This window comes from Heloderma suspectum, chromosome 10, assembly GCF_057233095.1.
Source record: "Heloderma suspectum isolate Gila_16-S chromosome 10, 16-S_ref, whole genome shotgun sequence".
Lineage (NCBI taxonomy): Eukaryota > Metazoa > Chordata > Lepidosauria > Squamata > Helodermatidae > Heloderma > Heloderma suspectum.
This window is the reverse complement of record NC_139467.1, coordinates 20,734,954-20,878,708: the sequence shown is the minus strand read 5'-3', so window position 1 is coordinate 20,878,708 and position 143,755 is coordinate 20,734,954. Positions and strand designations below refer to the sequence as shown.

Below are 143,755 nucleotides of genomic sequence, written 5' to 3'. Positions count from 1 at the left end.
TGGTACGGGGCTGCTCCAGATGGGGTTTCTCCTCCTCCACTGTCCAAGCAGCCATGTTTGCTTGGGATACGTGGTCAGAGAAGGGGGAGAGAAAGAGGGAGGGACGATCCTTGTTGGAGGGGCTTCATTCTTCTTATTCATGTGAATAGTGCAATATGCCATTCCTGAACTGTGGGGGAAATTATCGGACTGATGTGGGAGGCAGAGATGGATGGGTTGAACTGGGGGGCAGAGCAGGCGGAGAAGGTTCCGGAATCTTCCTGCTCTCTCCTCTGCAAGGTCTGGACGGTAAAAGCTGAGAGAGGCAATTAGTATAACTTTCTCAAGAATTTGTGCTGGAGTATACTGTCATGCAGTTTGATGTATGGTGCACAGGTTGTGTCAGCAATGCTCAGTCTGAGTACCAGTGTGGGCTAGATTATTGTTTTTTTCTCTCCCCCTGCTTTCCTTTTTCTTTTCAATTTATAACCCAACCTTTTGGCTCAAGCAAACAGGATCCCTCAAGGCAGCTTACAATCATCTTTATGACTATTGTTATTGCGTTGCACAACATTGCGCTAGGTGCTGCAAAATACCCCCCCAAATGACAGATCCTTGCTTATGGTTTACCATCTCCGAAGACAAGAAACACACACACATACACACATGCACGCAAATAAGGACCGGGAGAGGGAAGGGATCATATATCATAAAACAAATGAAAACAAATTGAATACACAGTCTGCCAGTTATAAAACAAAGAGAAGGGAAAAGAATAAAATCAAACTCCCCACAAAGAAATGGCCACGAATGAACTGGGGATTGGCCTACAATGTTCTCTTAGTCTCACACTTGCTCTCTTTGGGCTGGCGAGCTCCCACTGTGACAAACTTAACTCGCTCCTCGCTCTAGTGGCGTTTCCAGGGATCCAGGCCAGGGTGCCCCTGCCGCTTGGTAAATTCGCTGGGCTCTGTCTGATCGAGGGGGGGAAGAGGGGAGGGAGGAGATCAGGCCTGTGTGTGTGTGTGTGAAGAAAGAGGCTGCCTCTGAACTGCTAGAGGCATTTTTGGAGTGTCAGAGCCTGTTCGTACATTTGGCAGAATTAAGTGGTTTCCCTGAACTCTGTGCCACTTCCGGCTGCAGTCGAGAGGCTGATATGACATGTCTGAATAGTTTCTCATGCAAAAACAAACAAAGAAAAACCCTCCCTGCACTAGAACAGTAGCAAATCAGGGAGATGCTTAGACTGAGGGTCAAAGTAGACATGATGTTAAATATACCTTTGGATCCCCCTTCTCTTTTTTTGAAACTTATAGGGGACCCCTCATCTGGATCAGGACGGTGGTCTAGGAGAAGGGGTATAAAGACTTATCACCTGCACTATTTTCCCCAGTGAAAATGCTCCCCTCTGCCCCCCCCAAACTGCCATGTGCTTCTGAAGCTGAAAATCTTCCTCATTGACATGTCAGTTTTGTATGTACAGGGATCAGGGCCGGCTCTACCATTAGGCAAGGCGAAGCAGTGCATTCAGGTGGCAGATGCTGGGGTAGTGGTGATAGTGGCGGCAGCAGAGTCGCCCCGGCCATTCCTCCTGATCCCTGCCCTCCCCAGCCCACAAAACATGGATAGGATTAGGCTGCACAAGTAATTCCCCATGGGTAAACGCAGCAAAAAAAAAGGGGGGGGGGATAAAGTGTGGTTAAACCTATAGGATATAGTATACTTATCTCAGGGGCCACCTTTGTCCTTTGGGATTTGGGATCCTATATTTTTCGGCCCTATGGGAAGAGGAGGCTGGGGATTATGGGAGTTGTATTACGATGCCTCTGGAAGCCACCAGGTTGGGGAAAGCTGGTGTAAACTTCCTCCTCCTCAGTCTGCATGCTTCGGCTATTGGGCGGTATAGAAATGAAATAAATAAATAAATACATACATACATACATAAATAATCCAAATGGCTGGCAGCGGAGTGGCAGAATCAGTGCGGGAAGAGCACAGTCCCAAAATGTCACTGCTGCGGTTTAGTGGAACCTTCCCCCTCGTCTCCTGCAGTGTCTACTCCTGCACAGAAATAATCTCTCTTCCCTCACCCCCCCTCGCCCCCCACCAACTTCCAATTTTGCACTACTGCTCTATATCAGCCGTGGGGGAAGCCACCATTCGGACAGACTCCAAGAAGATGAGCTATGTGGGTGGTTCAAAGTCTAGAAGATGCATGTCAAGAAGTGAGGGCAGGCAGAAGGGAGTGGGCCATTCTAGTCTAGAGGCAAGGAGATGAAAGGTCCCTGGCGCTGGCTGTCCTGAAATATTGCAGAGCAGAAGGGGAACGGGCAAATTCACCCTGGCACTGAGGATAGTCCAAGGAGACATGGGTTTAAGCCAGCCTTTCACAACCTGGTGCCCTCCAGGGGGCCATGCTGGCTGAGGATGATGGGAGTTGTAATCCAACACATCTGGAGGGCACCAGGTTGGGGAAACTACAGGAGTGCATAGGCTCATTACCATGTAGGATGGTCAAATGCAAAGGAGGACTGGCCTCCTGTACCAGAAGAGGTTGGGATTCCAGACGCTGACCATGGGTGCTTCCAGATTTGGCTTTTTTGGCACCATCATCCTGCTCATTCATGGAATTTTACTGGGAGGTCCAGATGAAGTTGTCTTCAGCTTGTGACCCACCGGTGTTTTTCCATTGCTTCTTTCGTCTTTCCTCTTAGCGCAGAAAATCTGCTAAGGGTCCAATCCTATGCATGTTTAGACAGAAAAAAGTCCTACAACTCCCAGCATACTCCAGCTAGCCATGGCTGAGAGTTGTAAGACTTTTTTCTGTCTAAACATGCATAGGATTGCTCCTTAAGAAAAAAAATGCAACAGCTGCACAACACCTTCTGATTATGAGCGCGAGGAGCCCTCTGTTTGGAAACACCCCATGTTGCTGGGACAGATTATTTACTCTTATAAAACATGTAAGCAAAATATGCTATTTGAGGACACTCATAGCTCAACAAAGGAAATCAGCTTGACTGCTAAAAGGAGACAGATTGGATTATAAATAATGGAATGTATTTATTAAGGATACAGTAAATTGGGGGAGACAAAAAAGAAGACAGTGATGGAACTAACATTTTAGACCCTAATCTCTCTCTCTCTCTCTCTCTCTCTCTCTCTGTCTCTCAGCTTATTGTATTTCACCGGTATCTGTCCAACTATCAGATATAAAACTATATTTAATATGCATGCATCCTACTATGCATGCACAGACAGTAGGATAAATGCATGTTAAGCATAGTTTAACATATGACTGTTGGCTAGTGGTTAAGATAGATTAAATAAGAAAGGATGCATGCCGGGGGACAGAAATTAGCTGGGTTGATATCATTAATTACATTTATATCCCACCTTTCCTCTAAGAAATTCAAGGCCATGTACATGGTTCTTCCACCATTTTCTCCTCACAACAACCCTGCGAGGTAGCTCATCTGAGAAAAAGGGGCTTGTACAAAGTCAAACAGTGAACTTTGTGGCTGAGTGGGGATTTGAACCTGGGTCTCACCAGTCCTAATGTAATTCTTAATTCCACCAGCCTGCAGCAGGGGCAGGGAAGGAAAGCAGAATCACTGTCAGCCTGCCTGAGAAGCCAGTTTCATTGGGCTTTGCCTTTCCTCCAGTTGTTATCCAACAGCCATTCCATCAGGCCATAGAAGAGGGAGAGCAGGAAGCAGGGCCACTCCAGTCGCTCCCCAGAGGGACCAGAAATTTTTGGCTCCTCCTGTCTTTGAACTGTTTCCATTCCAGTGGGTTCTGATCAGACCATAACATCTGGCTGCATAACCACTGCATTACAGCTGGTCATTATAAGAACCTTATAACATTACAAATGGATGCCTGAGTTTTGTGCATGTTCCTTTCCCCTCCCACCCTCCTTTCCTTGTATGTCGTATCTGGCTTAGATTGTAACCCATAGGGCAGGGACTGTCTTGTTTTTATTGATAGGTAAACTGCTCTGTGAGCCCTTTCGGCTAAGGAGCAGAGTATAAGTGCACTAAACAAATGGTAAAGATGTAATAGTCTGACACTACTGTTTTCGGTGCTTTGCTTTTTCATTAAAAAAAATTATTAAAAAATAAACAAATAGGTTTTAAAAAGAAGTGTGTAGAAGAAAGATTGTGGTAGGTCCCATTATTTGAACCCCTGCCCCATGATAAAACTGCATCTTCTGAAATGCCATCTTCTCCACAACTATTACAGATACAGGAGTTCCGCTGCATTCTCTCTCTCTCTCTCTTTGTCTCTCTCTCCCCTCATCTGAACAAGATACTACCTGGCTGTGTTTTTTTGGATGCTCATGCTCTATTTGTTTTGAACGGCCTATACCTTAGGGAGGACTTTTTACCTGTCTAGCAGGGCTGTGAAGCTTATCGTGAAGCAAGGGGAACAGTTGCTTCCTGCAGCAACTGATTCCAGAGGGGCCACTGTTCTCAGGCCTCCACACTGCATATTTGTGTGTCAGAAAGAAAGAAAGAAAGAAAGAGCCAGCATTGTTTATGTGTACATGTGAAACTGATTTTTTTTTTTTTTTGCTTCTGGTGCCAAAATGTTGGAGGAGAGCCCCGTTACCTAGGAATGTAGATTTAGGTCAGGCCCACACAACTTTTGACCCATTGAGTTGCTGCATACTAGGCCACCAGCTATGCATGGCAGCTCACTGGGGACTGATAAAAATAAAGTTCCCGGTTTTGCTGCTTGGCTGGGACCATAGCTCAGTGGCAGAGACTGTGCTTTGTATGCAAAAAGTCCCAGGTTCAATCCCTGGCATTTCTAGTTTCTGGATCAGGTAGATTGGAGAGGGACTATGTATCAGAGTAGTAGGAAAGACTGGGCTAGGTGGACAAAGAGTCATAGAGCCTTTCTACACAAGTCTTTTATTTTGCGCTCTTGATTCCTCACTCACGGTAGTTTGCGGGTCCTTTACATGATATTGTCATCCTTCAGGGCCTCTCCCACTCTTTGCAACAATTTCCCCAGCTTTTTTTTAAATTGAGGAAAGTGTGGTATTATTTAGAAATGGCAGGAAGAGACTCTTATGTATTTGCACAATTCCAGTATACCGCAGTGCCATCTAGTGTTTGTGTAATGAAACATATAGAAAGGCAGAGAAAGAAAAGCCCTGGGAAAAAATACATGTAAAGGAGGCAATCTTAATCCCGCAAAGAATCCAGATGCTCGGTAAAGGTGTGGGTTAAAAGCCTCATGTAGAAAAGCCCTGATGGCTTGGTATGAGGCGACTTCCCAGGACTGCAAAACCAGGGTGATTATCAAGGACTGGGGGTCTACATTTATGAGTCACAAGTTGTCCAACCCTGACTTATGTTAAACATTAGAAAGAGCATCTTAAGTAGAAACTGAGCAATAGAAGGAATTGCCTAGAGAAGTTGTGGAATCTCCTTGCATCAGGGGTGTTGAACCTTTTTCATCCTGAGGGCTGAATTGGAGAAGCTCTCGGGGGCCTTATTCCAATGGTGAGTGGAGCCAAAGGCAAAAGGGGTGGGCCCAAAAAATACCAGCATATTTTAGTTTAAAGCTGTTACTGCCAGTAACTAAGCCTTAGGAGAGGCATCTCTACCTTTTAGAATGGGGTAAAAAACTACACAAAAGGTAGGAAACCACCAAACAATAAGTGGGCAGGGGGCAGGGAAAGGGGGCAAGACCATCTGGGGGACCTCAGAGGAACAGCTTGGGACCCCAAGCCTCCGGATCTGAGGTTCTGAACCTTACATGAAGGTTTTTAAGACAAGGCATTTAGATTCCCCTCTGCATATGGACTGTCTGTCCCAAGGCTGCCTAAACCCTCTGTGACATCAGAGTAGGTAACCCAAAGGCAGCTGGAAGGGCTCTGGACAGTCCTCCCATCCCTGTCTACAGAGGCCCAGACTGTGACATCACACCAGTTCAGCCACTCATGGACAGGTGACATGTGCTGTCCGTAGACTCTGATCATGGTAATAATTCTACATGGAGCCTCCACATTTTGTTATGATCCATCAAGCGATTATGTCATAAGCATTAAAAACAACCTTCTTGGCTCTGGTTAATATCTAGGGGCTGAAGCCAAACTGAGCTGCAACAAAGAAAGACGTCTGTTTTTCAACACATGCAGACAGATGCACTGAAGGTTTTATAGCCCTTCTTTTTCTCAAGGGTCTGGATAGGTGATGTACCACGTACTGTATGTTCCCCACTGTCTTTTGGCCTCACAATAATCCTGTGAGCTAAACCAAGATTGTTCCCATTTTACAGATGCGGGACTGAGGCTGCGAGGCAGTGATGTGGCCATGCGGTGGGTCACCATGGTTATTCTTTAGCGGCAACCTCTTTGAGGCATGAACCTACACACAACAAGGGGAAGTCACATTGCTTCCACAGTCTAACTGCCATCGGTATGTATGAACTTTGTACTGGACAGTAGGCAGTATTGGGGTGTGAGGGGTGGTGGTGGAGGAAGAGTGCTCTATTAACAGGAGAATCAAGTTGCAACAAGCCAGAAGCTAAAAATGTGCCATGGTTTTGCACACAAATATTACAGATTTTGACAGAAATCCGGGGTTTGTACATATCAAATACACAAAATCAGATTTTAACAGCGGAGGCTGGTGGCTTGTATTTCAGTGGGGCTATGAATACACTCTGAATACAGAACCCCATTCCCCAAATGGGTTCAGCACCTTGGACAGCTCCTTTAGAGTTCTGACTGAAACACAGAGCGGATTGGTCACCCCACTGAAACAGGGGCTACCAGCCTCCCCTGGATTTTTATATTCATGCAGTGTAATCCTCATGCATATTTTGTTGTTGTTGTTGTTCAGACGTGTCCGACTCTTCGTGACCCCATGGACCATAGCACGCCAGGCCTTCCTGTCCTGCGCTCTCTCCCGGAGCGTGCTCAAGTTCATATGCATTGCATCATGCATGTTTACTCACATGTAAATCCAAGTACAGGTTAATGTGCCTAGGATTGCAGCCTTAGTTAATTAATGAGGAAGAACTCTCACCCCCTGGTTCCATACTCACAGCTACAAATGCAAACTTGAGTCCCTGCTTCAACCATAACCGTGCATTGGAAGGAAGGTACAAAAAATAAATAAATCCACTCCTCTCCTCCTTGAATGAGCTTTGACCACCCTAAGAAGAAAGAGCTGAATTCACTTGAAGTGGTTTTGAATATGGTGTCCTTGATGGCTTTAAGTCATTTTCCCTTGAAAAATGTCAAAATGAGGAGAATGCAACCCAATTGGCAAAATGCCCTTTTAGTACCTCATTAACACCAGTTGATTGATACTTCTCAGTGCTTTTTTATTAGGGTTGCTGCTGATGCTCAATGACTCAGGAACAGTAAGCATTTTAAAAGGCATTCCTCGAATGGTGTACAAGCAGTGGAGGCTGGTGGCTCTGATTTCAATGGGGCTGTGAATCTATTCCGGTTTTTTGTCAGAATCAGCCAGAACCCTAAAAGAGCTATCCAAGGTGCTGAATCATATCTACAAAATAGGTTCAGCACCTTAGATAGTTCCTTAAGAGTTCTGGCTGGTTCTGACTAAGACCCAGAATAGATTCATAGCCCCATGGAAATCGGAGCCACCAGCCTCCACTGTTTACAAGTTGTGCAAGGCTAAACCATGAGATTTTGCTATCTGAGGAGAAGGACACAATGGTGCTGCCCCCATTCCGCCAGCCAAATCTTACTTCAACACTATGACTGGACAGCATCCCCTGCCACAGCTGCGGGCAGCAGGTTAGCTTAAGTCAGGCTTCCCTAACCTGGCGGCCTCGAGAAGTTTTGGGCTTCAGCTCACATCAGTCTCAGCTAGCATGGCCAATGATCAAGAATTCTGGGAGTTGTTGTCCAAAAGCATCTAGAGGCCACCAGGTTGGGGAAGGCTGGCATAGGTAGTATGGGGAAGGCCATGTAGCATACACAGATGGCAGCAGCTAGGGGGCTCTGGAAGAATAGCCGGGGCACGTGCCACTGCTGCCCCCATACACCCCACACCTGCTGCCTGAGGTGGCTGCCTCACTGTGGCTAATGGTAGGGCCAGCCCTGCCAGGGAAGCAAACAGACCATATATGTGACCCTGGCCAAATTGCCGACACAAAGCTTACTTTCCCAATGGTGATTATTGGAACCGGCATGCAGAAAATCAGCCACTTAAAAACCCAATTCCTGGGGCCATCTAAATGAGAGCAGAGATTGATCTCTCTTTCACATATATGATACTGCTTATCTTTCTAAAGCAGTTGATGCTAGAATGGCTAGCATGCAAATGACACTGCATTCTCCCTCAGCCAAAAAGAAATCTAGACAGACAGTTTGTTGTCTGCTTGGTCTTAAAAAATAAAAATCTAATATGTATAATACGTACCTCTTACCGGATAGACTGCTGTTGGTCCATATTTCTTTTTGTCAGCAGGAATGGCAAGGTTCTTCATTTCTAAAATCTAGCTGTTTGGAGTGAAGGCAGCCAGTGTGCTGTAGTGGTTAGAGTTTTGGACTGGAACTGGAGAGGCCTGGGTTCAAGTCCCACTCAGCCATGAAACTCGGGCATGACTGACTTTGAGCCAGTCCCTGATCCTCAGCCTAACCTCCCTCACAGGGTTCTTGTTAGGGTAAAACGGAGAGGAGGACGGCCATGTACACTGCCTTGGACTCCTTGGAGGAAAAGATGGGATATAACATATGAATGTAATAAATAAATAAATTCATACATACATACATACATACATACCAGCTTAATTGCTGCAAGGCATTAGTACTTCATAGCATTGAGCTGGTTGGCGTCCCCCCCCCCTGCGCTACTTGTATTCAGGACAGATAAAAGGGAGTCCTTCTTCACACCGCGCATAGTTAAAATATGGAATTCGCTAGCACAAGATATAGTCCCGGCCACCAGTTTGGATGGCTTTAAAAGGGGGTTAGACAAATTCATGGAAGATATGGCTATCAATGGCTACTAGCCCTGATAGCTATATACTACTTCCAGTATCAGAGGTAGTTGCTGGGGAACATGGGTGGGAGGGTGCTATTGCACTCTTGCCCTGCTTGTGGGCTCTCAGTCGACAGCTGGTTGGCCGCTGTGTGAACAGACTGCTGGACTAGATGGACCCTTGGCCTGATCCAGCATGGCTCTTCTTATGCTGTTACGTATGTGTTTAAAGCAGTAAGGGATTTGAGATGAGGCCAGTATTTACCTAGAATGACTACAGTTTCTAAATGCGTCATCCATCCATCCATCCATCCATCCATCCATCCATCGCCTCTCTCTCCCCCATCTCCCCCTCTTCCTCCAAGTCTGGCAGTTGGTTTAATCTATAACCAAGTGTGGGGCCCTCCCTCCGGCTTTGTATATCTCTACTGAGGCGGGAGGGTGCTCTTTTCACCATGGAGACCCCCTGCACCCCCCTGGGGTCGGGGACCCTGATTGTCTCGCTGTGTTTTGCTTCATTAAATCTTTATCGGAGTTCATTAAAAGTGTGGTTTCGACATTCCTGCATAGTCTATTAATCCTGCTTGACACAGAGCCCCTCCCCCGCGCTCCCACCAAGGTCACAAAAGCACCATCTGTTTCTGCCGTGTTTACTCCCTCCTGACATGTTGGCAATGCCGGGGAGGGGGAAGGGATATTGCAACCGCTGCCTCTCCCCCCACCCCACCCCCCGCGCCCCACTTCTCAATGGAAGTCTCCTTCCATTTATTGGAATCCACCCTTCCGTCGGAAACCTGAGAGACGGGACACTGGAATTTGTCTACCTGCTTCCCGCCTGCCTTATCTGTTGCTGCCCATGCTCATTTTAGTCCATTTCACTAATCTGTTACAATAGAGTGACTCGTTGCTGTGTGGGCTCCAGATAATATGATTTATTTGTAGTTTTATTTTTTTTAAAACGTACCCTTTATGTTGTATTGGACCGAGCTCTGCGGTTAAAGAGGTGTGTAAATGTCGGAGGAACACAGAACTCTTCATTGGGAAGAGGGTTGCCTGATGAAGAGATCTGTATAAGTCGAAAGTCTGCACGCTCCTTTCTGACAGGAGACGGCCCAACAACATATACCTGCTTAGGATGTTTTCACCTCTTTCTTACATTAACAATGTTTAAAGGAGCATGCAAATGGTGTATATAAGTGTGAAAGGGGCATTTTTTCACACCTATTTCACTGGTGTGAGAGTGCCCTTATACTTTTATTTATTTTATTTTGCTGGACCTGTATCCCATGCTATCCCAAGGATTCAGGGTGGGTGGGTGGGTGTCCATTTGCTATCCTCCCTATCCCTGGCCACCAAAAACTGAATAATGAAAGCCTCTTATGCTGTCACAAGAAGACACACAGGCACAAACTTTGGTTACTCTCCAGGCGGAAGCAAATTCCAAAGTTGAGGGGCTGCCACTAAGAAAGGCTCCCTACCCCTTGTGGATCTAACTTAGCACATAAGATAGCATTCCCATTTAATTTTAAGAGGTTGCTCAAAGAGGCAGACTTTTTGCTGGACCCAGGCAATTTAAGGCAGTCTTCCCCAACCTGGTCCCCTCCAGATGCTTTGGACTTTGACTCCCATCAGCCCCAGCAAGCATGGCCAATGGTCAGGGAAACTGGGAGTTGTAGTCCAAAACATCTGGAGGGCATCAAGTTGGGGAAGGTTGGTTTAGGGCTTTTAAAGTTATCCCCAGTACTCTGAAGAGAGTCGTAGGTGTGTATAGTTGCAGCCTGTGTACCTTTCTCTCTCTCTCACTCTGCAGTTGCACTTTAAAAAAAATAAAATAAATGTCAGCATCAATTGCACACCAAATCTAGGCTGCATCTGTATGCTTACTGTTTTAACTAGCCTTGGTGTCAGGGCCAGCATCAAAGATAGGCATGGTTGGGTACCTGATGAAGCAGCAGGGGCCCACTGACAAGAGCTCCCTGGAGCTGCTCCTCCTCTTCACCACTGCAACCTGCTTGCTCACCGGTCTCTTGCTCTGGCTCAGGCCATGGTGGTAGTGAGGAGGAGGGACAGGAGATGCCCCTGCCTCCCTGCTCACCGGCTCTGTGCCTCCCAAACAAGCCAGTGGTAGCAATGATGAGAAAGAGGATGAGGAGCGATAGCAGCGGGTGAGAACGGCAGTGGCAAGACAGACTCACTGAGGGAGGGGCCCCAGTGAGGCTGCCTTGCCCAAGGGCCCTCCAGTACTGGGAGCTGGCACTGCTTAGGCTGGTCCATGAGAGGCCGTCCTGACAAGCCCTCTGGGAAGTCAGACACGTCTGGAAACAGAAGCCCTCCCTCAAAGCTGGCGTGGGCACATACCACCTTTGGGCAGCTGCTGGAGCCCAAGAATGGAGCCAAATTAAAACCGCAGGTGGCTTCCCAGACCCAGCTGCTGCTGCTGCCACCAGGTAAACCATCAGCTGGAGGCCTACCAGGAGAAATACCTCACTGAGGGGGCCCTCAAACCTGGAGCCAGCCCTTCCCTTCCTCCTAATCCCACAGGCGTGATAATTGGTATTGCATACTCTGCGATGAGGATAAGAACTCTACCCACGCTCAGAAACTTCATTCATTCATTCATTCATTCTTGGCACTGAAAACACTTTCAGCATATATACACCTTGGCTCAAATTAGGCCCAGATGATCCTATTATTACGCTTTGGTCTATCTATATGAGGAATCTATAGCACAGCAAGTAGCAGCCCTGTTGGAGACACCTCCGTTTAATTAGTCCTTGGTGATGGGAGAGATGCGGAGGATCTGGGATCCTCTGAGCTGGAAGCTTTTCAATTCCCTGATGTGTCCCCAGTCAGTCTGGAGGAGATTGAACTCTATACATGCTCAGAGGCACTCTTGGTGAAGCCTGGTTCAAATTAAGCCTTGGCTATGTCTGGCAGAGTATTAGTTTATTGGAGCTCCAGTCCTTCAGCTCTAGAATGCAAAAAACCAAAACATCATCTACAAATGCACATGAACGGTTTGGATTTCAGTGTATTTGCATGAGGCTGCCAATGCGGAGGGGGTTCAGAGATGACCAAAGACTCAATCCTGGATACATTCAAAAATTAAAATAACCCTCTCCAAAGAGTGTTATGTTGTGTGATTCTTTGCTTTATATTTCACACTACCAGTCCTGGATGAACAATCCCCCTTCTGTGTGATGCAAAAGGATGTCAACTTTTCAAAGGATACCTTGCACAGAGGCCCTTTTCTGGGCATGCTTGCCTTCGGAGTTTAGGAGGGTGGTTTGGGGGGAAAGTGGGCCTTTTCTGTGGTGGCACCCTGATTGTGGAACTCTGTCCCAAAGCATGTATACCCAGCTGGTTTTTCTTTACTGTCTTAGACACCAGGCTAAATCCATCCCTCTGTTCACTCATACTTTTAATACTAACTCTTTTTATAATCAGCTGCAATTTGTTTCTTAGTTATAGAGAGAGGCTTGCCTGACACATTCCTTGTGATCTTTTCTTCACCTGGTGAAGACCTTTTCCTTTAAATTCTTCTTGGCCTTAACAACAACCACAACCACAACCACCACCTTGTGCTTTTAATGTGATTTTAGTGTTTTTAGCAACAGTTTGCGAGCTGCACACTTTTGATTTGTCTGCTTTCTGCCTGGAAAAATTATTTTATGCAGCAAAATGTGATTTTATGATATTGTATTTTCAAAACTGTATTTTATTGTTTTATATGTGCTTCCTAGAGAACAATGTTATTGGGCACCCTTATATAAATATAGGGTTTGATCTAGGCTAAGTTAGTTGAATTTAAATTCCACTGAAGTCAATGGGACTTAAGTTAGTCATGGCTTAGGTCTGGTTCAACCCATACCAAATACAGTGTACTGTGTACTGCAGTTGGGTTTGTTCTTGTAGATTTGGGTTTAGTTGCTCTTAATGATGGTGATATTTTGGGATTGTTTTTATTGATTCGTGGGCCTAGGCTTCCATGAAAAAAGAAAGGCTTGTGCTTGTTGTTGTTGTTGTTTTTTTTAGAAAAGATCCTGAAGAAATGCATAAATAAAAATAATGTAGGGTACAAATCCTATGCATGTTTAGACAGAAGAAAGCCCTATAACTCCCAGCATTCTCCAGCCAGCATGGCTGGCTAGGGAATGCTGGGAGTTGTAAGACTTTTTTTTCTGTCTAAACATGCATAAAATTTCATCCTTGATGGCTTATAACAATAGTGACTATGTTAGCTGGCCAGAAATATAAGTACTTCTTGGGAATAAATCAGATGTTGTCTGAAATATGGACAGTGACAGCAGGGGCAGTGCCCCTTGCCCTCTTCAAAGGGAAGCCGTGAACTTCAATAGCAACACTTGCCTGTGTGGGCTCAAGATAACATAACCCATAACACACTTGAGGGAGGGACTGTAGATCAGTGGCACAACACAGTGGAGAGTGGTGGCTCCGATGTCAGTGGGGATGTAAATTCACTCTGGGTTTCAATCAGAACCAGTCAGAACTCTGAAGGAGCTATCGAAGGTGCTGAACCCTCTCCTTAAAATGGGTTCTGAACCTTGAATAGCTCCTTTAGAGTTCTGACTGGTTCTGACCAAAACCCAGAGCGCATTCATGGCCCAAATGACATCACACACTGACAGCCTCCACTGGCACAGAACACACTGGGCAGTTCACATGCTCAAGCAGCCCATCATGGCTTATTTAAGCCACAGCGGTTTGCAGTGTGTGCCAGTGGCCATCTTGAATATTCAAGCTGTGGCTACAGCTTGTCATATCTTTCAAACCCAGGGTCCGTGGGTAATGCGGAGGTTAAACAACCCTTGCATAACCCTAAAACTGGCCATGGGTTCCGTGAGGGTTGTTTAACCCTCGCATAAACCACAGCCCCCGAGTTCGGATGACACGACAATGGCTGCGGCTTGAATATTCAGGATGGCACCTGAAAAAGCCACAATAGGCTGCGGTGATCATGCGAACCTGGTCACTTTGTATGCATAAGGTCCCAGGTTCAGTCCCTGCCATCTCCTGTTAAATTGCAAGGGTGGGCAACTCGTGGCCCTCCAGACGTTTTGGTTTACAATGCCCATTGGCCTTAGCCAGGGTAGCCTATTGTGAGGGATCATGGGAGTTGTAGGCCAAAATGTTTGGAGGGCCACAAGTTGCCCAGCCTGGTATTAACAAGTCAACAAGTGATGGGAAAGATGCTGAGATACTTCTGCCAGTCAGAGTAGACTATACTGGACTAGGTGGACAAATAATCTGACTTGGTATTAGAGTGGCCATGTGTCCTTTTTTATAGAGGAGAGTCGTCTATTTGAAGGGCTGCCAGCAGACTGTCCTCAATTTGAAGGGCTGTCCTCTCCAGGTCTGGTATAAAGAAAAAAAGAAGCATCAGAAGGAAGAGCTGGGCTTTGAATTTGCCCATCAGCAGTTAGCACCTGGGCAGCTGACTGAACAAGGCACACAGACCACCTGGTCACAGTCTTCCATGCGATGGTGAGATGTACTACATTTCTATTTAAATTATAATAATTATTTCTAAATGTGCATTTATAGATACAAATTAGCCCATGAAAATTTCATGCACATCTGTGTCCTCCTTTGTCCTCATTTTCGATGATGCATTTCTTCTTCTTTGGCGATGCATAAGCAGCCACCCAACTTGGGCTAAAACAGCTTCCTGCATCCCTGACATCACTGCTTCCATCTCCTTCTGGATGCTGCTTGGGCCGTTTTGCCAAACCTGGAAGAAGCGATAAATTAAGAACTCTGTTGTAGGTGCTATTAGACAAACAGAATAGGATCTGTCCTACCCCAACCCTTCTGTCTGGTCTCACCAAGACAGCTGGGCAGGGATCAGCAGGGACTGGCCAGCAGCTGGCTTGTGCTGCACCTCCTTCAGAGCCAACATTAGGGCCCAATGCATGGTTTTCCCCCTTGGCGGTGGGACCAACCATCAGGCCAGGATACCAACAGCAGGAAAGCTCTCTTGGGCTCCTGCAGCCATTCATTGACTGTGCCCTGGATGCAGGAAGTGTTTAATGCAGATGTTCAGGGAACGCTAATCCCCTGGAATTGACCGAGGATAAAAGGCAACTCACTTTATTGTCCATTACACAAGCCAGGCTCTTTTATCTGAGGAACAGTCCAGAGATAGGGCTGCCTTTTAAATGCTTTAGGAGTGGGAGGAGGAGGAGGGTGGGGGGAAGAGGCTATTGCAGGCTCAAGTAACACCACCGCTGAAAGCAGCACCTGCCCAACTTCTCCCTGCGAGAGGAGTGTGGGAGACGCTGGATTGCTGTTGCAATTTTTAAGACCCCCTTCAGGCTTATATCTTATCTAGGGCTTCAGCGTAAGGCGTCTGAATCATGCTGCCTGTGTTTGGCCGGAGGGAATAGCCCCTCTCTGTATTCAGACATTTATCACAGTGCTTGGGAAGAATTTTTTTGGAAGGGTTATCATTGCTGAGTACATTTTCTTTGCATAAATAAGTAAAAAAAAGTATGTGATGGGGTTGTTCAGCATAGCAAATATTAATTCAGGTGTTTAGAAAGAGAGAAAAAGTTCAGAAATGTATCAACGGTCCATCTGTTGAAAGAAACACTTTTTTTGGGGGGGGATACTGAAGAATGAAATCTGGGCTGCACCCATTTTCAGACCTGCCCAATTTGGGAACACAGGAAGCGACCTTATAGTGAGCCAGACCACTGGTCCGTCTAACGCAGTATTGTCAACTCTGACTGGCAGCAGCTCTCCGGGGTTTCCAGCAGGAACCTTTCCAGCCCTGCTTGGAGATACTGGGGATTTTTACAAGTTGCAATTCTTTTTAATTCTACCCTTCGTCCAAGGAGCTCAGGGCAACATACATAATCTCCCCCACTCCCCTGCCCCCAATTTTATCCTTACAACAGCCCTATGAGGTAGGCTATTTTCTTTTTCTTCAAACGTCATTACCCCACCTTACCTCTGAGTAGTTAAAGGCAGCTTACAATTAGGGATGCTGGAGAAATCCACCGCAGACTCAAATGAGGCCGTATTCCAATTAACTCAGCCCCCGGAGTCCGTGGCGGACTGGCTGCACTTACCTCCAGGTCTGGAGGAGTTCCTGCGGGGCGGCTCTGCAGCTTCCTAAAAAACGTGATACGCTGATGGCAGCTGCCATTAGCTTATTGCAGGAAAGTTACAGCCATAAATGGCATATTGTATGCCATTTGCAGCCATAAAGCACTTACTTTGACCTAAATACAGCTGTAAACAGCTGCAATTTAGGTAAAAAATGTTTTACAGCTGCATATGGCATAAAATATGCCATTTGCAGCTGCAATTCTCCCACGATAGGCTAATGGCAGCCACTATTAGCGCATCACGTTTTATAGGAAACTGGAGAGCTGCTCCACCAACTCCGGAGGACGCAGCAGAGCTCCAGAGGACTCCCCAGGGCCCCAAGCGGCCTGAATTGCCCCACAGCGGATGCCCCCCAGACCAGACAGTGGGAGGTTCATAATCCCTACTTACAATGCGGTCAATAATTTAACAATTCAAGTAGTCATTCCAATTTTCAACCTGTCACTAAACATTAAAACATGGAAGCAGCAGCAGCAGGAAACAACAATTCAGCAGCCATCAAATAATAATAATAATAATAATAATAATAATAATAATAATAATAATTTAAAGAGACAAATGAAAAACAGAACACTAAAATGACATACAAAATGCCTTCCCGCAAGACCAAGGCCTTCACTAGGGATGTCGGAGAGATCTACAATGGAGCCAAATGAGTTTGGATTTTCATCAATCTGACCTGTGGATTCCACAGTGGACCAGCTTTACCCGTGTTGGGGGGATTCTGCAGACTTGCAGAGTGGTTTTCTAACTTTCCTGAATTTTGCACAGAAGAAGAAAAATATGCAAAATAACACCCCCCCCCCCCGGCCAAAACTGCGCATTTCCCCCATAGACTAAAGCATGAAAACATGCATTCTGGGGGAATTTGTGCATTTTCGCACATCAAATTTGTGCAAATTCAGAAACACCCCCCGCATTCCATCAATGGGCAGATGACTGAATATAAGGTGCCTGACAATTCGCGAAACAGAGATGGAACAGATTTTACACAGTCTGTACATACCTAGTCTTTACCACCTTCTAGAAGGTTATTCATGAGAAAGTGAGACAAATTTCCCTTACCAGGGAGTTCCACAGCCCAAGCACAAGTTAGACTGAAAGAGAGTAACTAGCCCAAAGAGGTCACTCAGTGAGTTTCACAGCTGAGTAGGGATCCTAACACTCCTTTACTCTCTCTATCATCAACTTCTGACCCTCCATACCAAATATAGCCAACCATATATTATGGCCTACAACATGCATGGCCAGCGCTTGGCCCATGAGCTGTATATGCCCACCCACCTGGTTTACAAGGTACTTGCTAACTCACCCTTTTTTTTCTAATCCCGAGCTGGCAGCAACACCTCCCAAGATTTTCAAGTCCCCAGTGCAGCCTCCCCAAACCTGGTGTCCTTCTGATGTGTTGGATTACAACCCCCAGAATCCCCCAGCCAGCTCTGGTGGCGAATGTCAGTGGGCACAGTGGCAAAAAGGTGCTTTTTCTTTAAAGCAGGGTATGAGGAGAATATGCACCTTCTTTTGCAGCAAAATCATGGAGGGTTTTGCTACTGTGCTGCCAAATGTTGGTGGTTAATTTGGAGGTGGAGGGACAGGGGTATGGTCCCTGGTGGGTTCTGGGGGGGAGCAATATAGCCCCTATCCCTTGGAATTTGTTCATCCCTGACTTAAGCCCTTTCAGGAATGCCTGAATAGGGCTTAACATATCTATCTATATCATCTATCTATCTATCTATCTATCTATCTATCTATCCATCCATCCATCCATCCTATCACACACACACACACACACATGCACACACCCCAAAGTACTAAAAAACCTGGGAGGATAAAAATGGTTTCCACCTAGCATTGAAAATACCACAGTATAGATGAGAGGTGAATGTTCGCCTTATGGGGGTGTCAGTCCTTTTGGAGCTCACTGGATTTCCGTGGCACCCCCCTGACTTGGCATGCATTTGTGAACCAAGCTGAGGGTTTCTTCCAGAAATCCCAGAACTTTTTCATTTTTTTAAAAATGTGCAAATTGCAATTTGCATAATTTACTTAAATTTTGGGTGCAATCTGTGTAATTTGCTTAAATTACAGCCAAAACATGTGCAAAGTATGCAAATTGTAGCTGCAATTTGTACAAATTGTTATTTATGCTTTAAAAAACAAAAACAAAAATGAAAATCCAGGAACTGGCCTGACTTGATGCAGATTGAATAAGGCCAGGTCCCAGGAAAGTGAGCCAAAGTCCAGGGGGCCGAGCTTATGAAAACTCTACTGGCCAGATGAACTCCACCCCCCAGATGGATTCCTCCAACATCCCTATCACCTGACACCCCAATTCAACAACTGGGGCACCACCACTGAAAAGGCCTTCTCTCTAGTAGCCACCTGCCTCACCTTACATGTCTAGGGAGGACTGGAGAAATGCCTTGTCTGAGATCACAGAAGGCTGCTGCCCATAGAGATAGACAGTTCTGTCACTTTCTCTCTAGTTTATCTCTTGTCAGTTTCACTTTCCCCTCATTTGAATTTCTTTTTTTCTTTTTTTTGAGGCTGAAGTTATTTCCATGCCGCTTATGAAGAAATTTGTGATTCTGGCCAGTTATTATCAAAACATGAACCAAACAAATTTCTCACCCATCTGCATTGGCCAAATTCAATACGTACAGCTATTCCCAATGTGGAGAGGACCACGTTGTATCTGCCTGTCATATCACTGTTGAAGATGAGGCGCCTGTCAGAAAAAAGAGGTGGAAACCCTAATTTAAGCACTAACATGGTTGAATACACAGGGATGATTCAAAGCCAGACTTGTAAGAGCTAAGCACTCAAAGCCCAGCGTCAGGATGGACAAATCTGTCCATTTCAGTATCTCCCACATTCGATATTATTTTTAAATCTCAAGTTGTTTCCATCCCGTTTATGAAGAAATGTGTGAATTTTGGTAAGGTCTCATCAAAGATGACGACACTCTCCTCCATCCCTTGCAGTGCCGGCTGCAGGTTTTGGAGGGTCTTTGGGCAAGGCACCCTCAATGGGACTCCTCTCTCAGTGAGCCTACCTTCTCACCCCTATTGTCACCAGCTGCTATTCCTCCTGTTCCTCTTTCTCAGCGTTGCTACTACTCACTTGCTTGACTGGCAGAGAGCCAGTGAGCATGTTGGCAGGGGCCTCCTTCTCACCACTGCTGTTGTCTGGGCCAGAGCAAGAGGCAAGTGAACAAGCAGGTTGCAATGGTGAAGAGGAGGGGCAACTCCAAGGGTCTCTTGTCAGTGGGCCCCTGCTGGGATGTGGGCCCTCAGCAGCTGCCCAGCCATGACTCTTGACACTGGCCCTGTCCACTGACTCAGTGCACCCAACACACTGGGGAAAAACCCCTTTGTCTAGAAGCATCCTGCACTACAAGTAGGGATGTCAGAGAAATCTGCAATGGAACCACATGAGTTTGGATTTTCATGAATCTGACCCGTGTATTCTGCAGTGGACTGGCTTTTCCCCGTCAGGCAGTTTCTGTAGATTTGCAGACCAGTTCTCCAACTTTCCTGAATTTTGCACAAATTTCGTAGAAAAATACGCATTTTTTTAAAACCTCGCCCCCAAATGCACATTTCCCCCATAAGCTAAACCATGAAAATGCGCATTTTGGGTGGATGCAAATTTGCGCAAATTCGGAAACAACAAAAAAAATCCGATTCAAGCGATGGGTGGATGATGGAATGAAAACTGCCCCCAAATCCATGAAACACAGACGGGATGGATTTTACACAATCCATCCATCCCTAACTACAAAGTTCCAGCCTGCCTGGAATCTGTGACCATTTGGAGGCTCAACTCCTAATCTCTGATGTCTTATGCTAGCTACTTGTGAATACTCTGCACATCCTCAAAGGCATGTGCCTTCGTTATTACAATATCCTTTCATGGGTTGCAAGACTTCTGGGGCTGAACCCTGAACAAGCAGATCCCAGAATGCCGGAGTTAAATCCTGATGAGTCCTGCCTCCAAATAATCCCTCAGAGAAAGTAGCTCATTATCATCACTTGTGTGGGGTAACAGACAGTTGTGTACACTTGGGGATGCCATCACATTTGCCTGGAGCTAAGCTCTCTTATGTAGTCCCATCTTGGCCAAGATCCCACCAAAGATTGGGACAGGAAGCAGCAGTGGTACAGGGCACAGACTGATACCTGTCCCCCCTTTCTTCCTTCTAATCTTGGCAGGTGTTAGCTGTTTGGCCAATCTTTGCCAAAGGGTGAGGGGTGGTGGTGAGTGGATGGTGTGTGTTTCTCCCCCTCCCAGCTAATCCTGTTATCTCATTAACAGGAACTCTTTAATTGCCAAATAGCCCTTCAGTTAATTAGAAAAGGGGAAAGGAGGAGAGGCTGAGCAGTATGTATGTGGAGAGGAGAGGCAATGTTGGATCAACAATACGGACTTGAGCACTGTTAGTATGGGGGAATTGGTGGGGTTGGGGGGAAGTGAGGCTAACACAGGACAAAATTAAAATTAAAATGCAGGTAGTGTGCAGGCTTTGAAGTTTGGGTATCCAGGCAGGGTGTGTTGGTGTGTTTGAAATACAACGAAAAATATTAACACTACTGGGAGAAGGAGTGCAGGATTTCCTTTTACCTCTTCTTCTTGGAATGGGCACCTGTTTCTCTTTAAGGACAGGGAGATGTTTTGCAGATGTATTCTGCAGTGGGGTGCATCTGTGGAACTTCTACCCCTGCTCTGGAGTTCCGGAAGAAACAGGCTCTGTGCTTGAGCTGGCTGGTAGCAAGCAACCCAGCTTAGCAGAGCGTGTCACCAGCAGCCACGGATGTGGAATATGCCTGTCGTCCTTCCGATTCCCATTTCCCATCTGTGACTGAGGTGGGATTTTCACACGGTCGGGAGGTTTAAACCGGCAAGGCTTTAAACCCTTCTCGGCTGGCTGATTAAACCCTCAGCTGCTTGCAAGGGCATATGTTGCCCCATTATGCTCATCCGCGCGCACACACGCCCGCAGAGCCAGGGTACGGAGGCCTGTTAGCTTGCTACCCTCTGCTGGGTAGCGCTTTGCACAGTGCAACGTGTGTGCACATTTTTCTAAGCACCCAGTGGTGGGAGTGAGCAAAGAGGGGTGGGGGAATAGATCTTTCCCTGTGGTGGAGGTTGCTGGGGGAGCAAAGTGTGGCCTGCTGCTGTATGCCTTCCCTCCCCACCCCCTGCCCCCACCGTCTGGAAAATGCACAACCTCATCAAATCCGCACACAATCCATCAAATGTAGGACACCAATAAATAGCCGAACAGAGGCCTTCAAGTGAGAAAGAAGTCCAGTGATGCCAAGACAAGCTATTTCAGCAAGCATACACCCCTGCCTACTGGTCTCTCAAGCTTTCGGGAGAATTCCAGCTAGGGCCGGCCCTGCCATGAAGCAGGGTGAAGCAACGTACTTCTGGCAGTGCTATGAGGATAGATGAGTTGCCTCAGGTGGCAGATTGTGGGAGGCGGCAGCAAAGTGTTGGAGGAGAGAGGTGTATGCCATGAGGTCTGCCCTATGCCCTCCAAGTTAGTCTGCTGCCTTCAGGTGCACTGGAGGATGCTGTCTTATCATCAATATTGAATACAGATTCATCTCCCAGTGCAGCTAGCAGTCATACATAGAACAGGAGAAGGCGCCATCTTGTTCTTTACTTCAGGCAGCAAAATGTCTTGGGCTGGCCTTGGATGGGGGTGTTAATTGGGCTCCACTGCAAGCAGGAAAGATGTCTTCAGCTGACCCTAATTGCACCAGTTAGGGCTGGCTGGTCACGTGCATCTAGCTGGTGAGTGTGGCAAGGCGGACAGCATTAGATCAGGCGTGCAGGACCTACTTCAGGCTGAGGGCTGAATTCCATTTTGGAGAAGCTCTGGGGGGCTGCATCACAGTGGTGGGCGGGGCCAAAGGCAGAAGGGGTGGGGGCAAAAATACCGGCATATTTTTGCTTCAAGCTCTTACCTTAGGAGAGGCATTTCAAACTCTGAGTATGGGGAAAATAAAACTGCACAAAAGCCAGGAAACCGCCGAATGATTGATGATCGGGAGAAAGGGTTTGAGGTCAGGAGAAGGGGCCATGGACACCTGGGGAACCCCAGATGGCCAGACTGGGGTGACAAGAGGGTCAGATTTGGTCCCTAGGTATGAGCTTTTGCATCCCTGGCATTTGAACAATGGATTATTCAAACCAAATCTCAGTCAAGATATGTGCATGCAGCGCATCGCATGGTATTGGGAAAAGTGCTCTCCCTCTCACTTTCTCTGGCTCCCTGGATTATTCTGTGGATAACATGACATACACATTGTATACAAAGTGCTTTGTATAGCACGAAGGGCTGCAGAAATTAATAATCATCCATTAATCCTATAAAGAAACACCTGCTGTGGTATTAGTTCTGTTTCTTTACTTCTGCCAGGAAAATAATAATAATAATCTGTTCCCCCTCCCGGCAAATGTTTCCCTCCCAATGGCAGGAAAGAGTATTTTCTCAACAGTTCCTCAGTTACTAACATGTAACCTTTCAAGCTGAACGCAGCTCATCAGCCATGTACAATGGCCCACCTGGGGCTCAATGAACTGCTGGGTTTGGGTGGCTGCCTGGGATTGCAAAAACGGCCATGGGGTGGGGGTAGGGGTTTACCTCACGCACCTGGCATGCTACAAAACACAGTTGGTAGGCTGTCTTTTGCTTTGCTGGGTCAGAAATGGTTCAGGCCTCCTCTAGTGTGGCCAAGAAACAGAGCCAACATGGTGTGTATAATGGTTAGTGTTGGACCAGGATCGGGGAGAGCCAGGTTCAAATCCTTACTCAGCCAGGAAACTCATTGGGTGACACTGGGCCAGTTGCTACCTCTCAGCCTACGCTGCCTTAGGAGTTTTTGAAAGGATGAACTGGGGAAGGGAAGATCCCACTTTGGGTTCCTTGGAGAAAAGGACGGATATAAATAGAATGAATGAATGAATAAACATTGCTAATAAAACAAGCTGAGTTTTCATTGCCAGTGCCTCCCCCTTAAGTTCCATAATCAATATTGGGTAGGACCATTGCTGTAAAGCAGCAGTGGGCAACCTCTGGCCAATGGCCCGAATCTGGCCTGCGGAGCCTGGAATCCCTCTGCGGGCCCTGCTCACTCCACTTCCCAAGCCCTCAGTCTTATATGGGGGGCAGGGAAGTAAAGTAAGCATGGCATTAGGGATGTCCCGCTGGAGTGGGAACTTGACCTTGTCCCTCTGCTGACACTTGAGTGCCTCCAGGGTCCTTGCAAGAAGCTAGACCTCTATCCATTTCCCTTCCCATCACAATGACAGTCAATCTGTGAGTAGCTGAATACAGAGCCAGAGGGACGGTTGCCAGCCAGCCGGTGTTTTAATGGAGCAGGATGGCAGGGGTGCTCTTCTAAAGAGGGTTGGAAACAAGATATATTCCTTCAACAGGGGCCCTCTTCACCCGTTGCAATCAATGTGCCTAGAGGGGGAAGCATAACTTCTGAAAGAGCATATACGCTTAAAAGCATATGCCTGCACAAACTCTATGTGAGCAACGTTTAGGAAGCCTGGAAAAGACAGGACCCCAATAGAGCTGCTGTGTGTGTACAGTTTGTGGTTATTCAGAGGTTATGCTGAATGCGCACAGGAAGCAGAAGTGAGCACAGTGGGTATTCCTGCTCTATGTGTGTTCCCCACAGTGTGTAAAGAGGGCAATAGAAACCCCACATTTTTGCTTTTACCTAAGGGCATAAGAATAGGCGTGCTGGATCAGATCAAAGGTCCAGCATTGTAACCACAGTGGTCAACCAGATGCTGGAAATGAGTGCAACAGCACCTTCCCGCTCGTGTTCCTCAACAACTGGTGTTGAGAGGTGTTCTGCCTCTAACCTTGGGGGTAATATACAGCCACCAGGACTACCAGCTATTGATAGCTTAATCCTCCATGAAAACCCTGCTGTGGAATTCGCTACCACAAGACCTAGTGATGGCCACCAGTTTGGATGGCTGTAAAAGGAGAAGGCTATCAGCGGCTGCTAGTCCTGATGGCTATATGTTACCTCCAGTATCAGAGGCAGTATGCTTATGCACACCAGCTCCTGGGAAACATGGGCGGGAGGGTGCTCTTGCACTCGTGCCCTGCTTGTGGATTTCCCGTGGGCAGCTGGTTGGCCACTGTGTGAACAGAATGCTGGACGAGATGGGCCCTTGGCCTGATCCAGCAGGGCTCTTTTTCTGTTCCTATGCAGAAGCCCAACTTATGCGCAGTGTGCTCTGATGTGCATTGGACTTACCCAATCCACACTGTCAAGAGAGTGGGCCAGAAGCCAGCATTTGCTCAACTGAGGACTTATTCTGGGCTTGAATCCACGGATGGAGGCCATCCACCAAGACCTATATAAATATATATGCCTTCAACCGGGTGCTAAATCTGTTGCAGTTAAAGTCACTTGGCTGAGGATTCCAAGATGACGAGCCAAAGGCCATGCCTTTACATTAGTCTCGCAGGTCCAATGAGAAAGGGAGTGGAAGGAAAGGGCAATGGCATGACATACTAATGAGGTGCACTGCAGGATGGCCTGGTGGGATTGCTATTCCCGCCATCTACTCAGAGCGCAATTATACCTGTGATGATGCCTATGCTGCAATGCAGATCGCGTACATCAGTTGTGAAATTGGCACACGTGGGTGCAGCATTGGGGTCTGCCTGATGTAAATGGGGAGATCAGTGCACATGCAGTCTAATGTTGTGGCAGGTTCTGCCAAGAAAAACGGGGCCTTTGTCCCCCGATAGACATCTATTGCTAGTGTTCAGTTATTTGGGAGAAATACTCCTGGATCGCAAACTCAGAACCAGGTTGTCCTCTTTAACCTCGTGTTGATACCCTCTGTGTTTGTACCTTTGATGGTTACTCATGGTTTTCTCTGTCCTTTTGACTTGACAAATTTGGTTGAACTTGCCTTGCCCCTAAACAGACACGCTTTCTCATGGTCCAAAGCATCCTCCTTCCTTTTAGCTCAGTATGCATGATGTTGCTGCCCTCTGCCGTCAAGAACTTAACTCCCTTAGGGCGGATTCACATGTGTTAACCCACCAAAGTCTGACCTTTTCTTTAGTTCTGTTATCACCCGCAATCATGATTTTGGGTGCAAGTGGGCATTCTTCTCAGTCATAGCAGGACAGAGATAACAATCCCGTGAAAAAGCAACCACAGGGCTGCTTTGAGTAATGTAGACCTGTGTCTGTTGTCAGAAATTACCCCTTCCCTACATACACTGGGGGTCCACCTAGAGAAAAAAAAAACCTTGTTAATTGCTTAGCTGGAGATGACAGAATTTTATTTTCCCCAGAGGGTTGAAGGTGGTTTCAAAGAAGGATCACAGTTTATGGTGTACATTCAGCCCATTTTGGCCTCAAATAACAGGTTTTGTAGGCTTTTGAATGCTTTGACCAGAACAGAACAAAAGAAATATAGCTAACACCATTGGAAGGGAAGTCTCACTCTTTGTTCTCTGTAAAACTATTTTCTGTCCCCACCCATAGATTATTACCAAATCTTTAGATTATCATTGATGCTCTGTGTTTTTATGATCTCTCCAGACACATAAGACACAACAGTGTAATACGTTGTGAAATGCATTTAAGCCCAATGAAATCAATGGGATTAGATGCCCAGCTCTGCATTAGATGGGTATTGACAAACTGGAACATGTCCAGAGGTGGGTGAAAAAGATGGTGATGGGTGTGGAGACCAAGACCTGTGAGACTGAAGGAATTGGATATATTTAGCCTGGAGAAGAGTAGATTAACAGGCAACATGACAGTCATTTTTCAGATTGAAAGTTGTTGTCACATAGATGATGGAGCAAATTTGTTTTCTGTTGCTCTAGAGGGTAGGACCTGAACCAATGGGTTAGAATTACAAGAAAGGGGATTTTGACTAAACTGTTTGACTAAACTAAACTTTTTTCTGTCTCCACCCATAGATTATTACTAAATCCTTGAGTTATCATTGATGCTGATTGTTCCTGATGGTATAAGCTGTTCGGCAATGGAACATACTACTTCATAAGGACTTGGAAAGACCTTGTTAGAAGCAGAGGCTGGATGGCCACCAATCAATCGGATATTCTGTACCAGCTGATTTCCTGCATTGGCAGTGGGTGGGACTGGATGACTTTTGGGGTCCCTTCCAACCAGTGGTGTAGTGGTAGGTTTTGAAGAGCAAGCGCTCATCATGACATTTCTCATAACTCCCCATCCCAAAGAGACACCAAAAATTCAGGCAGCTGTATTGATACATATCAACGGACCAGTTCTAGCAGATTTCATCTCTGCCAGGAACAGGTCTTTTGTAAAGCTAATGGGTCTTCATTGCCCGTTCAAGACCATGTGATCTGAAAATACTTTGTGTTACAACAGGGATAGCTCAACATATTGTTGCTTGGAAAATCCATTTCTCCCAGCTACTGTGAAGACTGCAGCTAAGCTCTGAGGAAACAGGGAATTCAGTGACCTGGTTTGCACCTAATGAGAAGACATCATGGGTGAATTGTGGTGATGGCCGCCATTTTGAATATTTGGGGTATGGCGGAGGTGTACCAAAGCTTCTGGTTATGTGATAAGGGTGGTTGACAAGCCACCTAGAACCCATGAGCTCCTTTAGGCTTGCGGGTGGCTTCTCAACCAGCCCAACAACCCACCCTTGCTGGGTTTGCATGTGCCACGAATATTCAAAATGGTGGCTACTGCCACAATGATAAACCCCACAGGGAAATTCACCTACGGTAGCTTCTTGTTACCTGCAAACTGGGCCAGTGTGTGTGGAAGATGATGTCAGCCTCCCTGCTAACCAAAAAGTGGCGATGTTATATCCCTGCGCATCTTGACTCCACTACAGCACTGCTTCCAATTCTATGATTCTATCATTGAGGCCCTGTAGTATTGATGCGAGCTGTCCTGAAATGTTTTATATTGAAAGACAGCACACATATCCATTAAGGGTGCAGTCCTATGGGATGCGCTGTGGGTACTCATAAGCCTCTGAACTTGGAGGCTTCTGAGTATCCTATGCCTCCGTCTAGTGGAGGCTTCAGGGAGGGGGAGGGAAGCAGGCTGCGGAATACCTCGTAGCCCCTTGTCCCCAGTCTCCTCCCCTCCCCTCCCCACCAGTAGTGTAGTGGCAAATTCAGAAGTGCAGTGCCCTTTCTTGACAGTCACAGCCATGCCCCCTTACAGCCACATCCCTTCTAAGATTACACAACCTTGTAAGATATACAGCCTTTAACTGGGATCCAAAAACAGTGCAGCTGAGAGTAAGGCAGTGGCATTTCAACTGGTGTCTGAGAAGAAATGCAGGGGTGTTAAAATCTTTTTCACTCACCCACCACCCACTGACAAACATTGTAGGTTTTCAAAATATGATCCTCTATGGAAGCTTCACCCTCTCAGCTCAGCCCACATGGACAGATCCCTTCTCATTTAAACAGCCCCCTTGCATGCTCCCTTAGTGCCCCACATTACCCATTAGCCTTCCCTAAGCTCCTTCATTCTATCTCTCCCCTCCCCCTCCAACAGAAACATCCACACACCCAGCTGGATTGAACTACACACACACACACACACACACACACACACACACGTGTAGTGGTAAATTTGGAAATGCAGGCGCTCATTGTGACAGTCTCCAAGGGCAGTCCAAAAATGTCAGGCAGCTGAGTCGATCCATATCAACATACCAGTTCTAGGAGTTTTCATCTCCACCAGGAGCACATCTTTGGTAAAGCGAATAGGTCTTAATTGCCCATTCCAGATCAAGGCATCCCAAAGACTTTGCATTCCAACATGGAACAATATATTGCTGCTTGGAAAATTCATTCCCCCCCACAGCTACAGTGAGGATCGCAACTAAGCTCAGAGGGAACAGGGAATCTGAGGGGGGTGGTAGCTGTCATCAGAGTCCCTGCTAATGATAAAGTGCGGGGGCTGCGTCCCTGCGAGCCCTGCCTCCATTACACCACTGCTCCCCATCCCTGGAAACTCCTCTTTTCCCCCATCTTTGTTTTACTTCTCTCTATGCTGGCTACAAGGGGGAGGGGGCAGGGAGCGTGGTTTCCTGGCTTCCAGTTTGGAGACCTGTCTATGAGCTCAAGGCCAGGAAACTGAACAATCCTATGCCCCCCCGCCCAGACACTGTCTAGGGGACATAGGATTGCTCCCTCTATGAATGAATGGGTCATTAAAATAAATGTAGTGGTGGTTTAGGTTCTGGGTTCAGAATCGGACTCAAACAGTGCTTATCAATGGGACCTTCTCAAACTGGGGAGAGGTAACGAGCAGGGTACCACAGGGCCCAGTCCTGGGCCCAGTGCTCTTCAACATTTTTATTAATGACTTGGAGGAGGAAGTGCAGGGAATGCTGACCAAATTTGCAGATGACACAAGATTGGGTGGGATAGCTAATATTTTGGAAGACAGAAACAAAATTCAAAGTGATCTTGATAGACTGGAGTGCTGGGCAGAAAACAACAGAATGAAATTTATTAGGGATAAATGCCAAGTTCTGCACCTAGGAAAAGGAAACCAAATGCATAGTTACAAGATGGGGGATACATGGCTCAACAACACTACAAGCGAGAAAGATCTTGGAATTGTTGTCGATCACAAGCTGAATATGAGCCAACAATGTGATGTGGCTGCAAAAAAGGCAAATGCTCTTTTGGGCTGCATTCATAGAAGCATAGCTTCCAAATCTTGGGAAATACTAGTTCCCCTCTGCTCAGAACTGGTTAGGCCTCATCTGGAGTACTGTGTCCAGTTCTGGGCACCACATTTTAAGAAGGATGCAGACAAGCTGGAGAGGGTTCAGAGGAGGGCAACAAAGATGATGAGGGGACTGGAAACAAAGCCCTATGAAGAGAGACTGAAAGAACTGGGCATGTTTAGCCTTGAGAAGAGAAGACTGAGGGGAGATATGATAGCACTCTTCAAGTACGTGAAAAGTTGTCACAGAGAGGAAGGCCAGGATCTCTTCTCCATCATCCCAGTGGGCAGGACACAGAATAATGGGCTCAAGTGACAGGAAGCCAGATTCCTGCTGAACATCAGGAAAAACTTCCTGACTGTTAGAGCAGTACGACAATGGAACCAATTCCCTAGGGAGGTAGTGGGCTCTCCCGCACTGGAGGCATTCAAGACGAGGCTGGACAGCCATCTGTCAGGGATGCTCTGACTTGGATTCCTGCATTGAGCAGGGGGTTGGACTTGATGGCCTTGTAGGCCCCTTCCAACCCTACTATTCTATGATTCTATTTTTGGGAACACCCTGCAGAATTGAAACCTCCCATTAAGAACCCCCCCCCCCTCCAAAGAAATAAAAATAAAAAACAAAACCAGAAATAACTTGTCTACAATTACATAGTCTTTTTTTTTTCAGGCAGGGGAAAGTAAAAAGAAACTTAGGGGAAGACAGCATGTTGCCAATCGTTCTACTGTTGGAGTGTAGCCTTAAGTGGTTCAAAGCCTCCTCCCATGCCTTGTGTGGGGCGGATACCTTATCCTGTGCAGTTTTCATATGTGCTTGTAAGGGATGGAAGTGGGCAGATCCTACAGCAGAGAGATGAGGAGGAGGGACCAGCAATGGAATTTCAGCCATCTCACTGACTGGGCAGTCCCATTTCTGGAGAGGCCATTAAGAGTGAGTCCGAGCATCTGTCACAAGGAACAAGGTAAGATCATAGAGAAGGATGGGGCGCAGCTCCAGATGGGCATGATTAATTGCATCAGTGTAGTCATTCATGTAATACAGGGCACATTTAGAGTGCATGGCACTTTCACATCTGTATCTTACCTATCCCCACAGCTTCATCCTCACTTCTCTTGGAGGAGAAGGCTACCAATGGCTACTAGTCTTCATGGCTGAGTGCTACCTCCAGTACCAGAGGCAGTGAGCCTATGTACACCAGTTGCTGGGGAACATGGGTGGGAGGGAGCTGTTGTGCTCATGCCCTGCTTGTGGGTTCCTGGTTGACAGCTGGTTGGCCACTGTGTGAACAGAATGCTGGCCTAGATGGACCCTTGGTCTGATCCAGCAGGGCTCTTTTTATGTTCTTATGTTCTCATGAGGGAAGGCTGTAAAGTGTGGGACTTGGTGGCACTCTTCAAATACCTGAAGGGTTGTTACATAGAAAAGAATGAAGACTTGTTCTCAGTGCTGCCCCAGAGGGCAGTTCTAGATGGGCTTAAGTTACAGGAGGGCAGATTTTGGTTGGACATTAGGAGAAATGTCTGGATGGTAAGACCAGTTCGACAGTGGAACCCAGTATCTAGTGGGGTAGCAGACTGTCCCTCGCTTGAGGCCTTCAAGCAGAGGCAGGACAGCCATCTGTTGGGGATGCTGTAGCTCTGGGTTTCCTGTATCCAGCAGAGGGTTGGACTAGATGGCCTCCAAGACCCCACCCAACTCTATCATTCGATGATTAACAGCTGTCACCCACAGTAGCTCCATGTTCAGAGGCAGTATTCTGCTGAATACCAGATGCTGGTGATGCAAGAACAGGGAAGCTCTGGTGCCTTCAGGCCTTGCTTGTAAGCTTCCCAGAACCATCTAGCAGGCCCCTGTCAGAAACAGAAGATTGGCTGGGAATGATGGGAGTTGTAGTCCAACACATTACAGGGACACCAAGTTAGGGAAGGCTGGATTAGGTGATCCAGCACTGTGATGATGAAGTTCCAGGTGACTGTCCTTATCTGTTGTTCTAACCCCACCCCGGGTTTGAGGCCAACATTGTCCATTGGATCAGATGGAGATGGGTCCCCCCGCCATGCACCACTCAGCCTCATCTTTCCCAACCATCTTTGTCTGACGATTTCTTGCAGATGCCCAACATCCTGAGATTCCGAGACTTACCTCTGGAGTGTCAGCAAGTAGAAAAGGTGCCCTGGAACCTGGCTGTCCTGCTCATCTGGCTCCTCCTGAACCTGACCAAAGAAGGTGAGTTAGTTCAGCAGAGGGTCAGAACGTGAACAGGAGTTTGTCTCAGGCAGCAAAATGTCTTGGCTCATCTCTACGCAGTCACCAAATGTGGGTGGGAGACCCATCAGGTCCTCTCCTGGTGACAAAACCATCAGGCAGAAGTGATACATTCTGAACTGGGAATTTGAGGTGTCCCCTGATTCTCTCTCTCTCTCTCTCTCTCCCCCTCCCCCCCTCTGCCATGTCCTCAGCTTAACTGAAGTAGAAATTCTTACTTACGATTGCTGAACTTGGAGGAAATAGGCAGTCCTTGAGTGAGCATAGCTGTTGACCAACTTTCATGCTTTTGGTCTGCTAGGTTGCCTTGCAGAGAACCTTCAACAGGCCTTCCGTGCGGAGCCGGATAACATCACCGTCCATGAAGGCGAGACAGCTCTGCTAAAGTGTGAGGTGGAGCACCCCTCTGGCCTTGTGCAGTGGGCGAAGGATGGGCTTTTGCTGGGCCCTGACCGGAACATCCCTAGGTTCCCCCGCTACAGCATGGTGGGAGAGCCTAACGAAGGTGAAAAGTCCCCTATTTGTGTGTGTGTCAAGGTGGGGACTGGCATCAGTCAATACTATCCATTAGGACAGGAGAGGGCAACCTGTTTTGGCTGGAGGGCCACAATTGTCAGCTGCAGAACCCTTTGGGGGCTGCACACATGAGTGGGGCTGCTGGTGGGTGGGGCCAGAACACACCCATTCTCACGCGCACCCATTCACACAGCCCTTCCTGCAGGCAAGATGCAGTGGGAAAACAGCAGTCCTGATCAGGATCACTGTGTGGGGGGGAGGCTTTACCCCCCCCCACCCCTGTGATCCCACAGGCAAGATCACAGCAATCTGTTCCCTGCTGCCCAGCTGATGGCTGATCAGCTGGGCAATGTGGAAAAATGGGTAGGGCTCTCCAGGTTGCCCACACAGTGGTTGCAGACTGCATGCAGCCCACAGACTCCCCACATGTGAATTAGGGGCACATGTCCGGTCCTGCTTTTCCACTGTAATGGCCCTCAGGCATGGCTAATGTGGGGGTGAGCTTACCTGCGCAGCTTGCAGTCCGCCCCAAGGCTGTGCTCACAGCACCAGAGGCCCAGGGACCTTTGCAGCAAGGTTCTTGATTATGATAATACATGAGAGAACACTAACTTCTAAGGAACCCTTGGGTCGGTGGAGGCTGGTGGTGGCTCTGACTTTGGTGGGGCCATGAATCCATTCTGGCTCTCAGTCAGAACCAGCCAGAACTCTAAAGTGATTATCCAAGGTGCTGAAGCTATTTTGGGGATAGGGCTCAGCACCTTGGATAGCTTCTTTAGAGTTCTGTCTGGTTCTGACTGAAACCCAGAATGCATTTACAGCCCCACCGAAATTGGAGCCACCAGCCTCTGCTGCCTAGGGTGGCGATGTGTCCTCTTTTGCCAAGGACGGTCCTCTATTTGAAGGGCCATCCTGTTCAATTGCAGTTTAAAGATAAAGAACCACCAGAACTGTTGCCCATCCAGAATTAGCACCAGGTCAGCACGCTGAACAGGCAGGCACGCAGGTCACCTGGTCACAGTCCTCTGCATGATGGGGAGATGCACTGAATTTCTATTTAAAGAATAGTAATAATGTCTAAATTTGCATGTATACATATAGATTGGCATATGCAAGTGTTATGCAAATTACTGCCCTCTTTTGTCCTCTTTTTTGGTGATGCATTTCCTCTTTTGGGAGGAGGGTCATAAGCCCCCCCCCCCCAGCTCCAAGGACTGTGCTAAGAGAGAGAAAAGGAGAGGACCCACCCAGACCTCCAGGAAGAAAGAGAACCTAAAACATGCTAGGGTCTCTTAAAATGATTTACACATATGCATACATCACAGCCCCATAGTTCCTGCTTTGCCTTTGTGAACCAGGTTTTCAAGGAAGGCAGATGAGAAAGGAGGAAGGGAGGGAAAGGACATGAAGAAATTTCCAAGCTTTGCTCAGCAATCATGAGATCTAGAAACTTGGTGTTTTTTTTAAATTGATAAACTGAATTGAATTTGGGATGCCAAATTCTGCTTTGTGCCATCAAAACCATGGTTATGGAGAATTCACACAGCATAGTGGGAGTGCTGGGAGGAGAAAGGACTGAAGAAATGTCTTCTCTGTTGGATGGGTGGGGGAGCTGGGAATCTGAGATCCATCACCCAACTAAGCTGGAGCAGGATTGGAGGGTGGATCCCAGGAGGGAAATGTCACTTAGGCTTGCATGTGTGTTCGGATGCTTCAGGCACGTATAACCTGCAAGTCACAAGGAGCCGGCTGGAAGATGACGCCTCCTACGAGTGCCAGGTGGGGCCCTCTGAGAGAAGTGGCGGCATCATCTCTCGCAGTGTGCAACTCACTGTGCTTAGTAAGTACCAGAGGGAAGCTGCAAAGGGCTGTGCTCTGCTGCTCTGACTCCTAATCAGATCAGTAGTGCTTCCTCCGTTCAGAAACAACCTCTGTTGAATGGGCAGCTGCCTTATACCAGGCCCGACTTTCTGCCTATACCAGAGTCACCCAGGAAGACTGTCAGGGGCCACATGCTGGAACTGGGCAGGGCTGAAGCCAGCAGTGGGTGGGGCCAGAACCAAAAGTGGGAGGGCCACTCCTTCTCTCTCTCTCTCTCTCTCCTTCCCTCCCCGTTCCCCCCCTCTGTCTTTCTGTCTCTCTGTCTCACACACACTCTTTCTGCCACCATCTTCTCTCTCTCTCTTTCTGGCACCCCCTCTGGCACCCCCTTCTCTCTCTCTCTCTGTCTCTCTCTTTCTTTTTCTTACAACCCTTTCTCTCTCATACATAAACATTCTGGAACCTGCTACTCCCTCCCTCCCTCCCTACACACACACACACACACACACACACACACTTACTTTCTGGCACAGCTCTCTCTCTTTCTGCCACCATCTTCTGTCTGTCTGTCTGTCTGTCTGTCTGCCTGTCTCTCTCCTCCTCTCTCTTACACCCCTTTCTTTCTCTCTGTCTCCCTCCCCAATCAGCAGTCTTTGGGAAGATGGACAGATTTCTATTCCCAGAGGTATGAATTTAGCTTGGGCTGGTGCCCTCCAAATGGTTTGGACTATAACACCCATAATTTCTGACCATTGGCCATGCTGGCTGGGGCTTATGGGAGTTGTAGTCTAAAACTTCTGGAGGGCACCTGCTTGCTGATCCCTGCTTTAGTGTCATCTCATCTCATCTCATCTCAGACTTTTGGTAATAAAGTTTTTAGACACGAAAGTGACTTGTGGTGATGCTCCTGGTCATGGAAGTGGAGCAGGGAAAGTACCTCCATGTCAACGTTTTCCACTTTGCTTCCTTTCCTTATAGTTCCCCCTAAGAAACCACTCTTTACCGAGTATGAGGCCAACAGCACCGTGACCTGGCTGGCTGGCGTGGAATACACTGTGCACTGCCAAGTGGAAGACGCCCGGCCTCCAGCTGAGATTGCCTTCAGCAAGGGTGAGGATGTTACCTGCAGCACCCCAATCATTCCCGAAGCTGGAGTTGTGGGATTGACCTGCTACATGCTCCCCACTTCCTCGAGCAGAGGGACGTTCCCGGGGCAGCACTGCACTGTGGTGCTAGGCTGAGTTTCCTTTGGATGAGGGAGAACTGGAGACTTAAAATGGCTTTGTAAAATTTGCTTCATTTACACATATAAAAGCAGAGCATAAGTGGGGGCAAAGAGGCACTCCTACAAGGCAGAAGATTTACCCGAGAGTGATGCGAACAGCCCCCAACAAGGCTGCCCCCCCGCCATGGCTGCATGATGCCTGCATCAGTCTGCCATGGCTGCATACCCCACTTTTAGCTAACTCCACCTAGAAACCCTCCCCGCTCTCTCTCCACGCGAAACTGACAACTGCTGTCTCCCACACAGGATCTGCTAAGCAGACTTCTTGGACTCCCCTCCCCCTTGCAGGTGAAATGACCATTCAGGGAAATATCCACTTACCTGGCAGGGGAGATACCTTGATCACGAAGGAGGATAAAGGATCATCCACAGCCAATTAATGTTCCTGTGGTGTAGTAGTTAAGCGTGTCTGACCATTTAGGTTAATCTACCAGCTTTATGGCCACAAATGGCGCCCACTACACCATTTGCTTCCCTGTTTATTGACGTGATAGGCTACACAAATATTTGCGAGGCCTATCGTGTGAAGAGGAATGCAAATGGCATCCACTACATCACTTAGAATCTTTAGAATCCAGCCTCATTGGAGTCCATGGTGGAATTCTCTGCCATCCCTAAGTAGCTGGCAGACACTGGAGCACAACCTACTGGGAAAGTCTGTTGCATGAAGTTCTTTGAAATGACCTGGAACCATGCAAGAGCATGGTAGGGTGTGTTAATTGGTGGAAAAGGGGGTGCCATTGTGGATTTTCCCCTTAGACACGGAACTGGTTCATGGTAGCTCTTTCCCCATGTAGCAGCTGAATTAGTTTGTTTCATATAATATCTTGTTTTTAAACAGACGGACAGATGCACACACACAATTACATCTATGCTAAACACGCACACACACACACCAACACACACACACACACACACACACACACACACACACACACACAGAGGAAGCTATAATCTTAATATAAACACTGAACATTAATATCAAAACCTTGTTTCATACCATGACAAGACCATGGGGGGGGGGCATTTTTGAGGACTACTTTGAGAGTTTTTGGAAGGTTGACACAGTCAGGGAATTTTGACTCCTCTTATCCATCGTCTTCTTCTCTCTAGGTGCCAATGAGCTGGCAGATGTGACATCTAGCATCCAACCTGGCTCCAGAGACAAGCTCTTCAGCACCGAGGCCATGCTGAAGTAGGAAGAGCCCTGAAGGGGTCCTAAGCAGCTGTAGGGCTAGCATCCCTGGCCCCTTAGTGTTTCTCTTCCTAATTGCCAGCATATTATTTAGCATGTCTGAAGCCATGTGGCTGAGTGAAAACCATGCTGGCTGTGGATGTAGAAGACCAGAGTTCAGATTCATTCATTCATTCATTCATTCATTCATTCATTCATTCATTTTATTTCATTTCTATACCCAATAGCTGAAGCTCTACCTTATCCATGAATTCTCTGAATGGTGTCCACATAGGGTGGTCAAGTGTCCTGCTATACATACGACATCTTTGAAGCATTTCCTCTTTTTTGGCCTCCCTGCCTACATCAAGTCACTCCTAGGGCCTAAATAGATGGTGACGTGCAAGATCCATGATCAACTTCCCAGTCTAAATCACCCCTCCACCAGCCGAGCTGGTATTAACCTTGCTGGACAAAAGGACATGGGCGATATAGGTCAGTGGAGGCTGGTGGCTCTGATTTTGGTGGAGCTGTGCATCCATTCTGGGTTTTAGCCAGAACCAGCCAGAACTCTAAAGGAGCTATACAAGGTGCTAAAGTCTATTCCCCAAATAGCTTCAGCACCATGGACAGCTCCTTTAGCATTCTGACTGGTTCTGATTAAAACCCAGAATGGATTTACAGCCCCACCGAAATTGGAGCCACCAGCCTCCACTGACAAAGGTATGAGTATCCCCCACCTTGCCAGTGGAGGCTAAGAGCAGCTTCTGCAGCAGATTTAGACTGGGGAAAAGGGTGGCCACTTACAAACTGCCCCCCAAAGAGGAAATACATTACCAAAAAGGACAAAAGAGAACACTGTTGTTGTTCAGTCGTTCAGTCGTGTCCGACTCTTCGTGACCCCATGGACCATAGCACGCCAGGCCGTCCTGTCCTGTACTCCCTCCTGGAGTGTGCTCAAGTTCATATTCATTGCATCGGTGATACTATCTAGCCATCTCATCCTCTGCTGTCCCCTTCTCCTTTTGCCTTCAATCTTTCCCAGCATCAGGGTCTTTTCCAGAGAGTTTTCTCTTGGTATTAGGTGGCCAAAATATTTGAGCCTCAGCTTCAGTATCTGTCCTTCCAATGAGCACTCAGGGTTGATTTCCTTTAGGATTGACTGATTTGACCTCCTTGCAGTCCAGGGGACTCGTAAGAGTCTTCTCCAGCACCACAGTTCGAAAGCATCGATTCTTCGGCGCTCAGCCTTCCTTATAGTCCAGCTCTCACAGCCATACATTACTACTGGGAAAACCATAGCTTTGATTAGACGGACCTTTGTCGGCAAGGTGATGTCTCAGCTTCTTACTATTCTGTCTAGGTTTGCCATAGCTTTCCTCCCAAGGAGCAAGCGTCTTTTAATTTCATGGCTACAGTCACCATCTGCGGTGATCTTGGAGCCCAAGAAAGTAAAATCTGTCACTGCTTCCATTTCTTCCCCTTCTATATGCCAGGAAGTGATGGGGCCAGATGCCATGATCTTCATTTTTTTAATGTTGAGTTTCAAACCAGCTTTTGCACTCGTCTCTTTCACCCTCAACAACAGGCTCTTTAGATCCTCTTCGCTTTCTGCCATTAGGGTGGTATTGTCTGCATATCTGAGGTTGTTGATAATTCTCCCAGCAATCTTAATTCCGACCTGTGATTCATCCAACCCGGCGTTTCTCATGATGTACTCTGCATATAAGTTAAATAAGCAGGGTGACAATATGCAGCCTTGTCGTACTCCTTTCCCAATTTTGAACCACTCGATTGTTCCATGTCTGGTTCTTACTGCTGCTTCTTGACCCTCGTATAGGTTTCTCAGGAGACAGGTAAGGTGGTCTGGTACTCCCATCACTTTAAGCATTTGCCACAGTTTGTTGTGATCCACACAATCAAAGGCTTTAGCGTAGTCAATGAAGCAGAAATAGACGTTTTTCTGGAATTCTCTTGCTTTCTCCATGATCCAGCGAAAGTTGGCGATTTGCTCTCTAGTTCCTCTGCCTCTTCGAAACCCCGCTTGTACTTCCGGTAGTTCTCAGTTCGCATACTGCTGAAGCCTAGCTTGTAGGATTTTGAGCATCACCTTGCTGGCATGTGAAATGAGCGCAATTGTGCGGTAGTTCGAACACTCTTTGGCGTTGCCCTTCTTTGGAATTGGAATGTAAACTGACCTTTTCCAGTCTTGCGGCCATTGTTGAGTGTTCCAAATTTGTTGGCATATTGAGTGCAGCACTTTAACAGCATCATCTTTTAGGATTTTAAATAGCTCAGCTAGAATACTGTCATCTCTGCTAGCTTTGTTGTTACTAATGCTTCCTAAGGCCCACTTGACTTCACTCTCGAGGATGTCTGGCTCAAGTTCAGTGACCGCACTCTCATGGCTATCAGGGACATTCAGATCTTTCCTGTATAGTTCTTCTGTGTATTCTTGCCACCTCTTCTTAATCTCATCTGCTTCTGTTAGCTCCCTGCCTTCTTTGTCCTTTATCATGCCCATCTTTGCACAAAACGTTCCCTTGAGATCTCCAATTTTCTTGAAGAGATCTCTAGTCTTTCCCATTCTGTTGTTTTCCTTGATTTCTTTGCATTGTTCATTTAAGAAGGCCTTCTTGTCTCTCCTTGCTATTCTCTGGAACTCTGCATTCAGTTGGATATATCTTCCCCTTTCTCCCTTGCTTTTCGCTTCCCTTCTTTCGTGAGCTACTTGTAAAGCCTCATCAGACAGCCACTTGGCTTTCTTGCACTTCTTTTTCTTTGGGATGGATTGAGTTGCTGCCTCCTGAACAATGTTACGGACCTCCGTCCATAGTTCCTCAGGCACTCTGTCTATCAGGTCTAATCCCTGAAATCTATTCCTCACCTCCACTGTATATTCATAAGGGATATGATTTAGGTCATACCTGAATGGTTTAGTGGTTTTTCCTATGTTCTTCAATTTCAGCCAAAATTTTGCAATAAGAAGCTCATGATCTGAGCCACAGTCAGCTCCAGGTCTTGTTTTTACTGACTGTATGGAGCTTCTCCATCTTTGGCTGCAAAGGACATAATCAATCTGATTTCGATATTGACTATCTGGTGATGTCCATGTGTAGAGTCGTCTCTTGTGCTGTTGGAAAAGAGTGTTTGCTATGATCAGCGTGTTCTCTTGGCAAAACTCTATTAGCTTTTGTCCTGCTTCATTTTGTACACCAAGGCCATGCTTGCCTGTTATCCCGGTGATTTCTTGACTTCCTACTTTAGCATTCCAATCCCCTATGATGAAGAGGACATCTTTTTTTGGTGTTAGTTCTAGAAGGTGTTGTAGGTCTTCATAGGACCGATCAACCTCAGCTTCTTCGGCATCAGTGGTTGGGGCATAGACTTGAATTACTGTGATGTTGAATGCTTTGCCTTGGATTTGTACTGAGATCATTCTATCGTTTTTAAGATTGTACCCCCGTACTGCTTTTCCCACCCTTTTGTTGACTATGAGTGCGACTCCATTTCTTCTAAGGGATTCTTGCCCACAGTAGTAGATATGATGATCACCTGAATTAAATTCACCCATGCCTGTCCATTTGAGTTCGCTGATTCCCAAGATGTCCATGTTCAATCTTGCTATCTCATGTTTGACCACCTCCAGCTTACCTTGATTCATTGATCTGACATTCCAGGTTCCTAAACAATATTGTTCTTTACAGCATCGAATTTTCTTTTCACCACCAGACACATCCACAGCTGAGTGTCCTTTCGGCTTTGGCCCAGCCGCTTCACTCTTTCTGGCGCTACTTGGAAATATCCTCTGCTCTTCCCCAGTAGTATATTGGACACCTTCCGACCTGAGGGGCTCATCTTCCGGCATCATCTCTTTTAGCCTTGTGATACGTTCCATGGGTTTTTCTTGGCAAGAATACTGGAGTGGGTTGCCATTTCCTTCTCCAGTGGACCACATTTTGTCAGAACTCTCTGCCATGACCTGTCCGTCTTGGGTGGCCCTGCACAGCATAGCTTATGGCTTCACTGAGTTACACAAGTCCCTTTGCCACAACAAGGCAGTGATCCATGAAGGAGAAAAGAGAACATAAATGTGCATAAATGTACATATACTAATCTATATGTATAGATGCAAATTTAGAAAGAATTATCATAATGTAAAGATGGCTTAGTGGTTAAGATGCTGAACTGCAGACCGGAAGGTTGGCAGGACAGCAGTTCGAGACCCGAGTGCTGCGTGACAGAGTGAGCTCCCGTCTTCAGTCCCAGCTCCTGCCAACCTAGCAGTTCGAAAGCAAGAAATTGCAAGTAGATAAATAGGTACTGCTTTGGCGGGAAAGGTAACAGTGTTCCGTGCACCTCGGTGCTCAGTCATGCTGGCCACATGACCATGGAAGCGTCTTCGGACAGCGCTGGCTCTTCGGCTTAGAAATGGAGATGAGCACCACACCCTAGAGTCGGACACGACTGGTTGGGGACACCTTTACCTTTACCTTTTTAAAAAGAGAAATACAATACATCTCACCATAGTGTGGAAGACTGTGACCAGACCTGTGTGTTCCTGTTCAGCCTGCTGCCAGATGCTCACTGTTGATAGATGACAGTTCTTACGGTTACTTATCTTTAAAATGGAACTGTACAGGACAGCCCTTCAAATAGAGGACCATCCTCAGTAAAAGAGGACACATGGCCACTCTATGGGAAGTAGCACAGGCAAATGTTTTTGTTTATTTAGAAAATGTGTGAGCCCCTTCAGCACAGCCTCCTGGATGGCATACAATAACAAATAGAATGTGTGTACGTATGTCTTTAGAAAACTTACACCCACCCTTCCATAGGATTTTTATTGCTAACAGCAATAAAAACAAAACAATCCCATACAAATAATATTAAAAAACTGCATATAAATGGGAACAGGCTCTGTAGATTAAAAACACAGTCTAAAATGAGGTTCTATCTACTACATAAAAATAATCTGCGTGGCAATTCTGCGAAAATCAGTAAGAGCGGGGAGCAGTCAGATCTCACAGGCAGTGGTGTAGCAGTAAATTTGGAAGTGCAGACACTTATCATGACAATCCCCCTAGCCACACCCCCAAGGAGAGTGCATCCACCCATTTGATAAACTGGACATCTGTTCTGGGCAAAGCTCTGTAGGGGAGAGTGAAACTCACTGCTGTGTCTGGGAACTGAGGAAGAGGAAGGTTGGAGTGCAGAGAGGGGTGCAGAGGAAGGACCTGGTTAGAATAGCTCAATGTGTAGGGCCAGTCCTGCTAATACCAGCAATTAATTCCTCCCACAGATTACTTCAATGCTTTCTTTCAGGATCACCCCTGAGAGCTCAGACAACCAGCAACGGCTGACATGCAGAGCCTCTAACACGGTTGCTTTCATCCCAGTGGTTGTCAGTTTCACTATGAACATCTTGTGTGAGTTACACAGAATCAGTGCTGGCTCTGGGATTGGAGGATCCTTGGGCAAGACACCCTCCCTGGGCCCCCTCCCTCAATGAGTCTCTCTTCTCACTGCCATTGTCACCAGCTGTGATTGCTCCTCATCCTCTTTCCCATCATTGCTATCACTTGTTTCCTTGACAGGCAGAGAGCCAGGGAGAAAGTCAGCAGTGGCATCTAGTAGGAACCAATTACCTAGGGAGGTAGTGGGCTCCCCTGGACAGCCATCTGTCAGGGATACTTTGACTTTGACTCCTGCATTGAGCAGGGGGTTGGACTCGACGGTCTTATAGGACCCTTCCAACCCTACTATTCTATAGTTCTATGCTTCTATCTACTGGTCCTCCTTCTCACCACCTCCACTGCCTTGGCCAGAGCGAGGGGCAGGTGAACAAGCAGGCCGCAGTGGTGAAGAGGAGGAGCAAGTCGAGGGGCTGTTGTCAGTGGGTCCCTGCTGGGGTGTGGGCCCTTGGCAGGTGCTTGACCATGCCTACCTTTGACTCCAGCCCTGTGCGGAATGCTTTGTCAGATCTTTAGGAGGGCTAGGCTAACAACTTCATAGTAACTACTAAGTGCCCCAGGACACTTAGTTTAATGTTTGTTTTTTTATTAAGGTAGTAATAAGTGCTTTATTACTACCTTAATAAAAAACAAACATTAGACGAGTGGGATGGGGAGAAGAAAAAGGAGGGTGGAAGGTGGAGGAGGAAGGAAGAGATCACAGAGGGCAGTTGTAATAAAAGGAAAATGAAAGAAGGGACTCCATATAAGAGAAAGCCAACAGACAATAACCAAGGGAATATGCAAGATAATAAATGGGTTTTGAGACCTTTTTGTTTAATAGAATGAAACGAGGTTGGTATATGATGGGAAATAACCTATATTGACTGGATCTTTAAGGTTTGGCCCATGTAACCAGACAAATACCACACTTTTAAGGCAGTCTTCCCCAACCCAGTGCCCTCAAATTATGTTGGACTATAACTCCCATCATCCTCAGCCAGCATGACCAATGCACCAGGTTGGGGAAAGACTATAATTGCCTTCTTAACAGCCTGTTTGATTAGATGTGTTTGTGTTTGATCTCCTCTGTGGATCGGTTGTCTGCTATTCAAAGCAGAAACCTGGAATATCCTCCCTCAGCCCTGCTTTTATCTTCATATTTGATGATGTTAACTTTTTTAGGGGAGGCGTAGACTGGTGCCAGGCTTGAAGAATCGACTTGTCTCCCCACTGCCCCCAACTTCCCCCTTCCCCTGAAGCCCACCAACTCGAGCAAGATGCAAAACAATGCCTCAGGGGTTAGAGCCAATTACATGCTGCCACCCCATGAGCCATATTCTAGGGGCTAAGCTGCACACTATGTTAAATATGAAGTGTGCAGCTGATCCTCACCATTTTGTTTACTTTAGTTTAAGCATGCATGGCTGTGATCCAGACCATCACAAGCAGGTAGGAGAGGTTTATATCTTCCCACCCAGAGACTTTCCCCCCAAAAGGCATCTCCCCCAAGAAAACCTCTGGAAAAAGACCCCCTCCATTGGCACCCCCCTCCATCCCCCCCAATGGGAGGGTGGGTTGAGCGGAGTGAATTTTGGGGGGACAGTTGCTGGGTGGGAAGGTTTAAACCTCTCCTTTCTGCATGCAATGGACCCAATCTATATTGAGGGCCCTGCACTGTTACACAAAGGTAAACAAAACACTGAGGACTAGTTGCATGCTACATATTTAACATAGTATGTAGTTTGTCATGCTGCTGCTGAAGAAATCCTCCTCTGAGGAGGAGATACAGCTCCCAGAGACAGACAGTGCCAAGGTGCCAGCCATGTCAGGAGATATGGGGGAGCCTGGGCCCTCAGAGGAGATCACTGCTAGTCCATCGTTGCAGGAGGAGGGGAATTCGGCAGAGGCTAGGCAGTTACCTAACCCCCACCCCCAAGCAGCGCTGCCTCAACAGGCTAGCCAATAGGTCTCCTCTGAGAAGGAGTGGTCAATTACAAAGGAGGACTCCTTGGGAGCAAGGCCCCTCTCCTGAGTAGGACTTTTGCCAGAGGGCCTGTGACACATTGCACTGAGCCCTTGGTGAACTCAGAAAGCTCTGGCTGCATAAGCCTTCAGTTTTAGCCTAACCAGTGCTGGAAAAACATTGCTCATCAGATTTTTCTTGCTTTCTGGATCTTGCCTTGCAATTAACCTGTGCTACTGACCCTTGGACTCCCAATGGACTCTGCTTCTGGACTGTGTATGGTAACTTACTGCTTAACTGTGCTTTGACCTTTGATTTATCTGGTCTACTCCTGCCTTTGCCTGATCCCAGACTGGACTGGGACTTTTGTGCGTGACCATTTGCTTGCTGTGTTGCTTTGCCCTTTGGACTGCCCCATAATTTGCTCTAATGTGGTGTCTGATTCAGCCATAGCAAGACATACAGCCTCTTCTCACTGAGCTTTTATCCTGCGATTGAGATTGCTCCTTTACGGAAGTTTGCGGGCTCTTTACATGACGCCGTGTCCCTCCAGGGTGTCTCCCGCACTAAATGCCATTTGTTCTGTTTTTAAATAGATCGCAGATAATGAGCTATCAGATTACCCAGTTGTGTTCTGCTTGAGTTCCCTGCGTGAAAAGAGGAAAAGCGGCAAGAAGACGAACAAGATCAATGAAAGATAATGGAAGACTCAGATATGGGGAAAGGGGAGGGGGAAAGGGGAGGGGGGAAGGAAGCTCATGTAAAGGGAATCAGTTGTGATCCTGCATTTAAAACGGAAGCAGAAAGCCCCATTTTAAATGCAGGATTTTAGGGCATTTCTGCACCAGCCTAAAATCCTGCATTTAAAACAGGGCTTTCTGCTTCTGTTTTAAATGCAGGATCACCACTGACTCCCTTTACATGAGCTTCCCCCCTGACTTCTCCCCATATCTGAGTCTTCCATTATCTTTCATGCATCTCACTCCTCTTCTTGCCGCTTTAACTTTTTTCATGGAGGAAACTGAAGCAGAACACAATGGGTAATTTGATAGCTCATTATCTGAGATCCATTTAAAAACAGAACAAAGGGCATTCAGTGCAGGAGGGTCATGGAGTCATGTAAAGAGCCTGCACATTTCCATGAAGGAGCAATCTCAATCACAGGATAAAAGTTCCATGTGATGAAGCCCTTAGGCTGGTGTACAGATGCCCATAGTTTAGCCCTGGGATGACCATATATACAAGTACAGATCTTCATATGAGTTACTACGGATCAGGGATTGTAACTGCCTGAGCTTTGCTTTCTTTTGGTTGGACAGGAGGGGAAAGTTTCTTACTATTGTGAAAACAATTTGAATCAGGATCTGCTGGGAGATACAAGTCCCCCCCCCCTCTGTTTTAGAGAAATTTCCCCCTTGCAGCCAGACTGGTGGGGATATGAAGTGTTTCATTTGGCTGGATTGGACAATAGTATTTCCCAGAGTGGCCCATATGTGAGGAGGGTAGTGAGGGTTTTCTTGCTCTGCTTGCCCACCTGGCGGGTGAGCCTGGGTTCCACCATACCCACCATAAAGTTTGAATATAGCTCACAAGGGTGAAATCTAATGTGTATAAACCAATTTCAGCTGGTCAATTTCTTGGATAAAATCTACTAATGAACCTTGTGATCTGGACCTATGCACATTCAATCTTAAATTATTAAGCATATTAAAATGTTATAGCCTGCTGGAATACCTGCCCAATGGGCAGGCGCACCCTTGCTCCCTTATGTATTTATGGGCTGGATTGAGGAGAGGTATTGTCTGATTTGACTCAACATCTTTCCCTGTCTGAACATTATCTTAAAACGTAAGTCTCGTAGTTCAAATTTCCCTACTGATTTGGATGAAAAGTAAACATCTTAGAGCAGGGGCTCCCAATGGTGCCCATGAAGCTCTCCACAACCTGGAGAGCTTCAAAACTTTATTTGTAATACAAACCTTGAAAAATATTAGGGCACCAGGTTCTCCTTCCTCCTGGCTTCTAGCCTTGCTCTTTCTCCACCCCATTGTTTTGCTGTTTCCCTGGGGAGGCTAGTGGATCCAGTTTCAGTGAGGCCGTGAATCCATTCTGGGTTTTAGTTACAACCATCCAGAAGTCTAAAGGAGGTATGCAAGGTGCTGAGCCCTATCCCCAAAATGAGTCCAGCGCCTTGGATAGCTCCTTTAGACTTCTAGCTGTTTGTAACGAAAACCCAGAATGGACCCTCCCCCCACTGAAACTGGTTCTACCAGCCTCCCCTGCTGTTTCCCCTCCCCCCGGCCTCTAGCCTTGCTCTTTCTCTCCCCTCTACTCCTTTGCCTAGCTATTTTCCCCTCCTTCCCAGCTTTTAGCCTTGCTCTTTCTCTCCCTCCCTCCAACCTTTTTAGCTCACCTTTGACTAGCCAGGCCCCCATGGCAGCCATTTTGTGACTAGCCACATCCTCTGTGGGAGCCATTTTGTAAGTATGTCAACTTCTCCAATTGCTTGTTTCAAGCCTTGCCCTGAAGAACTGAGTCTGATATGGATTGGAACAGTTCAGAGAAGTGGCTTTGGTCCCTCTACTAGACTGCATCTGTTTATTGAAGGGTAAAGCCACCAAATTCAAACGGAGCGTCTTTCTCTGAGAGATTCCAGTTGGAACCTTCTGACTATGGGGTGAACATATATAGCCTTTCTCTATTGGGTGGAAACTGCAATCAAGCAGATTTTGGGTAAACATTAGGAGAAACTTCCTAATGGTAAGAGTGGTTCTGTGGTAGAACTGTCTATTGCAGGAGGTGGTGGGCTCTCCTTTGCTGGAGGTATTTAAGCAGAGGCTGGACAGCCATCAGTCAAGGATGGCACTCTCGCACATATTGCAGATCCTGCTGCACTGAGCAAGGGGTTGGACTAGATGACCTTCAGAGGTCCCTTCCAACTCTAAAATTAGATGATTCAATCTGGGGGACAAGGTGGTGCCCTAGTGTGTCTGGATCATTATGTACAAGTTAAGCTTTCCAAGCAAGACATGAAGAATAATGTACACCTTGTCAGGATGTTGGCAGCTTGCAAGATCTGAGTATAAACCACTTTTTGCTCTCTTTGATAGTCCCGCCCCAGCCACCCGTCATCAAGGGATATACTGGCCCTGTGGTGAAAGCCACCGAGAACCTTAAACTGATCTGCATTTCTTTAAGCGGGAACCCTCTGGCTACACTGCAGTGGCTGAAGGTGAGCTGGAGAACTTGGGGATGCTGGTTAGGAGTGACAAGTTCAGTGATGCTTTGTTGAATGGGAGCCTGAGAATGGGGTTCTGGTCTGGAGCCAAAGGAGTGTGAGTGAGACAAAAATGCATTCCCTCCTTTCAGATACTGTATTACTGACCTGTTTTATTTTTCTATGTAAAACGTGTGTGTGTGTGTGCATATTTATATTTAAAATCTTTATAAGCTCTTTTTTCAGTGTTGAAAGAGTGGCATACAATATTGAAACACAACACAGTCAGATAAAATCATGAAGCACAACAACAAAGCCAGCAAACAATAATGATAAAAAGAGCACCCCAAACCTACTGAAATGCCTAGCAAAATAATAAAAAGACTCATGGCCCTTAACAGAGAATTGCCAGAGATAGGTCACTCGTGATATCTGCAGTTGCTTTGGGTGTGTTTATACAGAACCCGCCCCCCCAGAACATTAAGTAATGATAATGACAATAAATAATAATTACATTTATATCCTACCTTTTCCCCTCTTGTAAGGGCCCCAAGGCAGCTTACATGATCCTCTTCCTCTCCATTTTATCCTCACAACAACCCTGTGAGGTAAGTTAAGCTGAGAGTCAGTGACTGGCCCAAAGTCACCCAGTGGGTTGCGATTCTAAAAGCAACAGGAGGAGCTGAGAGAAGAAGCATCTGTATGGTGCAGAGACCAGGAAGCCAAGAAACTGAAGGCTCGGGCTGGTGTCAAGGGGATGGTATTGTCAGGCACCTGCCAAGGGCCACCCCCCCGTGGACTCCAGAGCTTCCTGGCCTTCTTTCTCCTTCACCTGCCCTCTCCAAGCCTACAAGCAGTGATATGCTCATAGAGAAGAAGCAGAGCAAGGTGTGGGTGGGTGGTGGTGGGGGGCAGGCAGGAGGAGAAGCAGGAAACCACATTGTAGACTATAGAGATGTGAGGGCTAGTATGCCCCAAATTCCCATTAACTAGCTGACTGCAGCACTGCTCCCTTCCTGTAATTTGCAGACGAGGTTGCAGTGTTCCCAACTACAGTGACAAGTGGTGGGTTCACTCAGGTGTGTGTGGGGGAGGCAACAAGTGCATCTTGCCCAAGAGCCCCCATCCCAAATCTGGAGGGAACACTGTGAAGGCTCTTTGCTCACATTTTCTCTGTTGGAAGACGAAATTAAGCCCGGTTTATTACCGACTCCTTTGCTGGTTTTGGGTTTCCTCCCATTGTGCTCTGGGGAGAGAAGAGCCATTTCTGTTGTGTGCACTATTCTTTGGAGGATGTTCTCAAAGCTTGGGATCTTGTATAACGGAGCACTTCTCCCTGCTCCATAATGTTTGCTCTGACATTTGGTGACAGCCTTCTGTGCAGCAGTAAATGCAAAAACTTCGCCATAAGCGTCCTCTGGTGGTAATTATTCTATTAGCAGCCAATGAGAATCCCGTGTTTCGGACACTCTTTCATAGAAAATGTGCTGTATGAAACATCCACACCAGCTCTTTGGACTCTCTGACCCCTTGGGTCCTTTGTCAACAATTCTCCGGCTGTTTCACCAATAACACAGCCCTTCTTGTCCCTATAATTGGTGTCAAAGTTTAGCTCCACTTTCTATTGTCCTTGGTTCCTTCCTGTTTTCCTCTATACACTCTGACTTTCTTTCAACCCTTTCTCTCCCACTCCTTGGTTCACTGCCTCCTCTGTACAACTTCCTTTGGCCACCCTGCCTTCTATTGGCTTCTTGACTCCATTAAGTCCTCTTCCTCCTTAGCTTTCCGACCTTCAGCCTCTCCCCTCTACAACACTCTTGCTGGGTTTTCTCTCTCTTCCTTTTCACTTCCCTTGCAGCAGCAACTCAATCCTATGATTTGCCCTCCTCCCTTATCAGTTGAAATGTTCATGAACATCCTGTGATCACTGAGCAACTAAGGACCACTATGTTTTATGGTCTTCACTTCACATGGTTTGAAATGGCCTTTGTAAGGCAATTGCTGTCCACAGGGCCATAACTCAGTGGCAGAGCACATGTTTTGTATGCAGAAGAACCTCAATATCTCCAGGATGGGCTGGGGAAAGACTCCTGTCTGAAATCATGGAGAGAGAACTGCCACCAGTACAGAACTAGATGGACCAGTGGGAGGCTGCTGGTTCCGATGTCAGTGGGGTGGTGAATCTGCTCTGGGTTTCAGTAAGAACCAGTCAGAACTCTACAGGAGCTATCCAAGGTGCTGAACCCATTTTGGGGATAGGGCTCAGCACTTTGGATAGCTCCTTTAGAGTTCTGTGTGGTTCTGACTGAAACCCAGAGCCATCAGCCTCCACTGGAATGGACCAAGGATCTGATTCCATAGAATGCAGCTTCCTGCATGTTGTCAGCAATCCACAGGCTGAATCACTTTACTCCTAGTGTTACATGGGTTGACAGGGCTCAAGATTTGAATGGAGGAGGTCGAAGCTGTAGTCCCTTTCAGGGTCTCCAGGTGAAGGACTGAAGACTCCGCCTGGGGGACCAAAATCAAGAGGACAGGTTATATTCTGCTTTTGTTCTGAGCTTTTGCTCTTTGCCCTTCCCTTCGATCCATAAGGCTCTATCTTAAGGCACCAAGTGAAGCCATGCTGCTGTAGGGCGAGCCAGGTGCCTCCGACTAGCCAACTGCCCTTCTCTGCTCCACTAGGGCGGCCACTTGAATGCTGCCAGAACAGAGGCCAAAAGAGGACCCAGATTGGCATAAAATTTACTCATGCTAATTTATACGTACCGTTGCAAATGTAGAAATAATTACAGCAATTGAAATGGAAATACAATACATCTCACCACAGTGGGGAAGACTGTGACCGGTGCACCTGTTCCGTCTGCTCTCCAGATGCTAACTGTTGAGGGGCAACTTGAAGGCCCCTGCCTCTCTCTCTTGCTGTGGTTCTTTATCTTTAAACCAGACTTGGACTGGTCAGTCTTTGAAATAGAACAGCCTTCCCCAACTTGGTGCCTTCCAGATGTTTTGGACTCCAACTCCCATCAGTCCCAGACAGCATGGTCAGTGGGCAGGAATGCTGGGAGTTGCTGTCCACAACATCTGGAGGGCACCAGGTCAGGGAAGGCTGAAACAGAGGAAACCTTCAATGAGAAGGCTGTCCTCTGACAGCCCTTCAAATAGAGAACTGCCCTCTGTAAAGTTGGACACATGGCCACCTCATCTGCTACTACTAGGCTCCTCCCCTGTCTCAACTCCTGCTCCAGATTGGACAGGTCCCATCCTTAAGCTTTCAGGCTCCACCCCCTGCCTCTCAACCATGGTCTTGTGCCTTACAGAATGATGAAGTCATTTCCACAAACTGGGAGACGGATGATGTGAACCAATTGTCTCGGAGTTCCCTGACTCTTAGCATCACAGCAGAAGACAACATGGCTACCGTGAGCTGCCAGGCCTTGAACAGTGTCTTGCTGCTTCCCCTGCAGGCTAGCATCATTCTGCCTGTGGTCTGTAAGTGTCAGAACATTTCCTTCCCAAACCATGCCTGTGTAGTTCTTCCTTCTCCTTTACTGATGTCTTTCTTTCATCCCATGCCTAAATCAGAGGCTCAGCTCCCAGTTTCTTCCCACAGCAGATGACTCCATTTCTTCTTCCTGTGCATACCAGCTCCTTTACCTAAGTTAGAATGGTCAGCTAGCTGGAATTTTTATGCCGTGGCCAAAATGTAACCCTCTTGCTAGAATGAAAAGAGGTAAGGTGGGTTGGTTGGGGTGGGAGAAGTGTGGTTTTTCTTTTTCCCATCCTGCAGATGGGTCCTTACTGTCTAGATGCATTGTCCATGAAACAAAACAAAACCTGGTTCCCTTCGCAAAAGACAGACACGCTGGACATGCTGAATGTCTTTAAGCGTATTTAAGAAAACAAGTTTGTTTCTCTTATGGGGGAGAAAGGTGCTCTGTACATTTTGAAAACATAAATGGGCACTTCTCCCTCTGGCGTGTGGGTGAAGGATTCACACTGGATGACTGATATCTCTCTCTTTCCCTCCCCTCCTTATTTCTGGATGGCAGTTCCCCCTGAACAGGTGAAAATAATTGGCTCAAGCAGCACCCAAGAAAACAAGGAGATCTCAGTGTCTTGTTCCACTTCCACCAGCAACCCACCTGTACTACTGCGCTGGTTGCTGGGATGGAAGGAGCTCAATGCTACCGAGGTCACAGTCTCAGAGGTACGCAGGCCCAGGCCCACACAACTATGGGGCAGGGGGAGGTGGCTGCCCTCAGCAGCAGCGCTTGAGATGGCAGCATGGGCGAGAGATACACCTGACCCATGGAGCACTGTTTGCCAGGATTTCCTCAGGTGTAAACTTCATTGACGTGAATGGGAGCAAGATGGGAGCACGGTTGTGCTCTAGCATGCCCGTTGCACAGCAAACGTGTCCAGAGATTGGACCCCAATGTTAATTGACTTAGTATTATGTATTTGTTACATTTATATCCTGCCTCGTCCTCTAAGGAACCCAAGCCGGCTTACACGGCCCTCCTCCTCTCCATTTTATCCTCACGGCAACTCTGTGAGGTAGGTTAGGCTGAGAGTCAGTGACTGGCGCAAAGCCATTGATTTAACTTTAAGGCTAAATTTAACCCTTTGGCATTCTGGAGTGGCTACAGAGCACTCAGAGTGTCGACTACAGCTTGCAAACAAGTGAAACTTGACTGTTTGGGTGTTCGTAGCTGCTGTGGGTGACCTTTTTAATTTTTTTTAAACAAATTTTTTTTGGGGGGGCAACAGGGTGCGGGGGCTGCAATGGGGGCAGCATGGTCTGCATGCTGCCCATGGGCCATGTATTGCCCGCCCCTTTTCTAGACCAACACTCTAACCACTACACCGCATTGGCTCTCTTACTGTATGAATGGAGTAGCATATGAATGGATGCCATTTGGATTTTTCATCTCAGGAATGAGATTTTGTGTGTATGCATGTTGCACCTAGACAAGATTTCAGGGTCTGGGGCTGTGAGGAAATAAGGGCTCCAGGCAAGACTTTAGGGCCCAGGGCCATGGGGAAGAAAGCTTGTTGAGCAGGGCGACAGAGAAGTAAGGGCCCCAAGTGAGATGTTAGAGTCCAGGACAATGGGCAAGTGTGTGCCCCTGTGATGTTCCTGCCCCAGGTTATACCTTCTTCAGCTTCCACCTGCTGAAACTGAAAACCCCCTCAGGATGACTGCCTCTACTTTTGGTCAGTTGTCCTCAGTGATGCACAAAGCTTCAGCCCTCTTTCTCTCTGGGCTAAAGGGAAACCCCATATGCCTAATTGATTCCCTCTGCCCAATACATGGAAAGTAACAAGGAAATAGATTTTCTGATGGTAGAGCAATAAGCCAAACAAACTCATGGGATTTTGTAATAAAAACAAATAAAATGTATTAAACACAAAAGAGTTATATATACTACTATTAATCAATCTGTACTTGGTCCTAACCTACCTACTCTACCCATTCTAAATCCTGGTTCCCAAACCCCACTAACTGGATGTAGATTCTTCAATCCCTAGGGCCCCATCTGAGTAACTGTTGGTTCTCTCCTTTTAAAACCTCAGAATCCCCCCCTCCACACACACAACCCCTCCCATCTTTCACTCACTCTCTAACACTCCATTATCCCTATTTTACCTGGGTGCCAATTAACAATGTGAACACATACATTAATATATAACAGACAAATGTTACAGCCCCCAAGCAAGGTGTTATGGCCCATGGCTTGGAGGAAGTGAGTGTCCTATGCTGCAAATGAGAGGGAATCAATGGGGCAGAGCAGACAGCTGATGGTGGTTTGGTCAGGCAGGCAGGGTGAAGCTGGAGTTGCAGGACCTTGGACAGCTCCAAATAGACCACTCAATCTGTGGTCTGGAGCCCAACTGCGGACCCTTATCCCTCTTTTGCCAGATGATCGCTCCTTGGCTCCACCCACTTTCTGAAGAGTGGAGGGACATAAATGGTCAGTCCTTTGGCCTGGAGCCTAGCACCCAGTTGCCTCACAGTCGGATCTTGCCTTGTGGGTTGCCTGCCACACTCCCCTTTGTAGCCCAATCACTCCCCTTTGTGGCCCATCTTTCATCTCTTGTCCATTTCAATAGAAGCATTTTGTCCTATTTTGTTAGACCTTGCCAGCAAAACTTCCCAGACAAAATGGAGATATTTGAACCAACCAAATGATTGTGATTGTGTGTAGACACAAAAGGAAGTGTCCTCTGGCAACAGTTCCTTGGGGAATCTATCTCAGGGGGTACTGTCTCGGGTTGTGTGTGTCCCAGTTTGTGGGCTCTTGCTCAAGGAACTCCTGGCTGACAGGCTCTGGCCTGGTGTTGGGAACGGGGTCTGGGTTCAGCACCTCCACAGCTTCCACTGCTTGTCTTCCTGACCCAGATAGTTTCTCTTCCTCTGCATCAGAGTCCTGTCTGATGTGCAGGGTCAGGATCATTATAGTGAGGACCTGAAGCAAGATTTTTGCATCTAGGGATGTGGGGAAGTGAGACCCCCTTGCAAGATTTTACAGTTCTGCATTGTGGGGAAGTAAGAGCCTCAAGGATCATCTTAGGGTCCTTGGGTTGTGGGGAAGTAAGGCTCCCAAGGAAGATTTTAAGGTTCTGGGTTGTGGGAAAGTAAAGTCCTCAAGGAAGAGTTTAGGGTCCTGGGCTTTGGGAAAGTAAGGGCCTCAGATTGGAAACTGGCTGTTGATATCTGTTTTTCTCCATCTTGGCAAAATGAGAATTTCTGGGTGATGATTGGTTTCCTCTTGCAGGCAGCTAATGGCGGGATGATCACAGTATCTAATCTAACATATACAGCTCACCGAGAAGACAATGGACTGTCCCTGAACTGTGAGGCTTTCAATGAAGCCATCATGTACACCAAGACCGCTACTGTGACCCTCAGAGTAACATGTGAGTATGAGGATGGAGTTGAGAATGGGTGGGTGTGACAGCAGCAGCAGTATGTGAGTGAAATGTTTTGATCCATCCATGCTTATTTTCCCCCTCATTCCATCCTTGCTCATTTTGCTTTGTTTTGTTCAGATCCACCTCAGAAAATCTGGATTGATGTGCCACCCCCGGAAACATACTTTCGAGCTGGCACTGAAGTCAAGCTCACCTGTTTTGCCAGTGGTGGGAACCCTTCCCCTCGTCTTGAGTGGTACAAGGTGCCTGAGCATTGCATTGCATTCCTTTGCCTGAGTTGCCCCAGTTCAAATAGGAACACAAGAAACGGCCTTATATAAAGTCAGACCAGTGGAGGCTAGTGGCTCTGATTTTGGTGGGGATGTAAATCCATTCTGAGTTTCAGTCAGAACCAGCCAGAACTCTAATGGAGCTATCCAAGATGCTGAATCTAGTTTGGGGATAGGATTCAGCACATTGGATAGCTGCTTTAGAGTTCTGGTTGGTTATAACTGAAACCCAGAATGGATTCACAGCCCCACCAAAATTGGAGCCACTAACATCCACTGAGTCAGACCATGGGTCCATTTAGCTCAGTGTTGTCAACACTGACTGGCGGTGGTTTTCCAGGGTTTCAGGCAGGAATATGACCTGGAGATGCTGGGGGCTGAACCTGGGGGTTGAACCTCCTGCATGCAAAACATGTGCTCTACCACTGAGCTGCAACCCCTCCATCAGTGATGGCAAGAATTCTGGGATTGGAACCCAAGCAGTGTTCAAAGATGTCTTAATTACAACTGGACTGAGTGCTCTGGTTCAATTCCAAACACCCACCCACTGTTAACTTTGCAATAGCTCTTTCTTGGATGGGACATCCTTGTGTTCTGTTATTGGTGGCAGGCAAGTCTGTTCCATTCCAGAAGCAGATGACAAGTAGTTGTGCCATCCATCTCCTTTGGGGCACACAGGGTCAAACTAAATGACAGCAGTTGACCCATCTGCTTATATGCAAGTCAGCACCAAGCATCTCTAAAGCAAGGGAGGGGCTCCAATTTTTAAAGAGCAAAAGGGGTGCATGGGTGAAAGATGCTGAACCCTCCCCCTGCCTGTAGCCTACCTTCCTGTGGACTGTTCCCCCTCCAGGGTCTTTTCCAGTGGAGGCTGGTGGCTCCTATTTCAGTGGGGTGGTGAATCTACTCTGGGTTTCAGTCAGAACCAGTCAGAACTCTAAAGGAGCTATCCAAGGTGCTGAACCCATTTGGGGGATAGTTTTGGCTTCAGACAGTGTGATCTTGTGCAGGTAACTAAAATGGATAAGGGGCTGGAGCAATGCCACTATGAGGAAAGGTTACAATGTTTGGTGCTAATTTTAAATAATAAAAAAATAAAAGCTAAGTAAGTGGGTTGGGGGAGAGACATGATAGAGATGCATAAAATTATGCATGGTGCGGAGAAGGTGGAGAAGGAGAACGTTTTCTCTGTTTCATAATACTAGAACCTGGAGTCATCCAATGGAGGTGAATGCTGTGTTCTTTGTTGGGTGTAACACAGTCACACAACAAAGAACACAGCAAATTTCACACAAAAGGGGTGGTGGTGGCAGGAATCCTTTTTAAAAACACACCAGCTGCAAGGGGAACCTCGCACTATAGAGTATGTGCAAGCAGTACAGCAGCCTTTCCCAACCTGGTTTCCTCCAGATGTGTCAGACTACAACTCCCACCATCCTCAGCAACCAGGTCAATGGCTATGCTGACTGGGGATGAGGGGGATTGTAATCTAACTCATCTGGAAGGCACCAGGTTGGGAAGGCTGCTCTGCAGTGTAAGCTTTCATATATTTTCTCAGCAAAGTGTCATCCGTTCACCCATCGTCAGGGATGAAGCTGCCACTCAATCAACTGCATATCTGAGAAATGACTCACAGCACCAGGCACTAAAGTTTGATAAATGCAGCAGCAGATTTGATGGAGGGCATCCTTCATAAATGCCCCATTGAGCAACAAACAGCTGTGCCCTGATTTGCTCTGGGGATGTCTATTTAGCCAATCCCAGTGAAACCCAGGGGGTGGGGGAATCGCTGAGCGTTCTTCCAGGACGTTCTCCCTGGAGGCAATTTTTGCGTTGGAACACAAGGCATTTATTTTCTTTTTCTGCAGGTGACATGCACACACCTGGGAGGAGCCGCAGGAACGCGTGTGCAGCAGAAGCTGTCTCCTGGGCAGAGTGGACTTCTGAAGCCCTGCCTGGGCAGACAAGTGAGTGAGGAGTGCGCGTGACTGCTTCTACAGGGTCAAGGAATGGGAGAAGAAGGGTGAGACATAAATGGAGGATCCTGGGTGCGTGCTGGCTGGCTGGCTGGCAGGAGGGCGATGCCTTACTTGCCCTTAACAAGGAATCTTCTCTGATTATTTCCTATGGTATCCACACACTTCTTTCAAAACTTCCATTGCTACTTATGGTCAAATGGGGTTTGCATGTTTTTGAAAGAACACAAACCCTGAAGACTCTACTCATGTGCACATTGCAAGCAGCAATCTCTCTTTCAAACTGGCTTCAGTTCTCTGAAAAAAGCAAACTATTGCTGGTCTCCAAGTTCTGTAATCTGAATAACTGGGATTCTAGCATTTCTACTCCCCCCAGATAGGTGTCTGCCCACGTGGGCCATATCATAGGCAGACTAAATTTAATGTACATGGGGTGCTCTAGAAGTGTGCCTACCCTGAACTTTCATTTTGGCACAAAGTGCTCTTCTCAGGAATGACATAATTTTAAAGTGGAAATGTTGTTGAACTGCCTCTTATCACCCTTGCCATGCAGCCAGTCTCTTCGTCTCCCCCCAACCCCATGCTGATTTCCTAGATCCAAGCCTGTTAAGGGCCAGCAGAAAATATCTGAAGCAGGTTTCTGCCTTTCCACGGCCTTCTCCACAATGTGAATTACTTCTACAGGAGACCAAGACAGTAAGGGATGGAACAACTTCAGAGTCAGCAGGGAATATTGTTTCCAAGGAGTTGATCCTGACCACTACCCCCAGTGACAACATGGCCACCTACCGTTGCAATGCCACTGGCTCTTCCAGGACCTCCGCGCTCACCACGTACACTCTTCTCCATGTCCAGTGTAAGCCCCCAAACACAGATCGAGTGACATTCATCCAGCCATGATGGAGGGTGTGTCTAAGGTGGGAACTGAGTGAGTGTAAGATAAGAAAAGGATACCAAGAGGGATATGTATATATGTATGCATGTATGTATGTATGTATGTATGTGTATATGCATGTATATTAGGGATGTATGGATTGTGTAAAATCCATTGTGTCTGTGTTTTGCAGATTGTTAGGTGTCTTTTGTTCCATCATCCACCCATTGATGGGATCAGATTTTTTTTGTTTCTGAATTTGCGCAAATGCACACTTGCGCAAATGCGCAGATGCGGAAATTCACACGTGTGAACATGCACAAATTCCCCCCAAATGCACATTTTCATGCTTCAGCCTATGGGGGAAATGCACATTTTTGGTTAAATTTTTTATTTTGTGTATTTTCCTGTAATGAAATTCAGTCCAAATTTGGGAAAGTTAGACAAATGGTCTGCAAGTCTGTGGAATCTGCTCAACAGAGGACAAGCTGGTGCACTGCGGAATCTGCAGACTGGATTCATGAAAGTCTGAACTCATTTGGGTCCGTTGCATATTTCTCTGACATCCCTAGTGTATGTGTGTGTGTGTGTGCAGACACACATGCAGAGTTTCATTCCTCAGAAGTTATGTATCAGTGGAGGCTGGTGGCTCTGACTTCAGTGGGGCTGTGCTATCCGCTCTGGGGTTCGGTCAGAACCAGTCAGAACTCTGAAAGAGCTATCCAAGGTGCTGAACCCAACCCCCAAAATGGGTCTGGCACCTTGGATAGCTCCTTTACTGTTCTGACAGCCTCCATTGTTATGTATGTGTATACGTTGCTGAGGGATGACAGCCAATCCACACGTTGAGAAAAAGCATATGGTGCCGCCCTCCAAAGACTGTAGCATTTCAGAATGCAGGTGGGTGATCATGTTTGAATGCTTCCCCATACCAAAACCTACAGATCATGGCCCAGAATTTGGACCCCCTCCTATCAAAGCAGGGGCCTAACATAAAGCAGGATGGGGAAAAGTGGGTGCAGGAACCATATCCGAATCGAGCCTCAGAAGTCACTTCTCACCAGAGACCCACCTGGGAGGAAAACCCCAGGATTTAGTAGTGCTTTCACCACATTGCCTGAGGAAATAGCTCTGCCTTCCTGCTTTGTCTCCGAGGATGTCAGGAGCTGCACAAAGCTGATCTAATAATTCTGGAATCTCTGTGTGTCTGCCTTGTTGTTCAGTCGTTCAGTCGTGTCCGACTCTTCGTGACCCCATGGACCATAGTACTCCAGGCCTTCCTGTCCTGCGCTCTCTTCTGGAGCGTGCTCAAGTCCATATTCATTGCATCAGTGATGCTATCTAGCCATCTCATCCTCTGCCGTCCCCTTCTCCTTTTGCCTTCAGTCTTTCCCAGCATCAGGGTCTTTTCCAGAGAGTTTTCTCTTCGCATTAGGTGGCCAAAATATTTCAGCTTCAGCTTCAGTATCTGTTCTTCCAATGAGCAGTCAGGGTTGATTTCCTTTAGGATGGACTGATTTGACCTCCTTGCAGTCCAGGGGACTTGTAAGAGTCTTCTCCAGCACCACAGTTTGAAAGCATCAATTCTTCGGCGCTCAGCCTTCCTTATAGTCCAGCTCTCACAGCCATACATTGCTACTGGGAAAACCATAGCTTTGATTAGACGGATCTTTGTCGGCAAGGTGATGTCTCGGCTTCTTACTATGCTGTTTAGGTTTGCCATAGCTTTCCTCCCAAGGAGCAAGCATCTTTTAATTTCATGGCTACAGTCACCGTCTGCTGTGATCTTGGAGCCCAAGAAAATAAAATCTGCCTAGGGGTTCCTCTATTACACATGCTGTTCTCGTACAAATTGTATGGAAAGGGGTAAGGGGAAGTGAATCACTCCCCCCCCCCATTACACAATCCACTTGTACACAAACTGCTACACCTATCCTTCTGAAATCTTGCAGTTTTCTTAACTAGGGCCACCTCTATGCTGCATGTCATTTTCATAACAATTGTCCACAAAAAACATAGGGAGATACATCCACCCTTTTTATTTTTAGAAACCCCCAAACTGGAAAAGCTTCTGTTGCACAAAGCTTCCTGTACATATTCAAATCTGAAACTTGGCAGGTTTAATTCACTCTGAAGGGGCAACTATCTCTGCAAATTTCATCCAATTCTTCCAGAAACATTTTTTAGAAAACAGCATTTCCCTTAAAAATAAAATAAATCAAATGTTAAAGGCAGGTAGCACCCCACCCTGCACCCCTTTGTCTAACAATTTGACAGGCATAATCTCTTCATAAAGCTCTACTTTGTCTGCAAATTTCATCCACATCTGACAAACGTATAAAAAGCTGTTCCTTGATTTCCAGTGACGGTCAGTAGAAGGCGTATAGACTTGGAATTCCGAATGAGATTCAGATTCAGACCTGAGTCAAAATGGGCAGCCTCCAAATTGATCCAAGCCAAATCAGGCTCAAATGCAAATCACTGAACTGGGGTCCAAACTGTATCTTGATTCTTGTGGCCGGTGCGCACTCCTGGTGCCTTGTGCCCAGTCTGACACTATATGCAGGTTGACAGTAAGCTGTCCGTGGTCCTGCTTTCATGTGAACTAGCCTGGAAAGCTGAGCATCACCAGTATGCTTTGCAAGGACCCAGCCTACAACACTACTCCTGGAAAATCAGCATGTCAGGGAAAAGACTATGGCATAGAATAGAACCCCTCTCCCTGCTGTGCTAGCTGTCCACATGCAAAGGATTTCTGATATGGATGAAGCATAGAATCAAGGTATTTTCCCCTTCTGTATTTTGAAGTGGCACAGGGCTGTATACCACATGCTCTTTCCCCCTGGAGGTTAAGCCCAGCCCCACAGGATGATGGGAGTTGAATTAGGGATGTTGCAGAAATCTGCAATGGAATCAAATGAGTTCAGATTTTCATAAATCCAACATGTGGTTTCTGCAGTGGACTGGCTTTTCCCCTGTTGGGCAGATTCTGCAGATTTGTGGACTGTTTTTCTAACTTTGGGGAATTTTGCGCACATTTTGTCAGAGAAAAATATGTAAAATAAAAAATACTAGCCAAAATGCGCATTTCCTCCACAGGCTAAAGCATGAAAATACACATTTTGAGGGAGTTTTCGCATTTGCATAAGTGCAAATTTGGAAACCAAAAAATCTGATTCAGTCGATGGGTGGACGATGGAATGAAAGGCACCTGACAATCCACAAAACACAGGTGGAATGGATTTTACACAATCCGTACATCACAGAAGGGATGTGGAGGGCAGAGTGGAGAGCAGGGAGACGGCCATGCAATTTGAACCCTAGTGGTCTGCTGCTTTTTTACTGCCCTTTCTTTCCACAGTCCCTCCCCTACATGCAACAATTACAACGACGGACAAGGAGGTGAGACGTGGCCAGTCGGTGACCCTGAACTGTAAATCAGGCAGCAGCCACCCTCCTGCCAGTCTCACCTGGCTCAAAGATGGAAAAAGGTAGGAGATGCAACCTCTCTCTCAATGTCATTCATGTGCAAGCTTCATTTAGGGTTCTTTGTCCTTCCTCATAGGCCCATGCCAATTTCTGCCAGGGCCAGCCCAAGACATTTTGGTACCTAAGGCAGAAAATCTGAATGGTGACCCCTCTACCCTCATCCAGGTTATGCGAATTCAATGAGAGGGCAACATTATTCATGGTGTGGAGAACGTGAATAGGGAGACATCTCTCCCTCTCTCCCTCTCATAATACTAGAACCCAGGGTCATCCCATGAAGCTGATTGGTGGGAGATTCAGGACAGATAAAAGATTCAGGACTTCTTCATGCAGCGCATAGCCAAACTATGGAATTCGCTACCATAAGATGTAGTGATGGCCACCAACTTGGATGGCTTTAAAAGTGGGTTAGATAAATTCCTGAAGGAGAAGGCTATCAATGGCTACTAGTCCTGATGGCTATATACTAGCTCCAGCATCAGAGGCAGTGAGCCTATGTACAGCAGTTGCTGGGGAACATGGGTGGGAGGGTGCTGTTCCATTCATGTCCTGCTTGTGGGTTTCCCTTTGGCCCCTGTGTGAACAGAACGCTGGACTAGATGGACCCTAGGTCTGATCCAACATGGCTCTTCACATGTTCGTATGTACTGCTCTATTTGCTGAACTAGTGAGAATCTGGTACACCATATTCCATGGTGACGAATGAGATGCAGCCAATCAAACCTGCCCTGCGTGTATCCCCTAACTGCATGGCAGGGGTGTTGAGCCTCAGCGCTGTGGGTCAAATCTGGCCCTCTGTGGTTCTTCAGATAGCCGCACCCTTTCCTCTGGCCCCACCCCTTTCCCCAAACTGCCAGTCATTTTGTTGGTTTCCCACCTTTTTCAGCATTCCCCCCCCCCATTTTAAGGGTTGAAATGCCTCTCCTTAGGCTTACTTACTGGCTGCAAGAGCTTTAAGCTAAAATACGCTGGTATTTTTGCCCCCACCTCTTTTGCCTTCAGCTCCGCCCACCACAGGAATGTAGCCCCCAAGAGCTTCTCTGAAATTGAATTTGGGCCTTGGGCTGAAAGAGTTTCAACACCCTGGTGTATGAGGACATGTACTTCTGAACAAAAAAGGGCAGCTGCATCAATGCCCTGTTCCTGAAGCATTTTGAGAAAGCCTCTTCATCAAGGGAAGTTTTTAGGTTCTCCTAAAATGTCCAAATGGCTCCTTAAAACTGTCTCATTTCTGACTCACACCAAGGAGCTTTAATTCCATGTTGGGGACAGTGCATTGATGCAGCTGTCTTTTTCCTGTCTGGTTTTGGCTTTTTCACAGCTGCTTTTTATCCCCTTTTGTGGTTGTTGGACATGCATTTACGCACAATGTCATAATCTCTCTCTCTGTCTATCCTCTCTCTCTCTCTCTCATCTCTCATCATAATCATCATCATCACCTATCTATCTTGGAAAAACCTACTTGCTACAAATAAGCAAATATGAAAACGTTTCAAAAACACACTGTTGTCAGTTGTCACTATAATTCACCATCAATGTCCCTCAATCCTGACCCCATGGGCCATTGATTTCCCGAGCTGTAGGCTTTCATGACAACCTCAGAGCTGAATGGTTGGATTGCCTCAGAGTTCCATGTTTTCTAGCATCCTCTTTCTGACAAGAGCCAGCCAGCTGGGACCATGAATAAATCTCCCTGCTGTTGCTCATCCCCAGTATCTGGTATTCAGAGGTATAGTGCCTCTGAACGTGGAGGTTCCATTTACTTACCATAGCTAATTGTTATCTGTATCCTCCAGTGGAGACTGGTGGCTCCAAGGTCATTGGGTGGTAAATCTGCTCTGGGTTTCTGCCAGAACCCCAAAGGATTCACCATCCCACTGACCTCGGAACTATCAGCCTCCACCGTTCATTTCCTGCTGCTTAGGAGCTAGAGTATCACAGTGGCTAAGGGATGAAGCTGTCATCTAGGAACTCTCTAATTCACTGCCACCTTTGCTAGGTGGACTTAAGCCTGGCCTCAGTGCTGTATCTGCAAGAAGGGAATGAAATGTGACAATTAATTAATTTATTACATTATACCCTGCCTTTCCTCCAAGGAGCTCAAGCAGTCCTATACAGTTCTCCCCCTCCCATTTGATCCTCACAACACCCCTGTGAGGCAGGTTAGATTGAGGGAGAAACTGAATGGCCAAGGTCACCCAGTGAGATTTATGGCTGAGTGGGGAATTGAACTGGAGTCTACCCAATCACTCTAACCCAGACTTACCCAGCCTGGTGTCCATCAGATGTTTTGGATTCCAACTTCCAGCATGCCTGGCCATTGACCCTACTGGCTGGGGCTGATGGAAGTTGGAGTCTAAAACATCTGGAGAGCACTAGTTTGGGGAAGGCTGCTCTAACCACTACACCATTCTGGCCCAGAGTATCAGGATTATTTGGGGAATGTACGTGAAGGGCTTTGACCACTCCAAAGTTCTGTAACAGGGTGGGGAACCCATGGCCTTCCAGATATTGTTGGACCCCAACTGTCATCAGAGAACATGGCCCATAGTCAGGGATGATGGGAATTGCAGTCCAACAACATCTGGACAGACACAGGTTCCCCATCCCTGTTATACATAAATGCTAAGCGTTGTTGTTATTATTGTTTGTATTGTCATTGCTTCTCTTTCAGGTTGAATGGCACTAACCTAGGGCAGAAAAAAGCAGAGTATGGAGGTTTCTCTGCTTCAGGGAGGATAACTCTGGCGGTATCATCTGCAGATCATGGGAAGAGGGTGGAATGCCACGCATACAGTGCTGTCCTCGCCGAAGGGGTGAATACTTTCTACCAGCTCACTATCCTATGTGAGTAGGAGATGAATCCTTCAGGATCAGACCAGGGGTCCATCTAGTCTGGCATCCTGTTCCCCAAACCACAGTGGCTAACCAGATGTTTCTGGGAAGCCCAGAAGCCACAATAGCCATCCAGGTGTTTCTGGGAAGCCCAGAAGCCACAGTGGCCATCCAGGTGTTTCTGGGAAGCCCAGGAACAGGGCATCAAGGCAAACAACCCTTTCCTGCTCTTGCGGCTTAATAGCTGCTCTTGGGTGGCTACTCCCTGTGAATGTGGAAGTTCTATTGCAGGGATCCCCAACCTTTTTGGACCCATGGCCACGTCTGGGAATTTGAGAATCCACAAAATGGCTTCCATGGAGGATGTGGCTAGTCAAATAATGGCTGCCATGAGGGTCTGGCTCATCAAAAGTGAGCTGAAGGGTTGGTGGTGGAAGGAGAGAAATAGGGCGGCTGGAGGCTGGGTGGGAGGAGGAAATACCAAGGCAAATGGGGTAAAGGGGAGAGAAAGAGCAAGGCTGAAGGCTGGTGGGGGGGAGAAAAAGCAAGGTTAAAGAGGTGGGGAGAGAAATAGCAAAGTTAGAGGCTGGGAGAGAGGGGGAAACAGAGAGGCAAAGGGGTAGAGAAAAGGTAAGGCTAGAGGCTAAGAGTGGGAGAAGCGGTGAGTTTAAGAGGTGGTAGTGGGGGGATAGAAATAAAGGGAGAGAGAGAAGATTGCCTTTGGTTTTTCCAAGGTTTTTAAAATACTTTTTTTCAAGGGGGCAGGGAGTGGAGAGCTTTGTGGGTGCCCTTGGAGGTCCCCAAGGGCACCACACCTGGGACCCTTGTTCTATTGAGCAGCTTTCCCCAACCTGGTGCTCTCCCATTGTTTTGGGTCCTGACTGCCATCATGGCTTCCCCCACAAAGGACCCAAGTGGCTTTCACATGATTCCCAGGCAGTGTCCCACCCAGGCAGTAATTCAGCTGTAATGTGTGTAATTTGCACAAATCCAGCTGCAATTTGTACAAATCTGGCTGTAATCTGTGCAAATTGCAGACCCCCCGAACGCGCAAAATTCCCAGAAAATCCATGAACTGGCCTGAATTGCTGCAGATCAAGTCAGATGCTGCAGCGGGAACTGGAACGAATTCTAGGGGGGTGGGGGTGGGAAAGCCTAGGAACACTAATCAAACTCTACCCCCTGCCCCAAACAGATTTCTCCAACATCCCTACTGACAACAGACCTATCAATAGTCCTGTCATCATTGCTGGTGCTGATTTAATTGGGCCAAAATTGTGCTTGATTCATTGCAGTTTTATTAGGTACTGTTCCTGGCCAGGGCAGATGTAGGTGACACTTTCCCTGAGGGTGCTCTGCTGAGGGCGCTCTTGTCCAGTGGAGGCTGGTGGCTCTGATGTCAGTGGGGTGGTGAATCCGCTCCAGGTTTCAGTCAGAACCAGTCTGAACTCTAAAGGACCAAGGTGCGAACCAAACAAGGGTGAAGAAACTTGGATAGCTCCTTCAGAGTTCTGACTGGTTCTGACTGAAACCTGGAATGGATTCACTGACATCTCACTGACATCAGAGCCACCAGCCTCCATTGCTCTTGCCAGTTGCAATCCTGGATCTTTGAAATGCCCCAGCAACAACCTCCCCTGCTTACGTACTAGGCCCCATGGGCTACAAGGAGCAGGATGGGGCTGAGGGCGGAGCACGTGCCTCCGAGAGCCTTTATCATAGAATCATAGAATAGTAGGGTTGGAAGGGGCCTATAAGACCATTGAGTCCAACCCCCTGCTCAGTGCAGGTTATGCCTTTGTTTGACACAGTTCCCCCAGAGTTCTCCAGCGAACAGCCCATCATCGTGCAAACGGTGGAGCATGAAGCTGTCCGGCTTCCCCTGCTGGTCTCGGCCAGCCCTCCTGAGATCACATATCGCTGGAGCTTCCTTGGTGAGGTACTCTTGACAGGTGGGTCCCACAACATGCAGCATTCCTGGGGTGAGGTTCCAGGAACCAGACTTATGTGAGAGCAGGGTGAGGGGTTGATGTGGAGACAGAGGGACAGGGTGGGGTGGTAGTGGTGGTGGTGATGCTGATGATTTTCCATTGACGTTAATGCATTTTTACTAGGGATGGCGGAGAATTTCTCCACGAATCTTCGGGAGGCCGAGCGCCGAGGCATTCGGCCCCCCGAAAGTGTTGGGGAAATTCTCCGCCCGCCCCCACCCCAGGATGGGACTTACCTTCAGCGAATGTCCCTCTCGGTGGCGGGTCCCGGCGGCGTTTTGGCGGCGTTTCGTCGGGGGTGAGGGCGGCGGCCGGTCTCCCGACTGGCTGCTGCCTCCACCATTACAAAATAGAAAAGTAAAAAAAACAAACAAAAAACACACACCCATGATAGGCTACGTGCCGATTTACGTAGCCTATCATGGCTAGATTTCCAAAGTCAGCCGTGATAGGCTACGTAAATCGTCACGTAGCCTATCACGGGTGACTTTGAAAAAAAAAAAAAGCGCGTACGCAAATGGTGGCGGCCCATTGGTACGTCTAGTCTACGTAAAGATTTATGTAGACTACGGCGAAAATAAGGGCAATGCAAATAGCGTTCCCTTATTTTCGCCATAGTCTATGTAAATCTTTACGTAGACTAGACGTGCCAAAATAAGGAACGCAAATGGCAGCGCCCATGGGCTGCCGCCATTTGCGTATGCGCTTTCCCCCCCCCAAAGTCACCCGTGATAGGCTACATGACGATTAACGTAGCCTATCATGGCTGACTTTGGAAATCTAGCCGTGATAGGCTACGTTAATCGTTACGTAGCCTATCACTTTTTTTTTTTTTTTTACTTTCGCGGCCGGGGAGATGGGGCACTTCTCCCCAGCCTGAATTTCAGCCGGGCGAGGCGGGACGCCTCCCCCTCGCCTGAACTTCGGGGGGAGAAGTGAAGCGCCTCCACCCCACCGCGAAAAAAGCTGCGGGACAAGGTAAGTCCCTTTCATACATCCCTAATTTTTACACAGTAACTGAAACAAAAAAACACAGGTTCTTGCCCCAAGGAGCATACAATCTAAGGGCCAAAACTAGATAGGAGTTTAAATGCATAATGAAAGGTTGTCATAGAGAGGAAGGCCAGGATCTCTTCTCGATCATCCCAGAGTGCAGGACACAGAATAATGGGTTCACGGACAGGAAGCCAGATTCCGTCTGAACATCAGGAAAAACTTCTTGCCTGTTAGAGCAATGCGATAATTGAACCAATGACCTAGGGAGGTGGTGGGCTCTCCCACACTGGAGGCATTCAAGATGAGACTGGACAGCCATCTGTCAGGGATGCTCTGACTTGGATTCTTGCATTGAGCAGGGGGTTGGACTCGACGGTTTTGTAAGCCTCTTCCAACCCTACTATTCTATGATTCTATGATCTTTGCATTTCACATACACTTTTAAAGGTGAAAATTGCATCTCTCTCTCTCTCTCTCTCTCTCTCTGTGTGTGTGTGTGTGCATGTGTGTGTAGTGGTGTTCAGGATTGCAGCAGGTGGGGAGGGGGATTTGAACCCTTTTCTCCCCTGCTGTGAACCTGAGAACAGTCTCTCCTTTGAAGCTGCTAATTGCATTGGGATGAAATCTCCCATTGGCACCCTATCGCGGATTTTCTCCCTGTCCATACAGTAGCTTCAAAGGAGCAATTTCCTTCAAGACTGCATCAGGGGAAGGAAGAGTTAAACTGCACCCACTGCAATTCCAATCATTATTACCCCCTGGGTAGGGGGCTGCTATTTACAGGGTATTTTTTCATGTGCATTTTAAATGCAACGATGGATCTAATGTCACATCTCATTGAACCCTTACCAGTCAACATGAGGGAGGTAACAGAGGGAGGAGAAGAAGATGGAGGCAAGGCTGAACAGGGGAAGAGCATGCATTCAGTTGAGTTACACCAACATCTTAGTTTCTGCAGGGGATGAGAAGGGAGGGGTTGTGCCAACGGTTTCCCACGGAGTTGAAGGAAAGGTAAGAAGTGGCATTGCATAGGTGTTTTAGAGAGAGTTAGGAACGTAGGAACGTAGGAAGCTGCCTTATATTGAGCCAGACCATTAGTCCACCTGGCCCAGTATTGTCGGCACTGACTGGCAGTGGCTCTCTAGGGTTTCAGGTAGGAATTTTCCCAGTCCAACCAGAGATGCTGGGGATAGAACCTGGGACCTTCTGCATGCAAAGCAGGGGCTCTCCCACTGAGCTATGGTCTTTTCCAGAAATAAGGGATAGCAAGGGAGAAAGGGCAGAGTTGTTTAAGGGAACAGGGGACCATTAGGCAGGCAAGGGTGATAGAACAGGAAGAGTGAAGGATGGATCAAGATCTGAAGGAAGAGAGAGAAGTGGGGAGGGCGAGACCGTAGAGGGCTTTGAATGTGACAGAAGCAAACATCACGTTTGACATGAGTGCCGGTGGGGCTGGCCTGCACCTTCCTTTCCTGCTGCTCCAGTGTGTCTGGAAGCTGAGGGAACCATGGCGAAGTACTTCAAACCAGCAAGCAAGAACAAGAGACAGTGGCTTGCGGATTGGAGAAAAATTTAACCTACTGCTAACTAGACCTCTAAAATAGATCGAGCCTTACCATGTACTGGCGGGAGAGGGGACAGGAATCCTTCAGGGCTCCTCATGTTGGTTGGACGTTGAGGCAAATGTCTGGTGCAGAAATGCCTCAGAGTGGCATTAATCATTGCTACTGGCTCAGTGGGCCAGCCTGCCCTCTAGGCCCCTTGGCCTCCTGTTCTCACCTGTCCCTAGCCCTCGCTTGTTTGTGATGCTGGCCTTAAGGCTTTCTTGCCTCCATGTCTGCTGTAGAGGGTTCCCCACGGTACCACCTGCGGGATGGCGGCTCCCTGGAGATCTGGAACGTGACTCGGGCCGATGCTGGCAAGTACACCATCCACTGTGAGAACCCAGAAGGGCACAACGAGACGACTGTCTTGCTGGATGTGCAGTGTGAGTATTGGACGAAGACGGGGGTGCCAAAACTTACTCCAGCTTTCCCCCACCCAGCACCTTCCAGATGTGTTGGAATACAACCCCCATCACCCCCAGCCAACACACTGGCTAGGGATAATGGGGATATATGGGGATGTAGTCCAACACATCGGGAGGGTGCTGGGTGCAGGGAAGGCTGCCTTACTCACTCCTTCACATAGACCTGGAAGATGAGAGGCTCAGTCTCTCCCAGCCTTCCCCAAACCTGGTGCCCTCCAGATGTTTTGAATTAAAGCTTCCATCAGCCCCAGCCAGCATGGCCAGTGGATAGGGATCATGGGAACTGCAGTACAAAACAGCTGGAAGGCACTAGGTTGTGGAAGGGCAGTCTCCCCATTTCTCCCCTCCACAATTATAGCCCCAGTGTGCCCACCTTCAGGAGTCCCCAACCTTTTTGGACCCATGAGCACATTTGGGAATTTGAGAAACTGCTGTGCACACCACCACAAAAGGCTCCCATGGAGGATGTGGCTAGTCATATAATAGCTGCCGTGGGGGCCTAGCTAGTCATGAGTTTCGGGGGAGAGAAATAGAGAGGCTAGAGGCTCAGTGGGAGGGGGAAATGGGAAAGGGTCATTTCCTGTCCCACCCAATATTCTCTCCACACAGCCCTTTCCCCTTCTCTCTCTCTCTCTCTCTCTCTCCCCGCCGCAACTCCCAGCCTCTAGTCTTGCTATTTCTCTTCCCCAGCCCATTTCCTCACTATTTCTCCCCCTTCCTAGCCCCTAGCCTTGCTCTTTCTCTCCATCCAACCCCTTTCCTCACTATTTCTGTCCCTTCCCCACCCCTAGCCTTCTTCTTTCTCTCCCTTTCTAGCCCCTAGCCTTGCTATTTCTCCCCCCCCCGCACATCTTTACCTCACTGTTTCTCCCCACTCTTAGCCTCTAGCCTAGGGATGTTGGAGAAATCTGCAATGGAACCAAATGAGTTCAGATTTTTATGAATCCAGTCTGTGGATTCTGCAGTGGACTGGCTTTTCCTCTGTCAGGTGGATTCCATGGACTTGCAGACCATTTTTCTAACCTTTGGGAATTTTGTGCAAATTTCATCATAGAAAAATAAGCAAAAATTTTAAAAGTCCAGCTGAAAATGCACATTCCCCCCGTAGGGTAAAGCATGAAAATGTACATTTGTGGGAATTTGTGCATTTTTTGCACATGTGAATTTTTGCAAATTTGGAAACTAAAAGAAATCCCAATTCCGTTGATGGGCAGATGACGGAATGAAAGGCACCTGACAACCTGTGAAGTACGGACAGAATGGATGTTATACAATCCATACATCCCTACTGTAGCCTCACTCTTTCTCTCCCCTCTACTCCTTTGCTTCCCTTTCTCTTCCCACCCACTGAACAGTTGATCAGCAGCAGGTTCAGGAACAGGAAGGAGAACCTGGCTCCCTAATTTTTTTCAGTTGTTCATTAACATTTTTTTTAAAGTGGGCAGGGAGTGAAGAGCTGTGCAGATGCCATTGAAGATGCTCATGGGCACCATGGCATCGGCAGGTACTGCGGTGGGGACCCCTGCCCTACTCTGCTTTGCGTTTTTGTTGTTGTTACAGTACACTTTTCCTCTTGGCTGACCTGTGTTTAGTACTGCCTTCCCCAATTTGGCACCCTCCAGATGTTTTGAACTATAACTCCCATCATCCCCCAGCCAGTATGGCACAGGTTGGGGTAGGCTGGTTTAACATCATCCCTTCTCTTGGGACCAGAGCTAGACCACTGTCTCTCCCCCTTCAGACCTCTCTGGAGTTGCTCTGGTGTGTGATGTTTCCCAAGTACAGAACAACACATACCTTTTCCATGCACAGATTCACCATCCATCCGCAGCATTGGAGACCCAACCTATGTGGACCTGGGAGGCACAGTTGAGATTGTGTGTCAGGCTGATGCCAACCCGACCCCTGCAAGCATGTTCCAGTGGAGGTGGCTGGTAAGGTGGTGGCAACCAAAAACTGCAAGAACTATCAATAAAGGTCTTATCTTAAACCAAAATCAACACACAAAGCAAAATGGGTGCAAGAGAACTTGTGAAGTGGAAAATCGGGATGGCGCTACCATTAAATAAATTTTAATAAGATTAGATAAAATACCAAATCTGTAATACAACATGTAAAAAGTAGTGATAACAATTTAATTATATAACAAACTATATGAAATTGTACCAAAAGAAAAATGTGACAGTCCAAAAGCATATTAACATTCCTGATTTGTCATAATCATATAGTAGGTTATACTAATACACATCAACTTGTCCCAGATGCTTTTCAACCTCAAGGGACTTTGTCAGTGGGATGAAAAATGCTACCATAACTATAACTACCAAACAGTTTTATTAACTTAATTTTCAAAGGCAGACCTGCAAGGAAAAAACAAAGACAAAGATTTGGTATAATTTTATATGGTTTGTTATATAATTAAATTTTTATAACTATTTTTTCTGTTTTGTATTGCAGGTTTGGTATTTTATCTAATTGTATTAAAATTTATTTAATGGTAGCACCATCCTAATTTTCTACTTCACAGGTTCTCTTAAACCCATTTTGCTTTGTGTGGTAAGGTGGTGGACCAGTTTAGAAGGGGAGATGAGGCTGACAACAGGAGAAGAGTGGGTAGATTGGCAGATTTGTGCGGGTAACAAGAAAATTACATTTATTGTATCTACAGTCAGTTTCCTACACCTTTGCTTTTACTGAGATCCATGCCCTTTCTCAAATACACTGATGGGACCATGCAAAGTGATATGACCTTTTCTTCAAGCTCTTGTATAGCTTCATAGCTAAAATAATGTCTTTAATGGGCATTGACAGCTAGAAAACACTTACCTTAATAGCTTTTTATGACTGGTAGCTCCTAGCTACAGGATACACCTTATGTGCTTGGGTGAGCTGGAGAAAAAAAATAAACAATTTAAGTGTAGCCAGTGAGAGGAACAGAAGATTGAATGGTTGTTTTTTATTGCATTTTGCTAGCAGGGAGGAGTCTTGTAGGACTCCAAGGGTGTGGGGCTGTTTTGTGGGAACGTATGCTCTTTTATTTATTAGATTTGTATACCACCCAACCGGCAAATGCCCTCAGGGCAGTTTACAATAATAGAACCAAACAACAACAAAACAACAATAAATAAAAAACAATAGAAGTATCAAAATAATACAATAAACATAAAAAGCATTGAGGAGGCAGCAATAAAATTAATAAAGAATCAAATTAAAGGTTAAATGCCTCCTAAAGAGGAAGACCTCAATGTGGCATCTAAATATATACAGTGAAGATGCCAGGTGGATCTCCCTGGGAAGGGCATTCCACAGACAGAGGGCCACTACAGAGAAGGCTGTTTCCCTGGTAGCCACCTGTCAAGCCATTGTAGGTGATGGCACCCAGAGAAGAACCTCCAAAGATCATCTTTGCAGTCAGGCGGGAACATATGGGCACCATTTGGAAGGGTGGTTGTTTGCTCCCCTTTCCTTAATGTATAGTTGTAAGCCAGAGTTGGGGAACACCTTGTCAGGGATGAGTCCAAGCACCATGAGATGTCTGACAGTTCTGATTCTGAATCAGAGTTGGAGTAGCTAGATCAGGGGCCAGGGGAGGGACTCTCCCTAGTGAGCCAAAATGCTGGGAGAGATTCCTCTGAAAACCTTGACAAGCAGATGGCTCAGGCTAAGTCCCTTCCCCTTCCCTCCACCATGAACACTCGTTTCCGAGGAGGAAGAGGGGCGTGACTGGAGAGTTGCTAGGGCATGTTGCAAAGCAACGTGGGAGAAGTTAGGGGCAGGGCTCAGCCGCTCAGCCAGGATAGCCACTCTTGGAAGGCAATGTAGGAGGGAGCCACCCTAAGGGAGGGGCATCACTGTGAAGCAAGTCTGGCCATGAGGTTCATGTCCAAACTGTTGACAACTTCACTACCCTCCGGTTCATCTCCTCTAATTAAGGGTCGCAGATTAGTTGTTCAGGAGCTTGAGGCAATCCGAACGTTTCCTGGAATCTGCATTTGTAAAGAGGCTAGTTTCTAGCAAAATAAAGTAGTATTAGCTTTGTCTCCTTGTAGTGTTGATTGAGAAGGGGGAAGGAGAAACTATCTCTGACAAACTTTTCAGGCCAAGGGACGTGTTCTCTTGCGGGAAACCTTGGGCGGAGGGGGGGGGGTGCATACCAGCAGTGGACAGGGCCAAAGCTGCGTGTACACGTGCCATTCATCATGCACACATCCACACCCTATGCACACATCCATCCACACACCCCATACACACATACACAAACCATTTTGATGTGATCAAGCAGGACTTTATCCTGGCTGCCTCGGCAGAAGGGGCAGTGGGCACAGTGCTTGTAGGAGAGCTCTGAAAATGCCCGAGAGCAGCTGAATGGAACTGACAAAGTGCAAGTGGTTCCAGAAATGAATGAGCAGTTTTGAGTTCTAAGTGCGCTGGAGTGCTTTTCCATCAGCTCCTTTATGTGTGCTTTTTCCTGGGGTTTTTCTTTCCCTGCCTTTTTATATGTTTCATTATACAACCACTAGCTGGCACTGTGGTATAGCAGAATTGCACAATTACACGCTATAAATATAATGCCATTCAGAAAAATGCTGCACTTTCGTTGATCTAAGAAACCCTGCGATAATGGTTGCAAAGCATGGGACAGGCCCTGGAGGAGGAGGAGGTCATGTAAACGACCTGCGAACTACCATGAGTGAGCAATCACAAGCGCACAGTAAAAGCCTCAGGTCGAAAGGCTCTAAGACTGGATCCCTCTTATCTCTGCATCTTACACAGGGTGATTTGGAGAGGAGCTTGGAAGAGCTGGGCATTGAACTGCTGTCAGAAGGGCTGGTGGGGCGATTGCGTGTCCAGGTGGCACAGAGAGCCCATGCTGGACTCTACGAGTGCCAGGTAGACAACGGCATCTCTCCAGCAGCAAGGAGCAGTGCCCGCTTGATTGTGCGATGTAAGTTTCCTGCTAGGCACATCTTGGGATGTCTCCAGCCCCAATAGCCACACCAAAAAACTCCATCTCTTGCATCCTGTAATCACCCCACCCTCTTGTGTCCCGGGATGGGACTCCCTCTATTTATTTTATTTTTCATCCCCATAGGCCCCCCCCCCACCAAAGTGGCTTACAGAACAGTAACAATACAATCACTCTAAACCAAACATTTCATTTACTAAAACCAGCATCATCATAAATAAACTCCAGGGATCAGATCGCATCAACACACATGTAAACCAAACCGTTTTTACAATCTTTCTCAAGGATGGGAGGGAGGGGGCTAAACAAGCCTCCCGAGGGTGGGAGCTCCAGAGCCTTGGGGCCAACACCGAGAAGGCTCTGTCCCTCATGTTCTCTGAGCACACCTCAGATAGTAGCAGGATGTATATGATGCATCACCTATCACCAGGTTTAGACAGCAAATGGGCGTAGCATCTGCCCCACAACTATGGGGCGGCTTGAATATTCCCCAGATTTGAAGCCTGGATCTCTCCTGAGCATCATTATAAGACCCTTTGTGAGCCACATTTGAGCAAATGGGCTGTGTTTATTGTTCCCCGCTCCCTTCAGTTTGATAATCTGCCAAAATTCAAGACAAACCCATTGCAGTATTGAATTCAAAATTCAATACTGCAATGGTTTTATCCCTTCTGACTGGAAATTCTAGCAGCATGGTCTAAGCACAGCCCATGCCTATAGGAAAGCAGTCAATATTTCCATGCTATCATTTTTCTTATGCTGTTTTTGCACCCCCAGACTCACCAGAGATCATCAAGGGCCCTGGGCAGAGAAAAGTGGCGGCTTCAGGAGATGGGAGAAGCCAAGCTGCGCTCCAGTGCAGCGCTCAAGGTGTTCCCACTGTGCACTTCAGCTGGGCCAAGAACGGGGCCTCCCTTGATCTCCAGAGCCCCAGGTGAGAGTCTTGCTCAGTACATAAGCAGAGAGGCTTGTCTTGGGTTGCCATGTAGCAGGAGTGTCGAACTTCTTTCAGCCTGAGGGCAAAATCCAGTTTCAGAGAAGCTCTCATTCCGGTGGTGGGTGGGGCTGAAGGTGGTGGCCAAACTACCAAAAAATACCAGCATATTGCAACTGAAACCTCTCCTGCCAGTAACTAAGCCTTAGGAGAGGCATTTCAGCCTTTTAGAATGGGGGAAACAAACTGTGCAAAGCCTGGAAACAACCAAACAAAGGATGAACATGTTCTGTTCTATTCTGGTTTGGATTCAGTTTGTGACTTGAAGCTGTTCTGGCACAGTTGTGGTCCAAGCCAGCAAAGGTTTGGAAAACTGTTTGGCACACATCTGGAACCAGCTGAGTTCAGGCTGAATCAGGAACACGTAATACAACTCGCAGTCCCGTGTTGATTTGCAAAGGAGAATGGAGGTGGAACAACTTAATGCATCTAATTTGTTACAGCTAAATGTCAGTCCTAACCCATAAATAGTCTGAAGCATGCATGAAATAAAAATAACAGGAATACTTAAACATAACTCTGTAACTTATTTTTAAAATGGAACTATTTAATCCATTAAAAATGGATCACAATTTTGTCTTAACCCTTTAAACCAGGGGTAGGCAACATATGGCCAAACAAAATGGTGTCCAGAACTGCTATGGAGTGCCCAAAGGGTCAAAATTATCTTGTTTGCAAATAAATTGATTTTGACCCTTGGTATTCTGTAGCGACTCCAGATGCTTTTTGTTTTTATTTTCTATTTCTTCTCCCATTTTGGGCTCCTGTGGGTGGGGGTTCAGGGGAAAAAATGCCCCCTGGACTTCCCAAAGTTGCCCACCCCTGCTTTAAACAGTCTTTACCCTGCTTCCTGCTTCTTGGGTCTTTAAGGGCAGAAGAACACACTGTGAGGGTAATATGGTATTCCCAACTCTGTGTTCCCCTCACAACACTCCTGTGGGGAAAGGGCATATTCAGAGGAGAATCAGTGGATGGGCAGCTGTGGTTATCCCTCCCTGAGGGATTAATCCAGTCTTCCCCAATGTGATGTCCTCCAGATGTGTTGGACTGCCACCCCCATCATTCCCAGCCAGTCCATTTTGGCTGGGGATAATGGGAGTTCCAGTCCATTACATCTGGAGGACATCACAGGTCGGATTAAGCATTCTTTCAACCTCGCTGGGAATGTCTTTTGAATTCCTGTGCCCCCACCTGCTGAAACCTGAATTGTCCCTCTGTTCAGGAACAGTTCTGATTGGTTTCATTGTCCTGGGTTGCACTGATAAAATGCATGACTGATTGCCTTGTAACTTGCCTTGAGTTTCAGTTTTGAATGGGGAAAATGCAGATGTCATTTATGGTTGGATGAATCTTGAAGCATGCATCTGGATGGATCCATAGGATTCTGCCATTCTGGCTGTACCCATTTTCTGAACTATTCTCTTGTCATTACCCTCTCCTAGGTATACCGAGGTTATGGAACATGAGGGCTCCTTGCACACCAGCACCTTAACCATTGCCAATGTGAGCGCAGTTCTTGACTATGCCACCTTCACCTGCACAGCCAGAAATGAACTGGGCATGGATACTCTTGAAATCCAGCTACTTAGTACTAGTAAGGCTCAATGGACTGTTCAGACCTGGGCAGTTATTTTTGGATGCACATCCCTTGCATTTGAGGGGGAAAGGGTCGTCATCCTTTTCTAGTTCCTTGATCAGCCTTTCAAACTTCTCTTTTTCACCAGGCCGCCCTGATCCACCAACAGGGCTAAAGGTTGTCGGTGTTGCCCACAACTGGTTGGCTTTGGAGTGGACCCCAGGCTTTGATGGAGGGCTTGAGCAAAGCTTTCGTGTCAGGTACGGGGAGTGTCATTAAACCAAAGCTGCACCCATGAGGCAAATGGGAACCAGCTCAAAATAGTTACTTCCTAAGGCAATAAACCAAACAACGGGGAATCGGAGACTCGAGATTGCGCTTTATAGCATTCAGGGATTTTGTTCTTTAAACTGTGCCATTTCAGCTGAGGGGGATCTCTGTAAACTCTGATGTGGGCATTCAAGGAACAAGCCTCACTGAGCGTAATGGGAGTTACTTCTGAGTAGACACTAATTGGTTTGTGCATGGATGGGAAACACACAGGAAACACCCCTTGACCAGGGTCATGGTGAAATGCACACCCCTGGACAGGGCTAGCATACCCGAGGTCAGTGCAGGGGTTGGGGCACACAGCAACTATACCGGGGAGAACCCAACTTAAGGAAAAGAATCAGACTTTAAGCAGTCTCAGGAAATCTGGTTTTTCCCTGATAAGCTCTGGGGTGGCTGCTGGATGGCCACAATGTCATGTATCCCTAATGACCCCAACATGCAGCTGGCTTGGAGTAAATTGCTCATGGAGACACCCCCTGGGAATTCGTTGGGTGAGAATACCCCTTGGTTCCCTCACCAGAAGACATTTCCCAAGATTCCCTGATGGGTAATTTGTGGTGTAAAGAAGTATAAGCCAAAATGATAGTGGAATTCCCTTGCCCTCAAGAACTGCATGTGATGGTCATGGACAAGAGCAGTTAGGGAAGTCAGTTGGGCAAGAGAAGTTAGTCGGAACGAGGGCCTGAGAAAAGGAAGATATAGAAATAAAGACGTTTCCATTGTGTTTGAGTTGTTTATTGTTCGCTATAAAGCTCAATGGAAGAATCGGCTTCCCCAATTTTCAAAGATAACAGTGGGGATGCCTCCAGAAGGCTCCATGAGCTGGATTGGGTTTGCTGGCCAGAGGTTCCCTCCCCTGTTGTTATAGGGATAATATCTGTGGATTCTTCTTCTAGAATTATTTTCTTTGACAACAACTGGTTCTGCCTCACTGCTTATTGCGGGTGTGAATGGTCCCTGTGGTTACCTTGCATACATTTCAGCTTTGCAGCAAAATGTCATAGCTGATAGTCCTATTCAGTTGATTTCCATATGTAGCATCCATGGGTGGAGGAGGGGGCTGCTGGCCCCATCCATGACATTATGCATGGAATGGGCCCCTGTCTCTGAGTATCTGTGCTGAGGGTCTGCACAGACATCCAGGAAGGGTGTGTGTGGCAGGGACCACTGACACACATGTTTTCAGGGGTGGGCCCGACCTCACGATTCCACTGCCCCCTTCTCCAAATGTAGCTTCTACGAGTGGAGAACAGCTGAATAGGGATGTGATGTCTTGCATCTCCTGGCCCCAGTGTGTCTGAGTGTGTGTTTGTGTATGTGTCATACATAGGCTCTGCCAACAAAGGATGACCTTCCAGGCATCTGATGAGGTGGGCTCAAGTCTACAATAAATTGTGCCACAATGGATCTGTTAGTCTTTAAGGTGCCCCAAGACTCTTTGTTGATTGTGCTGCAACAAAGTATCATGGCTACCCCTCTGGAACGTACCTCTTCCATTTGTCTGAAAAGCAGAACAACTGGCCTGAGTATTCTCTGAACAAAGAAAAACTAAGTACCTCAACATTTTAAAGGCATTGACACTAGCTAGATTATGAGTCGGGGAGATCTCAAATGCCTCTTCTCATTAGGACCACTTTCCCCTTGCCTCTCTCCAGGTATCACTGGCCAGGGACCCCCAGCTTTCTGTATGTGGATGTCTTCCCACCACAGTCTCCTGCTTTCACTTTGATGGGCCTGTACCAGAACACCCTCTATAACGTCTCTGTCAATGCTCGTAATGTACTTGGTGAAAGCGACTTTGCTGATGGACTTAGTGTTATGACTGAAGGTAAGGAGCATCTTTCTGGGTGGCGATGACAGGCACCAGCACAGGAGCGAGAGGGCATGGCTGTACTCTACGAAGCAAGAGACAGTGTTGTATAGTGGATAGAGCATTGGACTTGGACCAAAGAGATCCAGGTTCAAATCTCTGCCTGGCCATGAATCTTGTTGACTGACCTTGGGCTGGTTGCTCTCTCAACCTAGCCTAGCCTACCTCATGGGCTTGTTGCGAAGATAATCAGGGTGGGGAAAACCATGTACGCCACCCCTGAGTTCCTTGGAGGAAGGGAGGGATAAACATGTAGCAGGAATAAATAATATGGGAAATCCATCCGGGGAATCAAACCTTGGTGAACTGTTATGCTAAGTATGCTGTAGAGCAGGGATGGACAGAAAGTAGACCTCCATATATTTTGAACTTCAACTCCCAGCATTCCTGACCATTGGCCATGTGTGCAAGGGCTTCTGGGAGTTGAAGATCCAAACATCTGGAGATCTACATTCTGCCATTCTACAGAATCCTTGCTGTAGATCAAGGTCACAAGATGGTTTCAAGAATTGTGTTGATCTTGTTGTTCAGTCGTTCAGTCGTGTCCAACTCTTCGTGACCCCATGGACCATAGCACGCCAGGCCTTCCTGTCCTGCGCTCTCTCCCGGAGCGTGCTCAAGTTCATATTCATTGCATCGGTGATGCTATCTAGCCATCTCATCCTCTGCCGTCCCCTTCTCCTTTTGCCTTCAGTCTTTCTGCTTACCCCTCCAGACCCAAGCTAGAATGTCACATTGATGAGCATGACAAACTTTTGTGCCATCCCTGTAGTAGGCAAGTTATCTCCTGTGTGATGCTATCAGAATTTGGATTCTATCCAGTTGTTATTCAATATGTTCCCTTCCAGAGAGAATGGAAAAACCAATTGATGGAGAGCCCAAGACTACATCAATACCTGAACCAGGTACAAAAATTCTAGACCTATTCATAGTAAACACTGCATCATTACCATGAAGAATCTGTCCCTGATATCTCTGTGTCCCTCGCTATCTTGCCCATCTATTGCAGGCAGGGCTGGATGTATTCTGATTATCTCTTACTGAATTGTTCAAGTCAAAATGTTCGGCTCTGTTACAGAATTCAAAATCCATTGTTTCCCTTTTTTTTAAAAATACCCAAGTTTCTAGTCCATATGATTGTCAAAGAGAAGCTTGCAGCAAGCACATGGGCAGTGCCCAGTAACATTTCAGAATTCATAGGGAGACTGAACGAGATGTTCAGGGAGACTGAGCAAGATGTTCAGAGGTTAAGAACTGAGGCATTAGTATGCTGCAGAGCTCAGTGCTCACCTCAACATTTAGCAGAAGCAGAATGGTAGAGAATTAATACATTTACAAAGGCACAATTTGCATATTTTCTTCAGGTCTGGGTTTTTGTTTTTGTTTTTTAGACCAAGCTTTCATCGCTTTGATGCAATATTTAGATTTTAGTTTTGGTTTCATTTTGCTACAGATTACAGACAGCTTTGGTTGTAGATTGCAAATGCCTTTCAGTGCAATTAGTCATTTGCACAAATACGTGCGATGTCTCCCATTTGATGTGCACAGTCCATACATACACTTAATACTGTGAGCCTATTTCGGGGATATTGAATTTTCCAGGCACTCAAGAATATTTTGTATCTGGGGGAACTAGATACTTTCCCCAGAGAGTGGATCAATTGTTAGTGTGACTATGATGCAGAATGAGGTTATGCAAGCATGTTGGGTGGGGTTGCCAACTTTTTAACCACTCTCTGCTCCTGTACCCCCAGGCAGTAGTTTGATTTGCAGATGTTAGGAGGTGATAATGCATGTCTCCATGCTGTGAAAAGCTTCAGGTGCTGATTTCTGCAGGTCACTGGAGCTTTTAGAAGCAAGCCATGCCACTCTTGGCAACCCTATGCATGGGCAACTATTGGATACTATCTTGAGATTCAGTTATTTATTAGTTAATAATCACTTACATCACCTTCCATTTCTCCTCACCACTTTGTAAACCTATTTATTTTTAATACACTACCCTTTGAAGCCTGTACAGCAGGGGTAGGCAATTTCTGGGGGTTGGGGCAGGGCACATGGCCCCTCTGGATCCCACCAGGGGCTGCACCATAGAATCATAGCATCACAGAACAGTAGGGTTGGAAGGGGCCTACAAGACCATCGAGTCCAACCCCCTGCTCAGTGCAGGAATCCAAGTCAGAGCATCCCCAACAGATGGCTGTCCAGCCTCATCTTGAATGCCTCCAGTGTGGGAGAGACCACCACCTCCTTAGAACCACCCATGCTCCCCCCATTTTGCTTGAACTTCCTGCATGCCTTGTTTTAAAGCAAAGTCACCACTCTTTTTTTTGCTGCCGCGTCACTGAATTTTGGTGGCCGATTCAGCAGTGCAGTGGCAGGGGTTGTGAAAAAAGAAAAAAAAAGAACAGAAAAAAAGAAAGGCCAGGGGTTCCTGCATGTGGCCGATGGGCTGTGTGTCACCCAGATCTGTTGTACAGAACTCCCTTCCTGCACTGGAGTGTACATCTATTCAGATTGCTTTCTTTTTCTTTTTTAAGGGACAAAAACAGCACCATGACTGCCGCAAAGCTATTCCCTTCCCATCTATTCTGGGCAGAGGGGATTTTGTACAGTGCTATGTTTTGAAAAGTTCTGTGTGATGTTGTGTTATAAGAAGTTGGGTGGAGATTCTCAGAGGGAGGGGGTCTTTGGTCCTTCTCTTGTTTGTGGTAAAAACAAGGGGGACCAAGTGGGGAGAGCACCGTTGTTCTCTGCGTCCTCACCTTTAAAACCTTTCCTTTATTTCCCAGAAAGCCCTGAATTGCCTCTTCCCCTCGTTGGGCTCCTTGGCGGCCTAGGGGGGCTTCTGATAGTTTCCAATGTGTTCTTTCTGGGCTGCCTACTGTGTAGGCAACAGGCCCAAGGCCTCAAAGGTAAGTGCATGGATAGACCCCCATCTTCAACTGGGCATGGGGTATGATCTGCTCTGTGTTCCCTCCTGTGGCCAGGACACAGGCAAAGGTGGGCCCTGACAGCAAATCCTTCTTCCACACAGGGGGCTGGTCATGCCAAAGTTAAGTCCTATTGGTTTCAATGGATCTACTCTAAGTACAACTAAGTCTGAATCCAACTCAGGGTGCTTCCAGAAGAGGCTTTTTATTGTGCCATTGCCCTGCCTGATTCATGGAATGTTATGGAGGGGTTGGTCCAGACATCATCAGCTTCCACTTAGAATCCTCCCATGCTTTCCCACCACTTCTGCTGTTTTCTTTCTTTCCACCAAAAAATCTGTTGAGGAAGGAACAGACTGCACAATGCCTGAGGAGGAGGAGGAGGCGGAGGCGGAGAAAGAGCCAGGGTGGTGTGGTGGATAGAGTGTTGGACTGGGAGTCGGGAGATCTGTGTTCTAGTCCCCACTTGGCCACGGAAGCTCACTGGGTGACTTCGGGCCAGTCATGGACTCTCAGCCCAACCCACCTCACAGGGTTTTTGTTGTGAGGTTAAAATGGAGGAGGAGGATTATGTGTGCAGCCTTGAGTTCCTTAAGGAGGAAAAAAGGTGGGATATAAATGTAATAAATAAATAAATAAAGAGGAGGAGGATTTAACAGATGTATATACCACTGTCCATAGTTAAAAATATCTCTAAGTGGTTTACAAGACAGCTGTAAACATTAAAATATGTCATGATATGCCTTAAAATGCAGTTAAAATACATAATGATCGCTAAAACCTTTCTCTAAAATAGTAATAAAAACATTAAAACCAATTAAAGCTGATACAATGCATACTTACAAACAAAACAGACTGGCCAGCACACTCACTCAAGGAAAACCTCTGAAAAGTAATGGGTTTTTAATAGGCACTGAAAACCTATTATACTTGGTGCCTCCCAGATACCAGGGGGGAGATTATTCCATAAATTGGGCACCACCACCGAGAAGGCCCTCTTCCTGGTTGTTGCAAGATGGCAATCTGAAGGTTGTGGTACATCCAGCCAGACCTCTGATGATCTTAATGATCACACAGGTGTGTATGGGGAAGGGGATCTGCCAGGTCACCTGGTCCCAGGCCGTTCAGGGCTTTATATGCCAACAGCAGGACCTTGTACTTGGCTTGGTAGGTAGTAGGCAGCCAGGTCCATTGCTTCAACGCCAGTGTAATATGTGCATAGTCACGCACTCCACTCCGTATCGTGCCTCCCGCATCATTCTGCACCAGCTGCAGCTTCCTCATCAAGCGTGAAGGTGGCCCCACATAAAGCGCATTACAGTAATCTAAACATGAGGTTATCAATGCATGGACTACAGTGGCCAGGCTATGCCTGTCCAGGAAAAGGTGTAGCTGGCATACCAACCTGAGTTGGTAATAGGCACTCATTGCCATGCCAGGTATCTCTAGGAGCCGTCCATCTGGAAGCACCCCCAATGCGGGTAAAGCAATAGGTTGGTCTTTTTTTTTTTAATTTTTTGGGTATGATCCTTCTCTCATTTCTCCTTCTTCTTGCAGGAAGTAGAACCCGAGGAGCAGCCAAGTGAGTATATGAACTGGGCAGGAGGGCCAAGAAAAAGGGTTGCCAACTTTTCTTCTGACACATCTCCTGTGCCTGCAACAACAGTGGGAGAGGAGGAGACACTGCAGGTGAAGCTTTCCGCATCACTGCATTGCTGTGGTGGGGAAAAAAGCTTTACCAGCTGATCCCCACCCCCTGCCCCCCAGTCACGGGGCTCTTAAAGGCACAGGAGCCCTGACAGGAAAAAAAAAAAATTGTCAGCTCTACCTTAGAGAGAAGCAACTGCTTTGATAGCTAGAAACTGATCCCATAGTAGCTTCCAAAGGCTTATCTTCTACCCAAGAATGCTGTTGTTCTTTCAGGGGAAAAGTGAGATTTGGGAACAACTATACCGTGTGCAAGTGGCTGAAAGCTGGTGTGCAACCGGCACAGCTGGAAGAGCACAGCTCCGAGGTAAGCGCATCTCCCAGGGTACGGGGAATTGTGGGCATAGCATCAAGGAAGCCGGTAGGGATGCCAAATCACCAGAAAGGAACTGGCCAGGTCAGGGCTGGCCCAAGACCTTTTGCTGCCTGAGGCAAAGGACAAGGTGCCTCTTCCTTGCATTCCATGTGCAAAACCCAGTTGGCCTGGCAGCAGAATTATTCCATGATACTGGCAATGGGACAGCATCCTCCGCCACACCGGAAGGCAGCAGGCTAGTTTAGGGGGCACAGGGCCTCCGCCACACCTGAGGCAGCTGCTCATTCTCCCTCATGGTAGGGCCGGCCCTGGCACAGCCCTGCTTTAGTGCCTTTAGCAGCAACTGGATCAGCAGAGGTCAGTAGGTTAAATATTTTGTGGCAAAGAGAGGGGTGTATGCCAGTTACTTTCGAACTGTGGTGCTGGAGAAGGCTCTTACGAGTCCCCTGGACTGCAAGGAGGTCAAATCAGTCCATACTAAAGGAAATCAACCCTGAGTGCTCATTGGAAGGACAGATACTGAAGCTGAAGCTCAAATATTTTGGCCACCTAATGCGAAGAGAAAACTCCCTGGAAAAGACCCTGATGCTGGGAAAGACTGAAGGCAAAAGGAGAAGGGGACGGCAGAGGATGAGATGGCTAGATAGCATCACGGATGCAATGAATATGAACTTGAGCACGCTCCGGGAGAGAGCGCAGGACAGGAAGGCCTGGCGTGCTCTGGTCCATGGGGTCACAAAGAGTCGGACACGACTGAACGACTGAACAACAACAACAACAACAACAAATGCCAGTTACAGTCTGCAGAACAAGCTGCAGTTAGAGAGGCACAGGAGCTGGGACAAAAGTTGCCCAGCATAGCAAGGAGAAGGATCAGACTGTGTCCAAGAAAATGAGCTGGGTAGGGAAAAAAGAGATTCCTTTATTCTGAACACTTTTTGAAGTTTACTTTTCCCCCTCCCCCCAAAGGGATGCAAACTTGTCATTTAAACCCATTTAAACCAACACAGTTGGATATACTCATTTGAGACGCCTAGGACAGCTTCTGCACCTAGGAAAAAGAAACCAAATGCACAGTTACAAGATGGGGGATACATGGCTCAACAACACTACAAGTGAGAAGGATCTTGGAATTGTTGTCGATCACAAGCTGAATATGAGCCAACAATGTGATGTGGCTGCAAAAAAGGCAAATGCTCTTTTGGGCTGCATTAATAGAAGCTTCGTTTCCAAATCCCAGGAAGTACTAGTTCCCCTCTACTCAGCGCTGGTTAGGCCTCATCTGGAGTACTGTGTCCAGTTCTGGGCACCACACTTTAAGAAGGATGCAGACAAGCTGGAGAGGGTTCAGAGGAGGGCAACAAAGATGATCAGGGGACTGGAAACAAAGCCCTATGAAGAGAGACTGAAAGAAAGAATTGGGCATGTTTATCCTTGAGAAGAGAAGACTATGGGGAGATAGGACAGCGCTCTTCAAGTACTAGAAAGGTAGTCACAGAGAGGAAGGCCAGGATCTCTTCTCGATCATCCCAGGATGTAGGATATGGAATAATGGGCTCAAGTTACAGGAAGCCAGATTCCAGCTGAACATCAGGAAAAACTTCCTGATTGTTAGAGCAATATGAGAATGGAACCAATGACCTAGGGAGGTAGTGGGCTCTTCCACACTGGAGGCATTCAAGATGAGGCTGGACAGCCATCTGTCAGGGATGCTCTGACTTGGATTCCTGCATTGAGCAGGGGGTTGGACTCGATGGTCTTATAGGCCCCTTCCAACCCTACTATTCCATGATTCTATGATGCTATGAGACACACATTCAGTGCCAAGGGTATATCTTTTGAAAAAGAGTAAAGCCCTGCCTGCCTGCATCTGGATACGGTCCGTTTTACAGGGACTCCAGACTTTTGTATCATTGAATCCCCTTTCTGCAATAGAGATCAATTACATCAACTGGGGAAGAGTAACATAAATATATATTGGATATACCATATGGTATAGTGGAAGGGAATATGGAAAATTGGTAGCTAAGTCCCTGGGAGGAACTGTGCTGAATGCCGACTATGCTGTCCTCTGGAAGTCTTACCCAGATCTCCTTTTGTTTCTTATCAGCAGAAAATGACACACCCACACCTCTCAGAGTTTTGCCATAATCATGAGGGCTAGAAATTCGATCTCTCTTAATTTTTTTCCCCAGTGGACACTGTCTGGATTTTGAGAGTGCTGGCAGGTTTTGATGGAGGTCATCTTTATGGATCCCTAGTTAGAAAAGCCTTGGAAGTCCGCCCTGTTTCAAGGGTGGGTGACTGGAAACCGTAGCCCAATTTCCAAGGAAGGGGTGATGGGCTGGGTTCAGATGTGTTGATGGTAAGCAGTAGATCTCATCTTTGCTCCTTGCATGGCTGGTTGTGTCTCTCTCTGCAGGGCAGCTCTGCCAAAACATCAACGACGGATTCTGGGTCCGCTTCCCAGGCCTGGTCCCGGCTGGGCCACCATGCTGACAGAGAGGCAGATGCTAGCATTACAGGTGCATGAGTGCTGATATGTTCCTTCCTCCTCCTCTGCCCAGTTCCACCCCCAAACCATCAGTGGAGGCTGGTGGCTCTGAAGTCGGTGGAGGGGGCGAATCTCTTCCCATTTTCCGTCAAAACCAGTCAGAACCAGCTATGCACCTTGGATAGCTCCTTTAGAGGTCTGACTGGTCCTGATTGAAACCCAGGGTGGAAATCTGGAGCCACCAGCCTCCACTGCAAACTATAGAACAGCCTTCCCCAACTTGTCACCCTCCACATGTGTCTGTGGGGATAAAATTCTCATTCGTTTCCAAAATACTAGAAATGAACTGACCAGGTCTGCTTTTGTGCCTTTAGCAGCAGCTGGATTGGCAGAGGCCAGTCGGTGAAATATTTCCCAACTGTGCACCAATTGGGGAAGGCTAGTGCCATAACCCAGAGCCACATCAAATCCCAGCTCCATTCTCTGAGGAACAAGATCTGTTCCCTGAAGCTGAAGCTGTGTGTGGGGTTCCTTTGTCTTTACAGACCCCAACATCCCATCCCCTTGGCTTGGCTCCCCAGAGCTCCATGAGTATGAGGAAGTGAGGGTGCCTGGGAGATATGCTGAACAGGGACCTCTGTACAACAGTTGGTACCCTGAGGAGGAACCACGGATTCATGAATATGCAGTGAGTACCTGGGAAGAGGTTGACAGGTGTGTGGGGGGTCATTTCTGTCTCCCCAACCCCCCAAACCAGGGCAGAGGGATTGTCCCTCTCATATATTTCATTGATTCATTTATTTCTAGGGATTTTGGAGAAATCCATTTTGGGGGTGGAGTCTGGCAGGTTTTCTTAGGCTTTGACCCCCAGAATGCTTTTTTGTTTCCTGCTTTGGCACCTGACTTGCTCTGCAGTGACCTGGGCCAGATTGCAGATTTTTCAGGAATTTTGCGCAATTGGGGGGAAGGTTTCTGTGGAATTTGAACAAATTATGGCCACATTTGCACTAATTATGCAAAGTATGGCCAAATTTGCATAATTTGCACAAATTTGGCTGTAATTTGCTCAAATGGCAGAATCTTCTCAAATACATGTGCAAAAAAGTTCCCAGAGTTTGGGGAAAAACCTCAGATGCAAAGTGAATAGTACATAATGCAGAATTCTGTCAAGCCAAAACAGAATGGAATTTCCTAGTGACGGATATTCCTATTTATTTCTAATTCCTTCCTCAGTTAAAAAGCATACTTTCAAATCCCTGACTGGAAGCTGGCTTTGATAGCTGGCCAAACCATTTGTCCATCTAGACCCATCTTGTCTATTCTGACTGGTAGAGGCTCTCCATGGTTTTGGACAGGGGTCTTTCCCATCCCGCCTGCAACCTGATCCTTTTTAACTCAGATGCCAAGGATTCAACTGGAGACCTTCTGTATGCAAAGGGTGTGCTTGACCCTTGAGTAGAAATGGATGAATTTCTCAGTATCACTCTCTCCCGCGTTCAGAATTTTTAAATCTTGAGTTCTTTTTGTCCAGATTATGAAGAAATTTGGGTAAATTCTGATCCAAAAACCAATGGAAACAAAATTTTCATCCATCTGCACCAGTCAAATTAAATAGGTACCACTCTTCCCAGCATGGAGAGAACCATGTTTATCTGCCTGTCATGTAGCTGTTAAACTTCAGGAGCCTGTCAGGAAAAAGAGGTGGCAACCCTAATTCAGCACTAACTTGGCTAAACCAGTGCTGTGCGGAAAATTTATTCCACAGTTTTTTTCAACCATTCCCATTCAATTTGATAGAAGAGGAATTGCTTTCAAAAAGAAATTCAATATTGAAGAAATTTCGGAGAAATTCTCAAGGGTTGGGTTTGGGGTTTTTGGGCTTACCTTACTTAGGAGGTGGCCAAGGAATAAGCACAGGTGTCCAGTCTTTATTATATAATAAAATATTATTATATATAATAAAAGATTATTATTATATATATCTTTGGCAGCCTGTAGCCTCCTCAGCTTCCCACACTTCAACTGAAGCTCAGTGGAAGGCACCATGAGGTAATTCCTCCTGTAGTGGTTTTTCAGATCAGGAAGTGCAGGCAGCCTGGGAGGCTGGCTGTGATTAGGTAAGCTCAAAAACACCACCAAAAGAAATTCAACATAAATTATAGACTGTCCTGAGAATGAGGTAGAACAATGGAAGCCCCTTTCACGGGGGAAGAAAACTTTCAGGAAATTGGAGACAGATTTTGGCAAAGCACGAACTCCACCTCATCCCTGGAGCTTGACACAACACTGCCCCTGCCCCCCGACACCTGCATTGTGGTGGATGCAAAATGGGGGCCAGCCTGCCAACACAGCTGATGCTGTTGCTGCAGGAACCCCCCAAAGACCCTTACCAAAACTGAAGACAGCTGTGCTACAAGCCCTGCCAATGAGAATACCTACCTGTGAGAAACTGTTGAGAATTTTTACTTTCCCTGGAGAAATTTGGTGAAATTATCTCCCAAATTTCTCTGCCCATAATTAAGGTGGAGAATTTTGAGAGGCCATCTGGACAGGTTGAATACATAGGGATTCAAACCCAGACTTTTAAGAACAAAACACTCAAAGCCCTGCACCTGGATGGGTGAATCTGTCCATTCTGCTTTCCCCATTTTTTTTTTTTTTAATCTCAGGTTCTTTCCATCCTGGATATGAAGAAATTTGCGAATTTATCCTTGGAGTCTATGCAATATACAGCTCTGTGGAATAGATCAGGGCCTGTGAGAAATAGTTTCAGGGCTATTTCCCCATGGGCCCAGGACTAGCTACCCCCTTGGCTACAAGCCATTGAGAGTTCCATCCTCCATTCATCACTTCCTATGCCTTGAAAATAGGAGGGAGTCTCACCAGCCATCCTTAATCCTTGTGTCTAGGGTGCCTATCAACAGAGCGGAGGATCACTGGCTGCCTACGCAGAGATGATGGGGATCTATGACCCTGTGGCGGATTACCTGCCTCTGGACAGGGAGCTGCCTTTTGAGCAGCAAGGGGAACTGGTCTAAGCAAAGCTACAGCCAGGTTGACTGATCCAGCATCCAGGATTTTTCTGTGTGTTGTCGAAAGGAATTCCTGATCGTATGCCTCTCTACACTTTTCCCTTGTGTCCATACTCCTTCTTGTCAGTGTGGTGGGCCTGAACAGGCAGAAGTGCAGTGGGAGGAGGTGGGGTGGGGTGGGGTGGGGAGAAAGCAGACTGTGTCTGGCTGGGGTGGGGGCAGCAATACACAGAGACATCTGAAACGATTAAAAAGTGTGCTTCTTTATTGCCACAATTAGCCCACTTCTGTTCCAATAACATATGGTTCGTCATAAAACCCTCCTGCTCACCCTTCTTCTGTTCAAATATTCCATTAGCACAAGCTCTAAGAGTATTCATCAAGCTGAACACAGAGGGGTGCACATGAAAGCTTGCCAGATTCCAAAGGAGGAAGTGAGAGATGGGTCTGTCCTCACTTTTTAAAATTTATTTATTTATTGGTGTTTGAAACCACCCAAGAACTGAAGTTCTCTGGGTGGCGTACATTTCATTAAAAACATATGGTACAAATATTAAAAATAGTTGGCTATGGGGATGTACAGATTTGGTTAAATCCATGTGTTTTGCGGTTTGTCAGGTGTCTTTTGTTTTGTCATCTGCTCATTCACGGAATCGGATTTTTTTTTTAAACCAGAATTTTGTTCTACTTGTGCTAATGCACATCAGAGCTAATGCACGTTAGCGCAAATGCTCCCCCAAAGTGAAAAACTGATCTGTGGAATCAGTGTGACTCGGAAAAAGCCGGTCCTCTGCAGAATCCTCAGGTCAGATTCACAGAAATTCGAACTCATGTGAATCCATTGTGCATTTCTCCGACATCCCTAGTTGGCTACTAAGAAGAATCCGAGCAACAGCAGTTCTTACAGCATTTTATGACAGAAGAAGCAGCACCTGTCAGAATTCTCTCTTCCGTCACAATGTTGTTGTTGTTTTTTTCCCATAAAAAGCCCTAGAATTGACTGTATTGGGCCTGCAACTTTAGGAAGGAAAAGAAAAGAACCAAAGCAGCCAACTCCTAATAGATATTTGGATAGCAGAAACTGGGTGGGAGAGCAAGAGTTGTGGGTGGGGAGGATAGAAAAAAGGGGAGGGGGGAAGTTGGTTTCCCACTTTGTGGGGATACAGCTCCCTTGAGTGGAAGGAAGCCAATGCAGTCCTGAAGGGAGGAAGAGAGACTGCTTCCTCGGCATTCAGCCAGACTGATAGAGAGCCACACGGTACTCTAAATTAAGCCAGGGACCTGGCTACAGGTTTCTGGGCACAGATGCTGTGAGAGGGTGCAACGCAGGCCGGAGCCTATTCGAGAAAAAGACACACAGTGTTTATCTCTGCTGCTTAGACTGCTGCAGCCCCGCCAGCTCGTTTGAGGGGGCCTCAGGACCAGTTCCAAGCATCAGAGGGCAGCACGGAAATTGTGCAGATTATTTGCCTCAGGTTATTTGGGGCAGAATTAAGAGCTCTGCCAGATTTGTCTGCTCAGAGGGCTCCTTTACTTTTAAAGGGCAATTCTCTGCTACAAAACTGGCCATCATTTATAATACCCATGTAACTGGCATCGTGCCCCCTCTCCCTGCAAAGAATCCTGGGAAGTGTAGTTTGGGGAGGGTGCAGAGACCTCTGTTGGATATTCCGCTCCACTCGCAAAACTACAGTTCCCAGTGCTCCCTGAGGAAGAGGGAACACAAATCCAACCAGCTAAGTTTGTAGGGTGGAGGTGCATTGAAGAGAGAAGCTTGCTGACAGTGGTTTATATAATTATATACCACATTTGCCAGCAACTATACCTGTTGAGAGGTTCCCCCTTTTCTGCAGTTCTTTAAAAAAAGATACAAGAACCCTCCTAGGTTCTGGGCGGATCAAGAACCCTCTTAGGGTCAGGGTGGATCCATCAAGGGGTGGATCAAGAGCAGAATGGCTTAAACCAGCTTTTGGCAACCTGAATCCCCAGCCAGCGATAGGTGTGCTGACTGGGGATTATGGGAGTTGTCTTCCAACCACATCTGGAGGTCAGCAGGTTGGCGAAGGCTGGTCTAAAGAGAAACGCAGGCTGCAACCCTATACTCACTTACATGGGAGTAAGTCCCACTGAACTCAATGGGCCTTTCTCCTGAGTAGACACATAGAGGATTGCACTGTCAGTTTTGCTTTAGGAATTCTTCTGGTGAGGCCAGCCCCAAGTTATAGGATCCAATTTTTCTGCAAACCAATATGGTTCAAGTCAAAATTCATTTCACAGAAATGATATGTGCAGCGGGGTAAGGGATGGGGAGGAGGGGGGAGGAGCCTGGCCAACTGCCCCAGGTACGAAACCTGCCAAGAGGAGCATGTTGTGTTCTGATGGGGGAGGTAGCTGGGTGAAAGAACTTGGTTTCCCATTTTGCGTGATCTCCTTGCTGATGAAACAGAGCTTAGTGCTTCGGTGCGGTGGTGGAGTATGTCTCAGTGGAAGGCAACCTTGTGCCCTCCAGAAGTTTTGAGCTCCAACCCCATCAGCCCCAGCAACTGCAGCGTATGGCCAGGCATCATGGGAGTTGTAGTCTAGGCCTGGGATATTTGTTCCCAGACCAGGACTGAAAAAAGTGTTGATGATGGAGATAAAGACAGACTCCTCCACACCCCACCGATGCAGCAGGGCTCCAGTGACTCATCTCCATGTGGGGAGGGAATTCGGCACCCACGGTGCCACCCCCCCCCACCCCCGGGAGTTGAATTTTTGGGAGCATCAGCAAGGAAGTGGCCAGGCACATCACCCCCCTGCCCCAATCCAATAAGTTAGTTAAATACAGCCAGCACAAGACGATGATTCCCTGGAAAACAACGACAATGAAGACATCCGCACGTCTTCGCTCCCTGGGTAGTTCAGAAGGCATTCCGCTGATCCCCATCCAGGAGCATCCCCCGACAAGGGGGCCATCAGGAAAGGGAAGGGAGGTGATGAGCCAGGCCAGGGCCTGCACGGCGGCTCCTTAGCAACAGACGCAGCTGGAGAGAAGACAAGAGACAAGCGTTGGCCAAAGCTGCATGCTGGCTGATCCTCCTTAGGCAACCCACGTCCCCCTTTGAGCCCCAGCTCACCTGCTCTGTTGCTGGCCCAGGAGCCAGCAGGTGAACCGGCTGTTCGTTCTCCAGATTCCGGGCGCTGGGATCGGCCCAGTGGTGCAGCAGCAGGCGCACGATCTGCTCCTGATAGGGGTGCCCGTGTAGGCCGGCGGCCATGTGCAGTGCAGTGTTCCCGTGAGCCTGAGGACAGAGATTTCCCCCGATCAGCCCCCATTTCACTTCATTTCATTTCCAGTTTTATCACATGCTGCATTAAACTTCCCCACTGGGCCAATACTTTGCTACTCCGAGCTGGAAGGTGGAATTGCTCAAATGAGCAATTGAGAAATATTATTTTTAATTAATATTGCATAGGCCACGGGATCATGGGTGGATGGAATTATAATCTCAACCTGGAGCGAGGTAGAACCCAAGCAACAAAGGCCAGCACTCGAGTGTCCTCAAGACTGGCTAGAGGTAGCTGGAACAGAAAAAGCAGCAAAACCATTCAAGAGAATTTGCTCACTTGTCCGGGTTCCCTGCAACATTATTACATCAAAAAGGGAAAGGCAATCCAAAAACTCCTTATGTCTAGCTTTCCCTTTCCATCCAGCATGGAAGAGGATTTCATTTCATTTATTATTGTGACAGTTATGGTTGGGAACACCTTTGCGTGTTTTTCCCATAGGGGCAAAAAGTCAGTTTGGGGGGCATAGCTAAGCTCCCCCTTGTCTGTCTATGAGGCCCTACATGAAGGGTGAATCCTTTGTCCCTATGCCATCCCATAATAAGCTTATGTACCAACTCCGACTCGGCATGCATAATATGTCACAGGTCTGAGCACTCAGGCTGTTGACTGACAGGTCCCAGAGCCCTGTGGTACAACAGTCATGTGTGCATCCCAGTGGGCTCCTGCCCTTCGTCACCTGCCACACATAGGGATGTATGAAATGATTTACCTGTTTTGTTTCGTACATCCGTGGTGGGGGGGGAGGCGCTCTGTCCCTCCCCCCCAAATCCTCGATGGCCAGCTCCGCTCCGCAGTGACTCTGTGGAGCTGCCGGCCGGGGCAGCCCGCAGCGACATCTGGCCGCTGCTGGGCTGTGCAGGGATGCAAATGGTGGCCACCGTAGCCGCTGCCATTTGCGTCCCTTTTTTTTGCCGTGATAGGCTATGTACATATTTACGTAGCTTATCACGGCAAAAAAAAGAGAAGGGAATGCAAATGGCGGCCGCTGTAGCTGCCGCCATTTGCATTCCCCCCTTTTTTTTGCCGTGATAGGCTACGTAAATATTTATGTAGCCTATCACCACCTCTGCAGGGACGCAAATGGTGTCCCTGCGTTAGCCGTGATAGGCTATGTAAGTATTTACGTAGCCTATCACGGCTAAAATGGTGAAGAGAATGGTGGCTGCAGACATGGATGCCATTCGCAGAGCAGCGCGAATGGCAGCAGGTGAGTGCTCCGTTTCGCATGCCTTTTGCGGGCTGGGGGGCTGGGGGGCTTCATTCCGCCATGGGTTTCGGTTCCGAGATCCGTGGCAGAATTCTTCACCATCCCTAGCCACACATGTGCTGGTCCCTCTGCCCAATGCGCATTGCGGTTTGAAAGGGGGGCAGGCGTTATGGTTGGAAAAATGATTTTCCCAGCTTTTGCGTGTTCAGTTCAACCATAGCTCACAAAGCACTGTTGGTTTTGCCACTGATATTTCTATCCTGCCCCATAGCTGAAGCTTTCTGAGTGGTTGACAAAAATCAAAAGCCATTAAAACAAATCATACAAAGTACAAAAACCCTCATTTATATAAAAAACATAGAAACAGACAATTTGTTAAACCATCAGCCAAGATGATCCAGGCCCTAATTAAAACTCATTATGTGCTGCCAAAGCATGGCAGGCAAAGCCAAGCCTGTCCCCTCGCCCCTTGCTAGGGATGACAATGCGCAATGGAATCAAATGAGTTTGGGTTTCTGTGAATCCGAGCCATGGATTCCACAACAGACTGGCTTTTTCTGAGTCACACAGATCCTGCAGACTTGCGGATTATTCTTTTTTTTTTTTTAAACGTTCTGGAATTTTACACAAATTTAGCCATAGAAAAATACTTGAAATTAACAAACAACAACCACCACTGGCCGAAAATGCGCATTTCCCCCATAGGCTAAAGCATTTGTGTGTGTGGGTGGGTGGATTTGTGGATTTTCAGAAGTGCAAATTTGCACAAATATGAATTTGCGCAAATGCAAATTTTGTGCAAATTTGGGAGACTGGGAAAAAAAATTCGATTCTGTCAATGAGTGGATGACAGAATGAAAGGCACCTGACAATCTGCAGAATGCAAACAGAGCAGATTTTACAAAATCCCTGCATCCCTACCCTTGTGAAATGGAGCCTCCAGGAAAGCTCTTGGATGCTCTGCACCGCCAAAGTAGGTTTGCTTAATGGCTGGCTTTTCCCTCCTAGCTCAGCCTCTGATTTACCCAGGGGATCAAACTGGCAGCCCCAGGGAAGCCCAAGCAGCTTCTCAGGGTCAGCCTTCTACAACCTAGTGCTCTCTCCAGATGTTTTGGACTCCAGCTCCCAGGATTCCTGACAATTGGTCATGCTTGCTGGGGCTGATGGGAGTTGAAGTCCAAAACATCTGGTGGGTGCCAGGTTGGGGAAGGCTGATAATGACTGTGATGGTGAGGTGTTTAACCCTCCCTTTCTCTCTGATGACAAAAATCACATCCCTGAAGCAGCTAGTTGCATTTAAAGGAGGCATGGCCCTCTAAAGAACATCAGAGGGCCAGTTTGTGACCCTGGGAGGGCTGGATTTGGCCCCCAGGCCTAATGCTCTCCACCCCCACTCTAAGGTATCACCTCCTACCAACCGGAATCTTTTAACTGGAGATGCCAAGAATAAAAGTGGAGACTTTCTGAATGCAAAAGAGGTGTTCTTTCACTAAACTGGCATCCCTCCTGCTAAAAGCTATCACTCCAGTGAAATCAGGGAGTGCAACAGAGGCAGGGGTCCCTTATGTTTGGCTCTGCTGTGTTGATCCCATGGTGAGGAGAAAAAAGAATGGGGAAAAGGCATGGAACTAGAAAAAAGGGGGAGGAAATAGAGCACGGATCCCAACCTTTTTGGACCTGATGGAACATTTGGAAATTTGAGAAATTGCTGTGGGCACCACCACAGTGGATAGGGCTGGTCACATAATGGCTGCTGTGGGGGCCTGGCTGGTCAAAAGTGAGCTAAAGAGGTGTGTGTGTGTGTGTGTGTGTGTGTGTGCATGGAGAAGGACAGAAATAGTGAGGCTAGAGGGGCCATAGCTCAGTGTGACGGAGCACCTGCTTTGCATGCAGAAGGTCCCAGGTTCGATCCCCAGCTTCTCCAGGTAGGGCGAGGAAAGAATCCTGCCTGAAACCCTGGAGAGCCGCTGCCAGTCAGTGTCGACAATGCTGGGCTAGATGGGCCAAGGGTGTGACTCAGTATAAGGCAGCTTCCTATGCTCCTATGTTCCTAGAGGCTGGGAGGGAGAAGGAAATATAGGCAAAGGGACAGAGGAGAGAGAAAGGGCAAGGCTAGAGGCTAGAAAGGGAGAAAGAAGATTGCCCTAATGTTTTCCCGGGTTTTTCTTAAAACAATTCTTTTTAAGGGTCCAGGGAGGGGAGAGCTTTGTGGGTGCCATTGGAGGTCCCTGTGGGCACTATGGTGCTCATGGGCACTGCACTGGGGACCCCCTGAAATAGAAACTTAAACTGGTGCCTCACAACTGGGGGGTTAGGAGGTGCACAGTTCCAAGTCTCATGCAAGGTTCCCAATACCCAGAGCTAGTTCTCAGATTATATACCAAGGGTGTAGAACCTCAAGCCTAAGGGCCAAATCTGGCCCACTGGGATTCCTCTGATGGCCACTCTGTCTTTCCCTGGCCCACTCCTTTCTCCCAGCCAAGGATCATTTGGTGGCTTCCTGACTTTTGTGCTGTCCCACCCCCCACCCCATTCCAAAAGGTTGAAATGCTTCTCCTAAGGCTTAGTTATTGGCAGGAAGAGCTTTAAGCTAAAATATGCTGGTATTTCTGAGTTTTGGGGCTCTGCCCTCTTTTGCCTTCAGCCCCACCCACCACTGGAATGCAGCCCCTGAGAGCTTCTCCAAAATGGAATTCGGCCCTTGGGCTGAATGTGGTTCTGCACCCCTGTTATAGAGCAAGGCCCTCTGGATATTGTTAGACTCCAACTCTCATGAGTCCCAGCCAGCATGATGCGATGAGGGATGATAGGAGCTGTAGTCCAGCAACACCTAAAGAGCCTCAGGTTCCCCATCCTATCACAGACAATATTAAAATGTGCATTCATTTAAATGAGGTTTAAACCATGCACAATAAGTGACTGCAATGCTATGTACAGAGGATTCATTTTTGGAGAAGATCAGAGTTCACTGTTCACAGGGAGAGGCAGATATACTCCCTCTCAGCCATTCCTTTGTTGCTGGATAAAGTGATTTTTGGCCAGTACTCCCAAACATTGTTGCCAGCAGAGTCTCAATCCTCCTTCCTGCTAATTGTTAAATGATTCCAGTGCTCTTGCCAAAGATGTGTTCATTCTGGCTTAGGGACCATTGATGGGCTCCTATTGGACAACACCTATGTCATCACTGCCGCCAACAGACACAAGCCCCTCTCCCCCATCCCAGTTTTGCTTGTTCCGTAAAGAGAGGGGGCTTCCAGACAGACAGCTCCAAGCGCTACCTGTCAAAAGGTGCTGTGCAGCTCCTGCCATCTTTAACATGTTTTGTGTGTGTATGTGTGTGTGTGTGTGTGTGTGTGTGTGTAAAAAGAAAAAAAATATACATAGAAGAAGCGGTGAGAACACCCGGAAAGGTTCCAATTGGAAGACGACATTATCTGGAACTGCCCACTGCCCCCCCACATGAAATTCCATGAATGAGGCAGAGCGATTGCATAAGAAAAGCTTCATCTGGAAGAACCCGTATGTGTTCGTGGAGCTTGTACGTTGCTGCTCATATGTGTTCATCAGTGGAAGCCGGTGACTCTGATGCCAGTCGGTTGGTGAATCTGCTCTGGCGAGTGGGGGCAGCACTTCAGCCGGCGCCTGGAGAACCCAAGCTGGGGTGGGCTTGCACATCCCTAACCCCTGCTTTCGTGTGGGCCCTTGGCAGGAGCCCGATCATGCCTGCCCTCGCCACTGGCCTTGACTCAGCAATTCACGCTCCAACCATCATATGTAGAAATCTCTGTATCCCCATCCTTGGCTAATAGTGCCCCATAGTGGGAGGAAATCCAGAGGCCTACCTTCATATTTACAAAGGTCTGGAGCTCTTGCCCAGGCAGCTGGAGGAGGACATGGATCAAAGGCAGGTTTGCGGCTTGGACGGCCAAGTGCAGGATGGTTTTGCTACTCTTCAGGTCCTAGAAGAGATGAGCAGGGGCGAAAGGAAAGTGTCAGGCTCCCAGATGCTCCCTCCAGAAGCCTTGGGTCAATGGAGCTTTGGGATTGGGGGAGACGCTCACCACCAGGGTTGGTCTAAGACATTTCGCAGCCTGAGGTGAAGAACAAGATGGTGCCCCCTCCCACTCCAGGTATGGAAGTGGACTGGACTGGGAGATGAATCTGTCTTCAACACTGAGGACAGAACAGCACCCTCCCCTGGCCCCGAAGGCAGCGGGCTAACTTAGGGTGTGCACAGCAGGCCAAAGGTCACTCAGGTCTCTCTCCCAACACCTTGTCGCCCCCTTCCTGCATTTGCAGTCTGAGGTGACTGCTTCACACTGCCTAATGGTAGGACTGGCCCTGCTCAACACAGTTCGCCCACCTACCTGGCTCTTGTAGTCGGCCCCGAGTTGCAGGAGCAGTCGAATACAGTGCAACAAGCCCTGCAGGTGAACCTGAGACAAGGGCTCCATGCCCTGTGCCTGGAAAGCAGCATTGTGAGCGATGACAGCACAGTGCAGGGGTGTCAGACCTGCCGGGATAGCGCCGAAAGGGGTGTCAGTGCTGCATGCCACAGCGGTGCCCCCCTCCGCCCTCCACGCATACTCCACCCCTAAACATTTCCGGGAAGACACAGCTCTCCTGCCTTCTCACCTTCAAAGTTTCTGGCCTCCACGTTGACCGGGATGCCGGTCAATAAGACAGCCTAGAAAAGGATGCAATAAAAAAGAATTAATCCTGATGTGTGTTCCCAAAGGGGCAGCCATGCTAGTCTGTTGCAGCAACAGACATTTTGTGATGTCAGAGGGAAATGCCGAAAAACGACACTGATTTCCTGGCCCACTACAGCGGCCTTCCCCAACCTGGTGCTCTCCAGCTGTATTGGACTACAACTCCCATCATCCTCAGCCAGCATGGCCAATGGCCTGGGATATTCTACTCTGACTAGAAGTAGCTCTCCAGGGTCTAAGGCAGAGAAGAGTCTTTCTAGTCATAGAATCATAGAATAGTAGGGTTGGGAGGGGCCTATAAGACCACTGAGTCCAACCCCCTGCTCAGTGCAGGAATCAAAGTCAATGCATCCCCATCCATTTAAACCAGGGGGTGTAGAACCTCAGGCCTGGGGGCCAAATCCAGCCCTTCTGGGGTTCCCAGGGGCTCCCCTGACCAACACTTGTTTGGTGGTTTTCCAGCTTTTGTGCAGCTTTTTCCGCATCGTAAAAGGTTGAAATCCCTCTCTCAAAAGCTTAGTTACTGACACTAAGATCTTTAAGCTAAAATAGGTTGGCATGTATTTTGGGCCACACCCCCTTTGCCTTTGGGCCTGCCCACCACTGGAATGTGGCCCCCAAGAGCTTCTCTGAAATGGAATGTGGCCCTTGGGCTGAAAGAGGTTCCCCACCCCTGTTTTAAACTGGAGATACATGTTCTGCCACTGGACAATGGTCCCTTCCAAGTCTGTAAAAGCCTGCATAAATCATCTCCTTTGGCCACAATCCTATGGCCATGCAGGGAAGAAGCACACATGATACTAGAGCTGTCCCAAAAGGGGTTTTCTTTTTTTAACCTCAGCCGATCACCCAGCAGGACAGCCAAGGCCCTTTTCTGCTTAAAACCTGCCTGCTCATTCAGCCATGTGATTGGCTGCAGTAAAAGCCTAATAGCAGCAGACTCTCCGAGCATAGATATAAAGTGACAGGGAAAGCTCTGCCTGCTGGATTTCTGTGTGCCAGGCTGCTGTTAAAGAGTGCAGGAGTGAGGCCAATAAAAAACAAGCACACAGTCACGTACAATGTGGTGGAAACCGTACTGTCAGTGTCAGCCCAGTCCCATGGTCTTCTATGGCAGGGCTGGGGAAACCCAGACCCGCCAGAGGACCACGCTTTCCCCTGATCGCTGATCACTTGGTGGTTTTCTAGCTTCTGCATGTTTTCCTCACCCCTTTTCCCTTTGGCCCCACCCACCACTGGAATGTGGCCCCCGTGAATTCCGGTTCCCCACCCCTGCTCTGTGGGGACGGATAAAGCCAAACTCACTTCAATGACACTGAGCAGCCCATAGGTGGCGCCAAGGTGCAACACAGTCTGGCCCTTCTGGTCGACAGCATTGACATCCGCTCCCAGAATGATCAGGTCTTTCACGATCTTGGCCTGGTTTGCTGCAGCTGCCACCAGCAGCGGAGTCTGGGCACAGAGGAGAAAAGCGGTGAGCGACGGCCCCTGGGAGTGGCTACTACAGCACACAGCCTCACCACTGGTGGTGGTAGATCCTAGGCAGTCGCCTAGGGCAGCAGTATCCCCAGGAAATAAAACCCCAAAGACAGACACAACCCAGCAGATCAAATCCCTGCCTAAAAAGAAAAGCTTTGCACGGTGGTGCAAGGCCATCAAAGATGGGGCGAGGCAGGCCTCTCCGAATAGGGTGTTACAGAGAGAAAGCCCTCTCTTGCGTCCCCAATAGGGATGTATGGATTTTGTAAAATCCATTCTGTCTGTGTTTTGCAGGTTTTCAGGTGCCTTTCGTTCTGTCGTCCACCCATTGACGGAATTGGATTTTCTAAAGCTTCCAAATTTGCACAAATTCACACATGTAAAATGTGCACATTCTCATGAAATGCGCAATTCCCCCCCCCCCCCATGTGCATCTTCATGCTTTAGCCTATGTGGGAAATGCACATTTTTGGCTGTTTTTTTAATTTTTGCATTTTTTCAATGACAAAATTTGTGCAAAATCCTCAAATGTTAGAAAAATGGTCTGCAAGTGTGCGGAATCCACCTGACAGTGGGAAAGCCAGTCCACTGTGGAATCCGTGGATTGGATTTATAAATATCTGAACTCGGTTGGTTCTGTTGTGGATTTCTCCAACATTCCTAATCCCAACCAAACACAGATGCTGGTGGGATGCAAAGTAAAGCCTTTGAGATCTTTGAATGAAGGTATTACACAATATGGATTCTGGAATCATTCTTCCTTGTTTCAAATTCCAATATAGCACCATGGGCACCTTGTTGCTTTGTGTGGGTGGGGCAGCACCAATCTGGACTGGCCCCCCATAAGCTTAAATAAGCAAGGGAGAATGAGTGAGACAGTAAAAGAGAGAGTAAAATTGCATGTGTGTGTGTGTGTGTGTGTGTGTAAAACAGAGATCAGCCCCTCCTGCTTTGCACCAATGATCTTGCCTTCATTTCTCTTCCCTGTGCAATGGGGGATTGCTGCTGGAACAGAAAAATTTGGTCCAAAGGAAAGCTTCTGTGTCGCTGTGTGAATTTTCCTCCACCCAGTCCTCTGCTTTGCAGGCATGATCTCAAAGCTGATTTGCCTCAGTTTCCATTTTCTCTACAACAGATTGCTGCTATAGATAACTGGGAACCCTAGGCTCCACCTAGCATAAGTTGCCCTGCCCTCTGCCCCACCACTCCCAGTGGGTACCAGCCACCACTGTACAGCACAGCACAATCGAGGATGCAGGGCAAGCCCCAGGTGATGAGTGAGGACACTTTTTGCTGGTAGCAACAGCTTGAGTAAAAAGCTGTTTACCTCACTTTATCCTCTGTGAAAGGAGAATAAAGCCCAGCTGGGCCAGACTCTTACCTTCCCCCTGTGCTCTTTGGCGTCCAGCTGCCCACAGTCTCGGAGCATCTCAGCGGCAGCGTAAGCGAGTGGGCGGAGTCCTTGGGCTACAAGCAGATGGAGGAGCCTGGAGAGGAGGGGCATGGAATGATTAAAAACCTGGGGGGCCACCAGACAGGAACCTTTGGCTACCCATGGCCCATGCCAACTCCCCTTCCCGTCCCCTCCTTCACTGGACTGGCACCCTTTATTCAACACTGGATTCCTCCATGTATTCACCCCTGGCACTGCATTGCCTTTTCTGAGGCCTCTGTTTCTCCCACTCCCTTTCTCCCTAGTAGGGTGGTCATGTGTCCTACTTTACAGAGGGCCGTCCTCTATTTGAAAGGCTGTTCAGTTCAAATCTAGTTTAAAGAGAAAGGGTTGGATCCAGATAAGAGTAGATTCATTGGAATCAATGGGACTTAAGTGAAATAGGGGATCCACGCCAAAGTATAGTAAGAAGGGAGAGTGGGGTGTGTATGCATGTGCTTGCAGTTGCCCAGCCACAATGAGCACCTGGACGGAGCAGGAAGCCACACACGTCACCAGGTCGCAGTCATCCCAACTATGGCCAGACGAATGGCATTTCTATTTAAATGCTAGTAAGTGTTTCTCAGCTTTGGATCTATACATACACTTCAGTTAACTTAACCCTTAAAGGTGGTCTAAAAATAATTTTACATAATAAAAAAACTTAAAACCGTGCAAACATCGCGTTGGGCCTCACACTGCCTCTGTTGGCCTGTCAAGCAAGCAAGTGGTAGCAATGAGCAGCTGGGGAACATTCTAACACAGTTCTTGGCTTCAAAAAACGCCACATCAAAATGTGTTTTAAGATGTGTATTCTGAGAGGCAATAGATTTAGAAATCCGTATTGAAATCCCTATATAAATGCACATTTTTGGATATATATATATATATATATATATATATATATAAATCACATATTAATGCAGCAACAACATGGATGCTTTTGAGTGAATACATGAGAAATACACAGACTGGGAACAGAATGATTCGCCCATTTCTAAAGTGGTATTGCTCTCAGGGCCAGCATCAAGGGTAGGCATAGTTGGGCACCTGCCTAGGGCCCACACCTCAGCTGTGGTCCACTACCAGGAGCCCCCTGGACTTGTTCCTCCTCTTCACCATTGCAGCCTTCTTGTTCACCTGCCTCTTGCTCTGACCCAGACAACTGAGGTGGTGAGCAGGAGGAGCACGAGATGCCATGGCCTCGTTGCTCGCTGGCTCCCTGCCTGTCAAGCAAGTAAGCAGTAGCAGTGATGAGGAAGAGGATGGGGAGCAAGAGCCGCAGGTGACAATGGCATTGAGAAGGTCGACTCCCTGAGGGAGGGGCCCCAGTGAGGGTGTCTTGCCCAAGGGCCCGCCGAAAGCCGAAGCTGACACTGTCTCAGTTGCATACTCACATGTCTCCATCCTCATCCTGCTGCAGTAGATGAGCCAGCTCCATATTCTGGATCTGTGCCCGAGCTTGGGCCAGCTCCCCAGGATCTACCTCCGGAGATGTGGCTGGGTAATTCCCAGGGGGAATGAGGCAGAGATTGTTCTGTTCCTGCTCTGGCCAATGGCCTCCAGAGGTAGGATAGAGGTTCACGGCCTGGGCTTCAGTGGCTGCCTTCTGAGAGGGAGAATACACGACTAAGAGGCATTGCAACACAGCCAATCTCTCCTCCCCAAGATAGACATCCTTCCACACCTGCCCCTGCAACAGCCCTCCACCATCATCTCTATTTGCCACTGTGTCATCAAGAAACTGATGTTCTTCGTGAGTGGGCCCAAGGAGAATAGCTCATGGACAGCTCACACAAAACAGTTACATAGTGCTAAACCAGGGGTGCTGAACCTCTGTCAACCTGAGGGCCACATTACAATTCAGAGAAACTCCTGGGGGTGACATGGCTGGGGCCTCAGGTAAAAGGGGTGGGGCTAAAATTCCAAGTGTACGAGCTTATTTCAGCTTCAAGCTCTTACTGGCAGTAACCAAGCCTTATGAGAGGCATTTCAACCTTTTAGAATGGGGGAAAACCGCACAAAACTCAGGAAACCACTAAATGATCAGTGGTTGGAGGAAAGGGGTGCAAGTCATTGGTTATGAGATAGGAGGGAACGGTGTTCCTCCCTTCTCCTCCTGTTGTATGCAGGAACTGACCGAAGTAGATGAAACAGACAAGCTATACAAGAGTGATTTTCTGGTCCAATTGTGATAATTAACATAACAAAACTTGAGTGTTTTGTAGCTCTAGTTATGGTAACACTTTTCATCCCACTGACGAAAACCCTTGGGGATTGAAACGTATATGGGACAGGTTGATGTGTATTAGTATAACTTACAATATGATTTATAATAATCAGGAATGTTAATATGCTTTTGGACTGTTGATTTTTCCTTTTGCTACAATTTTATATGGTTTGTTTCATAATTAAGTTTTTATAACTACTCTTTATGCTTTGTATTACAGATTTGTTATTTTTAGATAAATCAGATGTATCTAATTTTATTACATTTTATTTCATGGTAGCTCCATCCTAATCTTCTACTCCACAAGTCCCTGATAAACCCATTTTGTTTTGCGTGCTGATTTTGTTTTAAGATACGACTTTTCTTAATATTTGCTGTTGCTTTTGGCTGACACCAGACCTGACAAACACAAGGGCTTGCTAGTGTAATGCCTATAATTATGATTTAAGTAGAAGGAGAGTCATTCATCCCCCTGGGCCTTCTGCTGATCAGTCACATGGGAAAGAAAAGTACTGTAACCTGTCCTTCCTAATTCCTGGTAGGATGTTACAGACCATAATAGTGGGATTATGCTTTAGTACCACTTCTACATGCTCCGGTTTAGGAACACTGGAATCGGAGCCATTTCCTTGTGCCATGACTATACCATGGTCTCAAACCATTATTCCATTGCCCAAATGGTTTGAGACCGCTAGGCACAGCTATGAGGATGGAATGGAATTCTGAATCATAAGATGGTTTTAGGTTTACACCAAAAGAGCTGAGGGTCCCTCCCCTCTACGACAAGTGGACAGACTCACAGCCAGCCCAATATCCCAGGCCTTTAGTGCAGCCATGTGCTCTCTTTGACAGAGGACAGTCCTCTATTTGAAGGTGTCCTCTATTAGAAGGGCTCTCCTGTCCAATTCTGGTTTAAAGATGAAGAACCCAAAGAATTGTTGCCCATCAACAATTAGCATCTGGACAGCAAACTGAACAGGTAGGTGCACAGGTCACCTGGTCACAGTCTTCCACACTGTGGTAAGATGTGCTACATTTCTATTTAAATAAAGATGATTCTTTCTACATTTGCATCTATGCCTATACCGTATTTATTTATTTATTACATTTCTATACCGCCCAATAGCCAAAGTTCTCTGGGCAGTTCACAGCAATTAAAACCACAAAATGCATCATGAAATACAACACAAAATGTTGTAGAAGTTGCTTAAAACTACAGTATAAAAGTACAAACCAAAAGAAAACCTAACAGCAATGCAGAGATTTAGAGTACAATAACAGATTTAAAACAATAGAGTTACAAGACTAAGGGAGCAATCCTATGGCCTCTAGTCAGCGGCTAGACGGCCATAGGATATCTGATTTTCTGGGAACTGACCTTGGAACCCATGCTGCGAGGTTGGTTCCTGGAGAACCAACCTTCCCCCCTTCTGCGCTGCCTCGCAGGTAGTGCGGAACAGCCCCATGCTCCGCACCCACAAGAGGAGCGCAGAGCGGCCAAAATGGGGCATTCCAGGAGGTGTTCCAGGAGGAAAAGCCGGTACAACACATCCTATGTGTCATCCGGCACCTCCTCCCCCGCTCAGCCCTCCCACTGCTAGACAGCTGAAATCGGCTTTCTAGCCAAAAATGCAGGGCAGGAGAAGCACGGAGGGAACGATCCCCTCTGTGCTTCTCCTGCCCTGCATTGGATAGGCAGCCTCCGAGTTCGCAGGTGGCCGCCTATCTGCATAGGATTGCACCCTAAAATGACTAAAATAAATAAATAATAAATAAAATGACTAAATAAATAAAAAGACTAAAATAAAAAGATTAAAATAAATTAGCACATGGGTAGGCTCTTACCAAGGTGCCCTACCCCTCTCACTTTTTTTTTTTTAAAATAACACATTTTCCTACCAGCAGTTGAGAGTGCTGTGAAATAAGTTTATTTGGCACTGAAAACTGGCTTCAAAGGTGTTTAGTGTGTTGGGATTCAGACCTTTTGGGCCTGTTACTTGTCCTTTGCCACACCTCTCATGGCAGCCATTTTGTGGCCGTGCCCAGGGTAGTTTTCTCAACTTGCCAAATGTGCTCACAACCCAAAAAGGTTGTCTACCTTTTTAGCTGATGTAAATTAGCTGATGTAAATGTTAAGCAAATCGACATCTCCTTTGGTCCTCTTTTTTGGTGATGCATTTCTCCTTTTTTTGGCAATTCATAAGTGGCCAATCTAGTCTTACCTACATTCCAAATGTATAACACTACTTTATTATAGCTTCCTCCAAAGAATCCTGCAAATCATAGTTTGGATGATCCCAATTGAGTTTCTCCCAGTGCCATGGAGCTCCCTCCACTCCATACACACACCAATCTCACCTCATAATCCACCACTGGTGCCATCTTGGAACCATATGCATCCTCAGCGGGACCAGGTCCTGGAGCCCCGTAAACACTGGCTTCCAAGGGCGTGAAGGAGTTCATCATGTCATACTGGGCTCCTGGAGGCTGGAGGAGGAAATCCTTGGTGGCGTCCACACAGTCGTAGGGATAGTCAGGGGGAAAGGCTGCTTGGCTCGAGGCATCCGGCTGCCAGGCAGGAAAGGCAGCAATGGGGTACTCTGGAGCAGCTGTCTGTCCTGGAGTGGGTCCCCCTCCCTCTGTTGCTCCGGGGGGCTCTAGGAAGAGGGACTCAACTAAGCAAAGATAAGAGGTAGCACAGAATGGTTGTTCTCACCTGCCAGCCTTCTGGTAAGGACGGAGAGGCAGAGAATTGCCAGGTGAACATACCCAGGGGTATGTTTGTGTCCCCGTACTTAAAGCAATCAAACTCTGCCCCACATTTGGGGCCAAGGCAAGTGGAATTTGGCAAATGGCAAGGATCCTGCAAACTGCAAGGATCCTGCAAACTGAGCATAGCTGCATCTCATTTTGCATCATTTATTCTGATTTTTGCTAGGCATGGGGAGGAGCAAGGAGCTATGTAGGTTACTTAAGCTCCCCCACCCCCAACCACACGCTAATTGTATTAAGCCATTCCTCCCAGCTTATGTGACTGCAGCAGGCACTGCCCACACAATTTCCAGCATATTTCCACAATGGTAAGAGCTAGACATTTTCTCTTTCTTGTGGGCTTATGTCCATCGCTGAGCATTCCCTCCAGTATTCCCTAGAGCAGGGTGAGGCAACCTGGTGCCCTCCAGATGTTTTGGACTACAATTCCCATAAGCCCTACCCAGCCTGACCAATGGTCAGGGATTATGGGAGTTGTAGTCCAAAACAACTGGAGGGCTCCAGCTTGGGGAAGGCTGCCCTAGAGGGAAACTGGTGTGGTGGCACTGCTGGGAGCAGGAGGAGGAACTGCAGCAGCAGGGTCAGATCCGCCTGCACACATCTGGGCTCACAAGCCATGCAGGAAGAAGGACACAAGCCCTGGTGCTACTACCATTGAGTTCCATGCTCCTCCTGTCATTGCCAGCACCATGGAAGAGCTGAGACTTGATCCCAACAGCCTCAGCAGCATCCTCACTGTCACCCTCTTGGCCCCTTTCCCGATGCTCACTCTGAAGCAGAGAACAACTGCCTCTAGTTACATCTGGAGAGGTTTGGAGACCTTCCCTTCCCACCTTCACAAATCCAGTTCAGAAATCTGGGTGTAAAGGAAAGAGCAAGGAAAGCTTCCTTGGCGGAGAGAGGTGGAATGAAGAGAAGTGCATCCCAGGGTGTCCATATCGACTCACCTGGCTGGTTGGCTTCTATTGCTCCTGGTGGAATCTGGAGGGGAAGAGTAAAAAAAGGAAAGGAAAGAGTGTCAGTTAAGGCAGTAAGACTGGTTGGATCTGGACAGGGCTGCTGTCACTGCCGTGGGGTACAGTGTTCCTTGGTCTGATCCTAAACACCCATTCTTATGCTCTCCAGTTCAAAAGAATGCAACCCAAGAACACCACACTCAGTTAGCCTTGATGGCACCCCAAATTGACCACCCTGGCATCCTGTGCTGAACTCATGAAAGTGCCCCCTCTGGCCAGAATTTGTTGACTCTCCACTCAAAGCTTCAGCCTCTGACACCAAAATGAATGGTCAGAAGATTCAGGACAGATCAAAGGGATTATAACTCCCATCATCCCAGCCCTGTTGGCTGGGGGTGATGGGACCAGTCGTCAGAGATGGGCAAATCTGACAGCTTTGGTTTCTCTCCATTTCTCATCTTTCCAGTCTTAAACTGGATTCATCCAGAATGTTGAGACTTTCCCCTGTCTTAGGACTTGGAATGCATTTCTCCTCATACATGCATATTTGTATACAATTTTGCTTAGCATACACATCTTTTGCAATCAACTTTTCCTAATTGAATGTGTTCTTAATGCTATTCTCACTCATCTGTGCATTTTCATGCGCACTTCTAAACTTACAAATATTTGTACACATTGTTTTGAGTGGAGAACTTCAGTGCAAAATTTGGAGATGCACGAATTTCGAAGGAGAATTGCGTTTCGGTTCGCATATTGGTTCGAAGGTGTGAATTTAGGAAAATTCGCATTAAGATTGCACATTTCTCTCCCCAACCCTAGCTGTAGTCCAGACCCATTCCTGAAGGTCTGAGGCTGGGGATGGCTGCTCTAGAGTTTTGCACAGGAGTCTTTCCCAGTCCTACATTGAGATGCCAGAGATTGAACCTGGGACCTTTTCTATGCACAGCATGTGCTCTGCATGTGCTCTGCTTCCGCTGAGTTAAGGCCTTTCCCCCCAAAAGGCTCTGTGATCCTGCAAAGATCCCATGGCTGAGTTTTAGTAGTTGGGGGCAGGGGGCAGTGAAGGCTGGTGGCTCCAATTTTGGTGGGGCTATGAACCCATTCTGGCTTTCAGTCAGAACCAGCCAAAACTCTAAGGAGCAATCCAAAGTGCTGAACCTATTTTGGGGATAGGGATCAGAAATTTGGATAGCTTTAGAGTTCTGGCTGGTTCTGACTGAAACCCAGAATGGATTGACAGCCCCACCAAGATTGGAGCCACCAGCCTCCACTGGGTGGGGAAAGGGGAACAATCAGCACTGCTTTGACTCACCAAGGGTCCAGTGCCGTGGCCCAGCCCAGACTGCTGTTGTCGCTTTTGCTCCAGTAATTTCCGCACAGTCTGGGGTGCTAAGCTGCTGCGTGGCAGTTTGCAACCTGCAAGGATAGAGAACGAAGGGGTTTATTACCAGCACAGGGGAACGGGAGGACAACAGCCCTATGCCTGGGATTGGAGCCTTCGGGGCTTCTGATTAGTCTTTCTGAAGAGCATGTGGTACAGTCCTCTCATGCGACGGTGCCACCTCAGAATGTCAATTTGGATGTAGCCCCCCTGCAAAGCTTCCCTGCACACAGAAAGATAGCGTGTTGTGTATAGGTGAAGCATCTTCTGTCTCATGACTCTCATCCAACAGCTTCCTTGCAAGATGTCCAAAAGGAAAGTTACATACCTTCTGTTCAGAACTGTATATAGTCTGCATTTACAAAATGAGCAGACTGCATCCATCTAACACACATTTTGTACCCCAAAGAGCTGATTTCTGGAAACTATGTCGATTATGGGTATTAGCAAACTGACGCATATTTGCTTATTACAGTTGTAAGCATGGGGAGGGTTGGACTGGATGATTAAAATTACATTATTTTGCCTCATTCTGCTTCCACTAAACATTGGGAGATAGGGTAAGGAAGCACTACTTCCTAATGCCTGCAATTCTGCTCGGACTCACTTTGGCTTCTGAGGTTTTTACCGGACATTACTTGCACCCTTTCAAGCCAACCTTTGCAGCTGTGTAGGCTAAAAACATACTTGTCTCTTTCTAAAAATGAATGCTAAATTACTCCAGATCCTGGATTTTTTGCCCCACCGTACCACTTTCCACACTTGCAGAGTACAACTGCAGAACATGCATGCCTCTGATTCTGTTGTTTCGGTATGGGATCTACTTGTGTGAAATGGGAGTCTCAGTGCTTCAGGGAAACAGTGCTCACAGCAGATGGGCTATTGCAGCTTTCCCCAAACTGGTGCCCTCTGGATGTGTTGGACTTCAACTTCCATGATCCCCAGCCAGCATGGCTGCTGGTCAGGAATGCTGGGAGCTGTAGTCCCACACAACTGGAGGGCACCGGTTTCCCTAGGACATTGATTAAAGGTAAAGGTAAAGGTGTCCCCAACCAGTCGTGTCCGACTCTAGGGTGCGGTGCTCATCCCCGTTTCTAAGCCGAAGAGCCAGCGCTGTCCAAAGACGCTTCCGTGGTCATGTGGCCGGCATGACTGAACACCGAGGTGCACGGAACGCTGTTACCTTTCCCGCCGAGGCGGTACCTATTTATCTACTTGCAATTTCTTGCTTTCGAACTGCTAGGTTGGCAGGAGCTGGGACTGAAGACGGGAGCTCACTCCGTCACGCGGCACTCGGGTCTCGAACTGCTGTCTTGCCAACCTTCCGGTCTGCAGTTCAACGTCTTAACCACTAAGCCACCGCGGCCCCTTAGGACATTGATTACATCCCATTTAATATTGTCAAATGCTCCCTCCTTCCCCATGTAGGGAGACATTGCAGGAACTGCTCTATCAAACTTTAGGGCCAAAGTAGACCTGTAGTTAATTGCAGAGATGCAATAGACATGCATGAGGTTTCTGTCGTTATGTAAACAGAAGTCACAGATCGAGCACCCTTGGGACCACAAGAGCTGGGGATGGGAAGTTTAACTGTGACCAAGTGACCCATGTGCCTGCCTGCTCAGTCTGCTGTCCAGGCGTGAACTCTTGATGGGCAACGAACCTTCTGGTCATTTAGCTTTAAACTGGAATTGAACACAGTGGAGGCTCCAACGTCAGTGGAGCAGTGAATCTGCTCCGGGTTTCAGTCAGAACCAGTCAGAACTCTGAAGGAGCTATCCAAGCTGCCGAACCCTATCCCCGACACCACCTTGATTAGCTCCTTTCGAGTTCTGACTGAAACCTCGAGCGGATTCACCGCCCCCCCAGCCTCCATCGATTGAACAGCACAGGCTTTGAATAGACCACACTTTCAAATAGCAGGAAGTTCTCTGACAGTCCCTCAAATAGAAGACTGTCCTTTGTAAAGTAGGATGCATGGCCACCCTGACCCTTGAAATGCAAATAGCAACTTTGGGGAGCAGTTTTATTCCAACTATGGCAGGCAGGCACAGAGAGAGAGAGAGAGAGAGAGAGACAGACAGACAGAGACAGAGAGATAATCTTTCTCTTCTCACCCACCATAGTTTCCCCAGGGCTTCTACTTATATAACAAAACATGCATGTTAATTGCATTCCCACAACCAACCTCACATCTAGTTCGGTGGCTCTGTGTTTCCTTCGGATGAGACCGCACCGGAGACTTAAGCTGCCATTGAAGCATTGGCTTTATTCACGAATCCAGAAGCCGAGCCCAAGTGCAAGCAAGCCACAAACATTTCCGTGGGGGAGCAGATCCTCCGGAGAACAATTTGGCTATCGATTTCGGCTAACCCTTTCTTGAAACCTTTACCTGTGCCCCCCCTCTCACTCACTCGCACACACTCGGTCTCTGTCTTTGCAAAACCGGCCAGCTTCCGTTTCTCACATGCACAGCTGCCTCCACAGCTGCAGGGCTGTCACCTTCTCCAAAGTCCGATGGGTATCTCATTCAGACAACACAGAGAGGTTTCCAGCTGTCAGGAGACCATCCCCATCAAGCACCCCTTGAAGAAATACCAGCCATCAGCTAACCATCCCAGACTTTTAGCAGCAATCTGTCTGAGGAAGGAATGGTTGACCAGCACCTTTAACAACATGTTCTTCTGCACCCAAACTGGGGCAGCAGACAAAGGTCCCGAGTCCTCCTGTGCCTAGATGAGTCAGAGTTTACACTGCCTACTACTGTCAGGAGTGTCAGCAAAAAATAACAGCACCCTGCTCATGAATCACGCTTTGCCCTCTTGCCGGCCTTCCGCCTCCGTCACCTGCGGTTTTCCTTCTCAACGTACAAGGGATATTTTCCAGAGCAGGCGGTACCTAAGCACAGATGCTGTGGGCTGTTTTGGGGTTTTTGTTCTGTTCGAAGCCATCCTGGCACAACGTGGGGAGGGTCGGGGAGGAAGAGCAGCATGCCAGTTCAAAGCATCGCGCTGTGGTTGCCTTGGCAGCAGCTGCACCATTGCTTCCATGATGGAAGGCATGACAGTCTAGCGGGAGGAAGCGAGATGGAAGGAAAGCTCAACTGACATGGGCCACGCAGACTCTCTCTTCTTGATTCAGTTTCCTTTCCAGATCTTGTGACCTGAACCCACAAGAAGCTCAGGGCTATTTCTCATTGTGCGTGTCTACGTAATCTTGAGGGCAGTAGGTGAGCTGTGGCTGCGCTGGGGCGCCCGTGTGTCCTGCTCTACGGTCCCTTGTTTTCAAGGGCAGTGTGGCGTAGTGGTTAGAGTGTTGGACGGAGACTCGGGAGATCGGGGTTCTAGTCCTCACTCGGCTATGATGCTCACTGGGTGACTTTGGGCCACTCTCTGGCTCTCAGCCTAAGCTACCTCACAGGGCTGTTGTGAGGGTGAAATGGACAGGAGGAGGACCATGTAAGTTTGAGTTCCTTGCAACTTGCAAGAGAAAAAAAAAGTGTGATACAAATGTAATAATAATATAATAAGGCATCCTCTGAAGGGCTGCCTGGTTCAAGTCCACTTTAAATATATTTTTTAAAAAAACCTTAAGAAGTGAGAGCAGAAGGGGCTTTGAAATTGCCCATCAACAGTTGTTAGCACCCATGCAGCAGACTGAGCAGACAGGCTCCCTCATCACAATCTTTCCTGCTATGGTGAGGACTATTGCATTTCTATTGAAATGACAGGAATCCTCTCCAAAGTTGCATCTCTCTCTTTAAATCAACATATGCAAATTTCATGCAGATTCCTGTCCTCTTTTTTGATGATACACTTCCTCATTTGGGGCAATGCACAAGTGCATGGGCGTTGTCCCCACTGTCACCACCAGGTAAGGAAGCCAGCTCACCAGCCCAGGGGGCGGGGGTCTGGCAGATCATTCATTCATTCATTCATTCATTTATTTATTTATTTATTTAAAATATCTCTTGGCTGCCTTTTAGGGCAGAAGCCCTCCCAAGGTGGCTTACAGTAATGCATACATAAAAACAGTTAAAATATTAAAAGTGATAAAAAACAAAAACAACAATAAGAGCCAACAGTAAAGCCAGCAGCAATGTTAACAGCGGTACCAGCAACAATAGCAGTCATACCAAGAGAAGGCCAAGGTAAAATAATATGTTTTCAAGGCCTTCTTAAAAGTCTGCAATGACGGAGCATGGTGGACCTCCGATGGCAGCTTGTTCCAAAGGTGTGGGGCCACTGCAGAGAAGGCCCTCTCCTGTGTGATTGCCCACCTGACTGTTCTCACGGGTGGGCAAATGAGAAGGGCCTCTCTTTCTGATCCTAAAGTGTGGGCAGGCCAATGCAGTAGCTTTGGCCCTTCTCAGGCCTTGTGCCATCAGCAACTGTCTGATGGTGCTGAATCTTGATGCCAGGCCTCACATGTACACACATACGCACAATATAGGATCGACATGTTAAAATGCCACAGTCATGTTTTATCTTTGCATGTGTGTCATACAGGTACAGAGCCCAGAGTGTCAGTGGCCATTTTGCTGCCTGAGGCGAAGGACAAAATGGCTCCCCTGATCCTTGTCCATTCCATGTGCAGAATCTGATTGGCAGTTGAATCTGATTTCAACACTGGTGATGGGATAGCCTGAGGCAACAGGCTAGTTTAGTTTAGTTTGCTGAGGAAAAAGGTCAGGTGATACGGCATACACACCTGTGACTTGTAAGAAAGTGGATCAGCCAGGGGGCTCAGGAGTAATAGCATCTGCTGCCTGAGGCAGTCACCTCACTCTGTGTAATGGCAGGGCCGGCCCTGAGTGTCAGCCAGGCACCTAGGAGACCCCCAGGAGACCAATGGTTTAGGCACCAATTTCCTGCTCCTTTTACCACTGAGGCTGCTGGCCAAGAGGAAGAGGGGTGGACTGCAAGCAGGTCATGTGGCGACCACCACCACAACAACCCAGAGTCCTCTTGGACTGAGAGGTCAGGAGGTACCACAGAGTCAGCCCCATGCCACATTCCTCCATAAAGCTTGCAGATCTGCTTCTCTCCCTCCTTTGAATGAGGGAAGGGGCAACCTACCCCTGGTAGTTGTCCACCCTTGGACCTGAGAAGGTGACACAAGGAGCTGAAATGGAAGGTGTGGATCCCTGCTGCGATCCAACCAAGCATTCGTGTCACTCACTGCTTCCTGCATGGAGCATGGGATCTGGCCAAGCCCTTTGGCCTCCCATCTTAGCAGGGCCAGCCCGAGACCTTTTGCTGCCTGAGGCGAAAGGGTGGCTGTGTGTCTTCTTTCCAGAGGATGTTCCTCTATTTGAAGGGCTGCCAGAGGGCCATCTTCTCTTTGAAGGTGTCCTCTATTTGAAGGGCTGTCCTAATTCCAGTTTAAAGATAAAAAAAACCAGAAGAACTGCTGTTGCCCATCTCCAGTGAGCACCTGGACAGCAGATTGAATAGGCAGAGGTCACCTGGTTACAGTCTTTGTCACCATGGTGAGATTTATCATGTTTCTATTTAAATTCTAATAATTATTACCAAATTTGCATCTGCACATATAGATCCATATGCACATTTTAGGCAAATGTGTGCCCTCTTTTTTTGGTTGTGCATTTCCTCTTTTTTGATGGTTCATATGTGGCCGCCCTAGAGCCAAGTGAGTCCTTTCATAAGGAGCGTGAGGGCCAAGGTCCAAAGGCAGATGATGTGGCAATCTTGTGGAAGCTAAGCAGGTCTGGATCTGGTCAGTGCCTCAATGGGAAACCAGACTGCTTGATGCTGTGTTGTGATATACTGAAGGGAGATGGGATATAAATAATCTCTCAGGCTTTGGCCATGAGTCTCACTGGAACATAGGAAGCTGCCTGATACCAAGCCAGACAGTTGGTCCATTGAGCTTAGTATTGCCCAGTGGAGGCTGGTGGCTTCTATGTCAATAGGGTGGTGAATCCACTCTGGGCTTCAGTCAGAACCAATCAGAACGCTAAAGGAGCTATCCAATGTGCTGAACCCAACTTTTTGTGTGCGGGATAGGGTTCAGCACCTTGGATAGCTCCTTTAGCGTTCTGACTGGTTCTGACTGAAACCTGGAGGGGATTCACCGCTGCCCTGCTGACATTGAAGCCACCAGCCTCCACCGGTATTGTCTGTACTGACTGTCTTCTGCACTATGCCACATTGCCTCATGGCAGTGCCACCTCTGGTTATCCATACTATCCTACACTGGCTTTTGTGTGTGTGTGTGTGGGGGGGCGGGGTTGCAGCCCTCCTGAAAATTCCTTACAGCACAGATCTCAAGATCGCAAGTGGGCGAAGTTCAGGGGTGTGCGAGGGAAGGCTTTGCTATAGAGCAAGACAGTGGAGGCTGGCGGCTCCGATGTCAGCAGGGCAGTGGTGAATCCGCTCCAGGTTTCAGTCAGAACTCTAAAGGAGCTATCCAAAGTGCTTCCACACCATGGATAGCTCCTTTAGAGTTCTGGCTGAAACCCGGAGCAGGTTCACCACCCTACTGACATCGGAGCCACCAGCCTCCACTAAAGCAAGGTGCAGCACCCTCCAGGTGTGTTGGACTCCCACTCCCACTGTGTGAGGCTGATGGGAGCTGTAGTCCAAAACATCTGGATGGGAGCAGGTTGCTTATCTCCTTTACAGAGTATGGCCAGTTTCACCAAGAGGAGATTGTGCTGCAGTACAAAGCAGGGGAGCACATTACATCTTAAACATGTTTAAAAATAAAAATCCATGAACTCTAGTAGAACAAGAACTGCAGGAAGAAATGAAAAGCATTAGGTACTGTAAACCAGCCAGGGACTCAGGCAGCAGGGACTGGACAGGGCTTCCTGCAGGCTGAAGGTGCCACTGGGTAGATCTTTCCTGCACTGCAGCGCTACCCTCAGAATGGCCGGAGGGGGTATTACAGCATATAAAGCCAGCCAGATCAGGTGATACGAGGACCCAATAGGGAACTGGCTGGGTCTATATAATTGTTGGCTATGGGTTAGTGTCTTAGTCTGAGCAGCTTCCCTTGCCTGCTTGATCTGAAATCTGAGCATCAGCTCATCATCGGCCATGTGTTTTGCCTCTGGACCTTGGCCTGCTTGCACCAGAACTGAACCTTCATTTGCAGCCTGTCCAACTTGGATAAGGCCTGATGGTTTTGCTGCACATTGCTACAGTTAGTGAACAGAGCATTGAATCTGGGACTGGGAGGCTTGTGTTAAAGCCTCAACATTTTTATTAATGACTTGGAGGAGGAGGTGCAGGGAATGCTGATCAAATTTGCAGATGACACAATATTGGGACGGATAGCTAATACCTTGGAGGACAGAAACAGAATTCAAAGTGATCTTGACAGACTGGAGCTCTGGGCAGAAAATAACAGAATGACATTTAATAGGGATAAATGCCAAGTTCTGCACCCAGGAAAAAGAAACTAAATGCACACTTACAAGATGGGGGATATGTGGCTCAACAACACTACAAGTGAGAAGGATCTTGGAATTGTTGTAGATCACAAGCTGAACATGAGCCAACAATGTGATGTGGTTGCAAAAAAGGCAAATGCTCTTTTGGGCTGCATTAATAGAAGCATCGCTTCCAAATCTTGGGAAATACTAGTTCCCCTCTACTCAGCTCTGGTTAAGCCTCATCTGGAGTACTGTGTCCAGTTCTGGGCACCACACTTTAAGAAGGATGCAGACAAACTGGAGAGAGTTCAGAGGAGGGCAACAAAGATGATCAGAGGACTGGAAACAAAGCCCTATGAAGAGAGACTGAAAGAACTGGGCATGTTTAGCCTTGAGAAGAGAAGACTATGGGGAGATAGGATAGCACTCTTCAAGTACTTGAAAGGTTGTCACAGAGAGGAAGGCCAGGATCTCTTCTCGATCATCCCAGAGTGCAGGACACAGAATCATGGGCTCAAGTGACAGGAAGCCAGATTCTGGCTGAACATCAGGAAAAACTTCCTGACTGTTACAGCAGTACGACAATGGAACGAATGACCTAGGGAGGTAGTGGGCTCTTCCACACTGGAGGCATTCAAGATGAGGCTGGACAGCCATCTGTCAGGGATGCTCTGACTTGGATTCCTGCATTGAGCAGGGGGTTGGACTTGATGGCCTTGTGGGCCCCTTCCAACCCTATGATTCTATTATTCTAAAATCTCACTTTTGCCACAGGTGCCCCGGTGGTGTCACCATGGTCCAGTTCACACATGCAAGCCATCACTTGAACACCTTTGACTTGTGCCTCGCTCATTCAAACACCACAGCTAGAACATTCAAATCACTGGAAATGCAATACCTTTCACTGGAGTCACTATACATACACACTTGGCCCAGTGACTAATCTACACATGTGGTAGAATTTAGTAGATTTAAAATTCTGCAAATTTAGAATTTATTAACGGAGTGGACTGTGCCACTTCAGACAGGTGGGGAAATACCATTTTTGAAAACTCTTTTGCATGTGTGAGAGGCGGATTCCCTGAAAGAAGAAAACTAATGTGAGAGTAAGAAAAAGATTATATCCCCTCCCTGCTGTGCCAGTTTTCTACTTGCAGGGAGATGATTTACACAGGGAAGTGTTCCCAGCATGAGATCCTTCCACTGGCAGTCTAATGTGTTATAGCCCATTTGACCACCTCACTTTGCTGCATCTGTAGAGCCAGAAAGCTTCCAGTCCTCAAGGGATAAATAATCAGGTGGCAATAAATCAAAGGGTTGAACCTGCATGCGTGAGCTGGACAAAATTAACTCACAACTGTAAATCATGACTGGTGCGGAGAGAGCAATCCATCTCTGTCCTCTTCCCCATCCAGCCACCACCGGTCATAATACTCAAACTTAAGAGTTGTGAAGGAATCTGATTGGGAGGCAATGGATTCAGGGCAGATGCCAGGGCAGCTTTCCCCAGCCTGGCTCCCTCCAGATGTGTTGGACTACATCTCCCATCACCCCTGGCCAGCAGGTGAGGTGATGGGAGTTGTAGTCCAACACATCTAGAGGGCACCAGGCTGGGGAAAACTGTGCTTGGAAGTATTCCACACCAGGCTGAATTAACCCATGGTGTTACAGTGCAGGCCTCCACATGTCTACGGAGAAATAAATCCCACTAAGTTTAGTGGTTCTCACTGTCAGGTGAAGCCTATTTGGGGGTTCTCCCTCGCATGATTACAGTTGTGTGGGAGGGGAGAATGGAGGCCTTGCCTGCTGGCCCCACCCTCTCTGTTGTGTGGGGCCCATTGCCTTCCACACCTGAGGGTATGGGGTGGCAATTCTGAAGCATGGAAGCCTCCTCTATGCACCTCAGCTTCCTCACGATTTAGAACCCTGATCCCACAGTGGGTTGGTTCACACACCATGATGAGCCATGCTGAAAACAAGCCCCGGTGGGTTGGTTAATCACTCCCTAAGCCCCTCTGCTGCCAACAAATGATCAGGCGCTCTCTGGCTTGCCATGGCTTGTTTTCCCTTCATCCTCCTGCCTGCTCCCAGCAGGTATCCCAGGGGCCTTTGCAGCACAACTCCTCTATTCTCCCAGTATGATAAGATTTTCCCCATGACCTTTCTTCCCTTGCAAAGGGTACACACGCATGCGCGCACACGCGCGCGCACACACACACACACATGCCATATCTTCAGAGTGGAAAGGTGGCTCACCTTACTTTTTAGGAGGAGGTGGCTGAGGGATTTATTTTTTCTTTAATACTGAAAAAAAGAAGCAGCTTCCTTGGCTACTCCTTGCAGCCTGTTCCTCTTCCTAGTACAGCTGTGCTTATATGCATGATTGACTTACCCCTGGGTAAGCATCCATGCCCTGATTTGGGACCATGGCAATTTGGGAAGAGGGATTTAAGCTTTCCTCCCTCCTGCTTTCATGCTGATATTATCTGCCCTTCCATGGGAGTGTGTGTGTGTGTGTGTGTGGGGGGGGGGTTGTTAAAAAAGAAAAAGAGATACCACCAAAGATACCACATTCTTTCAACACATGGTGGTTGCATTTGAACCATACTACCTTCCTTCCCAGCACAGAGAAGGCAACCAAGACCTGACAGAGGAGATACAGGGCAGAGAGCAGGACCCTGTTCTCCCCTTTGGCACGAGGAGATTGAACAGATGAATAGGGCTCAGGTGTGTGTAGAATCACAGCCCAAATTATTGTTAAGATGTGTTGATGGCTACTAGCTGAGATGACTTTCAAATAAAGAACTGGACAATTTCAAGGTGGATAGGTCTCATGAACAGGCGTAGCTATCAGCCCGGTTTTGGTGGTCATCGTCTAAGGCCCTACTCCAAGTGCCCATCCCTTTGGCGGTGAGGCAGGTGGTTATCAGGGAAGGGCCTTCTCAGTGGTGGTGCCCAGGCTGTAGAACTGTCTCCCTACACCAGGGGTGTTGAACCTGGAGAAGTTCTCAGGGGTGGGGGTGGCCAAAGGCAAAGGGGACCAGGCCCAAACACCAAAGATACCAGCATATTTTAGCTTAAACCTCTTATTGCCAATAACTAAGCTTTAAAAGAGGCATTTCATCCTTTTAGAATGGGGAAAAAACCACACAAAAGCCAGAAAATCACCAAATGATTGGCCGCCAGGGGAAAGGGGGTGGGACAAGGGGAAAGGGGGTGTGGCCTTCTGGGGAACCTTGGAGGGCCAGATTTGGCCCACAGGCATATGGTTCTACACCTCTGTCCTAGAGACATTCTCTTGGCTAGTTTGGTGCCCGCTTAAAGTAACTCCGTCTGAAAGAGTTTAATGGCAGGTAGCCATTACTGGACTTGTGCTGTTTATTTGGATTTGGGTAATTTGGATTTAGCTGTCTTGCTTGCTAACCTAGACTTTAACTTGGGGGAGGGTATTTATTTCTTATCTCTCTGTAACAGATAACACTGATGTGTTTTGACTGATGTGGCTATGTTTTAATTATATAATGCTTCCTGTCTTTTATTGTTATTAGCTGCCTTGAACACTATTTTTACTGGCAAGGTGGGAAATAAATGAAATACATTTCATGGTTTTATTGGATTTCATGATTTTAGTGTCTTTTTAAAAATCTGAGTTTTTTATACATTTGTTTGCCACCTCATAGACCAGGGTTGGGCAACTTGTGGCCCTCCAGATATTTTGGCCTACAACTCCCAACAGCCCTGGCCAGCATAGCCAATAGCGAGGGAAGGTGGGAGGTGTAGTTCAAAACATCTGGAGGGCCACAAGTTGCCCACCCCATCATTGACTTTTCTGTGGAAAGGCAGGATAGAGATGTTAAAAATAAATACATAGGAACATAGGAAGCTGCCTTAAACTGTGTCAGACCCTTGGCCCATCTAGCCCAGTGCTGTCGACACTGACTGGCACAAGTGACAGCTATACAGAACCTCCATGTTCAGAGGGACTGTATCTCTGGGTGTGGCTTTCATCAGCTGGGTTTGTGAGCTTATTAGAAGCATCCGGCAAATGGCTGAGACAGAAAGCTCAACTAGACAGACCTTTGGCCTGATCCGTTACAGCTAGTCTGATGGGAAACCGTGATCTCTCTCTCCAGTCCTAACACTGTTGTACAAGAGGCCAAGGTAACAGAGAATCTTTTGAAGGAGTAATGATAAATACAGTAGTAGTTGGGAACTCCTTGTGAGGTCTCCACTCTATTTCTATGCTCAGGGGTGAGACTAATGGGTTGGCCCTATTACCTTGCAAACCCAAACTTATTACAGGGTCATCCTCCTCTGTTCCCTCAAGGTTGGCATCCATATGACCACAGCCTTTTAATTCAGGAGGAACTAAAAACAGGTTCCATACTTGAGCACCATCCAACTGATTAGCGTCCCACTGCCATGAATGGCTTGGAAGGGTGGCAACTTAGCTCTCTTGCCACACTTAAATTTGCACCAAATCAGAGGTACAAAAAGAGAGAGGATTCAGTCCTGTTATGGGATAGGACCAGCTCATTGCTCATTAGGGGCAGAGCTCCAGACTGTACCAGTTTAACCTCTCTCTCTCTCTGTCTGTGTGTATAAGTTTTAAAGATCCCCGACTGTACTCAACTCCCTCCTAGTAGCAAACTAACACATTGAATGTAGCCTCATCCCTGAGGTGCTTGCTTTCCAAATTTCCTGCACATGGTGGAGGACTATTCAAACAGCCCTGAACCCTCTCACCAGCGAGAGCCATTAGTTTGGCAGGTACTAAGGACAGAACTTTCTCAGTGGTGGCCCCACACCTTTGGAACTCCCTTTCTGGCCTCATCACTGCTGGCTTTTTCTTTCTTTTAAATACACATTTGTTCCAGTCTGCATTTGGTACTTAAAATCATTAGATGCTGCTGCTCTCTTTCTCTCTCTCTCACTGTAATTTGTAAATACTTTTTTTGTGTAATACTGTAAACTGCCTTGCAAGGGCAGTGTGCCCTGAAAGGCGGGTTTAAAAATCCCTTGAAGGTGCAATCCTATCCATGTTTAGACAGAAAAAAAATATCCTACAACTCCCAGCATTCCCAGCTATGCTGACTGGCCAATGTTGGGAGTTACAGGACTTTTTTTTCTGTCTAAACATGCATAGGAATGCACCCTCAATAAAAGAAATAAATAAGCAACCCCCTCCCCATCTTCATTCTAAAGCGGTACCGTCTAGGATTCTGTACCCCGCTCGGAAAATACTTGTATACCGACATAGCCTAAAGCTGAATGTGTTGCTGCGCCTTCTTAACTCTCTGCAAGAAGAGAACTAGCATAGGAAGGCCATTTTCTTTCTTCTTCTTTTAAAAAAACACACCATAATCTATTCCGGCCACGCCCCTTCCCTGCTGTGCTGGTTTTCTAATTGCAGGGAAGCCTGTATAAAATAAATATTCATGGTTACAGTCAGCATTGGCCCAGGGACCCCCACCGCGCTGGCCAGATCCTGGCGCTTGCAAGCAGAACTCCCTCGCGGGGGCGGCGGCGGCGGCACCGCCCCGCAAGAGCCCAGGGGTGCCCCTGAGAGCGGCGAGGGGCTTTCTCGGGGAAGCCAGCTGATGAGGGGATTCCGAGCCGATGCGGGCCTGGCTCTCTGCCCACTTGTCTGGCCAGGAAGGCGCCCAGCAGAGACGCGCGCAGAGACTCACGCGGCCGGCGCGCAAGAGTGGGTTCTCCGTGCGGCCAGGCGCGGTCCGCCCACGCGCCGCCGCCGCCGGCATGGAATCCCCGGCGCCGCGTCACTGGGAAACCCCGACGCGTCTTTTCTTCTCTGAAGAGGCCAGCAGGCGGTTAGAAACCTATTTCTCGGTCTGGGGGGCGGGGGCGGGAGCCGCTTTGTCCCCACCCACCTGGTGGGCTCCACCCTGCTGGGGCCCTTGCGCAACAAGAGGAGGTCGAACCCAGGAGTCCGGGCTCTTCTGCGCCCCCCCCCGATTACGATTCGCCTAAAATTAAAATAAAACCCAGGAGTCCTGGGCTTCCTACCCCCCCCTCCCCACTACTTCGCTGTTGGTGCAACCCTCTTCCTCTCCCGGCGGAGCAGCCCCGAGCTCGCTTTCCCTGGGCTTGGAACGGCCGCTGGCGCCGTTCTCGGAGTTGCCGACGGATCAGACGAGAGGGCGCCTGTTCCTGTGCCTTGGACGACGCTCCGCTCTGCGGGGGACGGGACGGGACGCGTTTCGCAGCAAAGGAGACACAGCCGCCCTTTCATGCCAGCGCAGTGCTCGAATTCCGGCGCGGGGAGAAGGGTGGGTGGCTGGGTGTCCGTAAGGAAAACTCAACGAACCCCACTCGCTGACTCCTACCCACTTTATCACAAAGGACATCCTCCCCCCCCCCCCCTCGGTCTTTTAAGAAGCAATAACTGGAAGAAAAAGGCAGGCTCTGGCTCTAATTTGAGCCCTGAAAGGCCTAGCTGCAGAGGCCAATCAAAAAGTGTGCCAAATGTCCTTCAGGTACGGAGGCTCCCTCCCTTATTCCGCAGAGGAGGAGGAGACCCTCCCTGTTTGCAGGTGGGGATCGTACCACTGACATTTTTATCATATATTTAATCCGGCCCGTTTTGAGATTGCAGGCACATAGAACTATCCTCAGCAGGCTTTCTGTGTATGTGTAGAGAAACCTCAGATCAGCCTTCCCCCTACTTGGTGTCCTCCAGATGTTTTGGACTTCAGTGCCCATCATCCCCAGCCAGCATAGCCAATGGTCAGGAATGCTGGGAGTTGCGGTCCAAAATATCTGGAGGGCAACTAGATTAAGGGAAGGCAGCCTCAGATCAAAATGACTTGATTCCATCTCCTGATCGAAATGCAGATTTGTATTGGTGCTTCCCAAGTCACACCCTGCTCCTTTGACTATGCGGAGTGTGGATGTGTTAGGGGGATGGTGCGGGGATGGGCGGGGGGATGCATATGAGGAACTGCAGCATTTGGGATCCCAATCTGGGATGGAGAAATTGCAATGGGTTTCTAGTCCCTGGATTGGCAAGCAGGCAACCTGTGTTGCTTTGAGAACAGCATTATCAGCTTCTTTTTTCTTGCTCTCCCCTTGTGATGTTTTAACAGCTGTCTGACCCACAGAAACTTGGCACACTAAGGCTGCAGTGTTAAACACTCTTGCTAGGGAGTAACCCTCATGTGCAGGATTGTGTGCAGTCAGGTTTTCGCATCGCTTCTCTCCATGTCAGCAAGGAAAAGCATTACTTGCTGATTTTTTTTGAATCAGGCTGCTATTAAAGGTAGGGAAGCAGGGCCAGTGTTTTTTTTTAAAATGGCAACTGTGTATGAGACTCCCCCTTGCATACCGGATATCAGGACATAACCACTCTCTTAGGAGGCCAAGGGTAACTCTAGGACAGGTCAGACTGAAATACTAATGGATCCAAAGGCATTAGACTAGGCCAAACCTCCAAATCTATCCCCATTCCACAAAATCTTCCCTTAGGGCATTTTGTGCCCTGGCTGTAGCCCAGAAATAGCTAAATGACACAAAGCCCATCTTCAGAAGGCTGCCGGCTAGGATTGCCACCTCTTCTTTTTGGCAGGGTTTCTGTGTCCCTTAACAGCTGCTAGACGGGCAAAAATCCACCTTACAAAAGCTCTGGTCCATGCCAGGCAAAGCTTCACCATCTGAATGACTGCCTGTCTTTCAGCTGTGAAGGCGTACAGGAGCAGCTCTGCCAGGGAGAACTAAACCTGGAGCCCCCAGAGACTTCTCCTCCCTTTGCCCTCGTAAAGGGGAGAGCCTGCTGTATTCCTCAGCTCCCTACCTGAATATCCAACAAACCAACCCAAAGAATCTCAAGGGATCTCCCACTTACCTTTCTGCAGTCTCATTCCCATTTCCAGCCCTCGTGGGGCACCAGACCCGCTAGTTTCCTCCGCCACCTTCCTCTGCTGTGTCTGACACACACTTGTCTCGCAAAGGCACTCTTGAGATTAAGGGGAGGAAACAAACCTGTCGTTTATACTAGCAAGGGGAAGTGGTTGTACAATCCCTTTCAGAAGAACACGCCTCTCCCCCCCACCCCCAGCTATCTACAAATAACATGCTTTTTAAAAGGGCCCAGAGTATGCTCTTAGCCAGAAATGTTTTGGAGAGGGGTTCAGTCATCGTCAAGGTTTTTTTTTTTTGGTATGCTGCCCCATATCCTAAGTTCCCCGGGCAGTATACATGACATTGTTAAACATACAATACCAGCAATAAATAAACAATATAAAATACAGTTGCCATATAAAAGGCAACGCAGCAGAGAGAGATCAATAAAAACAACACAGAGCTGCCATAAAACTTTTACTTATTTATTTGTTACATTTCTATACTGCCCAGTAGCTGAAGTTCTCTGAGTGGTTCAGTTAAAACCATAAAATAAAAGTACATGATAAAACATCATAGACTTTTTAAAAAAAGTTTAGAACTACAGTATAAAACCAAAGTAAAATCCAGTGGCAGTGTCAAGATCTAAAAAGACAAAGACTGTAGTTAAAAGCAAGCAAAACTGAAGGACTAGAATGCCTGGGAGAATACAGAAGCCTTTGCCTGGCACCCAAATGACCACAATGTAGGTGCTGGGCGAGCCTCTCTGGGGAGGACATTCTCCAATGGGGGTGCCACAAATTCAGGGCCCTCTTTAAAATGTTCTTTAAAAGCCAAAGAACTTTGAACATCTCGATAAGGACCCTCAAAGGGCCCGGGAGAATAAAGAAAAGGCTTTTTATTCTTTTCAGCATGAGGCAAAGTAGGCCCCAGGCAGTGGAGGGTAGCAGCTCGTATTAAAATGGGGTGGTGAATCCACTCTGGATTTCAGTCAGAACTCGGAAGGAGCTATCCAAAGTGTGAACCCTATCCCCCAAATGGCTTTGGCACCTTGGATGGCTCCTTTAGAGTTCTGACCGAAACCCAGAGCGGATTCACCGCCCCACTGAAGTAAGAGCCACCGGCCTGCTCTGGTACCAGATGAACCTCTCTGTACATGGGGCAGTGGGGAAGCAATACACAGCTGACAGAACTTACAGATGGGTCGCTTAATATATTTTATAGTTAGCTGTGCACACTTCTCTGTGAGTAAGCCCTATTGAACATACGGGGGCTTACTTCCAAGTACACATACGCGGGATTGTGTCATTAGTGTATCGTCGCGTGTTCTCCATTTCCTCGAGTGGCGAAATTTCAGGGGCAACACGCTGAGCGTTTGCTGCTGTTTTGGCTTCCTTTGAATTTGAGAGCAATGAAGGCATGTGGTATCTCTTCAAGTAGCCATCTTTAATGTTGTTTTCCTTGACAATGGAACCAAAGATCTTGGGAGGTGGTGGGCTCTCCCACACTGGAAGCATTCAAGATGAAGCTGGACAGCCATCTGTCAGGGATGCTTTGACTTGGATTCCTGCATTGAGCAGGGGGTTGGACGTGATGGTCTTATAGGCCCCTTCCAACCCTACTATTCTATGGGTCTATGATTCTATGAGAGCATAAGCAGAGGCAAGCAGCAATGCACTTGTGCAAGGCAGCAGATCTGCTACCCCATGTTATTTATTTAGCTTTATGTGCCTCTGAAGACGCATGAGGCAGTGACCTTGCTGAAGCCAAGCAGGTCTGGGTCTGGTCAGTGCTTGGAGGAGAGACCACCTGGGCAACCACATGTAGCCACCTTGAGTTCCATGATGGAAGAAAGGTGCGATATAAATGAAATAAATAAATATTTTTTTTACATGTTTATACCGCCCAATAGCCGAAGCTCTCTGGGCGGTTCACAAAACTTAAAACCACTAAGTACAGCATAAAAACAATATGAAATATAAAAACTTAAAAACTACAGTATAAAATGCAACCAGAATAAAACCTAGGAGCCATGCAGAGATTTAAAATGCAGTAACAGATGTAAAACAGCTAAGCTAAAAGGCTTGAATGCAAAAATGCTGGGAAAATAAAAAGGTCTTCATCTGGCACCGAAAGGAGTACAACATAGGCGCCAGGCGAACCTCTCTAGGGAGCTATTTCCACAGCTGGGGTGCCACAGCAAAAAAGGCCCTCTTCCCAGTAGCCACCCACCTCACTTTCTTTGGCAGGGGTTCCTGGAGAAGGATCCCTGAAGATGATCTTAGGGTCCAGGGAGCTATATATGGGAGGAGACAATCCTTCAGATAACCTGGCCCCAAGTTCTTTAGGGCTTTGAATGTTAATACCAGCATTTTGAATTGGACCCGGACATGGACTGGCAGCCAGTGCAGCTGGAGAAGTACTGGCATGATATGATCACGTTGGCCATATTGGATCCCTAGAGAGAGGCTACGCACCCTCATGTTGGGATGGGCGAGTGAACGATGCTTGAGTTCTCCAGGATCCGCCGAATGTCGCCTCGTGCTCATCTCGTGCCTGATTCCCATTGGCGATCACTGCTTGCTCTGCGCAGATGGGAAACTAGTGCAAATCAAGCTGTGTTTGAATGGGTGATCTGTGCAATTCTTCCCAAATTGGAGCATTTTCCCCAATTTGTGCACATTTCTTCCATAGACCAAAGCAGGGCTGATTCAGTCTTTGGAGAAACTTTGCACAAATTAGGACATTTGTGCAACTCGAACTGGGGATTGGGAATGAGATGAAGGTGAGCACATGTTCGACAATTAGAGAATATTTCGGTGGGCACATGCTTGCACTCAAGTTTGGAGCTTCAAACGGAGCGCGCTTGCATGTTTTTCAAGTAAAAACAAAATTCTCAGATTTTCCTACCCTCGAGGTGCCATCAGCCATCTCGCAGTGTGCTCCCTGCCTCTTCCAAACTCCTCAGTAGGATTTCTTATTTAAACACTTGAACCTCCAACCATCTCCTATCCCAGCAGTGTTCAAACGTTTTTCTTCTTCCTGCGGACCACTTGAGAATTGCTGGAGGTCGGCTCACTTAAACTTTTTCTAGGTTTTTCAAATCAAAGCACACAGCTCATCTTAATATAGTGGTTTTGCCTTCAGCATTAGCAGCAACAAAATCAGCCCTGGGTTATGAAAAGGGCCCTGTTTGCCTGTTCAGTCATCTGGTCCTGGTCAAAATGGCTTCCATCTCTGGAGTCACTAAAGAAAATAATCAAGTGCAGGGCTAGGAACAGATACTTTCAGCTATCCCGCAAGCTTTCTGCAGGCCATCCAAATGAAGGCTGTGGACCCCTGGTGGTATGTGGATGAAAGTTGAAGAACCTCTATCCTAACCATGATTTTAAACATAAATGTGAGCACCCATGGGTGTGCCAGTTATCCTATTTTATTAATTTAATTTCTAATCCACCCAATAACGAATGTTCTCTGGGTGGATTACAAACAAGTAAAGAATAAAATGCAATTAATTTTTTTTAAAGTTAAAAATATAAAATACAATACAAATATTTTTTAAAATAAAATGTAATGCAAAGTCATCTTAGGGCACAGTCCTATGCACATTTAGACAGAAAAAGCCCTACAATTCCCAGCATTGCTGGCATAGGATTGCACTCGTGGTGACTTTGCATTTATTGACCAGAATACTGGAAGGCGGGAGGAAGTTGACTTCTTACCTTCTCAAGGTGGGGGGGCACTCGAATATTGCTGCCTATTTGCTACCGACCCCTATTGAAAGTGCTGATGCTTAGCTAAATGGCCCAGGGCCCAAATATTCTTCTATGCCAACCTGCCTCTGCATTAAGATGATCAGAGGATGCCTTTTCTCCTTCCATAACAACAGGAGCACGCTTAGGGCGCAATGCTATTGATTGTGCCCTTGCTGCTTGGAAGCTCCCGAACTCAGAGGCTTCCAAGTTTCCTATGCCTTGCCAAGCTGAAACTGGCAGGGCAGGAGGAGTGGTGGAGTTCTTCGCCTCCCCATCCTCTGTCTTTCCTGGTTTTCACTAGACAGGTTTTTAACCCATCTAGTGAGTGGTGCTTCAGAGGGGGAGGGAAGGAGGCTGAAGGAGGCTCAGGATAACTCATATCCTGGCCTCTCCCATCTCCTCCCCTCCCAGCCCACTCGAACACCCCTTTTCCTCCTTCTACGAGGTCACTTTTCTGACCTTGGAGAGGCAGTTGGCACAGTTCTGTCTGTGCCAGCTGCAAGGGCTCGGGGGAGGGAGGTCAGATCTTCGACTCCTATGGTCTCTGAAATGGCCCCCCCAGATCTGCTCAGCAACAGTGTTGTACACTTTTCAGCACCAGGTGAAAACTTTTTAAAAATCTGTACAGGCATTTTAACACCAACTTTCAAAGTTTTTATGTTTTAGATTCAGTTTCCTTTTAGCTGGTTGACATAGCTCGATGCCTCTTGTTTTTACTTTTTCATGTTTGGATTTTAGATGCACCACTCTGAAATCTGTTTTGGGATGAAGGGGCAGTATATAATGTTTTCAAATAAAATGAAATGAAATAAATTCTGACCTAGCTCTTGGCTCCAAAAGTATCAAAATATGTTTTAACGTATGTATTTTGATTGCAAATATTTCTTCGATGTGTTTAAATGCAAATCCTTGTGCTGATTTTTTTTAAAATCACAAATTAATGCGGAAATGGGACGGAATAGGCTTATGGCTTCCAAAGAAGGGCAATGTCAAAGAGTGTTCAAACTACCATACAGTTGCGCTCATTTCACATGCCAGCAAGGTGATGCTCAAAATCCTACAAGCTAGGCTTCAGCAGTATGTGAACCGAGAACTACCGGAAGTACAAGCTGGGTTTCGAAGAGGCAGAGGAACTAGAGATCAAATCGCCAACATTTGCTGGATCATGGAGAAAGCAAGAGAATTCCAGAAAAGTGTCTATTTCTGCTTCATTGACTACGCTAAAGCCTTTGATTGTGTGGATCACAACAAACTGTGGCAAATTCTGAAAGAGATGGGAGTACCAGATCATCTTACCTGTCTCCTGAGAAACCTGTACGAGGGTCAAGAAGCAACAGTAAGAACCGGACATGGAACAACCGATTGGTTCAAAATTGGGAAAGGAGTACGACAAGGCTGTATATTGTCGCCCTGCTTATTTAACTTATATGCAGAGTACATCATGAGAAACGCTGGGTTGGATGAATCACAGGTCGGAATTAAGATTGCTGGGAGAATTATCAACAACCTCAGATATGCAGACGATACCACCCTAATGGCAGAAAGTGAAGAGGATCTAAAGAGCCTCTTGTTGAGGGTGAAAGAGGAGAGTGCAAAAGCTGGTTTGAAACTCAACATTAAAAAAATGAAGATCATGGCATCTGGCCCCATCACTTCGTGGCATATAGAAGGGGAAGAAATGAAAGCAGTGACAGATTTTATTTTCTTGGGCTCCAAGATCACTGCAGACGGTGACTGTAGCCATGACATTAAAAGACGCTTGCTCCTTGGGAGGAAAACTATGGCAAACCTAGACAGCATAGTAAGAAGCAGAGACATCACCTTTCTGACAAAGGTCTGTATAATCAAAGCTATGGTCTTCCCAGTAGTAATGTATGGCTGTGAGAGCTGGACTATAAGGAAGGCTGAGCACCAAAGAATTGATGCTTTCAAACTGTGGTGCTGGAGAAGACTCTTACAAGTCCCCTGGACTGCAAGGAGGTCAAATCAGTCAATCCTAAAGGAAATCAACCCTGACTGCTCATTGGAAGGACAGATACTGAAACTGAAGCTCAAATATTTTGGCCACCTAATGCGAAGAGAAAACTCCCTGGAAAAGACCCTGATGCTGGGAAAGATTGAAAGCAAAAGGAGAAGGGGACGGCAGAGGATGAGATGGCTAGATAGCATCACCGATGCAATGAATATGAACTTGAGCACACTCCGGGAGAGAGCGCAGGACAGGAAGGCCTGGCGTGCTATGGTCCATGGGGTCACAAAGTGTCAGACACAATAACTGAACAACAACAACAGGCTTATGGCTGTATGCATGAAAATATTGTACTGGAATAATCAAGTTTAACCAAAGGCTGCCATTGCCTGTATGAGATATGCCACAATCTTCCCCAACCTGGTGCCCTCCAGATGTTTTGGATTTCAATTCCCATCAACTCCCAGCCCGCATGGTTAGGAATGGTGGGAGTTGTGGTCCTAAACATCTGGAAGGAACCAGGTTGGTCAAGGCTGCCATATGATAAAGGTATTTCTCTACCTTCCCTACTCCAGCTTGTGGATGCAGACTAGTGATATGCTGCTCATCCCATGAATAAGCAAGCCAAAAGTAAGAGCACTTGCTTTTTCTGCATACTCCCAAGCTTGGTCCCAGGTTTCTCCACTTAAAGTGATCTCTACAGGGCTGGGATAGAGCTCTACCTGAGACCTTGGTAAAGTTCCACCATTCAGAGTAGAGAAGACTGTACCAAGTGAGGTCTTTTGGTCCCTCTAGGCCAGTACTAAGGGTGCTTCCAGATAAGGCTTTTTATTGTACAGTCACCCTACCTCATCCATGTAATTTTACAGGGTGTATGTCTGCATCTAGATGTCTCCAACTTCAGTTTGTAGCCCCCAGGGATGTCCCGAGGCATTTTGCAGCCTGGGGCGAAGAACAAGATAGCACCTCCTCTCATTCTAGGTACAGAAGTGAACTTGTACAGGATGGTGTTGCTTGAACATTTGATCAGGGCTCCTAATAAAGACATACTGCCATGGGTCCTGTATCTTATCTGGGGGAGACATTTGTTCTTTTGTCCAATTGAGAAATGGAGTCAGACCTAGGTCACTTGAGGCTGTAGGGTTCACACCATTTTGCTACAGCACCTCTTGTTTCTTGGATTTCTTGCATTTCCGATGTGATAATTTTGGTGACTTTTTTGATTATAGTTTTTCCAGTAATTTAAATAGTTTTCAGAAATTCATTTTCAAATATGATTTGGTTATTTTACTGATCCTCAAAGTTTTTATGTTTTTGCTTTACTTTTGTGCATTATTGTTACGATGCCCTCTATATACCTCCTCTAGACAAAAATTCCTTAAATACATTCTCCATTCTTTATCTTATTGACAGGGGTGTAGTGTTGGGGAGTCTCACAGGGATGAGTCTTTTTTAAGAGCAAGGTCTCAGCCAGGTCCCTCCCACTCCCAGCTACCACTGTGGTCCAGGCTGTTCCAGCCATCTCCTCCCCTTCTCTGCCACCGAGTGAGGGTAAAGCTTCCATAGAGTATCATATTTTGAAAACCTAAAATGTTTGTGTTTGAGTGAGTGGCTGAAAAAGATTTTAACAACCCTGCATTTTTTCGCAGATGTCCAACTGAAATACCCCTGCCTTACTCTCAGCTGCAGTTTTTGGATCCCAGTTGAAGATTGTATATCTTACAAGGTTGTGTAATCTTAGAAGGGGGTGTGGCTGTGAGGGGGCGTGGCTGGGACTGTCACGAAGGGACCCAGCACTTCTGAATTTGCCACTACGCTACTGCTTATTGACCTCCCCTTGATCAAATTTGTGTTTTGTTGGTTGATAATAACATATATATTACTGCTCTGGTTGCAAAATTTGCCCTGGCTGCACGTAAGTTAAGAGCTAGGCACCAAAACCACCTATAATTGCATCCCAATGTGGGGCCTATATGAATTTTGTTCTCCTTCGTATGTGTTGGCCTAGTATCCCGTTGGAGAGCTTTTGAGCCATGTCAATGTGATCTTGCATTTTTTAGACTCTTTTTACACTTGTATTTCAGTTTACCATTTTTACTGTATTTTATCTTACTATTTTTATGGCATTCCATTTTAACTTATTGTCCTGTTTGTATTTTATTTTATTTTAAATATATCAAACTGTGATGGCTTAGCACTTTTAACAATAAAGATAATTCAAGTCAATTCAAAGTGGACTGGGCTCCTGAGGAATCTGTCTTCAGCGCTGATGATGGGGCAAACCATCCCCTGCTCCTGATGGCAACAGGCTAGTTCAGGGGTTGCACAGCAGGCCGCAGGTCACGCAGGTCTCTCTTCCGATGCCTTGTTGCCACCTTCCAGCTTCCGTCACCCGAGGTGACTGCATCACTCTGCTAATGGTAGGGGTGGCTCTGGTAGCCCTCCTGTGTTTTCCTACTGCTTCTTCTGCCTTTTATTCTTACTAGAGGGAAAAACACCATGAAGGACGAAAAGATATAGCTGCACAGTGCCTTTTGATGGTTAGCCCTAGGAGACCTCTGTCTGGAAGCAAGAAAACAGAAGGAGGTGAGGATCCAAAGTAGATCACAAAGAATAGCAACGGGCTGGATGCGCTTGATCTTGTCTGATCTCAGAAGCTAAGCAGGGTCAGCCCTGGTTAGTACTTGGATGGGAGACCACCTGGGAATCAGGCTACTTGCATTAAGCGGGGGGTTGGACTCAATGGTCTTGTAGGCCCCTTCCAACCCTATGATTCTGTGAAAAACGGGTTCTCAAGATGCAAACAAAAATTTATTGTAGGAAGCCCAACGCATTTCAGCCTTTTTCTTATTTTTAGGCCTTCTTCAGGGGGTAGAGAAAAAAGTCTGCAGAATTTTTTCAGTGAAAGATTGTGTCCTGTGTCAGTCTACTGGTGGCTCAAATCTATGGGCGATTCAATCTACTGTTGCCAGTAGATTGACACAGAGGACAATCATTTGCTGAAAAAACTCTGTAGACTTTTTCCACTACCCCCTGAAGAAGCCCTACAAATAAAAAAAAGGCTGAAACACACTGGGCTTCCTACAATAAATTTATTTTTGCATCTTGAGAACCTGTTTCTGTTCTTTGTGATCTCCATCTGGAAGCACCTTAAGACCAGTGGTGTAGTGGAGACAGGGCTCGCAGGGACACAGCCCTGGCACTTTTTCATTAGCGGGGACTCTGATGTCATCTGTCACCCCCCTCAGAATTCCTTGTTCCCTCTGAGCTTGTTCCTTCAGCAAAGGAGATCGTTACCTTGTCGTGGTGCTGGAGCTTGAGCACCTCAATGATGTCATGAGCTAAACCGTAAAGGGACACCCAAGATGGGAAGGTCATGGCAGAGAGGTCAGACTAAATACGATCCCTGGGGAAGGAAACGGCAACCCACCCCAGTATTCTTGCCATGAAACTAAATGGATCAGTACAAGCAGAGATATGTTGGTATACCATCAGAAGATGGGACTCCCAGGTCAGAAGATGGTCAAAATGCTACTGGGGAGGAACAGAGGATAAGTTCAACTAGCCCCAGATGTGATGATGCAGCTAGCTCAAAGCCGAAAGGACAGCTAGCAGCCGATGGTGCTGGTGGTGAACGATGAATCCGATGTTCTAAAGATCAACACACCATAGGAACCTGGAATGTAAGATCTATGAGTCAGGGCAAATTGGATGTGGTTATTGGGGAGATGTCAAGATTAAGTATAGACATTTTGGGTGTCAGTGAACTGAAATGGACTGGAATGGGCCACTTCACATCAAATGACCACCAGATCTACTACTGTGGACAAGAGGACCACAGAAGAAATGGAGTAGCCTTCATAATTAATAATAAAGTGGCTAAAGCAGTGCTTGGATACAATCCAAAAAATGACAGAATGTTCTCAATTCGAATTCAGGGTAAGCCATTTAACATCACAGTGATCCAAATATACGCCCCAACCACAGATGCTGAAAAAGCAGAAGTAGATCAGTTCTATGAGGATCTGCAGCACCTACTGGATAGTACGCCAAAAAAAGATGCTATTTTCATTATAGGAGACTGGATTGCTAAGGTGGGTAGTCAAACAACACCTGGAATTACAGGCAAGCATGGTCTGGGAGAACAAAATGAAGTGGGACATAGGCTGATAGAATTTTGCCAAGACAACTCACTGTGCATAACAAACACTCTCTTCCAACAACCTAAAAGACGACTTTATACATGGACTTCACCAGATAGTCGACACCTAAATCAGATTGACTACATCCTTTGTAGCCAAAGGTGGCGGACATCTACGCAGTCGGTAAAAACATGACCTGGAGCTCATTGTAGTTCAGATCACGAACTTCTGATTGCACAATTTAGAATCAGACTGAAGAGAATAGGGAAGACCCACAGAGCAGTTAGATATGAGCTCACTAATATTCCTCATGAATATGCCGTGGAGGTGAAGAATAGATTTAAGGGACTAGATTTAGTAGATAGGGTCCCGGAAGAACTATGGACAGAAGTTTGCAACATTGTTCAGGAGGCGGCAAGAAAAAACGTCCCAAAGAAAAAGAAAACCAAGAAGGCAAGATGGCTGTCTTCTGAGACACTGGAAGCAGCCCAAGAAAGAAGGAAAGCAAAAGGCAACAGTGATAGGGGGAGATATGCCCAATTAAATGCAAAATTCCAGAGGTTATCCAGAAGACAGAAGGAATTATTTTTAAACAAGCAATGCTCGGAAGCGGAAGAAGATAATAGAATAGGAAGGACAAGAGGCCTCTTCCAGAAAATTAGAAACATCAGAGGTAAATTCCAGGCAAAAATGGGTATGATCAAAAACAAAGATGGCAAGGACCTAACAGAAGCAGAAGATATCAAGAAAAGGTGGCAAGAATATACGGAAGATCTGTATAGGAAGGATAATAATATCGGGGATAGATTTGACAGTGTGGTCAATAGCTAGATATTGCTAGCCCAATAGCTAGAGCTAGACATCCTGAAGAGTGAGGTTGAATGGGCCTTAAGAAGCATTGCTAATAACAAGGCAGCAGGAGATGATGGTATCCCAGCTGAACTGTTTACAATCTTACAAGATGATGCTGTCAAGGTGATGCATGCCATATGCCACCAAATTTGGAAAACTTAAGAATGGCCAACAGATTGGAAAAATCAACTTATATCCCCATACCAAAAAAGGGAAGCACCAAAGAATGTTCAAATTATCGAACAGTGGCACTTATTATTATGCCAGTAAGGTAATGCTCAAGATCTTGCAAGGTAGACTCCAGCAATTCATGGAATGAGAATTGCCAGATGTACAAGCTGGGTTTAGAAAAGGCAGAGGAACTAGAGACCAAATTGCTAATATCCACTGGATAATGGAGAAAGCCAGGGAGTTTCAGAAAAACATCTATTCTAAAGCCTTTGACTGTGTGGATCATAACAAATTGTGGCAAGTTCTTGGTGGTATGGGGATACCAAGTCATCTTGTCTGCCTCCTGAGGAATCTGTATAACGACCAAGTAGCAACGGTAAGAACAGACCATGGAACAACGGACTGGTTTAAGATTGGGAAAGGAGTACGGCAGGGTTGTATACTCTCACCCTACATATTCAACCTGTACGCAGAACACATCATGCGACGTGCTGGGCTTGATGAAGCCAAGGCTGGAGTTAAAATCGCTGGAAGAAACATTAACAATCTCGGATATGCAGATGATACCACTTTGATGGCTGAAAGCAAGGAGGAGCTGAGGAACCTCATGATGAAGGTGAAAGAAGAAAGTGCAAAAGCTTGCCGTTAAACCTCAAAAAACCCAAGATTATGGCAACCAGCTTGATTGATAACTGGCAAACAGAGGGAGAAAACGTGGAGGCAGTGACAGACTTTATCTTTCTAGGTGCAAAGATTACTTCAGACGCTGACTGCAGCCAGGAAATCAGAAGACGTTTACTTCTTGGGAGGAGAGAAATGACAAATCTTGATAAAATAGTTAAGAGCAGAGACATCACACTGACAACAAAGGTCCGCATAGTGAAAGCAATGGTATTCCCCGTAGTAACCTATGGCTGCAAGAGCTGGACCATAAGGAAGGCTGAGCAAAGGAAGATAGATGCTTTTGAACTGTGGTGCTGGAGGAAAATTCTGAGAGTGCCTTGGACTGCAAGAAGATCAAACCAGTCCATACTCCAGGAAATAAAGCCAGACTGCTCACTTGAGGGAAGGATATTAAAGGCAAAACTGAAGTACTTTGGCCACATAATGAGAAGACAGGATACCTTGGAGAAGATGCTGATGCTAGGGAAAGTGGAAGGCCAAAGGAAGAGGGGCCGACCAAGGACAAGATGGATGGATGATATTCTGGAGGTGACAGACTTGGGGGAGCTGGGGGTGGCAACGGCCGACAGGAAGCTCTGGTGTGGGCTGGTCCATGAAGTCACGAAGAGTTGGAAGCGACTGACCGAATAAACAACAACAACTCTGAGCTTAGCTGCAATCCTCACTGCAGCTGTGGGGGGAATGAGTTTTCCAAGCAACAATATATTGTTCTATGTTGGAATGCAAAGTCTTTGGGATGCCTTTGTCTGGAATGGGCAATTAAGACCTATTCACTTTACCAAAGACGTGCTCCTGGTGGAGATGAAAACTCCTAGAACTGGTCTGTTGATACGGATCGACACAGTTGCCGACATTTTTGGACTGCCCTTGGAGACTGTCACACTGAGCTCCTGCATTTCCAAATTTACCACTACACCACTGTGTGTGTGTGTGTGTGTGTGTGTGTAGTTCAATCCAGCTGGATGTGTGGACATTTCTGTTGGAGTGGGGAGATATAATGAAGGAGCTTAGGGAAGGCTAATGGGTAATGTTGGGGCACTAAGGGAGTGTGCAAGGGGGCTGTTTAAATGAGAAGGGATCTGTCCATGAGGGCTGAGTTGAGAGGGTGAAGCTCCATAGAGGATCATATTTTGAAAACCTAAAATGTTTGTGTTTGAGTAAGTGAGTGGGTGGGTAGGTGGGTGAAAAAGATTTTAACACCCCTGCATTTTTTCTCAGACGTCCAATTGAAATACCCCTGCCTTACTCTCAGCTGCACTGTTTTTGGATCCCAATTGAAGGCCACATATCTTACAAGGTTGTATAATCTTAGAAGGGGGTGTGGCTGTGAGGGGGCGTGGCTGTGACTGTCACGAAGGGACCCAGCACTTCTGAATTTGCCACTACACTACTGCTTAAGACAGCTTCATGGGTGAAAGGGAGGTAATGCTGTTTATGAGCATGCCAAACTGACAGGCTGTCTATCTTTTCCCAAGTGCCAGTAATAAAGAAGAGCCGCATTTTAATTCAGCAAAAGTTGAAATCAACCCAGAGATGTAATCCAATGGAGACTAAAATTGAAGTTGCACATGTGGACGGCTTACTTGGGAATAATAAGAGTCTTTTGACACACAATTCAGGTGTGCGTTTGTTTTTTTACATTTCCCCACATGTGGAAATAATTTGGAAAAATAATTTCCCTCAAATTAGACTTTTTTTTTATGTATCTAAAAAAAAAATCTCCCAGGAAGGATATTTTCCAAGTGTTGCACAGACTTGCATTTTGAGACCGAGAGAGGTGTTCTTATTGTAAAAAATGCCCTAAAAGGAAATGCTGCAATAAACAGTGATGAATTGAAAAAACAAAAAACCTCCCCCAATTCTTCAGTTCTTTCAAATCTAGATGACCAAAGAAGTGATGTAATTGTTGCTCACTCATGTCACCTTGTGGCTATTTGTGTGAACTCTCTGCATTGCCACAATCAGGAGGCGTGGCTATTCGTGCGAACTCTCTGCATTGCCACAATCAGGAGGCGTACCCAACCCCTACAGCGTGTCATCTGCTGTGTAGTAACACTTAATCATCCATGTTACAATGGGATTATACTCTGCTCCTTTTGACTTTCTGGTAAACATATGTATCATCTGGGCTATTCCTCTGGCAATAACAGTTGGACTGGGCTGGGGGTGTATTTTCAAATTCTTGAAAGTAGCTCCACCTTTTCTGGGGAAATCAGCAGCCTAAACCTTTAGTCTTCACACCCAATTGTTGTTTACCCATGCCTGTCCCTATCCTCCAATGCTGGCACTTTGATTCAATTATAAACTCCTTGGGGGATGAAATGGCCACTTTTGTTACTCTCTGTACCTAATGTTGACTGACAACAATAATACCGATGATGATATGTTTGTGAATAATGTGTAATGAAGTGGGCTGGCCTCATCCATCCAACGAAAGGCTGGGAAGGCCCCTGCCTGTTTTTGTCACTTGAGAAAGTAGCGAGGTCTCTTTAGGTTTTACATTATCATAGCAAGAAAGAGAGAATCATCCCAGTGACTGGTGTTGTGAATTAGTCACCCTGTTGTCTTGTGTACACGTTTGGGTTCTACATAGTAATTGCCACCCTTTGCATTTCATGGCCTTTTAAAAAATAGTATATTGTAATTACAGAATATGAGAAATCCTTTGGTCACACCGACTGCACACTTTCCCCCTCCGTACCTACGTGTGTATGCACGCACGCACACAAGCAACTGAGAAGAGCACTTCCTGTATCTGACCAAGTGGACTTTAATTCTCAAAAGTTTACAATGCATTTGTTAGCTTTTAAGATACTACAGGGCTCCTGATTGGTTTTGCTAGATCATCAGGTCACCCCTCTGGAATTTGTGCCTCTCCTACAATTGTTGAAGCAGCAATATCTGAAGTTCTAATAAGAGTTCTGGCTTCTTCTCTTCCTCCTCCTCCTTCTTCCTACCACCATTATATTATTACTATTAACATTATTAATATTAACATTATTAATATTACTGGTCCTATGCTTGTAACTGCAGCCTGACCCACAGGGTTTTGGCAAATTAAGCTTTTCCCATCTCCGTGCCCAGAGAAGCATAATCTGCTACACTTGTAGGTCAGACCATAGATCAGGGTTGGGGAACCTGCAGCCTCCCAGATGACTTGGACTACAACTCCCATCACCCTGAACTTTGGCCATGTTGGCTGGGATGGATGCTGGGAGGCAGCAGCAAGATGTGCCTTGCAGCCTTCTCTGCACCCCATAAGTTAGCCTGCTGCCTTCAAGTTCAGGGGAGAAAGTTGTCCCATCATTAGAGCTGAAGACAGATTCATCAGCCAGTACAGTCAGCTTTTGTGAATGGAATGGGAGGGGGCGTCGTCTTGTCCTCTGCCTCAGGCAGCAAAATGTCTTGGGCCGGCCCTGCATGGCTTGTTATATATTGGGGTGATGTGGAGCGGGGAGAGAGAAGAAGAGATGCAGCTCACCTCCAGTTGACATACACGCAAATGTGCATCCAGAGGCCTGCAGCCACAGTGTCGGTTCACCACTTCCTTTCCGTCACATCTTTCACCCTCATCCCCTGCCCCCAAACCAGCCTGTCCAGGCAGGAGTAAATGGTGCTATTGAAGATTAAACGAAAGCAGGGAGGAGGCAGGGTGGAGCCTTCCACAATGTATCGCACTAGCCTTTCCCGTGCCGGCTGGGGATGATGGGAGTTGCAATCCAACACATCTGGAGGGTGCCAGGTTAAGGAAGGCTATCTGTCCACCTACCTCCACCTTCCCCAGCATGGTGCTCTCCTGATGTTCTCATTGGGTTTCATTCCTTACATTTCCATACCACCCAATGGGCAAAGCTCTCTGGGCAGTTCACAGCATGGTAGAACATAATATCACACCGTTAACATTCAAAAATGTAAAACAGTTCAAAAACAAGTGAAAAATCATTGACAATAAAACTACCAGGAAAATATATCTATATCTATATCTCTGTATCTATATCTCAAGACTAAGATGCCCCATCATACGCTATCAAATGCCTGGGAGGAGAGAAAAATCTTAACCCGGCACTGAAAAGATGACAATGTTGGCACCAGGTGCACCTCAATGGGGAGAGCATTTTGCAATGGGGGGGCACCACCGAAAAGGCCCTGTCCCCTCTTACCATTCTCTGAACCTCCAAGGTACTGGGAGGAGGGCCTCAGATGTTGATTGTAGCATACAGGGAGCTTCATACCAGGAGAGGGGCTCCATCAGATATTGCGGTCCTGAGCTGTAGAAGGCTTTATAGGTCAAGACCTGTACCTTGATTTGGGCTTGGAAATGTACAGGCAGCCAGTGCAAACAGTTGCCTGTTTTGGACTACAAGTCTCAGCATGCCTGACCATTAGCCATGCTGGCTGGGGATGATGGGAGTGGAAGTCTACAGCATTTGGGGAAGGCTGAACAAGTCAAGCTCATGACAAATGTTTTGGACAGACTGACTTCCCCCAACCAAGATCAGCTCGATTTTATAGAAGTGATAATTATAGTATATGTACAAAACAAGAGGAAGTGATATGTCACTGGGTGACGTGAACAGGATACGGGAAGAGTGAGGTTCATGGGTGGTTGTGGTGGTCTCTCACCTTGTATTTGTTAGATAGGGGATAGGGATGGGGAAAGGACAAGTCATAAGCAAGGGAAGGGCTTCACAGTCGCCACAGATGAGAGGAGGAGTGTGGGAGCAAAAGCAAAACCGACCAGAGAATCAGAAACAGAAACTCACTACTCATCTCTTGCCTTGGCAAGCTCCGGGAAAAGAGGAGTAAAGGCTATTTTTTCACTGACCCTTCTGCCCTTCTAGTGGAGAACAACAAATTGATTTATCATTGCAGTGGGTTTTCCTAAGAAGCTTCGGTCCAAGATATTTGGGTGTTTGAGGCAGAAAATGTAAATGGCACTTCCCTGCTTGCACTGACTGTTCTGGGCACAGTCTGTTGAGAATTTCTCCTGTTCAAGCCTCATTTGAAATGCACAGTAGGGACTGAGTTGGGGAACTCCCTGTCGTAGCCCAGCTTTGAGTGATCCTGCTTCCACTCTGCCACCCTTTTTAATGTCACCCCAAATAGCTGCCTAGCCTTGCTGCTTGCTCCTCCTCTCATCTGTGGCGACTGTGAAGACCTTCCCTTGCTTATGACTTGTCCTTTCCCCATCCCAATCCCCTACCTAACAAATACAGGTCTAGACAAAACCACCTGTGTTTATGACTCTGGAAGAGGGAATTTAGTTATCTGAGGGATAGATAAAGACCACTCTTTATCTGCCCCACAAAACACCAACCGCACAGTTGTCATTCGATTGAATTGTGTTGTCTGAAGCCCTTACTGCAGAGTTACTCAACCTGGTCCCCTCCAGATGTGTTGGTCTACAAGCTCATCAGCCCCCAGCCAGCTCTCAGAGACTGAGAAATAGAGAGCTGGGTTTGGGTCTTTGAGAATCTTAGGGTGCTGGCTGCCTCCCTGGAGATCTGAGGTGGGAATTCTGGGCTTTGGCTGGAAGGCAGGTGTCCCCACCCTTTGTGGGTCAGTGGACACATTTGGAATTTTAAGTGAATGTCATGGACACTCTCACAAAATGGCTACCATAGGGCACCTAGCCCACTTAGTGATGAGGGAGAGGGCCTTCTCAGTGGTGCCCCCCCATCTGTGGAACAAGCTCCCTGATGAGGTCCACCTTGCGCCAACATTATTATCTTTTTTGCACCAGGTTAAGACCTTTCTCTTTTCCCAAGCATTTGGCAGCACATGATGAGTTTTAATCAGTCCTGGATGTGTCTTTAGTTATGACTGGCAGTTCAAAGTTGTTTTTAGTTATATGTCATTTGTGTATATTGTCTGTGTGCTTTTATATACATGGCTTTTACACTTTTTATATTGCATTTAATGTTTTAACTTCTGTAAACCGCCCAGAGAGCTTCAGCTATGGGGTGGTATAGAAATGCTAATGCTAATAATAATACATCAAATGGCTGCCAAGGTGGCCATGGCTGGTCACAGAACAGTCATTACCCATGAGCCAAACGAGTGAGACTAAAAGAAAAGCAACTTGTGCAAGAACCTGAGCACAAGGCACAGATGGGAGCTGAGCTCCAAAAGGCAAAACTGTTCTTTTGAACCCCAAGAAAGATAACACTGGAATGCAGCACTTCACTTTGCAGGAAGCCAGCTCCTAGGTTTTTTAAAAAATATATATTTTAATTTTAAACATCTTAAGAAATAAAATAAAAAAAAACAGAAGGGGCAGGGAGCCTGGCAGGTGCTAAGGGAGGAGTTTGTGGGCACATTGGTGCCTACAGGCGCTGTGGTGGAGGGCTCAGGTACAAGGGATCCCTGAATGGTCACACAGCCCAACTCCAAGAGTCAAAATAGGACGAACCCCTCCCACTCCTGAGAGCATTAGATTTTGGCAGTAGGAGAGACAACAGGGGAGAACAATTTAATCCACCATCATGGTATATGCCTGCTAAGATGCACATGGAGACCTTCTGCTGCTGGGACCCACTATTGGGCCAACTCTCGGTGCCTTTCCTTAATTCACAGCTAGGTTTCCAACTACCTGGGGGGGCAGCTTGGCCTGCTCCTATGTCTTTCACAGCAGCTTGAAATCTTCAGAAAGCAGGAGGCAGGCTCTTTTGCAGCACAGAAATAAGCACCATTGTCTGCTCCGGCCCACAGATCAAGCTGCCATGAAAGCAACACAGGGTGCGGTTCTCCAAACACTGGCACATCCCGATCCACACCACACCCTCTCTCCATCTGGGTATGTTTGATGGGAGCTCAACTACTCTGGGTAGAGATGTCCAAGAATTTTATTTCAGTCCGAAAAACAGCAAAACGTGCCCCACTCGCATCCCCAAACGCAGGGGAACGTGCCTCGAACGCAGTTACACTTTTTGGAAAAAGCTCATGCATTCTCAAGCTTGCAGTCGTGTTGGCAAAATGTATCCCTTTTGAAAAATGCACACTTTAAAATGGGGAAAGTATGCATTTGGGGACACGCGTTTGAAAATGGGCAGTTTTCCCATTTGAAAAAGAAATGACACTTGCATTGGAGAATGAGGTAAAGCCAGCTTCAAGGAGGAAATCAGAATTCTCAATGAACTCGACTCTTGTTCATTCTACCATCCTTACTCATGCTAATGGCAGCATGTAGGGTAATAGCTAAAAGTTGGAAAACTGGACAACTTTTACAAAAGAGATGAACAATGCAACCTTATACCTGCTTACTTGGGAGTAAGTCCCACTGTACTCAGTGGAGCTTATTTCTGAGTAGACATGCATAGAATTGTTCTGTAAATATAATTTGTTTTTAGGATGAACCGTAAACAACACCTCCAAGCAGCCAATGGAGTTCACTTACAAATTTTCCTGTAAAGTGAAGGGGGGAAAATAGGTTAAGCGCACAACTCTCTGTCAATAACTAGACTTAGGCCACATTCACACATCATGCTAAGCCACCCTGCAAATAAGCTGTGCAGTGTGGGTTCGTGGAACAACCCATGGTGTGCCCAACAGACGATCAGGCTCACCATGGCTTGTTCTCCTCATTCCCCTTGCTCCTCCAGCCAGTATCCATGCCCTTCATGGCAGAACCCACGTTGTCTCTAGGGATGTCAGAGAATTCCACCATGGATCTCAGGGAGGCCAGAGCATTCGGGCCCCCGAAATCGGTGGCGGAACGGTCTGCCCCCCCGGGACGGGACGGGACTTACCTTGGGTAGATCTTCCTGGCGGTGGCGGTTTGGCGGTGGCGGCGGCTGCGGTGGCCGGTCTTCCGACCGGCTGCTGCCTCCTCCATTTCCAGTTTAAAAAAACAAACAAACTGTGATAGGCTACGTAAAGATTTATGTAGCCTATCACGGCTAGATTTTTAAAAAACACTGTGATAGGCTACGTAAATGTTTACGTAGCCTATCACGGCTGATTTAAAAGGAAAAAACAAATGGCGGCGCCCATGGGTGCCGTCATTTGCGTTCCGTATTTTGGCACGTCTTAGTCTATGTAAACATTTACGTAGACTAAGACGGCGAAAATAAGGGGAATACAAATAGTGTAGATGCTATGCTATTTGCGTTCCCCTTATTTTCGCTGTCTTAGTCTACATAAATGTTTACGTAGACTAAGACGTGCCAAAATAAGGAATGCAAATGGCGGCGCCCATGGGCACTGCCATTTGCATACACGCGTTTTTTTTCCTTTTAAATCAGCCATGATAGGCTACGTAAACATTTACGTAGCCTATCACGGCTGACTGCAGGGACGTAAACGGCGGCGGCTATGGCCGCCGCCATTTGCATCCCTGCTAGCCAGCGGCCAGATGTCCGGCCGCTGGCGGAGCCAGCCGGCGTCTCTGCAGAATCCCTGCGGAGCGGAGCCAGCTGGTCAGGATTCGAGGGGGGGGGGAGGGACGGAGCGCCTCCCCCCCGGCCAGAATTTCTTTCAAAAAATTATGAACACAATTGCGCAATTCTCTGGGGGCCAAAAAAATACAAAACGCAACCCCAGTTGAACATTTTTGAGGCACCCAAAAAACACACCCCACAGCAAACATAAAGGGGTAGTGATCAGAGTGAGGATGGGGAGACAACTAGGGATGTACGAAAGTCACTTACCTTTTCGAAGGGTGACATTCGTGGTGGGGGAGAGGCTCAGAATTTCGGGGGGAGGGACAGAGCGCCTCTCCCCCACCACGAATGTCACCCTTCAAAAAGGTAAGTGACTTTCGTACATCCCTAGTTGTCTCCCCATCCCCACTCTGATCACTACCCCTTTATGTTTGCTGTGGGGTGTGTTTTTTGGGTGCCTCAAAAATGTTCAACTGGGGTTGCGTTTTGTATTTTTTTGGCCCCAGAGAATTGCGCAATTGTGTTCATAATTTTTTGAAAGAAAGTGCCTTTTTGTCGGTCTTTTGCAAGTGCGCTCTTACGGCTGTCCAATATGTGTAGTCTTGCCTGGTCAATTTCCTTGTACGTTTCAGATGTCAAGGGGAGCAGTAGGTAATACACATGGAAACTCAGCGTCCCCTGCCTTTTCAACACTTCCCCAAGTCTCCAGCTCCTCCAGTAATGGGAGATATTAACTCTCCCGCTCTATTTTTCGCAGCTCCTTTTTGAAGCACTTACTGCTTCGGTTACTGTGGTTCCCTGACAGTTCTGAGAAAGTGATTGCATGGGATGAAGTGAATAGGGCCACATTTGGATGTGTGGATGGGTGG

The 143,755-nt window shown here is 47.2% G+C and overlaps 2 protein-coding genes across 2 annotated transcripts; one reads left to right on the top strand and one right to left on the bottom strand.

Annotated features, from left to right (window-relative positions):
* The first annotated feature begins 31,444 nt into the window (after positions 1-31,444).
* On the top strand, positions 31,445-88,177 carry NPHS1 (NPHS1 adhesion molecule, nephrin). Its single transcript, XM_084816344.1, has 29 exons — positions 31,445-31,625; positions 33,354-33,476; positions 34,436-34,567; positions 35,856-35,937; positions 41,242-41,345; positions 46,446-46,567; positions 49,873-50,044; positions 50,605-50,762; positions 53,335-53,476; positions 53,609-53,733; positions 55,629-55,727; positions 56,421-56,592; positions 59,972-60,101; positions 62,774-62,946; positions 64,746-64,886; positions 67,768-67,908; positions 69,763-69,884; positions 72,724-72,895; positions 73,694-73,850; positions 75,353-75,504; positions 75,635-75,746; positions 77,475-77,647; positions 78,538-78,594; positions 80,482-80,604; positions 82,180-82,204; positions 82,546-82,636; positions 85,068-85,170; positions 85,685-85,827; positions 88,049-88,177. The coding sequence occupies exons 1-29, from the start codon at positions 31,604-31,606 to the stop codon at positions 88,175-88,177; spliced, it is 3,597 nt and encodes a 1,198-aa protein (XP_084672470.1). The 5' UTR covers positions 31,445-31,603.
* On the bottom strand, positions 87,807-119,414 carry NFKBID (NFKB inhibitor delta). Its single transcript, XM_084816343.1, has 15 exons — positions 119,354-119,414; positions 117,687-117,763; positions 114,698-114,838; positions 112,752-112,776; positions 107,605-107,708; positions 105,986-106,103; positions 104,920-105,236; positions 101,729-101,940; positions 100,281-100,386; positions 98,726-98,872; positions 97,344-97,395; positions 97,076-97,221; positions 96,551-96,667; positions 91,288-91,452; positions 87,807-91,194 (listed from the first exon to the last, which is right to left on the bottom strand). The coding sequence occupies exons 1-15, from the start codon at positions 119,412-119,414 to the stop codon at positions 91,126-91,128; spliced, it is 1,857 nt and encodes a 618-aa protein (XP_084672469.1). The 3' UTR covers positions 87,807-91,125.
* Positions 119,415-143,755: the final 24,341 nt, after the last annotated feature.

What these genes read in the sequence shown, in the direction of transcription:
- NPHS1 (XM_084816344.1), top strand. Translation starts at nt 31,604, where the DNA reads ATGGTGGGAGAGCCTAACGAAG. An exon ending in CTACCAGCTCACTATCCTAT is followed by an intron (nt 62,947 to 64,745) that starts GTGAGTAGGAGA and finishes TGTTTGACACAG; the next exon opens with TTCCCCCAGAGTTCTCCAGC. An exon ending in TGCCCGCTTGATTGTGCGAT is followed by an intron (nt 72,896 to 73,693) that starts GTAAGTTTCCTG and finishes TTGCACCCCCAG; the next exon opens with ACTCACCAGAGATCATCAAG.
- NFKBID (XM_084816343.1), bottom strand. Translation starts at nt 119,414, where the DNA reads ATGGATGCCAACCTTGAGGGAACAGAGGAGGATGACCCTGTAATAAGT. An exon ending in GCCACGGCACTGGACCCTTG is followed by an intron (nt 106,104 to 107,604) that starts GTGAGTCAAAGC and finishes TCTCTGCTTCAG; the next exon opens with AGTGAGCATCGGGAAAGGGG. An exon ending in CAGGATGAGGATGGAGACAT is followed by an intron (nt 100,387 to 101,728) that starts GTGAGTATGCAA and finishes CCTCCTCTCCAG; the next exon opens with GCTCCTCCATCTGCTTGTAG.